Here is a 144,179-nt window from a genome sequence, read left to right on the forward strand (position 1 = left end):
CTGGATAATCTGGCTATAAAAAGGGGTTTCTGACGCAGTGTGTGTGGTTTTCCCTTCCCTCGCGATCCAACAACCAACAAGCCCCTCGACACTGGAGGAAAACCAGTGTTCGAAGACACCGAAGATAGAAGAAACAAACCACCAGACCTGCAGAAGGCGCAGTAGTGAGTATAACCTCTGGTCCCCGGAACTCCAAACTCAGTTAGGCCAGGAAAGGTGGGAGGTTGGGCATTATACTGCTAAACTTGTGTAAAGATTTTCGTTGTGTCCGTTTAGTGGGATTTAGGGGGATTGTTTTGTTGGTGTATTGCTGTTTGTTGAGATACACCTTGTCAAATAAATTGGAAGCCTAAGTTCCTCTTGGAATCAGTTCTATTGTATTACATCTCCTGATCGTGAGCCTTATGTCAGAACAGTGTAAGGGAAGCTAGGAGCGCCTCGAAAATGCTCAACTGTGTGTCACAGGCTAGGGAAGAAGGGGTTAGGAGTGTTTGACACTCACAGGTGCCTCACAGGCGAGGCATAAGCTGTGGGGACGCACGAGTCTCAAAACCCCCTTCATAAGCTGTGGACACAGTCTCTCCAGGGTTGCTCTTGCAGCACTCAGGGTACTTCACAGGCCAGGCATAAGCTGTGAGGGCAGAAGCCCAGAGAGAGACACCCAAGGCATAACAACACTCCCTGAAAACCCCTTACAGAACATCCATAGTTTCCTGCTTTCTGTCTGCCTCCTTTTTTAAATAGGAGCATTACATTTGCGGTTTTCCAATCCACTTGGACCTCTCCAGAATCCAGGGAATTTAGGTAGATTACAACCAATGAATCCATTATCTCTGTAGCCACTTCTTTTAAGACCCTAGGATGCAAGCTGTCAGGTCCAGGGGATTTGTTCACCTTTAGTACCTTTATTTTTCTGAGTACTTTTTGTTTAGTGATAGTGATTGTTTTAAGTTCCTCCCTCCTTATAGCCCCTTGATTATCTATTACTGGGAGTGTTTAAAATAATATGGCAGGGGGATGGGAACCTATGCAGCGAGACAGGGTGAAGTAATATGGAGTCAGAAACAGATGGTCGAAAGGTAAAAAGCAATAGTGGAAGGCCGAGTAAACAAAGGCAAGAAACAAAAAGGGCCACAATACATCATAATTCTAAAAGGACAAAGGGTGTTAAAAAAACAAGCCCGAAGGCTTTGTGTCTTAATGCAAGGAGTATCCGTAATAAGGTGGATGAATTAACTGTGCAAATAGAGGTTAACAGATATGATATGATTGGGATTACAGAGACGTGGCTCCAGGATGATCAGAACTGGGAACTCAACATCCAAGGGTATTCAACATTCAGGAAGGATAGCATAAAAGGAAAAGGAGGTGGGGTAGCATTGCTGGTTAAAGAGGAGATTAATGCAATAGTTAGGAAGGACATTAGCTTAGATGATGTGGAATCTATATGGGTAGAGCTGCAGAACAGCACAGGGCAAAAAACGTTAGTGGGAGTTGTGTACAGACCTCCAAACAGTAGTAGTGATGTTGGGGAGGGCATCAAACAGGAACTTAGGGGTGCATGCAATAAAGGTGCATCAGTTATCATGGGTGACTTTAATATGCATATTGATTGGGCTAACCAATCTAGAAGCAATACGGTGGAGGAGGATCTCCTGGAGTGCAGAAGGAATAGTTTTCTAGACCAATATGTCGAGGAACCAACTAGGGGGGGGCCATCTTAGACTGGGTGTTGTGTAATGAGAGAGGATTAATTAGCAATCTCTTTGTGCAAGGCCCCTTGGGGAAGAGTGACCATAATATGGTGGAATTCTACGTTAGGATGGAGAAGGAAACAGTTCATTCAGAGACCATGGTCCAGAACTTAAAGAAGGGTAACTTTGAAGGTATGAGGCGTGAATTGGCTAGGATAGATTGGCGAATGATACTTAAAGGGTTGACAGTGGATGGGCAATGGCAGACATTTAGAGACCACATGGATGAACTACAACAATTGTACATCCCTGTCTGCCGTAAAAATGAAAAAGGGAAGGTGGCTCGACCGTGGCTATCAAGGGAAATCAGGGATAGTATTAAAGCCAAGGAGGTGGCATACAAATTAGCCAGAAATAGCAGCGAACCCGGGTACTGGGAGAAATTTAGAACCCAGCAGAGGAGGACAAAGGGTTTGATTAGGGCAGGGAAAATAGAGTACGAGAGGAAGCTTGCAGGGAACATTAAAACAGACTGCAAAAGCTTCTGTAGCTATGTAAAGAGAAAAAGGTTAGTAAAGACAAACGTAGGTCCCCTGCAGTCAGAATCACGGGAAGTCATAACGGGGAACAAAGAAATGGCAAACTAATTGAATAAGTACTTTGGTTCGTTATTCACTAAGGAGGGCACAAACAACCTTCCGGATATAAAAGGGGTCAGAGGGTCTAGTAAGAAGGAGGAACTGAGGGAAATCCTTATTAGTCGGGAAAATGTGTTGGGGAAATTGATGGGATTGAAGGCCAATAAATCCCCAGGGCCTGATGGTCTGCAGGAGGTGGCCTTGGAAATAGCGGATGCATTGACAGTCATTTTCCAACATTCCATAGACTCTGGATCAGTTCCAATGGAGTGGAGGGTAGCCAATGTAACCCCACTTTTTGAAAAAGGAGGGAGAGAGAAAACAGGGAATTAGCATAACCTCAGTAGTGGGTAAAATGATGGAATCAATTATTAAGGATGTCATAGCAGCGCATTTGGAAAATGGTGACATGATAGGTCCAAGTCAGCATGGATTTGTGAAAGGGAAATTATGCTTGACAAATCTTCTGGAATTTTTTGAGGATGTTTCCAGTAGAGTGGACAAGGGAGAACCAGTTGATGTGGTATATTTGGACTTTCAGAAGGCTTTCGACAAGGTCCCACACAAGAGATTAATGTGCAAAGTTAAAGCACATGGGATTGGGGGTAGTGTGCTGACATGGATTGAGAACTGGTTGGCAGACAGGAAGCAAAGAGTAGGAGTAAATGGGTACTTTTCAGAATGGCAGGCAGTGACTGGTGGGAACCGCAAGGTTCTGTGCTGGGGCCCCAGCTGTTTACATTGTACATTATTGATTTAGACGAGGGGATTAAATGTAGTATCTCCAAATTTGCGGATGGCACTAAGTTGGGTGGCAGTGTGAGCTGCGAGGAGGATGCTATGAGGCTGCAGAGTGACTTGGATAGGTTAGGTGAATGGGCAAATGCATGGCAGATGAAGTATAATGTGGATAAATGTGAGGTTATCCACGTGGTGGTAAAAACAGAGAGACAGACTATGATCTGAATGGTGACAGATTCGGAAAAGGGAAGGTGCAACGAGACCTGGGTGTCATGGTACATCAGTCATTGGAGGTTGGCATGCAGGTACAGCAGGCAGTTAAGAAAGCAAATGGCATGTTGGCCTTCATAGCGAGGGGATTTGAGTACAGGGGCAGGGAGGTGTTACTACAGTTATACAGGGCCTTGGTGAGGCCACACCTGGAGTATTGTGTACAGTTTTGATCTCCTAACTTGAGGAAGGACATTCTTGCTATTGAGGGAGTGCAGCGAAGGTTCACCAGACTGATTCCCGGGATGGCGGGACTGACAGATCAAGAAAGACTGGATCAACTGGGCTTGTATTCACTGGAGTTCAGAAGAATGAGAGGGGACCTCATAGAAACGTTTAAAATTCTGAGGGGTTTCGACAGGTTAGATGCAGGAAGAATGTTCCCAATGTTGGGGAAGTCCAGAACCAGGGTCACAGTCGAAGGATAAGGGGTAAGCCATTTAGGACCGAGATGAGGAGAAACTTCCTCACCCAGAGAGTGGTGAACCTGTGGAATTCTCTACCACAGAAAGTTGTGGAGGTCAATTCACTAAATATATTCAAAAAGGAGTTAGATGTCGTCCTTACTACTAGGGAGATCAAGGGGTATGGTGAGAAAGCAGGAATGGGGTACTGAAGTTGCATGTTCAGCCATGAACTCATTTAATGGCGGTGCAGGTTCGAAGGGCCAAATGGCCTACTCCTGCACCTATTTTCTATGTTTCTATGTTTCTATGTGTACTTCTACCGTGAAGACGGATATTTGTTCAAAGTCTCCACCATTTCCCTGTTCCCCATTATTAATTCCGCAGTCTCATCCTCTAAGGCACCAATGTTTACTTTAGCTACTGGCTTCCTTTTTATATACCTGTCGAAGCTTTTACTATCTGTTTTTATATTTCCTGCTAGTTTACTCTCACACTCTATCTTTCTTCTCTTTATTATTTTTTTAGTCGTTCTTTGCTGATTTTTCACAATTTCCCAATCCTCAGGCCTCCCACTAAACTTGGCCACTTTGTTTTCCATTTGATACCATCTTTTACTTCCTTAGTTAGCCACGGATGGGTTTTACTTTCTCGTAAAGTCTTTTGGGGAGGTTGTGAGGCTGAAGGAGATTACAGAGATAGGGAGGGGTGCGGCCATGTGGCGATTTGTAAACAAGGATGAGAATTTTGAAATCGAGGTGTTGCTTAACCGGAAGCCAATGTAGGTCAGCGAGCACAGGGATGATGGTGAACGGGACTTGGTGGTAGTTAGGATACGGGCTGCCAAATTTTGGATCACCTCAAGTTTGCATAGGGTAGAATGTGGGAGGCCACCCAGGAGCGCTTTGGAGTAGTCAAGTCTCGAGCCAATATGTTAGCAATCGATCTCTATCAATTAATCTAAACCAGGCCCAAACATGAGGTGAGGAACATCCCAGTGGTGGAGAGCTTTGGGAACCATAGGTTCCTATTAGGGACAGATTTTTACAAGAATCAAAACTGATATTGAAAGCTTGCACTGATATATTGCAAAGCAAGTGAATTGACAGCAAAGTAGATGAAAGATATAAGAACCCGGTAAAATTGTAAAACTTAGCACGGAAGCAATCGAAAGTAACTCCAGGTGTGAATCACAAGGAAAGGAAAGAACTTTCATTTATATAGCGGAAAACTAGATATAGAGAAAAGAATTTCCCAGTTGTATTATCAGATCCAAGCATAATATCCATCTGGAAATGACCCCCATTAACACTACGTCAGGTGGGATATTTGAGAAGCACAAGGGCAGCCCTCAAAGGACAAGGGCAGCAGGTGCATGGGAACACCACCACCTCCAAGTTCCCCTCCAAGTCACACGCCATCGTGACTCGGAAATATATCACTGTTCCTTCATCGTTGCTGGTTCAAAATCCTGGAATTCCTTCCCTAACAGCACTGTGGGAGCACCTTCACCAGACGGACTGTTCAGGAAGGCGGCTCACCACCACCTTCTCAAGGGCAATTAGGGATGGGCAATAAATGCCGGCCTTGCCAGTAATGCCCACATCTCAGGAATGAATAAAAAATATATATTAATCCCGCTAACAATTTTTATTCCCTGATTTGTGGACATTGGAATAATTTTAATTTGCGTAATTTATATTCAAAATGAATAACCATTTACATATTCACGGCAACACAAATAATTTTCCAAAATTAAGAAATGCCTGCAGAGTTTTGCTCATGATTTAAAGCATTACTTTGTTGGCAGCGTGCCAAGATGACATAGTTTAATTATATTGAAAAGCAAAGGCAATTAAAACTAATAATTATCACTTTTGCTGTCGGGAATTAATGATGAACAGAAATTCATGTTTTGCAAGTCGCTAGCATATCCACAGGGACGCATTATCGACAGAATAATAATAGGGAGTGGAAATTTACACGGCAATGATGAAATTAAGGGGTGCAGATGGCATGATGGACCCCAACAGGGAGGCTTAATTGGTTGTAACTGTTATCTGATGGTGTGGTCATATTGAGACTGTGCAGTGTGTGAAAGGCGGCTGGTGCTTTGAATTCAACCCGTTTACAGTGCGGCGCAGAATCAGGGCACAGCTCCCACACTGAAGACATTGCGGATGCTCAACAACAACTTGCATTTATATAGCGCCTTTAACATAGTAAAACACCCCCAATTGCTTCACACAAGCGTTGTCAAACAGAATTTGATGCCAAGCCACAAAAGCAGATATTGGACAGGTCAGATTTTTTATCAGCGAAACATGAAAGGCAGAATATTATCTGAATGGCGGCAGATTAGGAAAAGGGGAGGTGCAACGAGACCAGGGTGTCATGGTACATCAGTCATTGAAAGATGGCATGCAGGTATAGCAATCGGTGAAGAAGGCAAATGGCATGTTGGCCTTCATAGCTAGGGGATTTGAATATAGGAGCAGGGAGATCTTAATGCACTTGTACAAGGCCTTGGTGAGGCCTCACCTGAAATACTGTGTTCAATTTTGGTCTCCTAATCTGAGGAAGGACGTTCTTGCTATTGAGGGAGTGCAGCGAAGGTTCAGCAGACTGATTCCCGGGATGGCGAGACTGATGTATGAGGAGAGACTGGATCGACTGGTCTTGTATTCACTGGAGTTTAGAAGAATGAGAGGAGATCTCATAGAAACATATAAAATTCTGGCAGAACTGGACAGGTTAGATGCAGGAAGAATGTACCCGATGTTGGGGAAGTCCAGAACCAGGGATCACAGTCTAAGGATAAGGGGTAAGCCATTTAGGACCGAGATGAGGAGAAACTTCTTCACTCAGAGAGTTGTTAACCTGTGGAATTCTCTACCACAGAGAGTTGTTGATGCCAGTTCATTAGATATATTCAAGAGGGAGTTGATATGGCCTTGACAGCTAAAGGTATCAAGGGGTATGGAGCGAAAGCAGGAAAGGGGTACTGAGGTGAATGATCAGCCATGATCTTATTGAATGGTGGTGCAGGCCTGAAGGGCCGAATGGCCTGCTCCTGAACCTATTTTCTATGTTTCTATGTTTCAATACGTCCCCTCGAGCCTGCTTTGCCATTTAATACGGTCATGGCTGATCTGATCATGGACTTAGTTCCACTTCCCCGCCCACTCCTCATAACCCCTTATCCTCTTGTCATTTAAGAAACTGTCTATTTCGGTCTTAAATTTATCCAATGTCCCAACTTCCACAGCTCTCTGAGGCAACGAATTCCACAGATTTACAACCCTCTGAGAGAAGAAATTTCTCCTCATCTCTGTTTTAAATGGGCGGCTCTTTATTCTAAGATCATGCCCTCTAGTTCCAGTCTCCCTCCATCCTCTCTGCATCTACCTTGTCAATCCCCTCATAATCTTATAAGTTTCGATAAGGTCACCTCTCATTCTTCAGAATTCCAGTGAGTAGAGGCCCAATCTACTCAACCTTTCCTCATAAGTCAACCCCCTCATCCCCGGAATCAACCTAGTGAACCTTGAGTATAGGAGCAGGGAGGTCTTACTGCAGTTGTACATAGCCTTGGTAAGGCCACACCTTGAATACTGTGTGTACAGTTTGTTCTGAGGAAGGACATTCTTGCTATTGAAGGAGTGCAGCGAAGGTTCACCAGACTGATTCCTGGGATGGCAGGACTGACATATGAAGAACGATTGGATCAACTAGGCTTATATTCACTGGAATTTAGCAGAATGAGAGGGGATCTCATAGAAACATATAACATTCCGACGGGATTGGACAGGTTAAATGCAGGAAGAATGTTCCCGACATTGGCGAAGTCCAGAACCAGGGGTCACAGTCTAAGGATAAGGGGTAAGCCATTTAGAACCGCGATGAGGAGAAACTTCTTCACTCAGAGAGTTGTTAACCTGTGGAATGCTCTTGCACAGAAAGTTTTTGAGGCCAGCTCATTAGATATATTCAAAAGGGAGTTAGATGTGGCCCTTACGGATAAAGGAATCAAGGGGTATGAAAAGAAAGCAGGAAAGGGGTACTGAGGTGAATGATCAGCCATGATCTTATTGAATGGTGGTGCAGGCTTGAAGGGCCGAATGTCCTACTCCTGCACCTATTTTCTATTTTTCTCTGTTTCTATGTTTCTATGATAATATTGAATGGTAGTGCAGGCTCGAAGGGCCGAATGGCCTACTCCTGCACCTGTTTTCTATGTTTCTATGTTTCTCTGACCTGCCTCCACAGCAAGTATATCCTTTTGTAAATATGGAAACCAAAACTGCATGCAGTATTTCAGGTGTGGCCTCACCAATACCTTGTGTGGCTGTAGCAAGACTTCCCTGCTTTTATATTCCATCCCCTTTGCAATAAAAGCCAAGATTCCATTGGCCTTCCTGATTACTTGCTGTACCTGCATACTATCCATTTGTGTCTCATGCACAAGTACCCCCAGGTCCCACTGTACTGCAGCACTTTGCAATCTTTCTCCATTAAATAATAACTTGCTCTTTGATTTTTTCCTGACCTCACACTTTCCAACATTATACTCCACCTGCCAAATTTTTGCCCATTCACTTAGCCTGTCTATGTCCTTTTGCAGATTATTTATGTCCTCCTCACACATTGTTTTTCCTCCCATCTTTGTATCGTCAGCAAACTTGGCAATGTTACACTCATCCCTTCTTCCAAGTCATTAATATAGATTGTAAATAGTTGGTGTCCCAGCACTGATCCCTGCGGCACCCCACTATTTACTGGTTGCCAACCAGAGAATGAACCATTTATCCCGACTCTCTGTTCTCTGTTAGTTAGCCAATCCTCTATCCATGCTAATATGTTACCCCAACCCAATGAACTTTTATCTTGTGCAGTAACCTTTTATGTGGCACCTTGTCAAATGCCTTCTGGAAGTCCAAATACACCACATCCACTGGTTCCCTTTTATCCAACCTGTTCGTTACATCCTCAAAGAATTCCAGCAAATTTGTCAAACATGACTTCTCCTTCATAAATCCATGCTGACTCTGCCTGACCGAATTTTACTTTTCCCAATGTCCTGCTACTGTTTCTTTAATAATGGACTCCAACATTTTCCCAACCACAGATGTTAGGCTAACTGGTCTATAGTTCCTGCTTTTTGTCTGCCTCCTTTTTTAAATTGAAGGAGGGCAATTGCCAAACAGAAATTTCTGTTTTTATCATCTCTTTAATAGTGACTTCCTGTTTCCGAAATTCGGGAAAGTTGTTAAACGGGAGGCCGAGCCGATATTGCGTGTACTGCACCATTGTCCAACATCACAATTACCCCCAAGTCGTTTAGGAGTCGCAGGTATCCTGATGCTGAAGTAATGGTTAAAATCAACTCAATAACATGAAGAAAATCAAATCCTGCACCACCCTTTGGGATGTGAGGGCTGCTCTAGGTATTATGTAGACTCACTTTACGTGGCAAATTGCAGTCCCGTTGGTGGAGTAGAGAGGAGAAAAGAAACAGTTTGCCAAAGAGGAGATGGAAGTTTTATACTGAGAAGCTGCCTTAAAAGAAACCTCCCAAAAGATAGTTGAGCAAGAAACAGAATGTAAAAGCAATTAACAGACATTAACGAAAAGTCAGGTGGTGCTCAACTGAGGAAGTGAGGTTAACGCTAATGAGAGAGCCCGATGTGCCACCAGGAGAATTAAGAAGAAAAAGAAACAAACAAAAAGAAATCTGCATTTATATAATGCCTTTCACAGCCAATGAAGTACTTTTGAAGTGTAGTCACTGTTGTAATTAATGTAGGATGCGTGCATGGACCTAATGCGTACACATATGGCAGTGTGGGCTGGCCCGTGCTGCCCCTGGGCCCTCGCCTCTCCTGGGCCCCGATCACATCAACTCATCCTTTTTTGGCGTGGAATCAAGTCACCCTCGATACGAGGGACCGCCTATGATGATAATGGTAGGATGCGTGACAGCCAATTTCACACACCAAGGTCACACAAACAACAATGTGATCTTAACCTGATAATCTGATTTTGTTATGTTGACCGAGGGATAAATATCAGCCAAGTAACCGGTGATAACTCCTCTGCTCTTCGTCAAAATAGTGCCATGAGATCTTTTACCTCCACCTGAGAGGGCAGACAGGGCCTCAATTTAATGTCTCAAGTCTCTGGAGTGAAAGCCGCAATGTTCTGACTCAGAAACATGAGCGCTACCCACTGAGCCATCAAACACAAGCTGAGGTCAAAAGGAAACAGCAAGTGCGAGAACAAGGGGATTCAGATAGATGAGACGCACAAAGCACCTCAGAGACAGTGTGAAGTTTGGGCCTCCAATGATACCTTAACTAGGGATTGGGCTGTGTGGAAAGAACTAGTTAAGAGGATTCCAGCTGAGGTGAATGAGTGAAGGTAGAATCCACACCATGTATCAGGATGGTTGGCGGGGGATCGGGGACATCTCCGGCACTCGTGGCTTACTCGTGGCTCCAGTCTAGCATCCGCAGACAGAGGGAGTGCCAGCCTAGATTTTTGTACTCAAAGCCCCTGGAGTGGGACTTGAACCCACAACCTTCTGACTCAGAGGCGAGGGTGCTGCCCACTGAACCACAGTAAGATTTTTTTTTGAATACTTCCCTGAATATGGAGCCAGGATGTGCATGAGTGCTCCTCCTCCGGCTCCACATTAAAACCACAGGCCCCTGCCAGTCACCGCTCACCCCGTTCTCGGTGGCTATCTTCCCTCCGATCACTTCCACCCCTTCTAACAGTGTCAGCTGTGGCTCAGTGGGTAGCACACTCACTTCTTAAATCAGAAGGTTGTGGGTTCAAGTCCCACTCCAGGAGCTTGAACACATAAGTCTAGGCTGACACACCAGTGCAGTGCTAGGGGAGCGCTGCACTGTCAGAGGTGCCCTCTTTCAGATGAGATGTTAAACTGAGGCCCTGTCTGCTCTCTCAGGTGGGTGTAAAAGATCCCATGGCACTATTTCGAAGAAGAACAGGGGAGTTATCCCTTGTGTCCTGGCCAATATTTATCCCTCAATTGATGTAACCAAAGTAGATTATCTGGTCATTATCACACTGCTGTTTGTGGGAATTTGCTGCCATGTTTCCCACATTACACCAGTGACTGCACTTCAAAAGTACTTCATTGTCTGTAAAGCACTTTGAGATGTCTGATGGTCGTGAAAGGCGCGATATAAATCCAAGTCTTTGTTTTCCCAGTCACCACCCTCCCTCCCGATCATTAAGCACTCCCCCTCTTCCAGTCATTTCCTCCCCTCCCCTGAGACCTACCTAAGGGCCACTGATGATGAAGTGGCCCGAAATTCAAATTGCCTTCTCCTGCGAATTACCTGGGGATGCGCAGCAGGTGTCTGCAGCTCACCGGCCTGATGTAAATGAAGCCCGGAGCCCAATATCAGGTGGGCTTTGGGCCTACCTGTTCTAGGCTGCTGTTCTTTTGAAGACTGGGCCTGAAGTCTGATCCCTAGACTCCACAGCTGAGAGCGGTCATCACTCCACCCTCCATGGAAGAATGGCATTCTTCCCATCTTCCACTGCCCCTTCATGCTCGCCATAACTTGATGCTTCACCCTTTGAAAACCTCCCTGACTCACTAACTACCTGCTCCTGCTCTGAGTGTGTGCATCTAGGCTAATGTGGGGTCCAGGTACGCAGTGCTTTTCACAATCTGAGGATGTCCCAAAGCGCTTTACAACCAATTAAGTACTTTTGAAGTGTAGTCGCTGTTAAAAAGAAAGAAAGAAAGAGAGAAAGAGAGAAAGAAAGGAAGGAAGAAAGAACAAAAGAATGAAAGTACGAACGAAAAAAGAACAAAAGAAAGAAAGAAAAAGAAAGAAAAGACAAGACTTGCATTTATCTAGTGCCTTTCATGACCTCAGGCTATCTTAAAGCATTTTACAAACTGTTATATATACAGATTATAGATATACTCTTTGTGTAGTCACTGTATAGTTGCATAAGATGGAAACTTGTTTACCTGATGTACTATCAATAAGGTTTACACTGTGTATATACTATGCTGGCACCACTAGAGGGTGTGACTGGTGGAGACCGGGGTTTCCTGCCCTCGTGGCAGAGGATGTATAAAAGGGTAGCCACCTTATTCTGGAGTTAGGAATAAAGGACCAAGGTCACTACAGTTTGAGTACAACACATTGCTTCGTGGAGTCATTCATATGTACATTACAGACATAACAACTGGCGACGAGTATAAGGACTTTCACGTGATTATGGCTACCTTTGGCACACTAAAAGACTTCGCAGAGGGTGATGATTGGGATGCCTTCACGGAAAGGCTCGAGCAATATTTCATGGCAAACGATCTGGCAGTGGAGAAGGGCGCATTGGCAGAGAAGCGTAAGGCTATACTGCTGACCAGTTGTGGACCCAAGGTCTACAGCCTCGTCAAAGAGTTGCTGGCACCCACAAAGGCCAAGCATAAGACATACGATGAGCTGACTGAACTAATTCGCGACCAATTAAAACCAAAAGAGAGCATCCTCACGGCCAGACACAGATTCTACACTCACCAAAGACCTGAGGGCCAGGAGATTGCAAAATATGCTGCCGACCTCAGTAGACTTGTGGCACCATATGATTTTGGCATGCACCTCAACGAAGCATTGCGAGACATTTTCGTTATGGGAATTGGCCACGAGGGCCTCCTTCAGAAGCTATTATTTGCCGATACCACAGTCAACCTGCAGAAGGTCATCAGCAACAGTCAGGCATTCATGACCTCGACCTGCAGCATCAAGCAAATTATTCATCGGTGGACTCAAGCCCGGCAAGTACTGTACACAGAATGGTGCATTTCACAGGAAGACTGTAGAATGTGGCTCAACCCAGGACAGAGAGCACAGACCTCAGGGTTCCAGAACTCTGAGTCCACCGAGGGGTGCTATTCGAGTTACACCATGCTGGCGTTGTGGAGGAAACCATAGGGCTCACCAATGTCGGTTTGCTGAGTACGTATGCAAAGCCTGTAACACGAAGGGCCACCTCCAGCAATGTGTAAAAGAAATATGACTCACCGTCTAGCAGAGGAGTCAGTAGATGTCTTTGAATCCAGCAGGGAGTATGATGATTTGGCCAGAGAGGCAGCTCAGCCCCAAGAAGAAGTGTATGGAGTGTATACCTGCACCACCGATTGTCCTCCAGTGAAGATGGAAGTTCAGATAAACGGCGTTCCAGTCTTCATGGAAGTGGACACGGGAGCGAGCCAGTCAGTGATGGGCCAGGATGCCTTTGAGAGGCCATGGCATGAAAAACGACCCGAGCTGGTGCCAGTACAGGAAAAGTTGCGCACCTCCACCAAGGATCTGATCCCAGTCCTTGGTAGTGCGGATGTAAGTGTAATCCATAATGGCGTGGTGCACAAGTTACGTCTGTGGATTGTTGCAGGTGATGGTCCAATGCTACTCAGAAGAAGGTGGATGGGGAAGATCCAGTGGAAATGGGAAGACCTCTTCACTCCAGCAATCGATGTCCCCCATGCTCAGAGGCGGAGCAAAACCTCACCTTCGCATGGGCCAGGCACCAGAGAACAGACCAGTGCAACACCTGAGGCACAGATCGTCCATCACAATTGCGTAGCAATGATCCGACCGGACCGACCCAAAAATACCTTCCCGGCTCCAGTGGCAGGACTCCTGGGGAGGAAGATAGAATTCACAGGCTCTCTTCCAGCTTTTGTGTCAGAATCGCGGGAGAGAAGGATCAAGGTAGTCGACCTCGAGGACAGAGGCAAGATGGCGTCCCTGCTGCAGCGAGGTGCAGCGTGGCTGAAAAAAAATGGCCAGGGTCATATCACGAGGTGCAACGCTGCGGGACCAACACGTGGTGTCTAATAAAGGATTTGATTGGGGTAAAGCCAGCAGGGTTCTCTTAAAGGAGACCTGCAACCAACTGAACTTAAAGAGACATTGTATGCATGGCAATCAATGTAACGAACCAATTAAGATTGTGAACAAAATGGTGTTGCGAGATGTCGGAAATAGAGTGCCCCCTAAAGTAGCAAGCGAGCAAATTCGGGAGGGTAAAGGCGCTGATCCTGATGCCCTGCCCCAAGTGTCCCCACAAGTTATAGGCCAGCGACCTCAGGAGGGTGAAGACACTGATCCTGATACCCTGCCCCAGGTCTATCCCATGCTGCAGGCACCCGATGGCACTATTCACCACGGACCTGGAAATGAAAATGGCGCCAATACGCGCAGTCGGCCGCCATTGCCCACCACCCGGGTGGAGATGGCGCAGCCCCCAGAACCAGTCGCTACCTCGGCCATGTCTAGGAGTGAAAGGTCAGAACCAACGAGTTCCCCAAATGGGACCTGGAACAGCCAGGTTCCCAACACCGTTAGAGAGCAGGCAGAAGATTCTGCAATCTTCAAAGAAGGACATTGAGGCCACACACATCTGTGGCTCTTCCATCACTCGGCAACGGCAAAGGCCCTGAGTCCTGGCTAGGTGAGCGAACCAAGCCCACCCCCTAACAGAGGGTGCAGCGCTGCCATCAGACGACTAGGACCCCGTCCGGTTGCTCTGGAACCAGCGTCCTCGCATTCCTGTACTGCTACCTCAGAATTGACCATGACTGAACCATGAATGCAATCTACCCAATCCTGGCACACAACCATAAAACATAACGAATGTAAGTCACTGAACCAAGGTGTCACGATACAAACTGTAAAACTTTTTTTGTACTTGCACTGTGTCTGATCCTGTATGTTAATGTAATGGGCCAGCTGCATGATCTCGCTGTGGCCGGGGGCGGGGGGGGCGGGGGGGACAAGGGATGTATGTAGCCATGGACACACACATGGATCACACCCAGAACCCACTGGAACCTCCACTGCATCATCGAACCATCCAAACTGGTAACTGTTATGTATGGAGAAAGAGTCAGACTGAACAATGTGAGCTCAAAGTAAAGTGTGTCCTTAGTCTTTTATTGCAGGTCTTCAGAGTGCCTCTCCAAGCTGTGAGGCCTCCTTAAATATCTGTGCTCCAAGGAATTATGGGATCCCTTGGGATTCCAGGGGATGAGCTCTCTGGTGGCTGTACAGAGTAAATACAAGTTTACATATATAACAACACTCCCCCCCCACCAAAGTCAATAGTGTAACTATTTACAATGTGAGTCAATCTGGGGCCCTTCTTGCCCTAGTTGATCGTGTCAATGTGAAAGCTGGTGTTGTTGAATCATTTGTTGGGACCTCGCTGGGCTGCTGTGCAGCTGACCTTGCTGGGTGCCTGGTGTGTTGGGTCCTGCTGGGCTGCTGTGGATGATGGGTTCTGCTTCATAGTCAACTGTGGTGCCGGTTGCCACTGGTGTGTATGTTGGGTGACCAAAAAGGTAGGGTCCAAGGTAGGTTGCTCTGGATAGTCCGTGAATCTGAGTTTGATTTGGTCCAAGTGTTTCCGGTGAATGAGTCCATTTGAAAGTTTGACCCGAAACACCCTGCTCCCCTCTGGCCGGGAAGCCACTTGGGACCTTGCCCATAATTCAATACAAATACAGGATCATTGATTTCAATCTCGTGTGACACATTTTTGCTATCATGGTATGTACTTTGTTGAAGCCACCTGCTCTCTACCTGTACATGTAGATCAGGGTGAACTAACGAGAGCCTTGTCTTAACTGCTCTTTTCATGAGCAGTTCAGCAGGTGGGATCCCAGTGAGCGAGTGGGGTCTCCTGCGGTAGCTGAGTAGGACTTGGGATAGGCGAGTCTGCAGCGAGCCTTCAGTTACCCTCATCAAGCCTTGCTTGATGGTTTGCACTGCTCTCTCTGCCTGACCATTGGACGGTGGTTTAAACGGGGCAGATGTGCCATGTTTGATCCTGTTACAGGTCATGAATTCATTGAACTCAGCACTGGTAAAACATGGCCCGTTGTAGTTCACCAGGACATCGGGTAGGCCGTGTGTGGCAAACATGGCCCGCAGGCTTTCAGTAGTGGCAGCGGACATGCTAGCCGACATTATCTCACATTCAATCCACTTGGAAAACGCATCTACAACCACAAGGAACATTTTACCCAAGAACGCGCCTGCATAGTCGACGTGTACCGTAGACCACGGTTTGGAGGGCCAAGACCATGAACTTAGTGGCGCCTCCCTGGGTACATAACTTAACTGCGAGCATGTATTACATCTGTGAACGCAGGACTCTAATTCCGCATCAATACCGGGCCACCACACGTGAGATCTGGCTATTGCTTTCATCATTACGATGCCTGGGTGGGTACTGTGGAGGTCACTGATGAAGGTGTCTCTGCCACTCTTGGGAACCACTACATGATTGCCTCACAGAAGACAGTCTGCCTGTATAGACATTTCATCTTTGCGCCGCTGGAATGGCTTTATCTCTTCCTGCATTTCCACTGGGACACAGGACCAGCTCCCATGAAGTACACAGCTTTTGACTAGAGATAATAAGGGGTCCTGGCTCATCCAGGTTTTGATCTGCCGGACAGTGACAGATGATTGCTCACTCGCAAATGCTTACATGACCATGGTTAAAGCAGCGGGCTGCGCCATTTCCACCCCCGTGGTGGGCAATGGCAGTCTACTGCGAGCATTGGCATAGTTTCCTGTGCCAGGCGGATGGCATAGTTGTATGCGGACAACGCGAGCGCCTATCTCTAGATGTGGGCCGATGCGTTGGTATTTATCCCTTTACTCTCGTTAAACAGGGATGTGAGTGGCTTGTGGTCAGTTTCCAATTTGAATTTTAGCCCAAACAGGTATTGATGCATTTTCTTTACCCTATAGACACACGCTAACGCTTCTTTCTCAATCATGCTGTAGGCTCTATCAGCCTTAGACAGACTCCTGGATGCATAAGCAACCGGTGGCAGTTTCCCGAAATCATTAGCTTGTTGCAATACACAACTGATGCCATATGACGATGCATCACAAGCTAGTACCAAGCGCTTACATGGATCATACAACACAAGCAATTTGTTTGAGCATAACAATTTTCTCGCTTTTACAAAGGCATTTTCTTGGCTTTTGCCCCAAACCCATTCGTCCTCTTTTCGTAGTAAGACATGCAGTGGTTCTAGCAGTATGCTGAGACCCGGTAAGTAGTTACCAAAGTAGTTCAGGAGTCTCAGAAATGACCGCAGCTCCGTCACATTCTGTGGCCTCGGTGCGTTCTCGATTGCCTCTGTCTTCGCGTTGGTCGGCCTGATGCCGTCCGCCGCAATCCTCCTTCCCAAGAACTCCACTTCAGACGCCAGGAAAACGCACTTCGAGCATTTTAACCTGAGCCCCATGCGGTTGAGTTGACTAAAAACCTCCTCCAGGTTCTGCAGGTGCTCGATTGTGTTCCGACCTGTGACCAAGATGTCGTCCTGGAAGACCACGGTGTGCGGGACCGACTTCAGTAAGTTTCCATGTTTTTCTGGAATATCGCCGTCGCTGATCGAATTCCAAACGGGCATCTGTTATAAATAAAAAGACCTTTGTGCGTGTTGATGCAGGTGGGGCCCTTTGATGATTCCTCCAGTTCCTGCGTCATGTAGGCTGAAGTCAGATCCAGCTTCGTGAACGTGTTTGCTCCCGCCAGCACTGCAAAGAGTTCGTCGGCCTTTGTTAGTGGGTATTGGTCCTGCAGGGAGAAACTATTGATAGTTACTTTGTAATCGCCACAGATTCTGACGGTGCCGGCTCCCTTGAGGTCAGAAACGAGTGGGCCAGCCCACTCGTTCTACTCGATCGGTGAAATAATGCCCTCTCATTGTAGCTGGTCTAGCTCGATCTCTATCCTTTCTCTCATCATGTAAGGTACTGCTCTCGCCTTGTGCTGGATGGGTCGCAACCCCGGAATTAGATGGATCTTCACTTTTGCTCCTTGGAATTTCCCAATGCCTGGTTCGAACAGCAAAGGGAACTTGTTTAAGACCTATGGACACGAAGTATCGTCAGCGGGCAATAGCGCTCAGACGTTGTCCCAGATCCAGCGTATCTTTCCGAGCCAGCTCCTGCCAAGCAGCGTGGGACTATCGCCCAGTACCACCCAGGGTGGTAGTTTGTGCACCGCTCCATCATAAGAGACCTTTACGGTAGCACTGCCAATTACGGGAATCAGTTCTTTCATGTAAGCTCTTAGTTTCGTACGAATTGGAGTTAAAACTGGCATTGAGGCCTTGTTGCACCACAGACTTTCGAAAGTCTTTTTGCCCATGATGAACTGGCTTGCACCCGTGTCCAGGTCCATTGACACCGGGAGTCCATTTAGTTCAACATTCAGCATTATCGGGGGACAATTCATGGTGAATGTGTGCACCCCATGTACCTCTGCCGCCTTGGTTTGAGGCTCTGGTTCGTCGTGATGTGAGGTTGTCCACTTTGGTGGTAAAAACAGAGAGACAGACTATTATCTGAATGGTGACAGATTAGGAAAAGTGGAGGTGCAACGAGACCTGGGTGTCATGGTACATCAGTCATTGAAGGTTGGCATGCAGGTACAGCAGGCGGTTAAGAAAGCAAATGGCATGTTGGCCTTCATAGCGAGGGGATTTAAGTACAGGGGCAGGGAGGTGTTACTACAGTTGTACAGGGCCTTGGTGAGGCCACACCTGGAGTATTGTGTACAGTTTTGGTCTCCTAACTTGAGGAAGGACATTCTTGCTATTGAGGAAATGCAGTGAAGGTTCACCAGACTGATTCCCGGGATGGCGGGACTGACATATCAAGAAAGACTGGATCAACTGGGCTTGTATTCACTGGAGTTCAGAAGAATGAGAGGGGATCCCATAGAAACGTTTAAAATTCTGACGGATTTAGACAGGTTAGATGCAGGAAGAATGTTCCCAATGTTGGGGAAGTCCAGAACCAGGGGTCACAGTCTAAGAATAAGGGGTAAGCCATTTAGGACCGAGATGAGGAGAAACTTCCTCACCCAGAGAGTGTGAACCTGTGGAATTCTCTACCACAGATGGTTGTTGAGGCCAATTCATTAAATATATTCAAAAAGGAGTTAGATGTAGTCCTTACGACTCGGCGGATCAAGGGGTATGGCGAGAAAGCAGGAATGGGGTACTGAAGTTGCATGTTCAGCCATGAACTCATTGAATGCCGGTGCAGACTCGAAGGGCCGAATGGCCTACTCCTGCACCTATTTTCTATGTTTCTATGTTTCTATGTGATCCTCCGTGGATCTGTCCTTCTCTGCAACATGGTGGTTTGCAGGTTTAACAGGATTAGCAGCTCGCCTGCACATATGTTGGAGGTGTCCCATTGTTCCACAGCCCTTGCAAATATACTCTTTGAATCGGCATGAATGGAAATGATGATCACCCCCGCAGCGCCAACAAGGTGCTAATGGCCTTGCATTCATCACCCTTGATAGTGGACTGTGAGACATCTGCTGACATGCAGCTGCAGGCATGTGTGACCTGTCCTGTACGTTGCGATTCGAAAACAACATCACTTTGTTCACAGTACTTGTAGCAGCAGCACTTGTGTGCTGAGAGATTTGCTTAGTATTGTCACTGGTGGCAATGAACGCCTGGGCTATCGCTATGGCCTTACTCAATGTTGGGGTCTCTACAGTCAAAAGTTTGCGAAGTATGGTTTTGTGGCCAATGCCAAGTATGAAAAAGTCTCTGAGCATGTGCTCCAAATGTCCTTCAAATTTACAATGTCCTGCAAGGCATCTTAGCTCGGCGACATAACTCGCCACTTCCTGGCCTTCAGACCTTTTGTAGAACCGATACCTTGCCATCAGAACGCTTTCCTTCGGGTTCAAATGCTCTCGGACCAGTGTGCACAAATCATCATACGCTATCTCTGTGGGTTTCACTGGAGTGAGCAGATTCTTCATGAGGCCATACTTTTCACAGACGCTGAGGAGGATCACCCTTCATTGAGCAGCGTTCCTTTCCCCATCTAGTTCATTGGCCACGAAGTATTGGTCGAGTTGCTCCAATCATCTCCCTCCGAGAATTGCTCCAGGATGCCCACTGTTCTCTGCATCTTTGGGTCCGCTATCTGTATCTCGCCGCCAGTTGTTATGTATAGAGAAAGAGTCAGACTAAACACTGTGAGCTCAAAGTGACGTGTGACCTTAGTCTTTTATTGCAGGTGTTAGTGTTAGTGTTTTATCAGAAGAATCACTCAACACTCAGAGTCGGTTCTAACGCCAATGCGGCCTTTATTAACGCCAGCGGGGAGGAAGTCTCAGGACTGGATCCAGGCTTCTCTCCGCTGAACAAAGGGTTTCATGGATCTTTATATGTTTTACAACAGTTTACTCCAGTTACATACAACAGTTTACTACAGTTACATTAGACCAATAGCGTTAGTCTCTAAACGTAAAGTGGCTCATGTGTTGCCAAGAGATGTGTTGCTAAGGGGTGTGTTGCTAGGGATGACTCATGTGTCTTGTAACATGGCCTGGGCCTCTCTTATCTTACTGTCCTTGGATGCTGGCATTGGGTAGCCTCCTTATCTCCATCCTGCTACAGAGCCCTTTTGTTACTAGAACATTTGGTCCTGAGGCCTAGCTGATTAGAGACACCTGCAGAGCTTGCTTGCTGGTCCTGTTTGTGGGAAACAACAAGTATCAGTCTCCAGGAATACGGTCTATTTCAGCTAACATAAATCCCTTGAGGCTTCACTGGTAGCCATTTTATGGTACAAGTTACATATTTAATTCTAACCTTATCCTACAGGTGCCGTTGCCCTAGGGTGCCTAATACCTACAACAATTCCCTCCTTTCAGTAAGGGGACTAGTCCTAGTCCCCCTTTAACCGACTGCCCTACTTATGTTAGATTTTGTGCACGGCCCGGTACTCCCTGCCTCAACGTGCTGGCCAGTCACGCGGTTTCAGGAGTCTCAGTTGCTTAGATCAAATTAACTAAGGTCAAATCCTTCTTCTCTTTTATTGCTAAGATTGTATCCCGACCAGTATGTGTGAAATTATACGAATCCAAGGATGGATGTTCACAATTACTCCCCAGTCCCAGACCATTCTCCACCAACTCTGACTTTGTAAGTCTATTTCGATATCTTCTTCCAGTACTTTAATTTTAGTTTGCAGTTGGTGGTAGAGCTTTACGGATTGACCCACCCTGAGCCTCAATTCTCGTAATACTTTGGTTAGATGTGGGATAGGGACCTGATCTGGCTCGTCATAATCCTGCAAATGATCGTGGAGCTGATCGGTTACCTCAATAACTTCGGGCTTCCGGCGCCTAACCTGGGTGATATGTGCTTGCCCGATCGTGACAGGTTGTAGTGGCATAAAGCAAAAGTTTGGCTGTGGTATAAGGCACTGCAGGTCATTATACTGGTATGAACGCTCTGTGGTAGAGACGCAATATCTTCCTTTTCCTCCATAACCTGACCTCACGAAGTGCCTATGTGCGGGCACTATTTCTAGTACACACCCATCGGTTCGGTTAAACCCGCACTCGTCTAGCTCCCCTCGGCCGACCGGGTGAGGGCATACTGTGATCTCCCCCCTTTGCTTGCAATCTGTTAGGGAAATCCCGGTAAGTATGTTGTTTCGACGAACGGCGGAGGTGGTGGTCAGATAGTAATGTATGGAGACATTTTCCCGTATTACTCCGATATTCTCTAGTTGGTACAGGGGGAACGGTCCTGTGTCTGGCGTGGCTATAGGGATCATCAGGACTATCCCTATCCCAGTATTCCTTCCCATCTGGCAGTCTGGAATTGCTGGGTATACTCGGGTCAGTCCCTTCAGAGTACAGTTATCCAGAGTCCCCCTCTGGTTTGCCAACTGAGCCAAATGTGAACTGTCTATCCAATCGAATACTTCCCCGCGTTGGATCTGGTCGAGATTGTGGCGGATCTGCCCCACCATCCACAGACCATAAGCGTGACAGAGTTGCCCCTGTCTTTGCTTTCCTGTATCTTCTTTTTCTCTATCAATGAGGTGATTAATGGTTTTGGCGTGAGCTTTCAGGACTGAGATGCCATCCAACTGGATTTCGGCACCCTCCTTTCCTAGGTTGGCTTGGTCTTCCTGGTTTTGCTCCACCCTCTCTAATAACCCCTTCATCAATCCTCTAAGCTGTTCCACCCTCTCATTTAACCCTTGTATGTCTATTTCCCTCTTTATCCTGGGGGCTGACCCCTGTCCTCGGAATCTACTGGCACCCATTGCATCGGCAGCCTGCTGCATTACAACTTTACTTAATACATTTGATCAGGACAGGCACAATTTTATGTTTAACATTATCATACAATAATTCCCCTTCGTTGTTCATTGCAATCCCATTTTCTGGTCCATTAGTAGGTATGGGACAAGGCAGTTCCTCGGGCAATGTAGTGGTTCTTATGGGGCGTGGTGTCGGAGGGGGTGAGAAGCACACATACAATGATATTGCAGCTGCCCCCACCTCCTCGTACCCACACAGCCCCACTCCCTTTTTGCGGATGACTGATTGCTGGGATTGTCCTGGAGGCGTGCAAATTATGCCGAAAGTACATTCATCAGGCCCTTTGACATCCTCCGTTTAATGCAGCTGCTTCTTATACCCGTGGAGCACTGTACACATACTCTTATGCATTAAAATAAGTCCTGTCCTTGCTCCAGTCCTTGGCTGCTGGGATGCACATTCCATCCGTTAAATTAAACAAGACTCCATAGTTCAGTAATTGTTTATTTCCTGAGTGCGCTGCAATCCGTCGGTGTCGTCCAGGGTATGTGCCTGTCGCAGGGCTATCCATATTACGAGAAGTGCCGTTCGTATTCCCATTCTGGTAGGTATTATCTGTAATTTTAAACAGACGGCCTGGTCGTCACCAGGGGTTAGGTTTTGCTCTACGAGTATCCCTGTCACCCTGCAAAATCAGAAGCACAAGGTTATAATCGAACCATTTCGAGTTGAATCTGTGGGGCGTGCGCCCATGTCTTTACCCACTTAAATATTACCCAAACTCCTATTATGACCAAGGCCAAAGCTATTCCTCCGAACATCGTTGTCTGCTTTACCGTTAGGTTGGGTTTGTGGACTACACCTACCCACCGTGGGGTACATTGGCTCTATTGCCATAGGTGATGGTACTATGGCTGCGCACTGCACTATCCGTCTAGTCCCGTTATCTCTTCCAGCCTGTTTATCTTAGCTTTTAACTCTTCAATTTGTTTTGTTTGAGTATCTATTTCTTTATTGTATCAGGCAAGTATTATTACATAAGCTAGTTCTGTTTTTATTTTTGTTTCCTCTGTTAGGTGAATCTTTTTTTTCTATTAAGAAATCCAAATTAATAATGTTCAGTATAAAACGGCTGTCAATGGAAAGGGTTAACTCCTTTCCAGTTTTGTAAGAAGACCTGATGTCATTACGTGACTTCACGTAATCATCTGAATAAAAAAAGTCTTTGTGCCTTCAAAACTTACTTAGAAATTAGGAATCTGTTAAAACTCCAATGTTTTCTTAACTTCTAATTCAAGTACTTGCCAAAGAAATATATATTTTTTTAAATTGATTAAAACGAGACCACACATTTTTAATAGCAATATTGTTTACTGAAATTTAAAAAAAAATTTCTCTCTTTCTCCTCGTTATCTTCAAAACCCTCCTGCTTGTTTAGACTGTTCGAGACTTTTCTTGATAAACACTGTCCATTTTGGAAATCTTTTCAAACTGCATTGAAACTTTCTCATAATTTAAAATCATTATGTCTTTTTCCATCACAAACACATATGTTAATTTAAAATCATTTACTTTCAAAATGGCGTCTTTATCTTTTTCTTTTCTCCATAACTGGAATGGAGTCTAACTTTGAGGGTTTGAGGGCTGCTTTTCGTTATCTCAAAATGCTCCAGTTTCAAAGTCGTTACTAAAGCTTGCTGTTTTTAACATTTTCCAAAAGTCCCTTTTACACCTTCGCAGATAGCTCGCCACTCGCCCAGAAGTTTGACCTGATCAGATTTAATATAATATATATTTTTTTTGAATCCACCTCAGTATTTTCTGTGCCTTCTCTGAATATCTCACAATCCCAATTCAAACTTTGTAATTTCAATCTTTATCTTTTTTTGAGCTAGAAGCTTTCTTAAAAGGCATTCTTTACCTCATTCCGAGAATAAATTTATGTCTTTCAATCCAATGTAATCAATCATTGCACGTTTTCTTTCGACAAGTAAATTTTCTTTTTTTTAACCACCGGGACCATGTAATTTTTATCTTTTGCTCAACAAACCTATCCTTTGTACATTTCCTAGCTCCGTAACTTATCATCCGAATAAATCCACACCTGCATTTCTAACTTAAAATGTCTTAAAACTTCCCACATACAGGACAACACTACAAAGGGTTAAAAAAGACTTTCACTCTGTTTCTAAAATAAACAGACACTTGCATTCCTCTTCCAACCAGGTGTTCGGAAACATGAAAACATAAAAAATTAATTCTGCAGTCAAAAATCACACAGGCACTTCTCATTTAAAACAGACGTTCACAAAAGTCTCTCTTCTTTCCTATTGTTTTGGCCGGCTCTATTCCTCTTCCATACTTCACTTAAGACAATCACCATCAGTTTTTTTTCTTAGTTTCTTTTGCTTTTCCACCAGATGGCGGTTAATGGACCCTTCTGATCCCCACTCGAGTTTACTTGCATTCCTGGCCATTCCTGGGTAGGACTAGATCCGTTAGGTATCTACTCTCAGAGGTCCGCTTTCTGCCTAGCGTTACTTGTAGTAGACCGTCTCCTAGCTACTGTCAGGTCACAAGTTCTGCTGTTACACAGACTTCTACAATTCTTAAAACGCGTTTAAGCAATTCCCGCAGTGCTTACGTTAACCTTAACGACTACCTACCACCGCTCTTGCCCGTTGGTCCGACCCTGTTCACAGGTTTGGATTCCGTTAGCCGCTGTACACCACTTGGTTCTACCCCGGGGTATATCTCAAATTACACTACTGGGTCTGGAAGATGTCTTTCAGTATCACGATCCTACGGTCCAAGTGTGTTCCCAGCACCTACTTAATTCCTGGCTGTCACGTGGGACTAAAGTCCTCTTAATTCAGGCTCAGGCTAGGTGTTTGAGATATTGGACCGTCCCCTCATGTCGATCAACCAGCATCCACCTTCCGCACCCTTTATAATTAAAAATAATTTTTTATACTCACCCGGGTTTTTCCAAGGGCGTCCAGCGACTCCAGGAAATCCCGTCGACTACGCCACTGTTAGTGTTAGTGTTTTATCAGAAGAATCACTCAACACTCAGAGTTGGTTCCAACGCCAATGCGGCCTTTATTAACGCCAGCGGGGAGGAGGTCTCAGGACTGGATCCAGGCACTTCACTCCACCGAACAAAGAAATTCATTGATATTTATATGTTTTACAACAGTTTACTACAGTTACATACAACAGTTTACTACAGTTACATTAGACCAATAGCGTTAGTCTCTAAACGTAAAGTGGCTCATGTGTTGCCAAGAGATGTGTTGCTAAGGGGTGTGTTGTTAGGGATGACTCATGTGTCTTGTAACATGGTCTGGGCCTCTCTTATCTTACTGTCCTTGGATGCTGGCATTGGGTAGCCTCCTTATCTCCATCCTGCTAAAGAGCCCTTTTGTTAGTAGAACATTTGGTCCTGAGGCCTAGCTGATTAGAGACACCTGCAGAGCTTGCTTGCTGGTCCTGTGTGTGGGAAACAACAAATATCAGTCTCCAGGAATGCGGTCTATTTCAGCTAACATAAATCCCTTGAGGCTTCACTGGTAGCCATTTTATGGTACAAGTTACATATTTAATTCTAACCTTATCCTACAGGTGCCGTTGCTCGAGGGTGCCTAATACCTACAACACAGGTCTCCAGAGTGCATCTCCAACCTGTGAGGCCTCCTTAAATACCTGTGCTCCCAAGGGATTATGGGATCCCTTGGGACTCCAGGGGATGAGCCCTCTGGTGGCTGTACAGAGTAAATATAAGTTTACATATATAACAGTAACCACTACCCAACGTTGTGTCAAAAGGATTTGGGGGTTAACAGGGAGAGAGCCAAGCCAAAGCACAGCCAAGGTACAAGGGCTCTTGGCACTTAAGTCTGGGGAGAGCTAAGCCAGAGCATATAGTGCAAAGGTAATTGGCACAAAGGACTTAGGGGAGAGCGATGTTACATATGGAGACGATAGATATATTTTCTGTGTAGTCATTGTATATCGAAAATAGATGCAGGAGTAGGCCATTGAGCCCTTCAAGCCTGAATCACCATTCAATAGGATCATGGCTGATCATTCACCTCAGTACCCCATTCCTGCTTTCTCTCCATACCCCTTGATCCCTTTAGCCATAAGGGCCACATCTAACGCTCTTTTGAATATATCTAACGAACTGGCATCAACAACTCTCTGTGGTAGAGAATTCCACAGGTTCACAATTTTCCGTGTGAATAAGTTTCTCCTCATCGCTCTGTCTTATGCCTTATCTTTAGACTGTGACCCCTGGTTCTGGACTTCCCCAACATCAGGAACATTCTTCCTCCATCTAACCGGTCCAATCCCATCAGAATTTTATATGTTAACCCTCTCATTCTTCTAAATTCCAGTGACTATAAGTCTAGTCGATCCAGTCTTCCTTCATATGTCAGTCCTGCCATCGCAGTGCACTTTCGCTGCACTCCCTCAATAGCAAGAATGTCATTCCTCAGATTAACAGACAAAAACTGTAGACAATATTCAAGGTGTGGCCTCACCAAGGCCCTGTACAACTGCAGTAGGACCTCCCTGCTCCTATACTCAAATCCTCTCACTAAAAAAAACAAGCCTGAAGGCCTTGTGTCTTAATGCAAGGAGTATCCGTAATAAGGTGGATGAATTAACTGTGCAAATAAAAGTTAACAAATATGATGTGATTGGGATTACGGAGACGTGGCTCCAGGATGATCAGGGCTGGGAACTCAACATCCAGGGGTATTCAACATTCAGGAAGGATAGAATAAAAGGAAAAGGAGGTGGGGTAGCATTGCTGGTTAAAGAAGAGATTAATGCAATAGTTAGAATGGACATTAGCTTGGATGATGTGGAATCTATATGGGTAGAACTGCAGAATACCAAAGGGCAAAAAGCGTTAGTGGGAGTTGTGCACAGACCTCCAAACAGTAGTAGTAATGTTGGGGAGGGCATCAAACAGGAAATTAGGGGTGCATGCAATAAGGGTGCAGCAGTTATAATGGGTGACTTGAATATGCACATAGATTGGGCTAACCAAACTGGAAGCAATACGGTGGAGGAGGATTTCCTGGAGTGCATAAGGGATGGTTTTCTAGACCAATATGTCGAGGAACCAACTAGGGGGGAGGCCATCTTAGACTGGGTGTTGTGTAATGAGAGAGGATTAATTAGCATTACCGTTGTGCGAGGCTCCTTGGGGAAGAGTGACCATAATATGGTGGAATTCTGCATTAGGATGGAGAATGAAACAGTTAATTCAGAGACCATGGTCCAGAACTTAAAGAAGGCTAACTTTGAAGGTATGAGGCGTGAATTAGCTAGGATTGATTGGCAATTGATACTTAAGGGGTTGACTGTGGATGGGCAATGGCAGACATTTAGAGACCGCATGGATGAACTACAACAATTGTACATTCCTGTCTGTCGTAAAAATAAAAAAGAGAAGGTGGATCAACCGTGGCTATCAAGGGAAATCAGGGATAGTATTAAAGCCAAGGAAGTGGCATACAAATTGGCCAGAAATAACAGTGAACCCGGAGACTGGGAGAAATTTAGAACTCAGCAGAGGAGGACAAAGGGTTTGATTAGGGCAGGGAAAATGGAGTACGAGAAGAAGCTTGCAGGGAACATTAAGACGGATTGCAAAAGTTTCTATAGATATGTAAAGAGAAAAAGGTTAACAAAGACAAACGTAGGTCCCCTGCAGTCAGAACCAGGGGAAGTCATAACGGGGAACAAAGAAATGGCGGACCAATTGAACAAGTACTTTGGTTTGGTATTCACTAAGGAGGACACAAACAACCTTCCGGATATAAAAGGGGTCAGAGGGTCTAGTAAGGAGGAGGAACTGAGGGAAATCCTTATTAGTCGGGAAATTGTATTGGGGAAATTAATGGGATTGAAGGCCGATAAATCCCCAGGGCCTGATGGACTGCATCCCAGAGTACTTAAGGAGGTGGCCTTGGAAATAGCGGATGCATTGGCAGTCATTTTCCAACATTCCATTGACTCTGGATCAGTTCCTATCGAGTGGAGTGTAGCCAATGTAACCCCACTTTTTAAAAAAGGAGGGAGAGAGAAAACAGGGAATTATAGACCCGTCAGCCTGACATCGGTAGTGGGTAAGATGATGGAATCAATTATTAAGGATGTCATAGCAGTGCATTTGGAAAGAGGTGACATGATAGGTCCAAGTCAACATGGATTTGTGAAAGGGAAATCATGCTTGACAAATCTTCTGGAATTTTTTGAGGATGTTTCCAGTAGAGTGGACAAGGGAGAACCAGTTGATGTGGTATAGTTGGATTTTCAGAAGGCTTTCGACAAGGTCCCACACAAAAGATTAATGTGCAAAGTGAAAGCACATGGGATTGGGGGTAGTGTGCTGACATGGATTGAGAACTGGTTGTCAGACAGGAAGCAAAGAGTAGGAGTAAATGGATATTTTTCAGAATGGCAGGCAGTGACTAGTGGGGTACCGCAAGGTTCTGTGCTGGAGCCCCAGCTGTTTACACTGTACATTAATGATTTAGACGAGGGGATTAAATGTAGTATCTCCAAATTTGTGGATGACACTAAGTTAGGTGGCAGTGTGAGCTGCGAGGAGGATGCTATGAGGCTGCAGAGCGACTTGGATAGGTTAGGTGAGTGGGCAAATGCATGGCAGATGAAGTATAATGTGGATAAATGTGAGTTTATCCACTTTGGTGGTAAAAACAGAGAGACAGACTATTATCTGAATGGTGACAGATTAGGAAAAGGGGAGGTGCAACGGGACCTGGGTGTCATGGTACATCAGTCATTGAAGGTTGGCATGCAGGTACAGCAGGCGGTTAAGAAAGCAAATGGCATGTTGGCCTTCATAGCGAGGGGATTTGAGTACAGGGACAGGGAGGTGTTGCTACAGTTGTACAGGGCATTGGTGAGGCCAAACTTGGAGTATTGTGTACAGTTTTGGTCTCCTAACCTGAGGAAGGACATTCTTGCTATTGAGGGAGTGCAGCGAAGGTTCACCAGACTGATTCCCGGGATGGCGGGACTGACCTATCAAGAAAGACTGGATCAACTGGGCTTGTATGCGCTCCCTGGTGGCTGAACATGGGAGTGCATGCTTTACAGATACACAACAAAAAGAAAACAGGGAATTATAGACCGGTTAGCCTGACATCGGTAGTGCGGAAAATGTTGAAATCAATTATTAAAGATGTAAGAGCAACACATTTGGAAGGCAGTGACAGGATCAGTCCAAGTCAGCATAGACTATCCTACGAAAACTTTTGACTGTAGAGACACCGACCCTCAGTAAGGCCATTGCGATAACACAGGCGTTTATGTCCACCAGTGATAACACTGAACAAATCTCTCAGCACACAAGTGCGAGCAATGTTCATAAATTAACTGGAACTGTGTTTGTGAGCAGAAATGTACAGGGCAGAAACCACGAGTCTGCAACTGCCAGCAGGCCTCAGCTGACCCAGATGACTCAGAGTCCGCAACAAAGGATGAATTCAAGGCATTTCACACCTTGTTGGCGTTGTGGAGGCTTCCATTCAGCCTATTCATGCCGCTTCAAAGGGTATGTTTGCAAGAGCTGTGGAACAATGGGGCACCTACAACGAGCTTGCAGACGAGCTGCAAGCTCTGCAAAACCTGCTAACCACCACGTGGCAGAGAAATATCGGTCCATGGTGGATCAAAGCAATTTCGAGCCTCAGAGAGAGGAGGCAGATGCTGAAGTACACGGGGTGCACACATTTTCGATGAAATGTCCACCTATAATGCTAAATGTAAAATTGAATGGCTTACCCGTGGCCATGGAACTGGACATTGGTGCTCGCCAATTCATCATGAGTAAAAAGATGTTTGAGAGACTGTGGTGCAACAAGGCACTCAGACCAGCCCTGAGCTCCATCCACACAAAACTGAGAATGTACACCAAAGAGCTCATCACTGTCCTGGGCAGCGCCATGGTCAAGGTCACCTATGAGGGCATGGTGCACGAACTGCCAATTTGGATTGTCCAGGTGATGGCCCCAAACTTCTTGTAAGGAGCTGGCTGGGCAAAATCCGTTGGAACTGGGATGACATCCGAGCGCTATCACGTGTCAATGAGGCCTCATGTACCCAGGTTCTGAACAAATTTCTTTCCCTTTTTGAGCCAGGCATTGGAAACTTTTCCGGGGTGAAGGTGCGGATCCACTTGGTCCCAGAGGCACGACCCATTCACCACAAGGCGCGAGCGGTACCTCACATGATGAGGGAGAGAGTGGAAATTGAGCTGGACAGGCTGCAGTGCAATGGCATCATCTCCCCAGTGGAATTCAGCGAGTGGGCCAGCCCGATTGTTCCAGTACTCAAAAGTGATGGCACGGTCAGGATTTGCGGCGATTATAAAGTAACTATTAATCGTTTCTCGCTACAGGACCAATACCCTCTATCTAAGGCAGACGACCTATTTGCGACGCTGGCAGGAGGCAAGACAATCACCAAGCTCGACGTGACTTCGGCCTACATGACACAGGAGCTGGAGGATTCTTCGAAGGCCCTCACCTGCATCAACACACACAAGGGACTGTTCATCTATAACAGATGCCCGTTTGTAATTCGGTCGGCTGCAGCGAACTTCCAGAGAAACATGGAGCACCTACTCAAGTCGGTACCACGCACGGTGGTTTTTCAGGATGACATGTTGGTCACGGGTCGGGACACCGTCGAGCACCTACAAAACCTGGAGGAGGTCCTCCAGCAAGTGGATCACGTAGGGCTGTGGCTGAAGAGGTCGAAATATGTTCTTCATGGCAACAGAAGTGGAATTTTTAGGGAGAAAGATCGCGGCGGATGGCATTCGGCCCACAGATGCCAAGACAGAGGCTATCAGGAACACGTCCAGGCCACAGAATGTAACAGAGCTGCGGTCATTCCTGGGACTCCTCAACTATTTTGGTAACTTCCTAACAGCACCCTTTTAGAGCCCCTGTATGTGTTGTTGCGTAAAGGTGAGAACTGGGTATGGGGAAAAAAACAAGTAATAGCTTTTGAGAAAGCCAGAAACATTTTATGCTCCAACAAGCTGCTTGTATTGTATAACCCGTGTAAAAGACTCGTGCTAGCATGTGATGCGTCATCGTACAGAGTCGGGTGTGTATTACAACAAGCTAACATTGTGGGGAAGTTGCAACCTCTTGCCTATGCCTCCAGGAGCTTGTCTAAGGCCAAGAAGGCGTACAGCATGATTAAGAAAGAGGCATTAGCTTGTGTGTTCGGGGTAAAGAAAATGCATCAGTATCTGTTTGCCCTCAAATTTGAGCTGGAAACCGATCACAAGCCCCTTATATCCCTGTTTGCTGAAAACAAGGGGATAAATACTAATGCCTCAGCCCGCATACAAAGGTGGGCACTCGCGCTATCAGCGTATAACTGTACCATCCGCCACAGTCCAGGCACCGAGAACTGTGTGGATGCTCTCAGTCGGCTACCATTGCCCACCACGGGGGTGGAAATGGTGCAGCCTGCAAACTTGTTGATGGTGGCGCAGCCCACAGACTTGTTGATGGTCATGGAAGCGTTTGGAAATGATAAATCACCTGTCACGGCCCACCAGATTAGGACTTGGACCAGCCAAGATCCTCTGCTGTCCCTAGTAAAAAACTGTGTACTGCATGGGAGCTGGGACAGCATCCCCGTTGAAATGCAAAAGCTAATCAAGCCGTTCCAGCGGCGAAAGTATGAGCTGTCCATTCAGGCAGACTGCCTGTTGTGGAGTAACCGTGTAGTGTTACCAAAAAAGGGCAGGGAGAAGTTCATCTCAGATCTCCACAGCACACACCCAGGTATAGTAATGATGAAAGCGATAGCCAGATCCCACGTGTGGTGGCCTGGTATCGACTCTGACTTAGAGTCCTGTGTACAGCAATGCAGCGTGTGTGCTCAGTTGATCAACGCGCCCAGAGAGGCACCACTAAGTTTGTGGTCCTGGCTCTCCAGACCATGGTAGAGGATCCGTGTCGACTATGCGGGCCCGTTTCTCGGTAAAATGTTCCTGGTGGTGGTGGATGCTTTTTCAAAATGGATTGAATGTGAAATAATGTAGGGAAGCACCGCCACCGCCACCATTGAAAGCCTGAGGGCCAGGTTTGCCACCCACGGCCTGCCTGACGTACCGGTCAGTGACAACGGGCTATGTTTCACCAGTGATGAATTTGAAGAATTCATGACCCGCAATGGGATCAAACATGTCATCTCGGCCCCATTTAAACCAGTCTCCAATGGGCAGGCAGAGCGAGCAGTACAAACAATCAAACAGAGCCTTAAACGAGTCACAGAAGGCTCACTCCAAACCCGCCTGTCCCGAGTACTGCTCAGCTACCGCACGAGACCCCATTCGCTCACAGGGGTGCCCCCGGCTGAGCTTCTTATGAAAAGGACACTTAAAACCAGACTCTCACCCCAACCTGCATGATCAGGTAGAGAGCAGATGGCAGCAACAAAATGTAAATGATGGTCGCGCCACTGTTTCACGGGAAATTGATTTGAATGACCCTGTGTATTTGCTAAATTATGGACATGGTCCCAAGTGGATCGCGGGCACGGTGTTAGTTAAAGAAGGGAATAGGGTGTTTGTAGTCAAACTAGACAATGGACAGATTTGCAGAAAGCACCTGGACCAAACAAGGCTGCAGTTCACAGACTGCCCTAAACAACCCACAGCAGACACCACCTTTTTCAAGCCCACAATACACACCCAAAGGATCAACAACACCACCCCGGACCAGGAAATTGATCCCATCACACCCAACAGCCCAGCAAGGCCAGGCTCACCCAGCAGCCCTACAGGGCCAACAACACGCCAGCCCAGTGAGGGCACAGCCAACACACCAGAGCAGACATTTGTACCGAGGCGGTCCACCAGGGAAAGAAAGGCTCCCGGCCGCCTCACCTTGTAAATAGTTTTCACTTTGGGGGGGAGTGATGTTGTGTATCTGTAAAGCATGCACTCCCATGTTCCGCCACCAGGGAGCGCGTCCCCTGAAGTCCCAAGGGATCCCAGCATCCCTTGGGAGCACTGTATATAAGCCGGCCCCTAAGGCCTGTTCCTCACTCTGGAGTGTCTTCATAAAGACTGAGGTCACTGTTACTTTAACCTCCCTGTTTGCACTCTCATCTGTGTTAGGAACACAATACTTTCTCCCTCCTTTTTTAAAAAGTGGGGTTAAATTAGCTACCCTCCAATCCATAGGAACTGATCCATAGTCTATAGAATGTTGGAAAATGACCACCAATGCATCCACTATTTCTAGGGCCACTTCCTTAAATACTCTGGCATGCAGACTATCAGGCTCTGGGGATTTATCGGCCTTCAATCCCATCAATTTCCCGAACACCATTTCCTGACTAATAAGAATTTCCTTCAGTTCCTCCTTCTCGCTAGACCCTCGGCCCCCTAGTATTTCTGGAAGGTTATTTGTGTCTTCCTTCATGAAGATAGAACCAAAGTATTTGCTCAATTGGTCTGCCATTTCTTTGTATGACCTACTCCTGCTCCTATTTCTTATGTTCTTATCTACTTTTTAAGTGTAGTCACTGTTGTAATGTAGGAAGCGCGGCAGCCAATTTGCGCACAAACAAGCTCCCACAAACAGCAATGTGATAATGACCAGATAATTTCTTTCTTTATTGATGTTGGTTGAGGGATAATTGTTGGCCATATAATGGTTAGAAAAGTAGAAAACTAAACTGTGATTTTTCCCCAATTTCTCCACTCCTGAAGACACAGGCACCAAACAGTTCGAGAGTCACCACAACCTTTCTCTACTTCCCCCAAAGTTGCCAAGATGTGATGATATTATTAGGGAGCTTTGGGCCATTTGTTGTGGATCTCTGACTGCTTATCTAAGTGTCTGGCCTCTTTCTCCAAATTATTTCTTGGCGTTTCAAAAACACAACAGCTTGCTTCGCATTGTAAGCTGTTGCATGACCGCTTGAACAAATAACAGCCACGTGCATGGTCATTGTTATGCTTTGACAGTCCACCTAAATCTAACTCTACCTGTGCTCTCCCTTGCCCTTGCCTCACATTTCTCTTGCTGTCCTTCACTACTTCTATACCTTGGTCTCAGATCAGGAAGTAAGTGGTAAGAATGTGGAACTCGCTACCAGAGGGAGTGGTTGAAGCGAACAGTGTAGATGCATTTCAGGGGCAGTTAGATAAGCATATGAGGGAGAAGGTTATGCTGATAGAGTTAGATGAGAAAAGAGGGGAGGAGGCTGGGGTGGAGCTTAAGTGCCCGCATGGACTGGTTGGCCCAAATGGCCTGTTTCTGTGCCGTATATCTGATGTAATCCTATCTCGGAAGATCACGTGGTCTGTCTTTGCTCCTCCATCCAGAGCAAATCACAGTTCCCGTCCCTCCATCATGCCATCTAGTTGCATAAGCTTTTGGTCTCCTTAAAAGACTACTTCTTGGGGCTGGATCTTCCGGTCCTTTGCGCTCGGGGTTTCGCCCCGGAGCGGCGTGAAAGGTGCTGGTGAAGTCTCCAGCACCCTGTCACGATCCTCCGGTCGGGTTTTGCAAGGGCGCTCAGCAGCACCGCCAGGAAGAGCTGCATTAGGTGTGCAACACCTCTGGTCGCGATACCGGTGCGAGCTTTGACTCTAGCCCGATCCGTCCGCCTGGAAGTGCGCCCGCAATTACCGCCTGGGAAATCAGTGCGGTCCAACATAGCCGGCGGCCCAGAGGAAGCTAAAGTACTCCGAAGGTAAGTGTGAGTGTTTGTTCTTCGAATGTTTTTTTCAGCAATTTGTTCTGTGGTGGCGAGGGCAATGTTTTGGGAATGTTTTTGTGTTTTTTTTTTAAGGTTTTACCCCCCGCCCCCCCGAGGCCTCTCTTGGAAAGCACATGGCCTGGCACTTTAGTTCACGACTTTCCCCAGCCTTGTGCCACGAAAAGTGTACAACGCCTCCCTTCGTGCTGCGCCGCCTGACGCAGGGCCCAGATGCCTAAACTTAGATACTGAAGCGCAAACTGTCCCGCGCCGCCTCACCCTGGAAACACAAAAGCCTAAAATCCAGTCCCAATTGTTGATTACCCTTTGCGTGATCCTGATATCTGTCCTGATCTGGCCTGTCACCACTTTCAGCTAATTCCACCAACCCCAAATGCAAGTGAATTTCTCCTGCTCCTGCTCCCACTCACCTGTAGCTTTACTGGGAGAGCCATGGAAACCTTGGAAAAATGGTGTACGCTTCATCTTTACAGGGTCTTATGTGGCTCTTCTGTTGAACCTATGGCGGACGAGCGGGAGAAGCTCCGTGGAAAATCACCCCCCAATGTCTGTAACAAGACATCGTTTGGAGCACTGGAATTTCGCTCTTGCATCTGGAGTTGAGTGCACAGCCAGCACACTGCGGACAGCCAGAGATACTCCATCATTTATTAGATCTGTATGAACTCATTTCAAGCACTACATGAATCATTGCCTTTCCTTTGAGGGCTGGCATTGCTGCCTATCCACATCAGTCCCAGAAAGGTCTTTCAGTAGTAAGCGTACCTTTTTATCACAAGGTGGTGCTGTGAGCTAAATAATAAATTGCGATGGGTACACAGGAGGTAAAAGAATTTGCGGTTAAAAAGTCAGAAATGGATAAAAAATGGCATTATCATTCAGTTATTTTTGAAAATATTATTCACATGGGACATAGTGTTTGTTACGGAGGACTAATGGACACACTGTTTGACCAGTTGGTCCATTAAGCCTGCCCCACACCATGATGGCCAGATCATCATAGCTAAATATGTGGAACATTTCCCATTCGCATACGTTAGACATAGAAATTCTCCAACAAATTATTCGCCCTTTCCTTTGGTGGGAAGTAACACATAATGTAGACTAAGGGGGTAAAATTCAGATCCTTTGCGGCTCCTGTTTGTGCCGCAAACGACCTTTTACCCGGGCTCGGAGCCGCTAACGACTCCAGAGGAATTCCACGGGAGTTTAGCAGAGACGCTAGCCAGTAGTGTCCCACTCCTGCCGGTAACGCCCCGCTCTGCTGTGCCAGCAATGGTGAAATCATCACCGTGCTCAGAGACCCGTTTTCGCCCTGGAGCGAAGATTTGGTAGCGCCCCATGACAGCTTCGTGATGCGTACCGGGGCTTTAGGCAGCTCGCAAGGTGAAAATTAAAGGGGAGGTGCAGCGCTGAAAGTGTTTTAAATGGTCCACTTACTGGTCGCGGCCCTCTCATCTACATATCGGGGGCGTCCGCGCCGTGATGCTGCAGTTCGGCAGTCCACGTTCTGTGCCGGTCTGCTGCCACGGCACCCCGCTCTCTATTGGTCCAGTGGTGGCCCCTTCTCCCTAACGTAGAGGCCGCAGCATGGCCCTCCCCTTTAATGGAAGGGCTGTACCCTGTGTTCCCGCCAGCGCTCCGCACCTCTCCGCGTAGGGCTGGAAAATTCACGATGGTCAGCTCCCCGGTCCCGCCCCCGAGAGGAAGGGGAGTGCCAGATTTTGTGCTCCACTTCCTGTCAGGGGCGGTAAGCACAATTTAGCTGGTGCAGGAAGTTACCGCCCGCAGCTGTTACTGTCTCCAAAGGACAGTACGCAATTTTGCCCCCTATGTAAATTATTAACTCATCATCAGTTGCTAGTGAAAATATTATACTGCAGCATCCATCACACAATATCGTGTACCCTCAGGGCAAATGTTAAAGGCATGACACCTTTCTCTGTGACATGATGTTTAGCTTATACAGATAGGAAGGAAGGAGGGAAGGACGGAAGGAGGGAAGGAAGGAAGGAAGGAAGGAAGGAAGGAAGGAAGGAAGGAAGGAAGGAAGGAAGGAAGGAAGGACGGAAGGAAGACAGACTTGCATTTATCTAGTGCCTTTCATGACGTCAGGCTGTCTCAAAGCATTTTATAACAAATGAAGCACTTTTAGAGTGTAGTCACTGTTGTAATGTCGGAAGCACAGCAGCCATATTGCGCACAGCAAGCTCCCACAAACAGCGATGTGACAATGACCAGATAATCTGTTTTTTTAGTGATGATGATGGAGCGATAAATATTGGCCATATAATGGTAAGAAAAGTAGAAAACTGAACTGTGCTTTTTCCCAATGTCTCCGCTCCTGAAGGCACAGGCACCGACCGTTCAAGGGTCACCACAACATGTCTCTACTTCCCCGGAAGGTTTCATTCTTCAGCCATGGCAATGGGCATGAATCAGCTCTGCAACCCCGGGAGCGTCAAACCCAAAATCAAGCCTGCCCTCACTCACTATCCACACAGTGAGTGGAGCTGCACTATCCTCCAGAAGGGCACATATGGGCTGCATTGGTGAGCTCAAAGCCAGGCAAGTCAATCAGTTACATCTTTAAACAGAAAGCTGTGAGGTGCAGGCTTTCTCCAAGCTCAGAAGTTTAGAAGACCCCATCCCTTCTGCTTTTCTGCTGTAACTATTTACACCTCCTCTGGATCCATCTTTTAGAAACATAGAAACATAGTAAATAGGTACAGGAGTAGGCCATTCAGCACTTAAAGCCTGCACCACCATTCAATAAGATCATGGCTGATCATTCACCTCAGTACCCCTTTTCTGCTTTCTCTCCATGCCCCTTGATCCCTTTAGCTGTAAGGGCCATATCTAACTTGCTATAGAATCTATCTAACAAATTGGCATCAACAATTCTCTACGGAAGAGAATTCCACAGGTTAACAACTCTCTAAGTGAAGAAGTTTCTCCTCATCTCGGTCCTAAATGGCTTACCCCTTATCCTTAGGCTGTGACCCCTGGTTCTGGACTTCCCCAACATCGGGAACATTCTTCCTGCATCTAACCTGTCCAGTCAGAATTTTATATGTTACTATGAGCTCCCCTCTCATTCTTCTAAACGCCAGTGAATACAGGCCCAGTTGATCCAGTCTCTCCACATATGACAGTTCTGCCATCCCAGGAATCAGTCTGGTGAACCTTCGCTGCACTCCCTCAATAGCAAGAACGTCCTTCCTCAGATTAGGATACCAAAACTGAACACAATGGACCCAAGTTTCGGGCTGCGCCTAAAACGGTGCAGCCCGGACATGGACGCCCGTTTTTCGCGCCACAAAGTGCGCCTAAAAAAAGACTTACATATTCTCCGGCTCCTTGCAGGTCCTCCTCTCCATCCCTCCCTCCCTCCACTCTCCTTTCCTCCCTCCCTCCTCTCTCCTTCCCTCCCTCCCTCCTCTCTCCTTCCCTCACTCCCTCCTCTCTCTTTCCCTCCCTCCTCTCTCCTTCCCTCCCTCCCTCCTCTCTCCTTCCCTCCCTCCCTCCTCTCTCCGTCCCTCCCTCCCTCCTCTCTCCATCCATCCCTCCCTCCTCTCTCCTTCCCTCCCTCCCTCCTCTCCCCTTCCCTCCCTCCATCCTCTCTCCTTCTCTCCCTCCATCCTCTCTCCCTTCTCCCCTCCCCTTCTCCCCTTCTCCCCCGCCTCTTCCCCTCACCCCTTCTCCTCCTCCCCCCTTCTCGCCCCCTCTCCTCCCCCTCTCCCCTCTCCTCCCCTCTCCCCCCCTCTCCTCCCCCTCTCCCCCCCTCTCTTCCACTCTCCTGCCCCTCCCCCCCTCCTCCCCCCCTCCTCCTCCCCCCTTCTCCTCCCCCCTTCTCCTCGCCCCTCCTCTCCCCCTCCCACCCCCTTCTCCCCCTCCTCCCCTCCACTCCTCCCCTCCCCCTTCTCCCCTCCCCCTTCTCCCCCTCCCCCTCCCCTTCCCCTCTCCCCCTTCTCCCCCTCCCCCTCCCCTTCCCCTCCCCCTCCCCCTCCCACCCCCCTTCTCCCCCTCCCCCCCCGACCCCCCTTCTCCCCCTCCCACCCTCCTTCTCCCCCTCCCCCTCCCACCCTCCTTCTCCCCCTCCCCTCGCTGTCAGAAACACAGAAACTGACAGACAGAGAGTGAGAGACACACACACAGACAGACAGAGAGATAGAGACACTGACAGAAACACACTGGGGGGGGGGGGGGCCATCCCAGCATGCTGTTGGAGGACTTCTGGTGCTGCAGTCGGTAAGTAGAAAATGTTTTATTTATTGATTTTTTTTTAAATTATTTTTTATTAATTTTTTTTGATTGATTTATTGGTTGATTTATTGATGTATTTATCATTTATTATTGATGATGGCTCTTTCTTTGTAAAACTGAAGTGTTTAATGTTTGCAAACTTCCCTTTAAACCACCCCCCCCATTCCCTACGCCTAATTTGTAACCTATGCCTGATTTTCTAAAGTGTAGACAAGGTTTTTTCGAACGTACAAAAATCTTCACTTACTCCATTCTAAGTTAGTTTAGAGTAAGTTTTCACTACCTAAACTTTGAAAACAGGCATAAATGGCCGGACACGCCCACTTTTGAAAAAAAAATTCTGTTCCAAAGTGAAACTGTTCTAACTGACTCGAACTGGAGCAAACTAAATGCCGAGAATTCAAATTTGTAAGATACTCCATTCTAAACCAGTTGCTCCAAAAAAACAGGAGCAACTCAGGCCGAAACTTGGCCCCCATATTCCAGGTGAGGCCTCACTAAGGCTCTGTACAACTGCAGTAAGACCTCCCTGCTCCTATACTCAAATCCTCTCGCTATGAAGGCCAACATGTCATTTGCCTTCTTCACTGCCTGCTGTACCTGCATGCCAACTTTCAATGACTGATATACCATGATACCCAGGTCTCGTTGCACCTCCTCTTTTCTTAATCTGCCGCCATTCAGATAATATTCTGCCTTCATGTTTTTGCCACCAAAGTCGATAACCTCATATTTATTTATCCACATTATACTGCCATGCATTATAATGTGGATAAATGTGAGGTTCCTTTACTTGTCCCATTATCACCCCCTTTCGCCTTGCACCATCATCCCTCTTGTTATTTAATCTCTCCTACCTTCCACCTTAACACAGACCTTCCCTATCAGTTTTTTCCTCCCCTCCCCCTTTCTCTGCGCCTGTACTTGCTCATAACCTGTTACATCTCCAACCTTTTCCAGTTCTGATGAAAGGTCACCGACCGGAAACGTTAACTCTGTTTCTCTCTGCACAGATGCTGCCTGACCTGCTGAGTGTTTCCAGCATTTTCGGTTTATAGTACGATGAGGGACCTGAGATTGAGGCTCAGTAACCATCAGTAACCAGGCCCCACTCAACCTTTGAGCAACACAACAGAAGATCTACCACTGACAACAAAATGATCTGTTCCGCCCGACTGTGCATCAACTGGGCCTGTTAAACTGTTCATATTGCTAATATTGAAACGGTAACATGCAGCAGAGCCGAACTTTGAACTGTCATTTGGGAGATCACCAATGCAAACCCTTTCAGAAACAGGATTCTTTTTGAATTTTCATTTGCAGATTATAAAATCAGGGTAAGATTTTTTTTTTAACGAGGTCTCTTGGATTTGCTGATGGGAATTGTGAATAGCCAGTTGTCATACCTCCAAGGAAAGTGGCCAAAAGCATAATCTGAAAATCATTATGATTGCAAATGACATGAAAATGTGACTCGCTTTAATCAATTGTGTACAGCTCTGGTCTCCATATTCCAAAAAGGATATAGAGGCATTGGAGGAGGTGCAAAAAAGATTTACAAGGATGACACCAGAACTGAGAAGTGAATACAGGCTGGGGACCTTTTCTCTAGAAAAGAGGTGGTTGATGGATGAACCTAATAGAGCTCTCTAGACTTGACTACTACAACGCACCCCTGGCTGGCCTCCCACATTCTACCCTACGTAAACTAGAGCTGGTCCAAAACTTGCCATCCCATGTCCTAACTCGCACCAAGTCCCGTTCACCCATCACCCCTGTGTTCGCTGACCTACATTGGCTCCCGGTTAAGCAACATCTTGTTTTCAAAATTCTCATCCTAATTTTCAAATCCCTTCATGGCCTCGTCCCTCCCTATCTCAGTAATCTCTGTAATCATGGTGGAGAAGCACTATTGGTGCGAATACATGAGGTCATCCCTCTTATCTGGAAGGAGGAGAGCATGCCAGGAGATCTCAGAGTCACCATAATTGTGACTATCTTCAAGAAAGGCAGCAAGTCCGATTGTGTTAATTACAGAGGCGTTTCCCTGCTGTCTGTCACAGGGAAAGTCATTGCAAGAATCCTCCTCAATCGCCTTCTCCCTGTGGCTGAAGAGCTCCTCCCAGAGTCACAATGCAGATTCCGCCCATTCAGGGGCACAATGAACATGATCTTCACTGTCATGTATCTCATATTACTGTGTATAACTGTATCTTACTGTGCTATACAAGACTGTAACTGGATATGACCTGTAACAATAAGCATACCTTACCACCAGGGGTGCACTTGCCGGAGGCACTCCATACCTGACCCACTGAGGTATATAAAGGGAGGTCTCAGGCAAGTGCAGCACTGGAGAGCTGAAATTAAAGGTGCAGGTCCTAAGTGACCTTGACTTCAGCATGTGTCTCGTGTAAGTCAGTACATTAGAGTCAGGACTTAACAGAATCCACAGAATGGCTATGAACAGCTCAGATGAGAAATACAATGCTGGAGACAATTGGGATGACTTTATAGAAAGGCTCTAGCAAAGCTTTGTGACCAAAGACTGGCTGGGCGACGATAAGGCAGACAAGAGAAGAGCCCATCTCTTGACCAGCTGTGGCTCGAAAACATACGCTTTAATGAAAGACCTGCTGGCACCCGAGAAACCAGAAAGCAAGTCGTTTGAGGAGTTGAGCACACTGGTGAGAGACCACCTGAAGCCAGCGAGCAGCCTACACATGACCAGACACAGGTTCTACAACTACAGACGCTGTTTGGGCCAAAGCATACCCGACTTCGTGGCGGAACTTTGGAGGCTGGCTAGTTCATGTGAGTTCCCCGATGAACTAAGGAGAGAAGTACTGAGAGATTTTTTTGTTGAAGGAATAGCCCACGCAGGCATATTCCGAAAGCTTATAGAGACTAAGAATTTGACTCTAGAGGCAGCAGCACTGGTCGCACAGATGTTCTTGGCAGGTGAAGAAGAAACGAGGCTGATCTATACTTCGGGTACAACAACCAACGAGGCATCGGAACAAGGGGTTCACATTGTGAAACAAATCGCTACTCCCACAGACAAAGGCAGGAGAGCAGGTCTTCAACAGCAGACAGTGGCGCCAGAAGCCATCAAAATCAAGGGCCACATGAACGGCCGATCATAACTCATCAACCCACAATGCGAGCAATCAACAACAGATTGAGAGAAGCTCAAGGGAGATCAGCCAGACGCAGCTCATCCTTCGGAAACAATGGAAACGGTCTGTGTTGGAGAAGTGGGGGAAGGCACTCAACCAGGGTGTGTCGATTTCAGCATGCCGTTTGCAGAAACTGAAACTACACAGGGCATCTGGCTCGCATGTGCAGAAAAACAGCAGCTCAGCTGGTATACGAATCGGAAGGGTCGGAAAGCGGACCAGAAGACTGTTGGGACAGTGCACGGGACGCCGAGGTAAAACGGGTTAACACGATCAATGTCCACTGTTCTTACACCAAGACGCCTCCAATTATGATGAGGGTTCTACTCAACGGGATACCCATCAACATGGAACTGGACACGGGGGCCAGTCAATCCCTCATGAGCGTTCAACAATTTGAACAGCTGTGGCCGCACAAAAGCCACAAAGATCGACACCAAACTAAGGACCTATACTAAAGAAATCGACCTATGCTCTCAGGCACACACAAAGGGATGGTGCACCGACTTTCCCTGTGGGTTGTCCCCGGGGATCTCCCAGCCCTGTTGGGGAGAAGCTGGCTAGCAGAACTTAATTGGAAATGGGATGATGTTCACGCCATGTCGTCAAAGGAACGGACCTCCTGCTCAACAGTTCTAAGCCGTTTTGAACAACTCTTTCAGCCAGGTGTGGGCACCTTGAAAGGGGCTAAAGTTAGAATCTACATCACACAGAATGCCAGACCGGTCCATCACAAGGCTAGAGCTGTGCCTTATGTGATGAGGGAAAAGATTGAAAACGAACTGGACCGGCTTCTGCGGGAAGGCATAATTTCTCCCGTGGAATTCAGTGACCGGGCAAGCCCCATTGTCCCCGTCATGAAGCCTGATAGATCCGTGCGAATCTGTGGGGATTACAAGTCTACCTACAGGACCAATACCCGCTGCACAGAGCAGAGGACCTATTTGCCACGTTGGCTGGAGGAAAATTTTTCTCGAAACTTGACCTCACATCTGCGTATATGATGCAAGAACTGACCGAAGAGTCAAAGCTACTCACCATCAACAACACACATTGAGGCCTTTTTGTGTACAATCGATGCCCATTCGGTATCAGGTCGGCAGCTGCTATATTCCAGCGCAACATGGAAAGTCTGCTCAAGTCCATCCCGGGGACGGTTGTGTTTCAAGATGACATACTCATCACGCGCAGGGACACCGACTCTCATCTCAGCAATCTTGAAGAAGTACTAAGTCGATTGGATCGGGTAGGCCTAAGAGTTAAAAAATCCAAGTGCCTGTTTCTCGCGCCTGAGGTTGAATTTTTGGGCAGAAGGATTGCCGCTGATGGAATCCGCCAAACCGAATCCAAAACCGAAGCGATTCGCCTGGCACCCAGGCCCCGGAATGTCTCGGAACTGCGCATCTTTCTCGGGCTGCTCAATTACTTTGGGAACTTTATGCAGAACTTGAGCACACTGCTGGAGCCTCTCCACGTGCTACTCAGAAAGGGGTGCGATTGGTTTTGGGGGGACGCCCAAGAATGCGCCTTCAATAAGGTACGCAACCTTCTATGTTCCAAGAGTGTTTTAGCCTTTTTTGACCCAGTTAAAAAGTTAGTCTTTATGTGTGATGCGTCAGCGTACGGGGTCGGGTGTGTCTTACAGCATGTCAATGATGCGAGTAAATTGCAGCCCGTTGCTTATGCCTCCAGGTCACTTTCGCGGGCGGAGCGCGGGTACGGTATGGTTGAGAAGGAGGCGCTCGCGTGCGTGTACGGTGTCAAAAAGATGCACCAATACCTTTCCGGGGCCAAGTTTGTATTAGAAACTGACCACAAACCTTCACGTCCCTCCTATCCGAGAGCAAGGCAAGCAACGCCAACACCTCGGCGCGCATTCAGCGGTGGGCACTCATGCTGGCGGCTTACGACTACACGATAAGGCACAGACCAGGCACAGACAACTGTGCCGACGCGCTTAGCAGGCTACCCCTGGCAACCACAGAAGGGTCCGACGAACAGGACTGTGAGATGGTCATGGCAATTAATGCCTTTGAATCCACAGGTTCGCCTATGACAGCTCGCCAAATCAGAGCCTGGACGACCAGCGGCCCCACATTATCTCTGGTAAAAAGATGCGTTTTAACTGGTGACTGGGCAGAGGCTGGCGATGCCTGCCTCGAGGAGGTCAAACCCTTCCATAGGCGCATGCATGAACTCTCACTACAGGCAGACTGCCTGTTGTGGGGCAGCCGAGTAGTTATGTCCTTACAAGGCAGGGAGGCGTTTGTCCGGGAGCTCCACCGCGAGCACCCAGGGATCGTCCTTATGAAGGCCATAGCCAGATCTCATGTCTGGTGGCCTGGCATTGAAGCGGACTTGGAGCTCTGTGTCCGTTGGTGCACCATTTGTGCCCAACTCAGTAATGCCCCCAGGGAGGCCCCCCTAAGCCCCTGGCCCTGGCCCACCAAACCGTGGTCGCGGGTGTATGTAGACTATGCGGGTCCATTCATGGGCAAAATAGTCGTTGATGCATTTTCAAAATGGATCGATTGCACCATTTTAAACTTGAGCACCACTTCCACCACTGTGGACAGCCTTAGAACCATGTTTGCAACGCACGGCATTCCTGACATATTGGTCAGTGATAATGGTCCATGCTTCACCAGCGCAGAATTTCACGATTTTATAGTTGACCACAGTATAAATCACGTTAAGACGGCACCTTTCAAGCCAGCCTCCAATGGCCAGACGGAGTGAGCAGTGCAGATCATTAAACAAGGCATGCTCAGAATCCAAGGTCCCACTCTGCAGAGCCGCCTGTCGCGACTGCTGCTGGCATACAGATCTCGTCCGCATTCATTGACTGGGGTTCCCCCCCGCGCAACTATTGATGAAACGAACCTTAAAGACCAGGCTCTCGTAAATCCTCCCAGACATGCATGAAATTGTTGAGCTAAGCATCAAAAGCTAACTGAGTACCATGACCGAAATTCAAGGGCAAGGTGGAATGAGATAGGGGACAAATTGTTTGTGCTAAACTATGGCCGGGGTCCCAAATGGCTTGCAGGGACAGTAACAGACAAAGAGGGAAACAGGCTACTGGTTGTACAAATGGACAATGGCCAAACCTGCCGGAGGCATGTAGACCAAGTAAAAAGTAGATTCACTGATAACACTGAAGAACCAGAGTAAGACTACAATGTGGAACTCACACCACACCTGGTGGTCAGACAGGTGGAACAACCTGAGGAAAGGGCAGTCTCAACAGACAGCCCAGGCGAGGTACCAGCAATCACACCGAACAAAACAGACAGCCCAGGCGAGATACCAGCAATCACACCAAAAGAAAAACAGGCACCAAGGCAAACAACTGAACCACAACTAAGACGCTCCACGCGAGTGTGCAGACCACCTGAGAGACTGAATCTATAAAGGCTATAAGACCTTGGGGGAGGGTGATGCATGTATCTCACATTACTGTATATAACTGTATCTTACCATGCTATACATGACTGTAACTGGATATGACCTGTAACAATAAGCATACCTTACCACCAGGGGTGCAGTTGCAGGAGACACTCCATACCTGTCCCACTGCGGTATATAAAGGGAAGTCTCAGGCAGGTGCAGCACTGGAGAGCTGAAATTAAAGGTGCAGGTCCTGAGTGACCTTGACTTCAGCATGTGTCTCGTGTAAGTCAGTACATTAGAGTCAGGACTTAACATTCACCATGCAGCAAATGCAAGAGAAATGTAGGGAACAGCACCAACCCCTGTACATGGCTCTCCTTGACCTCACAAAGGCCTTCGACAATGTCAACTCTGAGGGATTATGGAGCATCCTCCTAAAATTCGGTGGCCCTCAAAAGTTTGTCACCATCCTTCGCCTGCTCCACAATGACATGCAAGCCATGATCCTGACCAACGGATCCACCACAGACCCAATTCACTTTCGGACCAGGGTTATTGCACTAACGCTCTTCTCGATCTTCCTTGCTGCAATGCTCCATCACACTCTGAGTAAGCTCCCAGCTGGAGTTGCGCTAATCTACAGAACAAATGGGAAACTGTTTAACCTCTGCCACCTCTAGGCCAGATCCAAGGTCGTCCCATCCTCTGTCACTGAACTACAGTACACAGACGACGCTTGCTTCTGCGCACACTCAGAGACCAAACTCCAAGCCATCATCAACACCTTCACCAAAGTGTTGGAGAGCATGGGCCTTACACTGAACATCCATAAGGCAAGTGCCCTCCACCAACCTGCCCCCACCACACAGCACTGCCCCCCCGATTATCAAAATTCACGACGAGGCCTTGGACAACGTGGACCATTTTCCATACCTCAGGAACCTACTGTCAACAAGGGCAGACATCAACAACGAGGTCCAACACTGCATTCCGTGTGTCAGTGCAACCTTTGGCCGCCTGAGGAAGAGAGTGTTTGAGGACCAGGACTTCAAACCTGGCACCAAGCTTATGGTCTAGAAAGCAGTAATGATACACGCCCTCCTACATGGTTCAGAGACATGGACTATGTACAGCAGACACCTCAAAACACTGGAGAAGTACCACCAATGCTGCCTCCGCAAAATTCTGCAAATCCATTGGAAAGATAGGCGCACCAACATCAGTGTTCTCACTCAGGCCAACACCCCCCAGCATCGAAGCATTGACCACACTCGATCAGCTCCATTGGATGACGTAAGACTCCCAAAACAAGCGCTCTACTCGGAACTTCGACACAGCAAGTGAGCCCCAGGTGGGCAAAGGAAACTCTTCAAGGACACCCTCAAAGCCTCCTTGAAAAAGTGCAACATCCCCACCAGCACCTGGGAGTCCCTGGCCCAAGATCGCACCAAGCAGAGGAAAAGCAGCCAGGAAGGCGCTGAACACCTCTTCGCCGAAAGTAAGCTGAAGCCAAGCGTCGACAGCTGAAGGAGCGCACGGAAACCCAGGCACCCCACCCACCCGTTCCTTCAACCACTATCTGCCCCATCTGTGACAGAGACTGTAGATCCCGCATTGGACTCATCAGTCACCTGAGAACTCATATTAGTGTGGAAGCAAATCACCCTCGACTCTGAGGGACTGCCGAAGAAGAAGAATCTCCACCAGCCCCACAACCCCTGGAGATGTCTTCGCTCCTCTAATCCTGCCCTCTTAAACATCCCTGATTATAATCGCTCAATCATTGGTGGCTGTGCCTTTTGTTGCCCAGGCCCGAAGCTCTGGTCCTCCTTGCCTAAACCTCTCCGCCTCTCTACCTCTTTTTCCTCCTTCAAGACGCCCCTTAAAACATAACGGGGCCGAAATTGGTGAAGGCCAAGGGCCGCCCAAAGGACTGCCAATGGGCGCCGAGATACCTGATGGCAATTTGAACATAAGAACATACGAACATAAGAAATAGGAATAGAAGTAGGCCATATGGCCCCTCGGGCCTGCTCCGTCATTCAATAAGACCATGGCTGATCTGATCATGGACCCTGCTCCACTTCCCCGCCCACTCCCCAGAACCGCTTATCCCCTTATCCAACTATCGTTTAATAAACTGTTTATTTCTGTCTTAAATTTATTCAATGTCCCAGCTTCTACAGCTCTCTGAGGCAGTGAATTCCACAGATTTACAACCCTCTGAGAGAAGAAATTTTTCCTCATCTCTGTTTTAAATGGGTGGCCCCTTATTCTAAGATTATGCCTCTAGTTCTAGTCTCCCCCATCAGTGGAAACATCCTCTCTGCATCCACCTTGTCAAGCCCCCTCATAATCTTAGACATCACCTCTCATTCTTCTGAATTCCAATGAGTAGAGACCCAACCACTCAACCTTTCTTCATAAGTCAACCCCCTCATCCTTGGAATCAACCTAGTGAACCTTCTCTGAACTGCCTCCAAAGCAAGTATATTCTTTCGTAATTATGGAAACCAAAACTGCACGCAGTATTCCAGGTGTGGCCTCACCAATACCTTGTATAGCTGTAGCAAGACTTCCCTACTTTTATACTCCACCCCCTTTGCAATAAATTCCAAGATACCATTGGCCTTCCTGATCACTTGCTGTACCTGCATACTATCCTTTTGTGTTTCATGCACAAGTACCCCCAGGTCCCGCTGTACTGCAGCACTTTGCAATCTTTCTCCAGTTAAATAATAATTTGCTCTTTGATTCTTTCTGCCAAAGTGCATGACCTCACACTTTCCAAAATTATACTCCATCTGCCAAATTTTGGCCCACTCACTTAGTCTGTCTGTGTCCTTTTGCAGATTTTTTGTGTCGTCCTCACACATTGCTTTTCCTCCCATCTTTGTATCGGCAGCAAACTTGGCTACATTACACTCAGTCCCTTCTTCCAAGTTGTTGATATAGATTGTAACTAGTTGGGGTCTAAGCACTGATCCCTGCGGCACCCCACTAGTTACTGGTTGCCAACCAGAGAATGAACCATTTATCCTGGCTCTCTGTTCTCTGTTAGTTAGCCAATCCTCTATCCATGCTAATATATTACCCCCAACCCTGTGAACTTTTATCTTGTGCAGTAACCTTTTATGTGGAACCTTGTCAAATGCCTTCTGGAAGTCCAAATACACCACATCCGCTGGTTCCCCTTTATCCACCCTGTTCGTTACATCCTCAAAGAATTCCAGCAAATTTGTCAAACATGACTTCCCCTTCATAAATCCATGCTGACTTTGCCTGACCGAATTTTGCTTTTCTAAATGTCCTGCTATTCCTTCTTTAATAATGGACTCCAACATTTTCCCAACCACAGATGTTAGGCTAACTGGTCTATAGTTTCCTGCTTTTTGTCTGCCTCCTTTTTTAAATAGGGGTGTTACATTTGCAGTTTTTCAAACTGCTGGGACATCCCCAGAATCCAGGGACTTTTGGTAAATTAAAACCAATGCATCCACAATCCCTGCCGCTACTTCTCTTAAGACCCTAGAATGCAAGCCATTAGGTCCAGGGGATTTATCTGCCTTTAGTCCCATTATCTTACTGAGTACCACCTCCGTAGTGATTGTGATTGTGTTAACTTCCTCCCCCCGCTATGCCCCTAGACTATCCACAGTCAGAATATTGTTAGTGTCCTCTACTGTAAAGATTAATACAAAATATTTGTTCAGAGTTTCTGCCATCTCCATGTTCCCGATTACCAATTCCCCTAAGGGACCAACATTTACTTTAGCCACTCTTCCTTTTTAATATACCTATAGAAACTCTTGCTATCTGTTTTTATATTCTGTGCTAGTTTACTTTCATAGTCTATCTTCCCTTTCTTAATCAGAGTTTTAGCAATGGATGGGAGCTCTCATTCTCGGTGGCAAAGGCGCTTGCCGACCAAGTGCTGCTGAGGATGGAGTCGGGCCCAGGGAGGGTCGAACAGCTGGAAATAAAAATCAACAAAAAAAAACATAAGAACACCTTCAGGGGACCCCATCCAGTTAAGTCGCTGTAAAGAAAAAATTTAAAAAAATGTTCTAACCTTTTCTTGCAAGTCTTCATACCTACCATCGGGGATAGACCAGCCTCCTCGCAACCGTCCTTCCCCGTCCTGGCGTCGACTTCTGCCGACTCCCGCCCGCACCAATCTGGCATCTCGGTGGGCGGGAGGTCATTTTTGCCACTTGACCATCCGCTGACATCTGCGAGCGGTTCCCGCGGCTCTCCCCTCCCATCCGCTCCGGACCAAATGGAAACTCGCACTGGGCGCAACCCGAGGAGGAATATCGGTGGATCTCGACGGCAGTGGGCGGTAAAGCCATCAATTTCGGTCCCCCCTACCTGCGTTAATTTCTACTTATGCAGCTCGGTGTCAAATATTTATCTCGTAACACTCCTGTGAAGCACTTTAAAGGCGCTATATAATTACAAGTTGTTGTTGTCTTTAAAATTATGAAGTGGTTTGATAGGCTAGATGTAGAGAAGATGTTTCCCGTTGTGGGGGAGTCCAAAACTAGAGACTAGAAGGTTAGATAAAGTAGGGTGGGAGGAGGCTCGTGTGGAGCATGAACCAGTTGGGCTGAATGGCCTTTTTCTGTGCTGTAAATTCTATGTCAATAATCAAGCTTGTAGGAACAGCTCATTGTGATTTTCTTTAGCCCCCTAGCAAACTTTAAAAAACATATATTTATTTGTAGTCACACCTGAAACATTACTCAGGTATTCAAATTCATCCTTACGAACTCTACATTCGGCAGGAGACATGTGGTGTGAGATAGTAATTTCCTGCCCACCCATCTGAGGATTGTGAGTGCGTGTGTGTGTGTGACCAAGCCAGCGTGAAAAATAATGTCAAGGGAAAGTTTTGGAAGTTGGACTATCCCACTAATCGCAGCAGTAATAAAGGGCCTCAATTAAAAACATATGCCTTGTACTTTTAACAGAGGCCTTTATTAAATGCTGGCAAAGCCTATCATACAGACAGGGGATACAGAAGAAAACATTTGCAAATCCCATCAAAGGTGGCCTGTGAAAGAAAAACAGAGAGAAAAAACACAGGAGGAAGGGAGGATAAAAGGAGAGACTATATTAGGCAGCTTCGCCATGAGTCAGACACAGCTTGTTGCTTTTAAGTACATTAATGGTTTTTAAGTATGTTTATGGTTTTAACATATGTTTATGACACCTTCGGTTTATGGTTCACAACAGCAAATCTTAGACCTCCAATTTTGGAATGTTGGAAGATCTAAGAGATTCATTACGGATATTTTTGAGAGTCATTGCTTTAGTTTATTAAACTATATACACACACACGCACACCTTTGACAAAGTGCAACAAACCACTCATTACGTGTTACATAGAATTACACAGGATATTCTGCACAGAAACAAACCATGCGGCCCAACCAGTCCATGCCGGCGTTTATGCTCCACTCGAGCCTCCTCCCGTCTTTCCTCATCTAAATCTAGCGACGTAACCCTCTATTCCCTTCTCCCTCATATACTTGTCTAGCTTCCCCTTAAATGTATTGCGACTATTTGCCTCAACCACTCCCTGTAGTAGCGAGTTCCACATTCTCACCACTCGCTGGAAAAAGATGTTTCTACTAAATTATTTAATTGATTTATTGGTGACATAATGATGGCCTCTAGTTTTGCTCTTCCCCACAAGTGGAAACATTGGCCAGAATTTTGCCGACCTCGGCAGGTCCGGTACGGGTGGTGTCCATGGGCGGGTCACGACCCCGCTGCTGGCTGTTGAAAATGAACTTAACTTAATGGGGCCTATTAAGACCACCCAGCGCATTACCCAGCCCAATTAGATGGAGCGGGTACGGTGGCATTATTCATGACACATTTTCAGTCAGGATATTTAAAGGGACCATGGCCACATTAGATTTGAAATGTAATCTAACATAGTGCTGTCAGTGCACAACAGCATTATAGTGCTGCAAACACTGACAATAACTGCACAGGGGCACAAGACTGCACACAGGCTCTCCCATGACTCCCCCAATATGCTCATGGAGGGAGTCAGAGCATGCAGGGAGGTCCTCTTCCCTTCGCACGGGCGGAAGAGACCTCCCCAGGACACCAAAACAGCCTGGTTGCAGAGGAGGTCACAAGCAGAGATATGGTCAGGAGGACCTGGGTTCAGTGCCACAAATGTTTCAATGATCTCATCAGATCAGGAAGCGTTAGTAAAACACCACTTCAACCTGATCCTGCTGTGCCATTCATCACATCCCTATCACTTTGCCTTCCCAACCCGACTCCTGCACATCCCTACTCTCACTAACATACCTTGCACCTCCATCCAACTCTCTCTCTATCTACATTATCACATCCCCATCTCACTCGACACCCCTCACCATGGTGAAATCATACCAGCTAACAACACACAAGGGTAGCAATTTGGCTGTTTTATTCAATGTTTATGAAAAGTTTCTGTTAATGTGATGTCAAACATAAAAATCTTTATTTTCAACACTTGTTCTTGGACTTGGATTTTTGTGCACCTTTGGAAGTGGTTTAGTGAGTTGCAGTGAATGGTGAGACATAACGGTACCCTCCACAATGGTGATGAGTGTGAAAGGAATGGCTTGGTCATTGTAGGAATGCTTCATGGTGTTGGCGTGGGGTGGTGCCAACCTGGCACATCATGTGGTAGCCAGGGTGTACAGTGTAAAGTTAACTAAATCTGGCCATGCTGAGGCCATCCCTGGCCTCCCGGGCAGCAATGTGCTCGGGTGCTGATGCCCTGTGTCCTGTGCAGCATCAGTTGATTGTGGAGAAGGCTGGTGTTGTAGTTGGTGCTGCTGGTGTGTCAGGTGATGCTGGTGTTGGGGCTCATCGTGATCCGATTCTGAGGACCACGGTGAGACAGCATCAATGATGCCCGTGTTAATGGAATATATGGCAGGTGAGGTACAGATGAAAGAAGCATTCTGTCAATGGTGAGAGAGTTCTATCAATGAGGTGATAGTAGATGGAGACTTTGCTGGAAAGACTTGCAGCCGGCAGGATCTGTGCTGGAAATGGACTGAGCGACAGCTTCTGCCTGAGGAAAGTGATTGTCTGTCAGGTGGGAGCTTTTACTGTACATTTGACGCTGTCAAGTAATCAGCTGGAGCAATGGCCACTGAACTCCCGGCTCAGGTTGACAGATGTGGTTCCCGAGCTGCGTGAATCCCGAGGCCACGCAGGGAGATTTAAAAAGTAAGTGGAAAAAGGCTCCTAAGTGCCTGTAAACTGATAATGATTTAAATTAGGTCGCCCGCCACTGCCGGTCGGGTCGAGTCGGTTCTGTGATGACAGACGCGCCAGGGGAAAGACACGTAGGGGCAGGGTGACAGCGGGCTCTCGACCCGCTGTCAAAAAAAACAACTTTCCCACCTGACCCACCTCAGATCGCGCCCACTACCATCCCGGATAATTCCAGCCCTTCTCTCTGTGTCTACTCTATCAAGACCTTTCATAATTTTAAAGACCTCTATTAGGTCACCCCTTTAGCTCCGTCTTTTCGTTGTGGTACCTTCGGCTTAAAACCAGAATCGTTGAAAGAAAATAACTCAAAAGTCTGCATGATACACAACATCTCAGTGATAGAAATGAGGCAGATTTTCCTCTTATGTATTTGGACATAAATAATTGTTTCGATGAGGGGCATAAAGGAAAATCAGGCGGGGAGCATCAGACACCGTCCATGGAGAGAACACTAGCCTCACTCCACCACAAGCGTGTGGTAATCCCCATCCACTTTTCCTCTACGCCCTCTGCCCAGCATTTATTTACGGCTAAGTGCAAAACATAAGAACATAAGAAATAAAAGAGGAAAACTCGCCCCAATATGTCTGTTATGGGTATCAAGCTGACATTAATAGTAACCTTGTTTACCTGCTTGGTTCACTCTCCGAGTTTTTTATTATTCGTTCGTGGAATGTGGGCATCACTGGCAAGGCCAGCATTTATTGCCCATCCTTAACTGCCCTTGAAAAGGTGGAGGTGAGCCGCCTTCTTGAACTGCTGCAGTCTGTAACAATCTGGTACAAATCGTGAATTCCATGGAATTCTCTGCCCCAGAGGGCTGTGGATGCAAAGTCTTTGAGTATATTCAAGGTGGAGATAGCTACTAGGAGAATCAAGGGATTTGGAGATCGGGTGAGAAAGTAGAATTGCGGTTGATGATCAGCTATAAGAACATAAGAACATAAGAAATAGGTTCAGGAATAGGCCATCTGGCCCCTCGAGCCTGCTCCGCCATTTAATAAGATCATGGCAGATGTGATCATGGACTCAGCTTCCCATAACTCTTTATTCCCTTATCACTCAAAAATCTGCCTATCTCCACCTTAAATATATTCAATGACCCAGCCTCCACAGCTCTCTGGGGCAGAGAATTCCATAGATTTACAACTCTCTGAGAGAAGAAATTCCTCCTCATCTCAGTTTTAAATGGGCGGCCCCTTATTCTGAGACTATGTCCCCTAGTTTTAGTTTCCCCTATAAGCGGAAATATCCTCTCTGCATCCACCTTGTTGAGCCCCCTCATTATCTTATATTTTTCGATCAGATCACCTCTCATTCTTCTGAACTCCAATGAGTATCGGCCCAACCTACTCAACCTATCCTCATAAGTCAACCCCCTCATCTCTGGAATCAACCTAGTGAATCTTCTCTGAACTGCCTCCAATGCAAGTATATCCTTCCTTAAATAAGGAGACTAAAACTGTACACAGTACTCCAGGTATGGCCTCACCAATACCCTATACAGTTGTAGCAAGACTTCTCTACTTTTATACTCCATCCTCCTTTGCATTAAAGGCCAACATTCCACTTGCCTTCCTGATTATTTTCTGTACCTGCATATTAACTGTTTGTGTTTCATGCACAGAGACCCCAGGTCCCTCTGTACTGCGGTATTTTGTAGTTTTTCTCCCCATTTAAATAATAATTTGCTTTTTTATTTTTCCTGCCAAAGTGGATAACCTCACATTTTCCTACATTATATTCCATCTGCCAAATGTTTGCCCACTCACTTAGCCTGTCTATATCCCTTTGCAGATTGTTTGTGTCCTTCTCACAATTTGCTTTCCCACCCATCTTTGTATCATCAGCAAACTTAGTTACATTACACTCAGTCCCTTCATCCAAGTCATTAATATAGATTGTAAATAGTTGAGGACCCAACACCGATTCCTGCGACACCCCATTAGTCACTGTTTGCCAACTGGAAATGACCTATTTATCCCGACTCTTTGTTTTCTGTTAGCCAATTCTCAATCCATGCTAATATATTACCACAAACCCCGTGAACTTTTACCTTGTGCGGTAGCCTTTTATGTGGCACCTTATCGAATGCCTTCTGGAAATCCAAACACACCACATCCACTGGTTCCCCCTTATCCACCCTGCTCATTACATCCTCAAAGAACTCTAGCAAATTTGTCAAATATGATTTCCCTTTCATAAAACCATGCTGACTCTGCTTGATTGAATCACGCTTTTCCAAATGTTCCGCTACTGCTTCCTTAATAATGGACTCCAGCATTTTCCCAATGACAAATGTTAGGCAAACTGGTCTATAGTTTCCTGCTTTTTGTTTGCATCCTTTTTTAAATAGGGGTGATACATTTGCAGTTTTCCAACCTGCTGGGACCTCCCTAGAATCCAGGGAATTTTGGTAGATTACAACCAATGCATCCACTATCTCTGCAGCCACTTCTTTTACGACCTTAAGATATGAGCCATCAGGTCCAGGGGACTTGTTTGCCTTTAGTCCCATTATTTTACCGAGTACTACTTCCTTAGTGATAGTGATTGCCTTAAGTTCCTCCCTCCCTATAGCCCCTTGATTGTCCACTATTGGGATGTTTTTAGTGTCTTCTACCATGAAGACTGATACAAAATATTTGTTCAACGTCTCTGCCATTTCCCTGTTCCCCATTATTAATTCCCCAGTCTCATCCTCTCGGGGACCAACATTTACTTTAGCCACTCTTTTCCTTTTTATGTACCTGTAGAAACTCTTGCTATCTGTTTTTATATTTTGTGCTAGTTTACTTTCATAATCTATCTTCCCTGTCTTTATTATTTTTGTAGTCGTTCTTTGCTGGCTTTCCCAATGCTCTAGCCTCCCCACTAGTCTTGACCACATTGTATGCCCTTGTTTACAATTTGATACCATCCCTTATTTCCTTAGTTAGCCACAGATAGTTATCCCTTCTCTTACAATCTTTCCTTCTCATTGGGATATATTTTTGTTGCGAGTTATGAATTATCTCCTTAAATGTCTGCCACTGTTCATCAACCATCCCATACTTTAATCTATTTTCCCAGTCCACTTTAGCCAATTCTGCCATCCTACCTTTGCAGTCTCCTTTATTTAAGCTTAGGACACTGGTTTGAGATTCAACGTTCTCACCCTCCAACTGAATTTGAAATTCAACCATGTTATGTTCACTCATTCCTAGAGGATCCTTTACTAGGAGATCGTTTATTAATCCTGTCTCATTACACAGTACCAGATCTAAGATAGCCTGCTCCCTGGTTGGTTCTGCAACATACTGTTCAAGGAAACTATCCTGGATACACTCTATGAACTTTTCCTCAAGGCTACCCTGGCCAATTTGCTTTGTCCAATCAGTATGAAGGTCAAAATTGCCCATGATTATTACCATTCCTTTTTTACAAGCACTGATCTCATCCTTTATTAACAGTGCTGCCCCCACCTTATTTTCCTTTCTGTCTGTCCTTCCGAATTGTCAAATACCCCTGAACATTTAATTCCCTATCCTGGACACCCTGCAAGCACGTCTCTGTAATGGCTATCAGATCATACCCATTTGTATCAATTTGTGTCATCAACTCATTTATTTTGTTACGAATGCTACGTGCATTCAGTTTTTAAATTTGTTTTTTTGATCTTGTTGAATGGCGAATCAGGCTCGAGGGGCCATATGGCCTTCTCATGCTCCTATTTCTTATGTTCTTATGGTACAACTGAGTGGATTGCTAGGCCATTTCAGGAGGCAGTTAAGAGTCGACCACATTGTTGTGGGTCTGGAGTCACATACAGGCCAGACCAGGTAAGAATGGCAGATTTCCTTCCCTAAAGAACATTAGTGAACCAGATGGGTTTTTACAACAATCCAGTAGTTTCATGGTCACCATTACTGATAGTATCTTTTTATTACAGATTTATTTCATTAACTGAATTTAAATTTGCCAGTTGCCATTGTGGGATTTGAACTCACGTCTCCGGATCATTAGTGCAGTAACATAACCAATATGCTACCGTACCTCTGAGGCGCATCCTGTGTTACACAGCATTACTTAGTATTTACAGCACAGAAACAGACCATTCGACCCAATGCTGGTGTTTATGTTCTACACCAGTCTACTCCCTCCCTTCTTCATCTAACACGTCAACATATCCTTCTACGCCTTTCTCCATCATGTGTTTATCTAGCTGCCCCTTAAATGCATTCAGGCTAGTGGCCCGAACTGAGTTTCACACTCTCTGGGTAAAGTAGTTTCTCCTGAATTACCAATTGGCTGTAGTAATACCTGTCCTCCTGTATGGCTCAGAGACATAAGAACATAAGAATTAGGAACAGGAGTAGGCCATCTAGCCCCTCGAGCCTGCTCCGCCATTCAACAAGATCATGGCTGATCTGGCCGTGGACTCAGCTCCACTTACCCGCCCGCTCCCCGTATCCCTTAATTCCCTTATTGATTAAAAATCTATCTATCTGTGACTTGAATACATTCAATGAGCTAGCCTCAACTGCTTCCTTGGGCAGAGAATTCCACAGATTCACAACCCTCTGGGAGAAGGAATTGCTTCTCAACTCGGTTTTAAATTGGCTCCCCCGTATTTTGAGGCTGTGCCCCCTAGTTCTAGTCTCCCCGACCAGTGGAAACAACCTCTCTGCCTCTATCTTGACTATCCCTTTCATTATTTTAAATGTTTCTTTTAGATCATCCCTCATCCTTCTGAACTCCAACGAGTAAAGACCCAGTCTACTCAATCTATCATCATAAGGTAACCCCCTCATCTCCGGAATCAGCCTCGTGAATCGTCTCTGTACCCCCTCCAAAGCTAATATATCCTTCCTTAAGTAAGGTGACCAAAACTGCACGCAGTGCTCCAGGTGCGGCCTCACCAATACCCTATACAGTTGCAGAAGGACCTCCCTGCTTTTGTACTCCATCCCTCTCGCAATGAAGGCCAACATTCCATTCGCCTTCCTGATTACCTGCTGCACCTGCAAATTAACTTTTTGGGATTCATGCACAAGGACCCCCAGGTCCCTCTGCGTCGCAGCATGTTGTAATTTCTCCCCTTTCAAATAATATTCCCTTTTACTGTTTTTTTTCCCAAGGTAGATGACCTCACACTTTCCGACATTGTATTCCATCTGCCAAACCTTAGCCCATTCGCTTAACCTATCTAAATCTCTTTTCAGCCTTTCTGTGTCCTCTACACAACCCGCTTTCCCACTAATCTTTGTGTCATCTGCAAATTTTGTTACACTACACTCTGTCCTCTCTTCCAGGTCATCTATGTATATTGTAAACAATTGTGGTTCCAGCACCGATCCCTGTGGCACACTACTAAACACCGATTTCCAACCCGAAAAGGACCCATTTATCCCGATTCTCTGCTTTCTGTTAGCTAGCCAATTCTCTATCCATGCTAATACATTTCCTCTGACTCCGTGTACCCTTATCTTCTGCAGTAACCTTTTGTGTGGCACCTTATCGAATGCCTTTTGAAAATTTAAATACACCACATCCATCGGTACACCTCTATCCACCATGCTCGTTATATCCTCAAAGAATTCCAGTAAATTAGTTAAACATGATTTCCCCTTCATGAATCCATGCTGTGTCTGCTTGATTGCACTATTCCTATCTAGATGTCCCGCTATTTCTTCCTTAATGATAGTTTCAAGCATTTTCCCCACTACAGATGTTAAACTAACCGGCCTATAGTTACCTGCCTTTTGTCTGCCCCCTTTTTTAAACAGAGGCGTTACATTAGCTGCTTTCCAATCCGCTGGTACCTCCCCAGAGTCCAGAGACTTTTGGTAGATTATAATGAATGCATCTGCTATAACTTCCGCCATCTCTTTTAATACCCTGGGATGCATTTCATCAGGTCCAGGGGACTTGTCTACCTTGAGTCCCATTAGCCTGTCCAGCACTACCCCCCTAGTGATAGTGATTGTCTCAAGGTCCTCCCTTCTCACATTCCTGTGACCAGCAATTTTTGGCATGGTTTTTGTGTCTTCCACTGTGAAGACCAAAGCAAAATAATTGTTTAAGGTCTCAGCCATTTCCACATTTCCCATTATTAAATCCCCCTTCTCATCTTCTAAGGGAACAACATTTACTTCAGCAGACATGGCCCATGTACAGTAGACACCTCAAGTCGCTGGAGAAATACCACCAACGATGCCTCCGCAAGATCCTACCAATCCCCTGGGAGGACAGACGCACCAATGTTAGCGTCCTCGACCAGGCCAACATCCCCAGCATTGAAGCACTGACCACACTTGATCAGCTCCACTGGGCAGGCCACATCGTTCGCATGCCAGACACAAGACTCCCAAAGCAAACGCTTTACTCAGAACTCCTTCATGGCAAACAAGCCAAAGGTGGGCAGAGGAAACGTTACAGGGACATCCTCAAAGCCTCCCTGAAAAAGTGCAAAATCCCCAATGACACCGGGGAGTCCAAGGCCAAAGACCACCCTAAGTGGAGGAAATGCATCCAGGAGGACGCTGAGCACCTCGAGTCTCATCGCCGAGAGCATGCAGAAATCAAGCGCAGGCAGTGGAAAGAGCGTGCGGCAAACCAGTCCCACCCACCCTTTCCCTCAATGACTATCTGTCCCATCTGTGACAGGGACTGTGGTTCTCGTATTGGACTGTTCAGCCACCTAAGGACTCATTTTAAGAGTGGAAGCAAGTCTACCTCAATTCCGAGGGTCTGCCTATGATGATGATGATAATTGGATTTATTAGTGACTATCTTATATTTATCGCCCCTTAACTCTAGCCTCCCCCATAAGTGGAAACATCTTCTCTACGTCTACCCTATCAAACCCTTTCGTAATCTTAAATATACAGCTCTCTATTCTATGCTAGAAACTAGAAATTAAGAGAATATAAAATAAATGATAGACCCCCATTTGGAAAAGATGCTGCAGTACCATTAAGAGGCTGTTGGCGGCACTGCTGAGCAGCCTCTGCACTCACAAAACATGATGTGGTGCACGCACGCCTCCTCTTCTGTACAGATTTTTTGCAAAAAAAACCTTCTTGTCAAATTCCCCAATTCAAATGTAAGTAACCAGAGAGAAAATGGTCACCGCCAATTAGCACGTTTTTGTCTTTATTTTAAAATGGATACTGCAGTTTAATAGAAAGTAATGAGGACAGTGAGAGGTTTTTTAGAGATTGATTCCAGAAACCAGGTTCAGTTCAGAACCTGGCATTTTTCAGACTGATATTTATTATAATTGAAACAGCCGTTTGGTTATTAATATATTTATATCAATACGACACTATTAAATGTAATGTTGCAGATAAGGTACATTAATTATATACAATCATTTCCAGCAGGAAGCTTGGTGTTAATTAGCGGTTGTTATCATTGCTGTGGCAACATGCAGCTGAAAGATAAAGGTGCATCTAGCTAATTAAATATCTGAACAAGGAAATTCTTACGAATACTCAGTGATTACAAGCTGACTTGTTTATTTTCTGCATTTGTGATTTCAGGTGCATTTGAAATATTGGTGTCTGGTTGAGCAGGACTAGTTACCAGTAGTTCTCCCAGGGTGCTCTAGGTGGCACTGTTTTCAAACCTTGGCCATCACAGCCCGTTCTTCAGAGCCGTTCGTAAAATGACATCAACAACACCCACATTTGCACATTGCTTCTAACGTAAGGGCGGGAGGTGGCTCGTGTGGAGCATAAACACTGGCAGAGACATGTCGAACCGACTGGCCTGTTTCCGTGCTGTAACTTCTATGTAATTCTAAAAAAAGGTGCTTCACGACAACGTAATCAGACAAACACCGAGGCCGAGCCAATTAAGATATAAAGGAATTTAAATAAAAACAGAAGCACACTTTTCAAACGGGTTAATATATGGTTTGTGTCTGGGACATGGAATTTAAAAGGCACAAATATAAAATGATATCCAACAAAAGTAATATGAAAATAGAATCCAGCTCTTGGAACATTTTCACAGGGCAGAAGATTCTAGTACAGCCTTCAGTTTAATAAAACTGGGTCAAAGAGGTAGGTTTTAAGGAGCGTCTTAAAGGAGGAGAGTGCGGTGGAGAGGCGGAGAGGTTTAGGGAGTGAATTCCAGAGCTTAGGACCTAAACAGCTGAAGGCACGGCTGCCAATGAAGTCAGGGATTAAACAATTGATACAGCAGAAATTTTCCCTCGTGATCACCTTCCAGACCAAATTGATGTGGCCCTAATCCAAATTATTCTTTCCCAGGGCCTGAATACCCCTTATCTCCCTCTGCCTACCCTTGTCCTATAATCAACATATATTTAGCACACAATCTTGGCATCATCCACAGTCCCATTAACTCTCTGAGACTCACTCTTTTCACTTCAGAAATATCGCCTAAATTTGCGGATATCACTCTTAAAAATGAACGCACCTTCATAACCTAGAAACTACGCTGTACAATGTCTCAATGCTTTATGGCTTGACATAAGGGGCTAGACTTTCCACTTTGCTGGCTATCGCCCAAAAAATGGGCGATGTTCCAGCCTTGGCAATGTGTCAGCCTTCATGATCGCTGGAACATCGCCCGTTTTTTGAATCGTGACTTTCAGCTCAGCAATAGCCCAGCGATGTGAAATGGGCCCAGCAATAGCCCAGCGATGTGGAATGCAATGCTTCCCTAGCAACGGCCTTCTGCGCATGCGTTTATTTTTGGTGGACAGGTTTTCCTGTGTTTCGGGAGGTCAGGGATCATCCACACATGCGCAGAAAGCAAAGGAATGGGGAGAGAGAGAGAGAAGATAGAGAAGATAGAGAGAGGAGGAAGGCAGAGACAGAGAGGAGAGAGTAAAGAGAGAAAAGAGAATATTACAGGAAAAGAGAGAGAGAGAAAGAGATGTCTGATTCAGAACACAGTATGCATGATGTGGAGGGGAGAAGGGGGGGAGTAAGAGGGCCAAACCCTTTTCTGATGAGGCCAACGAGGAACTCGTTATGGAGGTGCACTCCCGGTGGGCCCAATTAACCCAGGGTGCTCATGGGAAACCCCAACCCTGGGCATATTGGAAGATATGGGCGAGATCGTCGACATGGTCTCCTCAGCTTCCCATGAGGCGAGGAGGTCCGACCAGTGCCGGAAGCATTGGAACAGCCTAATTGCTTCGGCAAGAGTAAGTAGGATTTTATATTGTAATGATGCAAATTTTAATTATATTTAATCTCCTAGATTGAATTTAAGCTCGTTATTCTTACATATATTACATATATTCCCTGCTAAGATCCGGAGCTATGAACCTACACCCTTTTTAAGTCTCTCTGGCTGCTGTCACTTACACAGTGACCCATCATGGACTGGGGGAAGAGCTGCCCTTGCTCACTGCCCTGGGACACTTTTGTACGTTAGATCCTGTCATTGCCGAGTTCAGTGGAAATTGTAGTCGAGAAAGATGAAGTGTCAAGCAATAGCTCCTAAACACGATCTTTGTTATAACTGTGGATTAAAAACCCGATTAGCATATAATGTTGGAAACTGTTGACTTTCCATGATAGTACCTTAGCTCATGCCATGCTCTTGTCACGTTTGCAGAGGAAGTTACCTAACAACAGGAGGGAGCAGATGTGCACCGGGGGAGGCCCTGCTCAGCTCCAGCAGCTATCTGAGATCGAGGAGCGTGCGGCGGCACTTGTGGGGACCGACAGTCGCTCGGCCGCCAACCGTGGTGTTGCAGAACCCACCCATGCGCCACGTGAGTAATGTGTCAAGCAGTGTTAAATTAATGTTAAAGTAATGTATCGTCATTTCATTATAATATAGGAATGATGTCATGTTATGCATGCAGCCTCTGTGCTACTCTCAGGTTGACAACATAAGAACATAACATAAGAGCAGGAGCAGGCCATCTGTCCATTGTCCCCTTCTCTGTCAGCTCCCCATAAAATTTCACTCCCTTATCACTCCGAGTTATCCAGCCTCTACAGCTCTCCGGGGCACTGAATTCCACATAGATGTACTACCATATGTACTACCAAATGATGCATTAATCTGTAGTGTCTCTCAGTCACATTTATTGTAGTAGTGCTTCTCCTCGTTCGTATGCCAGCGCAGCGCAAGGTTCATGTGTACCCTTCCGTTCTAATTGCGTTTTGCAGTTCACCTAGCATCAGAGGCACAAAGGGAGGCACTAGCAACAGTGCCAGCACTGCTGGAGGTGCTCATGACCATGGGTGGTGAGGAGGAGGAAGGAGAGGAAGAGCATGAGACAACCGAGCCTGAGGAGACGGAGGAGGAGGATGTCCCTAACATCCCTGAGACAAGTGTTTCACCTGTGGGACCCTGCGCCCATGAGTTTGTTTTTGAACGGAGAGGTAGCGGGACCAAGCGGCGTGCAACCGGCGATGCCAAGGCGCTCATTAGTGCTCACGCAAACCCCATGGAGGACGGGTCAGCGAGGTCAGCACACACCTAACCTGGCCGATCGGATCGAGGGCTTGACAAGACTGTACGAGGAGGTTGTCGCGATTAGACGCGGCCATCTCCAGGCATTTGTGGGGTTCACGTGGGACTTTTCCCGGGCGTCTGCTCGCCAAGTGGAGGTGTCGCAGCAGATGCTCTTGGAGTTACGTGCACAGACCGCCGCCATCAATGCCTTGCGGCATGCGTTGTTGGCGGGGCGCGGCGCTGCACCCCAAGGTGCCGTGATCTGACACACCACCAGCACCAGCACACAAGCGAGTCAGGAGGCAGCGCTTCCTTCTGACTCGGAAGGCGATGCCCCAGCTTCATTTTCCCCTCCAGCACCCTCCCAACAGCCGATCGCTCCACTATCACCCCCACCATGGCAGGAAGTCTTGACGTTGCCCGCTACACGCCAGCGTCATCTCGGTACCCGGGGACAAAAATGGGTGAGTGGGGCTAGGACACAGGAGGGACCAGGATCTGGAGGGAAACGTGGCCTTGGGCATTGATATTGTTCAAATTGTTTTTTGTTGTTTTTATTGTTGTTTCACTGTTGGGGTGTGGTTTGGGGGGTGGATGTTATATTAAAATAGTTAACAAATGTTAATATAATAAAACATTTTTATTTCACTTTACAACTGTTGTGCAGTGTCTTCTAATAATGTAAGTTAAGGTAAAACATGAATGCAACTGTTGTAAAACAATGGCCAGGCCAGACCAGGCAAGCATGAAACGTAAGTCAACACAAACATAAGAACATAAGAACATAAGAAATAAGAGCAGGAGTAGGTCATACGGCCCCTCGAGCCTTCTCCGCCATTTAATATGATCATGGCTGATCCGATCATGGACTCAGGTCCCTCTTCCCGCTCTACATAACCTCTTATCCCCTTATCGTTTAAGAAACTGTCTATTTCTGTCTTAAATTTATTCAATGTCCCAGCTTCCACTGCTCTCTGCGGCAGCAAATTCCACAGATCCACAACCCTCTGAGAGAAGAAATTTCTCCTCATCTCTGTTTTAAATGGGTGGCCCCTTATTCTAAGACCATGCCCGCTGGTTCTAGTCTCCCCTATCAGTGGAAATATCCTCTCTGCATCCACCTTGTCAAGCCCCCTCATAATCTTATACGTTTCGATAAGATCAGCTCTCATTCTTCTGAATTCCAATGAATAGAGGCCCAACCTACTCAACCTTTCCTTATAAGTCAAACCCCTCATCTCCGGAAATAGCCTTGTGAACCTTCTCTGAATTGTCTCCAAAGGAAGTATATCCTTTCGTAAATATGGAAACCAAAACTGCACGCAGTATTCCACCACTACTCACCAATACTCTGTACAACTGCAGCAAAACTTCCCTGCTTTTATACTCCATCCCCTTTGCAATAAAGGCCAAGATTCCATTGGCCTTCCTGATCACTTGCTGTACCTGCATACTAACCTTTTGTGTTTTATGCACAAGTACCCCTAGATCCCGCTGTACTGTGGCACTTTGCAATCTTTCTCCATTTAAATAATAACTTGCTCTTTGATTTTTTTTCTGCCAAAGTGCATGACCTCGCATTTTTCAACGTTATACTCCATCTGCCAAATTTTTGCCCACTCACTTAGCCTGCCTATGTCCTTTTGCAGATTTTTTGTGTCCTCACACATTGCTTTTCCTCCCATCTTTGCATCATCAGCAAACTTGGCTACGTTACACTCGGTCACTTCCTCCATGGCGTTAATATAGATTGTAAATAGTTGGGGTCCCAGCACTGCTCCCTGCGGCACCCCACTGGTTACTGATTGCCAACCAGAAAATGAACCATTTATCCCAACTCTCTGTTCTCTGTTAGTTAGCCAATCCTCTGTCCATGCTAATATATTACCCCCAACCCTGTGAACTTTTATCTTTTGCAGTAACCTTTTATGTGGCACCTTGTCAAATGCCTTCTGGAAGTCCAAATACACTACATCCACTGGTTCCCCTTTATCTATGTTTCTATTACTCGGGGGATCAAGGGTTATGGCGAGAAAGCAGGAAGGGGGTACTGAAGTTTCATGTTCAGCCATGAACTCATTGAATGGCGGTGCAGGCTAGAAGGGCTGAATGGCCTGCTCCTGCACCTATTTTCTATGTTTCCTATTTTCTATCTATCCTGTTCATTACATCCTCAAGGAATTCTAGCAAATTTGTCAAACATGACTTCCCCTTCATAAATCCATGCTGACTCTGCCTGACCGAATTTTGCTTTTCCAAATGTCCTGCTACTGTTTCTTTAATAATGGGCTCCAACATTTTCCCAACCACAGATGTTAGGCTAACTGGTCTATAGTTTCCTGCTTTTTGTCTGCCTCCTGTTGTCGCAACTGTTGTCTTTCCGTAATTGTAACTGTAACTGTGACTGTCCCCAATGTAAGTTCATGCAAAGCATTCATAGAAACATAGAAACATAGAAAATAGGTGCAGGAGTAGGCCATTCGGCCCTTCTAGCCTGCACCGCCATTCAATGAGTTCATGGCTGAACATTCAACTTCAGTACCCCATTCCTGCTTTCTCGCCATACCCCTTGATCCGCCGAGTAGTAAGGACCTCATCTAACTCCTTTTTGAATATATTTAGTGAATTGGCCTCAACAACTTTCTGTGGTAGAGAATTCCACAGGTTCACCACTCTCTGGGTGAAGAAGTTCCTCCGCATCTCGGTCCTAAATGGCTTACCCCTTATCCTTAGACTGTGACCTCTGGTTCTGGACTTCCCCAACATTGGGAACATTCTTCCTGCATCTAACCTGTCTAACCCCGTCAGAATTTTAAATGTTTCTATGAGGTCCCCTCTCATTCTTCTGAACTCCAGTGAATACAAGCCCAGTTGATCCAGTCTTTCTTGATAGGTCAGTCCCGCCATCCCGGGAATCAGTCTGGTGAACCTTCGCTGCACTCCCTCAATAGCAAGAATGTCCTTCCTCAGGTTAGGAGACCAAAACTGTACACAATACTCCAAGTGTGGCCTCACCAATGCCCTGTACAACTGTAGCAACACCTCCCTGCCCCTGTACTCAAATCCCCTTGCTATGAAGGCCAACATGCCATTTGCTTTCTTAACCGCCTGCTGCACCTGCATGCCAACCTTCAATGACTGAGAGACAGACTATTATCTGAATGGTGACAGATTAGGAAAAGGGGAGGTGCAAAGAGACCTGGGTGTCATGGTACATCAGTCATTGAAGGTTGGCATGCAGGTGCAGCAGGCGGTTAAGAAAGCAAATGGCATGTTGGCCTTCATAGCAAGGGGATTTGAGTACAGGGGCAGGGAGGTGTTGCTACAGTTGTACAGGGCATTGGTGAGGCCACACCTGTAGTATTGTGTACAGTTTTGGTCTCCTAACCTGAGGAAGGACATTCTTGCTATTGAGGGAGTGCAGCGAAGGTTCACCAGACTGATTCCCGGGATGGCGGGACTGACCTATCAAGAAAGACTGGATCAACTGGGCTTGTATTCACTGGAGTTCAGAAGAATGAGAGGGGACCTCATAGAAACATATAAAATTCTGACGGGGTTAGACAGGTTAGATGCAGGAAGAATGTTCCCAATGTTGGGGAAGTCCAGAACCAGGGGTCACAGTCTAAGGATAAGGGGTAAGCCATTTAGGACCGAGATGCGGAGGAACTTCTTCACCCAGAGAGTGGTGAACCTGTGGAATTCTCTACCACAGAAAGTTGTTGAGGCCAATTCACTAAATATATTCAAAAAGGAGTTAGATGAGGTCCTTACTGCTAGGGGGATCAAGGGGTATGGCGAGAAAGCAGGAATGGGGTACTGAAGTTGAATGTTCAGCCATGAACTCATTGAATGGCGGTGCAGGCTAGAAGGGCCGAATGGCCTACTCCTGCACCTATTTTCTATGTTTCTATGTTTCTATGTACCATGACACCCAGGTCTCTTTGCACCTCCCCTTTTCCTAATCTGTCACCATTCAGATAATAGTCTGTCTCTCTGTTTTTACCACCAAAGTGGATAACCTCACATTTATCCACATTATACTTCATCTGCCATGCATTTGCCCACTCACCTAACCTATCCAAGTCGCTCTGCAGCCTCACAGCATCCTCCTCGCAGCTCACACTGCCACCCAACTTAGTGTCATCCGCAAATTTGGAGATACTACATTTAATCCCCTCATCTAAATCATTAATGTACAGTGTAAACAGCTGGGGCCCCAGCACAGAACCTTGCGGTACCCCACTAGTCACTGCCTGCCATTCTGAAAAGTACCCATTTACTCCTACTCTTTGCTTCCTGTCTGACAACCAGTTCTCAATCCATGTCAGTACACTACCCCCAATCCCATGTGCTCTAACTTTGCACATCAATCTCTTGTGTGGGACCTTGTCGAACGCCTTCTGAAAGTCTAAATATACCACATCAACTGGTTCTCCCTTGTCCACGCTACTGGAAACATCCTCAAAAAATTCCAGAAGATTTGTCAAGCATGATTTCCCTTTCACAAATCCATGCTGACTTGGACCTATCATGTCACCTCTTTCCAAATGCACTGTTATGACATCCTTAATAATTGATTCCATCATTTTACCCACTACCGATGTCAGGCTGACCGGTCTATAATTTCCTGTTTTCTCTCTCCCTCCTTTTTTAAAAAGTGGGGTTACATTGGCTACCCTCCACTCGATAGGAACTGATCCAGAGTCAATGGAATGTTGGAAAATGACTGTCAACGCATCCACTATTTCCAAGGCCACCTCCTTCAGTACTCTGGGATGCAGTCCATCAGGCCCTGGGGATTTATCGGCCTTCAATCCCATCAATTTCCCCAACACAATTTCCCGGCTAATAAGGATTTCCCTCAGTTCCTCCTCCTTACTAGACCCCCCGACCCCTTTTATAACCGGAAGGTTGTTCGTGTCCTCCTTCGTGAATACCGAACCAAAGTACTTGTTCAATTGGTCCGCCATTTCTTTGTTCCCCGTTATGACTTCCCCTGATTCTGACTGCAGGGGACCTACGTTTGTCTTTACTAACCTTTTTCTCTTTACATATCTATAGAAACTTTTGCAATCTGTCTTAATGTTCCCTGCAAGCTTCTTCTCATACTCCATTTTCCCTGCCCTAATCAAACCCTTTGTCCTCCTCTGCTGAGTTCTAAATTTCTCCCAGTCCCCAGGTTCGCTGCTATTTCTGGCCAATTTGTATGCCACTTCCTTGGCTTTAATACTATCCCTGATTTCCCTTGATAGCCACGGTTGAGCCACCTTCCCTTTTTTATTTTTATGCCAGACAGGAATGTACAATTGTTGTAGTTCATCCATGCGGTCTCTAAATGTCTGCCATTGCCCATCCACAGTCAACCCCTTAAGTATCATTCGCCAATCCATCCCAGCCAATTCACGCCTCATACCTTCAAAGTTAGCCTTCTTTAAGTTCTGGACCATGGTCTCTGAATTAACTGTTTCATTCTCCATCCTAATGCAGAATTCCACCATATTATGGTCACTCTTCCCCAAGGGGCCTCGCACAACGAGATTGCTAATTAATCCTCTCTCATTACATAACACCCAGTCTAAGATGGCCTCCCCCCTAGTTGGTTCCTCGACATATTGGTCTAAAAAACCATCCCTTATGCACTCCAGAAAATCCTCCTCCACCGTATTGCTTCCAGTTTGGTTAGCCCAATCTATGTGCATATTAAAGTCACCCATTATAACTGCTGCACCTTTATTGCACGCACCCCTAATTTCCTGTTTGATGCCCTCCCCAACATCACTACTACTGTTTGGAGGTCTGTACACAACTCCCACTGACGTTTTTTGCCCTTTGGTGTTCTGCAGCTCTACCCATATAGATTCCACATCATCCAAGCTCATGTCCTTCCTAACTATTGCCTTAATCTCCTCCTTAACCAGCAATGCTACCCCACCTCCTTTTCCTTTTATTCTATCCTTCCTGAATGTTGAATACCCCTGGATGTTGAGTTCCCAGCCCTGATCATCCTGGAGCCACGTCTCCGTAATCCCAATCACATCATATTTGTTAACATCTATTTGCACAGTTAATTCATCCACCTTATTGCGGATACTCCTTGCATTAAGACACAAAGCCTCTAGGCTTGTTTTTTTAACACCCTCTGTCCTTTTAGAATTTTGCTGTACAATGGCCCTTTTTGTTCTTTGCCTTGGGTTTCTCTGCCCTCCACTTTTCCTCATCTCCTTCCTGTCTTTTGTTTTTGCCTCCTTTTTGTTTCCCTCTATCTCCCTGCATTGGTTCCCATCCCCCTGCCATATTAGTTTAACTCCTCCCCAACAGCACTAGCAAACACTCCCCCGAGGACATTGGTTCCGATTCTGCCCAGGTGCAGACCGTCCGGATTGTACTGGTCCCACCTCCCCCAGAACCGGTTCCAATGCCCCAGGAATTTGAATCCCTCCCTGCTGCACCATTGCTCAAGCCACGTATTCATCTGAGCTATCCTGCGATTCCTACTCTGACTAGCACGTGGCACTGGTAGCAATCCCGAGATTACTACTTTTGAGGTCCTACTTTTTAATTTAGCTCCTAGCTCCTTAAATTCATTTTGTAGGAACTCATCCCGTTTTTTACCTATGTCATTGGTACCAACGTGCACCACGACAACTGGCTGTTCTCCCTCCCTTTTTAGAATGTTCTTATGAGCTCCTGACGCAACTGTTTTGCAGCTGCCTAACTTCCACGGGGTTTTTGCAGTCTTGCGGGGTGGGGGGGAGGGGACCATGGATTCATCACCAGGCTGATTTTCCTCCCCGAGGTCCTCACCAGCCTTCTCCTCCTCCTCCTCCTCCTGCTCCTCAATGTCTGCCTCTTCCACCTCAAATCCTTCCCGAGGTGGACCGGCAGCCCCATCTGGCAATTGTTGTCCTCTTCTTAAAGCTAGGTTATGCAATATGCAGCACACCACAATAAACTCAACGACCTGGTCACGGTGGTATTGTAGGCTGCCTCCAGAGTGGACAGGCATCTGAAGCACTGCTTGAGCACTCCAATTTTCTTTTCGACGATATTGCGTGTAGCTATGTGGCTTTTGTTGTAACACTTCTCTGCTTCCGTCAGGGGATTACGCAGGGAGGTCATGAGCCAGCTGGCAAGGCCCATATCCTTTATCCCCCAGCATCCAACCACGACCTTGTGACTGACTGTCAAACAGGTCAGAGACAGTACTCTCACACAGGATGTGCGCATCATGGGTGCTGCCTGGAAATTTAGCATTATAGACATGATAATTGGTTGTGGTTGACAACGTGCTGCATGTTCAGGGAGTGGAATCCCTTTCTGTTACGAAACACTTCCGCATTCTGTAAAGGTGATTTCAGGGCAATGTGCGTGCAGTCTATTGCTCCCTGCACCTTGTGGAAGTTTGCTATTCTCGAGCAACCCAAAGCCCTCCTGGTCTGTGCCTCCCTGGTCATAGGGAAGTTTATAAAGTCCATCCTGCCAGCATAAAGGGCTTCAATCACCTGTTGAATGGAACTGTGTGTGGCGTGCTGAGAGATACCACAGATGTCGCCAGCTGAAGCCTGAAAGGAGCTCGATGCGTAGAAGGATAGTGCCACAGTGACCTTGACCTCAATGGGCAGTGCGGTCCTGATGCTGGTAGGCTGCAGATCCCCCTTGATGAGCTGGCATATCTCATCGATGTCCTCCTTTCAGAAGCGCAGCCTCCGAAGGCACGTGTTATCAGACAAGTTTGAGGTAAGACTGCTTCTCTCTGTAAGTTCATCGGCTGTACGTCCTCCGCCTCCGCATTAGTCTGCCGCCTCTTCAATTGGCCCCTTCACTAAACCCTTCACTTAATGCAACCTCAGATGCCAACATTTGAGCATTTACAAGTAATGGTAGAGAAGCTGCAGGCCCCATCCTATCACTATTATCACTATCCGTATCACTGTTGAAATAAACGCACTTTCCACTAAAATAATTAAAAATGTAAATATATAAATATAAATATATATGTATAAATGTGTGGATCTATCAGTAAAATACCCCTAAATAACTCACAAATTATAAGCCCCTTGTTTATGCAGCCTCCTCACTTCCTCCAACGTTCAAAATGGCATCGGTCGTGCCGAGATTCTGTGAGGAAGGCCAGGTAAAAGCAGCTTTTTTCCAGCCATGCCCAGCGATGTTCTGGACGAGCGATCAGCCCGGCGATGTGTGGGCGATGTGCCGAAAGTTGCGCTGGGCGATGTGTGGCCGATCACCTCAGTGATCATCTCGGCAACGTGAGCCGAAGGTTGGGCCGGCAATATTCCAGCGATGTTCCGGCCCAACTTTCCACTTTTGAGGTAAAATGGGTGATAGCCTGCCTTTTTGGGCGATATATGGGCACTAGCCCAGCGATCTCAAGTGGAAAAATTCCTTTGTCTGTTTTGGCAGAGACATTAACCATGTTAAAATAAATGAGTTAACACATACTTTAAAATAACAGAGGAATTTGACGTGAACACTCTGGAAGCGTACATGTGAGAATGTCACAAGGTGTCATTTCCAGATTCCCATTTAAAAGGTTTGCCATACACCTCACTCTTGTTGATCCTAATTCTCCACCGGGAATTTCCTCTGGATATCTCCAGTTCGGCCACGGCAACTGTGCCGGAAATTCGACAGGCATGTAAACGGGGTTTACACCAAAGTTACGGTGATGGAGCAAGAGGAGCCACGACAAAATTGTGCCCAACATTTCCCTGATGCTGACACCCCTGCTTTTTGATTTACCTCATCTTCCCTCCTGCTGTTTCGACCGTAGCAATGTCTCGCACAATGGGCCTGAACCCCCCCCTCATTGAGGGTTTCTCGATATATAAAGACCAGGTGGTCCCCACCATGGGATGAAATCTTCTTCACTTCAGCTGCTAAGTGTTCATTACAACACCTGAGGCTCCAAGTCTCTCCCAGCTGCCTATCCTCAGACCCCGACTTTTTAATTTCAACGATTACCTCTCCTGCCTGATGTGAGAGTCTCGCAGGCCAGTCAGATGGCGTGCAGCACTGTAATGTATGCCCCTGTGAGCATGCTCACAGGCTTGTGAAGCTGTTACACTGTGAGTGGCTTACTCAGTCACATGATGTTCACAAGACTCAATAAAACCCCGGTTAATTGAGTTCAGGTTCTCCATGATCATCATCATCATTGTTATGTATTTAAATCTGTAATTACCATGTCTAACCACCAGAGGGCTTATCCTCTGGAGTCCCAAGGGATCCCACAATCCCTTGGAAGCAACTGTATACAAGGAGGCCTCACAAGCTAGAGAGGCACTCTGAGATCTGCAATAAAGGACTACGGTCACACTTACTTTGAACTTACATTACCTAGTCTGACTCTTTATCCAAGACATAACAATCATCATAGGTGTCATGTATCTTACATTATTATATATAACTGAATCCTAACATGCTACACATGACTGTAATAAGATATGACCTGTAACCACCAGCATACCTTACCACCAGGGGTGCACTTGCAAGAGACAGGTATATAAGGACAGGTCTCAGGCAAGTGCAGCATTCCAGAGCTGTGAAATAAAGGTGCAGGTCCAGAGTGATCTTGACTTCACTTCATGCCTCGGTGTGAATCTGTACTGAGGGGACAGGACTTTACAGTGGCGATGAGTTACGGGATTACAGAATCCACAGAATGGCGAAGAATGGATCAGATGAAAAGTACAATGCTGGAGACAATTGGGAGGACTTTATAGAAAGGCTCCAGCAAAGCTTTGTAACCAAAGACTGGTTAGGAGATGACAAAGCAGACAAGAGAAGAGCCCATCTCTTGACCAGCTGTGGCTCGAAAACATACGCTTTAATGAAGGATCTGCTGGCACCGGAGAAACCAGCAACCAAGTCATTTGAAGAATTGAGCACACTGGTAAGAGACCACCTGAAGCCAGCGAGCAGCCTACACATGGCCAGACACAGGTTCGACAACTACAGACGCTGTGTGGGCCAGAGGATACCCGGCTTCGTAGCGGAACTTCGGAGGTTGGCTAGTTTATGTGAGTTCTCCGATGAACTGAGGAGAGAAATGCTGAGAGACTTTTTCATTGAAGGAATAGGCCACGCAGGCATATTCCGAAAGCTCATAGAGACCAAGAACCTGAACTTAGAGACAGCAGCACTGGTTGCACAGACATTCTTGGTAAGGGAAGAAGAAACGAGGTTGATTTACAATGCAGGTACGACAGCTAACGAAATATCGGAACAAGAAGTTCACAGCATCAAACAAGCTGCTACCCCCACACACAGACAAAACTGGGAGAACAGGCTCTCGACAGCAGGCAGTGGCGCCAGAAGCCATCAAGGGCCACAGGAACGGCTGTTCACACCTCATCAACCCACAATGCGAGCAATCAACTACAAACTGAGAGAAGTTCAAGAGAGATCAGCCAGACGCAGCTCATTCTTTGGTAACTCTTTGAACAATGGAACAGGTCTGTGCTGCAGGTGTGGGGGTGGGCACTCATCAAGGGATGTCGATTTCAGCAGGCTGTTTGCAGGAACTGTGAATATACAGGGCATTTGGGCCGCATGTGCAAATAAACGGCAGCTCGGCTGGTATACGAATCGGATGGGTCGGAAAGCGGGCCAGAAAACGGTGGGGACAGTACCCGGGACACCGATGTACAGCGGGTCAACACGATCAATGGCCGCTGCTCCTACGACAGGACGCCTCCTATAATGATGAGGGTCCTACTCAACGGGATATCTGTCAACATGGAGCTGGATGCAGGAGTGAGTCAATCTCTCATGGGCGCTCAACAATTTGAACAACTGTGGCCGCATAAAAGAGACAGACCAAAACTCACAAGGGTTGACACCAAACTAAGGACCGATACCAAAGAAATCATACCAGTCCTCGGCAGCGCCATGCTCTCTGTCACACACAAAGGGACAGTGAACCGACTTCCCCTGTGGATTGTCCCCGGAGACCCTCCAGCACTGCTGGGGAGAAGCTGGCTGGCAAAACTAAACTGAAATGGATGATGTCCATGCCATGTCATTAGAGGAATTGACCTCCTGCTCAACAGTTATTAAGCGATTTGAACATCTCTTTCAGCCAGGTGTGGGCACTTTCAAAGGGGCCAAAGTCAAAATCTACATCACACAGGATGCTAGACCGGTCCATCACAAGGCCAGAGCTGTACCCTATGTGATGAGGGAAAAGATTGAACACGAACTAGACAGGCTTCTGCGGGAAGGCATTATATCACCTATGGAATTTAGCGACTGGGCAAGTCCCATCGTCCCAGTCATGAAGCCTGATGGATCCGTACGAATCTGTGGGGACTACAAATCTACCATAAACAGAGTCTCCCTACAGGACCAGTATCCGCTGCCCAGAGCGGAGGACTTATTTGCCACATTGGCTGGAGGTAAACTTTTCTCAAAATTACACCTCACATTTGCGTATATGACGCAAGAATTGACCGAGGATTCCAAGCTACTCACCACCATCAACAAACTTCGAGGCCTTTTCATGTACAATCGATGCCCATTCGGCATCAGGTCAGCAGCTGCCATATTCCAGCGCAACATGGAGAGTCTGCTCAAGTCCATCCCGGGGACGGTTGTATTTCAAGACGACATACTTATCATGGGCAGCAACACCGACTCCCATCTCCGTAATTTGGAGGAAGTACTAAAGCGGTTGGATCGGGTAGGCCTACGAGTCAAGAAATCCAAGTGCCTGTTTCTCGCACCCGAGGTTGAATTTTTGGGCAGAAGGATTGCCGCTGATGGAATCCGCCCAACAGAGTCCAAAACCGAAGCAATTCGCCTGGCACCCAGGCCCCGGAATGCCTCAGAACTGCACGCCTTTCTCGGGCTACTCAATTACTTTGGGAACTTTATGCAGAACTTAAGCACGCTGCTGGAGCCTCTCCACGTGCTACTCAGGAAGAGGTGCGATTGGTTTTGGGGGGACGCCCAGGAACGCGCCTTCAATAAGGCACGCAACCTTCTGTGTTCCAACAGTGTTTTGACTTTCTTTGATCCAGGTAAAAAGCTAGTTCTCCCATGCGATGCATCAGCGTATGGGGTCGGGTGCATTTTGCAACATGTCAATAGTGCAGGCAAATTACAACCCATAGCTTATGCCTCCAGGTCACTTTCGCGGGCGGAGCGCGGGTACGGAATGGTAGAGAAGGAGGCGCTCGCGTGCGTGTATGGTGTCAAAAAGATGCACCAATACCTTTTCGGGGCCAAGTTCGCATTAGAAACCGACCACAAGCCCCTCACGTCCCTCCTATCCAAGAGCAAGGCAATAAACGCCAACGCTTCGGCGCAAATTCAACAGTGGGCACTCATGCTGGCGTCCTACAACTACACTATAAGGCACAGGCCAGGCACAGACAACTGTGCCGACGCGCTCAGCAGGCTACCCTTGGCGACCACGGAAGGGTCTGACAAACAGGACTGTGAGATAGTCATGGCAATCAATGCCTTTGAGTCCACAGGTTCGCCCATGATGGCTCGCCAAATCAGAGCCTGAACGGTCAGCGACCCCACGTTATCCTTAGTAAAAAGATGTGTCCTAACTGGTGACTGGGCAGAGGCTCGCGATGCCTGCCCCGAGGAATTAAAACCCTTTCACAGGCGCATGCATGAGTTGTCCCTACAAGCAGACTGCCTGATGTGGGGCAGCCGAGTAGTCATGCCTCTGCGAGGCAGAGAGGCATTTGTCCGGGAGCTCCACTGCGAGCACCCGGGGATCATTCTCATGAAGGCCATAGCCAGATCCCACATCTGGTGGCCTGGTATTGACGCGGACTTGGAGCTCTGCGTCCGAAGGTGCACCATTTGTGCCCAACTCAGCAATGCCCCCAGGGAGGCGCCCCTGAGCCCCTGGCCCTGGCCTACCAAACCATGGTTGCGGGTGCACGTAGACCATGGGCAAAATGTTCCTCGTAGTTGTCGATGCATTTTCAAAGTGGATCGAATGCACCATTTTAAACTCGAGCACAACCTCGAGAGAGCCTCGCAACCATGTTTGCAATGCACGGAATCCCTGACACATTGGTCAGTGACAATGGTCCGTGCTTCACCAGTGCAGAATTCCAAGATTTCATAATTGACCACGGCATAAATCACGTCAAGACGGCACCATTCAAGCCGGCCTCCAACGGCCAGGCGGAGAGAGCAGTGCAAATCATTAAACAAGGCATGCTTAAAATCCAAGGTCCCATGCTGCAGGATCGCCTGTCGCGACTGCTGCTGGCATAAAGATCTCGTCCACACACATTGACTGGGATCCCCCCTGCGCAAGTGTTGATGAAACGGACTTTAAAGACAAGGCTCTCATTAATTCTCCCAGACATGCACAAAATCGTTGAGGCAAAGCACCGTAAGCTGACTGAGTACCATGACAGAAATTCGAGGGGGAGATGGAATGAGATAGGGGAATAAACTATGGCAGGGGTCCCAAATGGTTTGCATGGACAGTAACGGGCACGGAAGGAAACAGGCTACTGGTAGTACAAATGGACAATGGCAAAACCTGCCGGAGGCATGTAGACCAAGTTAAAAGCAGATTTACCAACAACACTGCGGAACCAGAGGCAGACTACAATGTGGAACTCGCACCACACCTGGTGGACAGACAGAGAGAACAACCTGAGGAAAGGGCAATCCCAACAGACAGCCCAGGCGAGTCAACAACAATCACACCAATCGAAACAGACAGCCCAGGCAAGATACCAGCAACCACACCCAAAGAAAAACAGACACCAAGGTAAACAACTGAACCACAACTCAGATGCTCCACGCAAGAACGTAGACCACCTGAGAGACTGAACCTATAAAGACAATAAGACCTTGGGGGAGGGTGATGCCATGTATCTTACATTATTATATATAACTGAATCCTAACATGCTATACATGACTGTAATAAGATATGACCTGTAACCACCAGCATACCTTACCACCAGGGGTGCACTTGTAAGAGAGAAGTATATAAGGACAGGTCTCAGGCAAGTGCAGCATTCCAGAGCTGTAAAATAAAGGTGCAGGTCCAGAGTGACCTTGACTTCACTACATGCCTCGTGTGAATCTGTACTGAGGGGACAGGACTTTACAATCGGCACTCCCTCGAAATTGAGAAAGACTTGCTTCCACTCAGCGCCATAAATTCAAAATTCAAGAGAGTAATGATAAGGCCAACCGCGTTCCACTAAAACCAACACAGAATTTTTTTTTAATCGGCTGGAATTCCCGTGAGGTTTGCCTGACCTACATAAGAACATAAGAACATTAGAAAATAAGAATTAGGAACATGACTAGGCCATCTAGCCCCTCGAGCCTGCTCCGCCATTCAACAAGATCATGGCTGAACCTGGCTGATCTTCACTTACCCGCCCGCTCCCCGTAACCCTTAATTCCCTTATTGGTTAAAAATCTATCTATCTGTGACTTGAATACATTCAATGAGCTAGCCTCAACTGCTTCCTTGGGCAGAGAATTCCACAGATTCACAACCCTCTGGGAGAAGAAATTCCTTCTCAACTCGGTTTTAAATTGGCTCCCCCGTATTTTGAGGCTCTGCCCCCTAGTTTTAGTCTCCCCGACCAGTGGAAACAACCTCTCTGCCTCTATCTTGTCTATCCCTTTCATTATTTTAAATGTTTCTATAAGATCACCCCTCATCCTTCTGAACTCCAACGAGTAAAGACCCAGTCTACTCAATCTATCATCATAAGGTAACCCCCTCATCTCCGGAATCAACCTAGTGAATCGTCTCTGTACCCCCTCCAAAGCCAGTATATCCTTCCTTAAGTAAGGTGACCAAAACTGCACGCAGTACTCCAGGTGCGGCCTCACCAATACCCTATACAGTTGCAGCAGGACCTCCCTGCTTTTGTACTCCATCCCTCTCGCAATGAAGGCCAACATTCCATTCGCCTTCCTGATTACCTGCTGCACCTGCAAACTAACTTTTTGGGATTCATGCACAAGGACCCCCAGGTCCCTCTGCACCGCAGCATGTTGTAATTTCTCCCCATTCAAATAGTATTCCCTTTTTTTGTTTTTGTTCCCCAAGGTGGATGACCTCACACTTTCCGACATTGTATTCCATCTGCCAAACCTTAGCCCATTCGCTTAACCTATCTAAATCTCTTTGCAGCCTCTCTGTGTCCTCTACACAACCCGCTTTCCCACTAATCTTTGTGTCATCTGCAAATTTTGTTGCACTACACTCTGTCCCCTCTTCCAGGTCATCTATGTATATTGTAAACAGTTGTGGTCCCAGCACCGATCCCTGTGGCACACCACTAACCACCGATTTCCAACCCGTAAAGGACCCATTTATCCCGAGTCTCTGCTTTCTGTTAGCCAGCCAATTCTCTATCCATGCTAATACATTTCCACTGACCCCGCGTACTTTTATCTTCTGCAGTAACCTTTTGTGTGGCACCTTATCGAATGCCTTTTGAAAATCTAAATACACCACATCCATCGGTACACCTCTATCCACCATGCTCGTTATATCCTCAAAGAGAATATCTCACTTGGTCAAAGAGACCTCTCGCAGTAACGTTAGAGGAACCCTCATAAAATGGATTAAAAGAAATTACACCATTCTTCAGGGTTTCCACCAATCTTCAGCGAAATAACAGCAGGAGATTGGGAGCGCCTATGAGAATCCACCCTCGATATGTTTTGCTCAAACCTATACAATCCATGTTGACCTTTTCACGTGATTAACCGAGACATAAATACTTAACCATATTTCTATTCTTACGTGCATTAAAAAACATGGAACAATAAAAGTCCACTTGACGCATTCCAGCAAGCACATACAAACTTTCCTAATACTTCCTATAGCCCTTAATACCGTTTCTCCAGGATTTCCATTAATCTGCAGTTATGGCAAGAAATCGGCTGAAACTGCGGGGAAATTCTACCTCTTAATCTACTGAAGAAAAATTCTGTGCAAGAGCTCCTCAATCTCAAGATGTAGTCAAGCAAAACTCTGTCAGTGTTGTGAAGAGCATTACAACGATGATGATGATGATATTGCCCAGGTATGTCCTGTCTACCTAAAGCAGGATAAATCCAAACAGGCCAATTACCACCCTATCAGTCTACGCTCAATTAAAGTGATGGAAGGTGTCGTCGACAGTGCTAACAAGCGGCACTTACTCACCAATAACCTGCTCAATGATGCGCAGTTTGGGTTCCGCCAGGTCCACTCATCTCCAGACCTCATTACAGCCTTGGACCAAACATGGACAAAAGAGCTGAATTCCAAAGGTGAGGTGAGAGTGACTGCCCTTGATATCAAGGCAGCATTTGACCAAGTGTGGCATCAAGGAGTCCTAGTAAAATTGAAGTCAATGGGGATCAGGGGGAAAACTCTCTACTAGCTGGAGTCATGCCGAGCACAAAGGAAGATGTTTGTGGTTGTTGGAGGTCAATCATCTCAACCCTAGGACATCACTGGAAGACTCCCTCAATGCAGTGTCCTCGGCCCAACCATCTTCAGCTGCTTCCTCAATGACCTTCCCTCCATCATAGGGTCAGAAGTGGGGATGTTTGTATAATGTTCAGTTTCATTCACAAATCCTCAGATAATGAAGCAGTCCATGCCCGCATGCAGCAAGACCTCAACAACATTTAGGCTTGAGCTGATAAATGGCAAGTAACATTCATGCTACACAAGTGCCAGGCAATGACTATCTCCAACAAGGGAGAGTCTAGCCACTTCCCTTGATATTCAATGACAGTAATATTGTCGAATTCCCACCATCAACATCCTGGGGTTCTCCATTGACCGGAAACATAACTGTATCAACCACATAAATACTGTGGCTACAAGTGCAGGTCTGGGTATTCTGCAGCGAGTGACTCACCTCCTGACTCCTTTTTTTCATGTATTCATGGGATGTGGGCATTGCTGGTAAGGCTATCTACAAGGCACATGTCAGGAGTATGATTGTATTCTCTCCACTTGCCTGGACAATACTCAAGAAGCTCGACATCATCCAATATAAAGCAGCCCGCTTGATTGGCACCCCATCCACGATGTTAAACATTTACTCCCTCCACCACCAGCGCACCGTGGCTGCAATGTGTACCATCGATAAGATGGACTGCAGCAGCTTGCCAAGACTTCTTCGGCAGCCCCTCCCAAACCCACGACCTCTATGACCTAGAACAAGGGCAGCAGGCGCATGGGAGCACCATCAACTGCAAGTTACCATCCAAGTTACACACCATCCTCATTTGGAAATATATCGCCGTTCCTTCATGGTCGCTGGATCAAACTCCTGGAACTCCCTCCGAACAGCACTGGGTTGGAGTACCTTCACCACAGGGACCGCAGCGGTTCAAGAAAGCAGCTCATCACCACCTTCTCAAGGGCAATTAGGTATGGACAATAAATGCTGGCCTTACCAGCAATGCCCACATCCCATGAATACACAAAAAAAATATATAAAAACAGAAAATGCCTGAAATACTGAGCAGGTCAGGCAGCATCTGTAGAGAGAGAAACAGAGTTAACGTTTCAGATTGATGATCTTTTGTCAGATGGTTCTGTTTTCTGTTTTTAGTTCAGATTTCCAGCATCCGCAGTATTTTGCTTTTGTATGATGAATGTGATGTTAGACCTGTTTTGTTATAATTTCATGTGACTACCCTCCAGCGTATGGCTAAAAAAACAATCCACTCTCCTTCATCAGTATTTGGAATCCGTTAGCTATTAAGAAAGAAAGAAAGACTGGCATTTATATAGCACTTTTCACGACCACTGGATATCCCATCGGATAAACATAGAAACATAGAAACATAGAAAATAGGTGCAGGAGCAGGCCATTCTGACCTCCAAACCTGCACCGCCATTCAATATGATCATGGCTGATCCTTCAACCTCAGTACCCCACCCCAGCCTTCTCTCCATACCCCCGATCCCTTTAGCCGTAAGGGCCACATCTAACTCCCTTTTGAATATGTCCGATGAATTGGACTCAACAACTTTCTGTGGCACTTGCCATAATAATCACTGTTCCCAATTTCTCAAAGCACTTTACAGCCAATGAAGTACTTTTTGAGTGTTGTCACTGTTGTAATGTGGGAAACGCGGTAATCAACCAGCGCACAGCAAACAGCAATGTGATAATGACCAGATAATCTGTTCTTGTTATGTTGATTGAGAGATAAATATTGGCCAGGACACCGGGGATAGTTCCCTTATTCTTCTTCAAAATAGTGCCATGGGATCTTTTACATCCACCTGAGAGGGCAACTAGGGCCTCGGTTTAATATCTCACCTCTGACAGTGCAGCACTCCCTCAGCACTGCACTGGAGTGTTAGCCTAGATTTATGTGCTCAAGTTCCTGGAGTGGGACTTGAACTCACAACTGTCTGACTCAAAGGCGAGAATGATACGCACTGAGGCACAGCTGCAACCAGTAACAATGAGCTCTGGGAAAGCAGTAAAGTAGAAGTCCATAACTTTAAGCCAAACTTACTGTTGTGTATGCAATAACTCAAAAGACTGAATACTGTAAACTCCGAACAGGTACAAACCTGGCTCTACTTTATTACATTACAAGATGGCTGGCCTTTTATACCTGGACCACACACACATGCACTCAGCCAATGATCTCCGACAATGGTGCCACCTGGTGGCTAGTAAACCCAAGCACTTGCCATAACCACTGTTCCCAATTTCTCAGTCAGCGGGTGCTGGTAATGATTCTGCTCTTGCTATTTACATCTCCTCTAGAAGCACCTTTTGTTTCTTTACTTGTCCTATTACCAGCTCCTGTTGCCTTGCACCATCATCCCTATTGTCATTTAATCACTCCTGCTTTTGACTCGATCACAGACCCTCCCTTTCACGCGGAGGATTGTGGGGGTCTGGAACTCACTGCCTGGAAGGGTGGTGGATGCAGAAATCCTCACCACATTTAAAAGATGCTTGGATGGGCACTTAAAGTGCCGTAACCTACAGGGTTACGGACCTAGAGCTGGTAACTGGGATTAAACTGGATAGCCTCTTGTTGGCTGGCGCAGATATGATGGTAAGTACTGCAGGGAATCAAATACGACTAGGATGGTCTCCTGGACTAGTTTCAATCGCCTGGATGGATTGGAGAGTAATTTTCCCAGATTTTTTTTCCCCAATTGGCCTGGGTTTTTATCTGGTTTTTGCCTCTCCCAGGAGATCACATGGCTCTGGTTGGGGTGGAGTATAGAATGTTACGGTGCAAGGGATGTCGCAGTTGTATGGGCCGGACTGAGTGCTCTTTATCTTTCCGCCATTGTTCATTCCTCCCCTCCCCCCTTACCCTGCCCCTACATCTGCTTAAAAACCTGTTGCATTTCTAACTTCTTCCAGTTCTGCCGAAACGGTACCGCTGTTTCTCTCTCCACAGATGCTGCCTGACCTGCTGAGTATTTAGCATTTTCTGTTTTTACACAGTAACCAATGTATGCTTCACTTTAGATGTAGATTTTAAAATGGTGCTTCCCAGCATCTTATGTTTCTATTTCAGGTTTCCAGCATCCGCAGTGTTCTGTTTCCGTTTTACTGTAAGACAAAGGATTGACAGCTGCCGAGGTGCCGGTTCGGAGCAGACCACCATCCTGAGCAGGAAGCCAGGAGTGAGAAGCAGCACCTGAAAGCCCACAGGGAACAAAGGAGCGGTGGGGCACAGTTTCCCTGTACACCTCCTCGGAGCTCTTGTTCACGACAAGTGATGATTCAGCTAATCAGCGCACCGAGAAATGACGACATATCTTGCCGTGAACCTTGTTTTTGTTCCCTTGTAACGACACAACTTGTATAACAGTCTGGACACCAGCAGTGCGATGAGTCAGCCGCCTGTTACGTCACATTCACTTCCTTGTGTTCTTCACATCACCGTGTGTCCAATTCTGACAGTCTAAACAAACTATTATCTTTTTGTGTCACACTTCCTGATTGCAGCAATATCTTTTCCTTGTCGTTGGCGATAATAGCAGAGCTATCAATGCAAACGAACCGCTATGCATGAGAGAGATATGAATAAAAGGATTACGGAAGCCTTTGGTCTTATTTGAGACATTGGAACATTCACCCTTTCAGCAACCTATGTCCTTTGGAAACTTCATGAAATATATCTACACATTTTCTAAGTTGCACAAAATTGAATTTTTATCAGGCCAGAATTTTCTGTCAAAATAACGGCAAGGCTAATGGCAATCGTTGTTGTTTCTGCGTAAATGGTGCAGCAACTTCGGGTGAGGAGCAGACGTGTGTTTAAGTGTGAATATCCAAAAGTTGCTGTCTGAGTTGTGTCGCTCTGCTATTAGCTTCAAGGAAATGGCATCTCGCCCTCAGCCTCCCCTTTATTTCAGAATTAGCTGTATTTACCCATCAATTGCCCAGTAAACTCGCTTAAATGTTCTCTTTTAACCAGAGAAGGTTCACTAGGTTGATTCCGGCGATGAGGGATTGACTTATGAGGATAGGTTGAGTAGGTTGGCCCTGTACACATTGGAGTTCAGAAGAATGAGAGGTGATCTTATTGAAACTTATAAGACAATGAGAGGGCTCAATAAGGTGGCTGCAGAGAGGATATTTCCACTCATAGGGAAAACTAAAACTAGGGGACATAGAATAAGGGGCCGCCCATTTAAAACTGAGATGAGGAATTTCTTCTCTCAGAGGGTTGTAAATCTGTGGAATTCTCTGCCCCAGAGAGATGTGGAGGCTGAGTCATTGAATATATTTAAGGCTGAAATAGACAGATTTTTGAGCGATAAGGGAGTAAAGGGTTATGGGGAGTGGGCGGGGAAGTAGAGCTGAGTCCATAATCAGATCAGCCATTTGAATGGCGGAGCAGGCTCGAGGGGGCAAATGGCCTACTCCTGCTCCTAGTTCTTAAGTCCCTTGCAGTCAGATTCAAGTGAATTTATAATGCGGAACAAAAATATCTAGACCAGTTGAACAAATACTTTGGTTCTGTCTTCATGAAGGAAGACACAAATAAACTTCTGGAAATACTAGGGGACTGAGGGTCTAGTGAGAAGGAGGAACTGAAGGAAATCCTTATTAGGTGTGAAATTGTGTTAGGGAAATTGATGGGATTGAAGGTTGATAAATCCCCGGGCCTGATAGTCTGCATCCCAGAGTAATTAAGGACATGGCCCCAGAAATAGTGGATGCATTGGTGATCATTTTCCAACAGTCTATCGACTCTGGATCAGTTCCTATGAACTGGAAAGTTACTAATGTAACCCCACTTTTTAAAAAAGGAGGGAGAGAGAAAACGGGTTATTATAGACCAGTTAGCCTGACATCAGTAGTGGGGAAAATGTTGGAATCAATTATTAAAGGTGAAATAGCAACGCATTTGGAAAGCAGTGACAGGATCGGTCCAAATTAGCATGGATTTATGAAAGGGAAATCATGTTTGACAAATCGTCTAGATTTTTTGAGGATGTAACTATTAGAGTGGACAAGGGAGAACCAGTGGATGTGGTGTATTTGGACTTTCAAAAGGCTTTTGACAAGGTCCCACACAAGAGATTGGTGTGCAAAATTAAAGCACATGGTATTGGGGGTAATGTACTGACGTGGATAGAGAACTGGTTGGCAGACTGGAAGCAGAGAGTCGGGATAAACGGGTCCTTTTCAGAATGGCAGGCAGTGGCTAGTGGGATGCCGCAGGGCTCACTGCTGCGACCACAGCTAATTACAATATACATTAATGATTTAGATGAAGGAATTGAGTGTAATATCTCCAATTTTGCTGATGACACTAAGCTGGGTGGCAGTGTGAGCTGTGAGGAGGACGCTAAGAGGCTGCAGGGTGACTTGGACAGGTTAGGTGAGTGGGCAAATGCATGGCAGATGCAGTATAATGTGGATAAATGTGAGGTTATCCACTTTGATGGCAGAAAACACGAAGGCAGAATATTATCTGAATGGTGGCAGATTAGGAAAAGGGAAGGTGCAATGTGACCTGGGTGTCATGGTACATCAGTCATTGAAAGTTGGCATGCAAGTACAGCAGGCGGTGAAGAAGGCAAATGGTATGTTGGCCTTCATAGCTAGGGGATTTGAGTATAGGAACAGGGAGGTCTTACTGCAGTTGTACAGGGCCTTGGTGAGGCCTCACCTGGAACATTGTGTTCAGTTTTGGTCTCCTAATCTGAGGAAGGACGTTCTTGCTATTGAGGGAGTGCAGTGAAGGTTCACCGGACTGATTCCCAGGATGGCAGGACTGACATATGAGAAGAGACTGGATCAACTAGGCCTGTATTCACTGTTTGGAAGGAGTTTAGAAGGATGAGAGGGGCTCTCATAGAAACACATAAAATTCTGACGGGACTGGACAAGTTAGATGCAGGAAGAATGTTCCCGTTGTTGGGGAAGTCCAGAACCAGTGGACACAGTCTAAGGATAAGGGGGTAAGCCATTTAGGACTGAGATGAGGAGAAACTTCTTCACTCTGAGAGTTGTTAACCTGTGGAATTCCCCACCGCAGAAAGTTGTTGATGCCAGTTCATTGGATATATTCAAGAGGGAGTTAGATATGGCCCTTACGGCTAAAGGGATCAAGGGGTATGGAGACAAAGCAGGAAAGGGATACTGAGATGAATGATCAGCCATGATCTTATTGAAGGGTGGTGCAGGCTCGAAGGGCCGAATGGCCTACTGCTGCACCTATTTTCTATGTTTCTATGTTTCCATGTTCTTATGTTCTTAATGACGTGATCATTACTGCCAATCAACCTCTCTGGCACTGAAAATTATCGCTTACAATGTTGACTCTCATTTCTTCACATTTTGGAATTTTTCAGGGAGATTTTTAAAAATGTCAAATATTAAATTGTTAATAGTTTTTCTTACTTTTGCTTTCTGTCCCTTTTCTCTCTCTCTTAATCCAATATTTATTTCTGTTTCTTTATTTCTCTTTCTGTACCTGATTTGACATTGAACTCACTCCCTTTATTTCAGTCCTTCCTGTATCTATTCCGCAATCCTTCAACCTGATTAGTTCAGGAGATGCCCTGTTGCTTGCCCAGTTCACTGAGGTCCCAGATGCCCTGTTTCCCTCGCTGTGCCAATATCTGCTCGCACTTTCAGTAACTTTGTGGGCAAAATTCTGTTGAGTGACGGGGTAAGGCTAACTAATAGCTTTCAGCTACAGCAAAATCTAGCCCATTATTTTTTTATTTTCCCTCCTTAGGAATCTTCTCACTATGCACCAGTCCTCAGCTGAGAAGGCAGGCAAGTAATCTACTCCAAGTCCTGTTTAAAGTACCTCTCTTGAAGCAATAGTATATTACACTGAACTGCTTCCAATCCTCAATGTTAAATGAGATATTGTACATTCATCAGTGCATCTTAGTCACCTCAAGACCACCGGTTAGAACAGGCCTCACGACAGGCATTCGCCATATAAAGAGGCTTTCTCTGAATCAGGGTATTCTATTTCATAGAGTTATAAGTGTTTACAGAAGCTCTTGGACCTCTTGTTAATGTGTTGGCCCTTTACTAGAACAATCCAAGCTTCTTCTACTGCTCCACTCTCTGCCCATAGCCTTGATTCTTCCTCTACTCCTCCCTTAAACAAATGAATGGTCTCTGTCTCAATTACTCCAGAGGCAGCCTATGAATGGGCTGTGGACAAGGCCTTTTACTGATGATATCACTGGAATGAAAGAAAGAAAGCAAGAAAGAAAGAAAGAAAGACTCCCATTTATATAATACCTTTCACGACCACCGGATGTCTCAAAGCATTTTACAGCCACTGATGTACTTTTGGAGTGTAGTCACTGTTGTATGGAACGCGGCAAGCAATTTGCGTACAAGCAAGCTCCCACAGACAGCAATGTGATAATGACCAAATGATCTGCTTTTTTGTTATGTTGATTGAAGGATAAATATTGGCCACAACACCGGGGATAACTTCCCTGCTCTTCTTTGAAATAGTGCCATGCGATCGTTTATGTCCACTTGGTAACTAGGGATGCCTCAATGACAACAGTGAATAAACAGAAATCGCCCTTCATGAGTGTGAGTGGACTGGGATGGCAAGAGGGCCTTTCATTTCACGCCCGCCACCACCAGCGTTTAGCAAGCACTCCTGGGGTCACATGGGCTGGGTCGTCTTATCAGAACGGGAGATTCCTCATGATTATGTGGAATCCATTTATCAACGCAAAGCCCATAAGCAAATCCCAAAATAATTACCCAACTGGAATAAAAATAAATGTTCCCATTTTCACACTATCGCGTAAGGTCAAGATCTGCCCCATTGACTCTCGAAAAATAAAATAGCTGTCAATCGATTTCACTTTTCCTCTTTTCAGTTCTGGGCGTATTCAGAAAACCTACAAAAACTTACCAGAGGAAATAAAAAACTGGGAAAGATGTGATATTTAGCAAAAGCCTGTTAGTGAGCGTTGCCATGGTAATAACTAAAAGAATGGTTGCTAATTAAAATCCCAGGCCAACCTAAAAAAATTAGAATTTGTCTTCCTACAAAATTGTTACTGGCATTTTGGCAAACAGAAATAAGAAATCTGCCACTTAATGAACAGAAAAGGGAATTAGCCGCTTTGTGTTGAAGCATCCATTAAAATTCCTATCTCCCTCACTGAAGAGGTCTCTCACAAGTATAATTATTCATATGAATTAAGATACACAAGCAGGGTTGGGTATTTTAAGACCCATTCAATTCAAAACAGTGTAGACATGAATAGGAATTTTTGTTGCTATTATCCATGTATACTGAATTTTAATAAGGACATTTGAATTGGGAAATATAGGGCCGGAATTTGCGATCGAAGGTGTACCTCCGGAGTACGCCTCCGACCAGAAAAAATTCCGCAACTACCTGCTGGCTCCTGGGCTTCGGAGACATAGAAACATAGAAAATGGTGCAGGAGTAGGCCATTCGGCCCTTCTAGCCTGCACCGCCATTCAATGAGTTCATGGCTGAACATGCAACTTCAGTACCCCATTCCTGCTTTCTCGCCATACCCCTTGATCCCCCTAGTAGTAAGGACTACATCTAACTCCTTTTTGAATATATTTAGTGAATTGGCCTCAACAACTTCCTGTGGTAGAGAATTCCACAGGTTCACCACTCTCTGGGTGAAGAAGTTTCTCCTCATCTCGGTCCTAAATGGCTTACCCCTTATCCTTAGACTGTGACCCCTGGTTCTGGACTTCCCCAACATTGGGAACATTCTTCCTGCATCTAACCTGTCTGAACCCATCAGAATTTTAAACGTTTCTATGAGGTCCCCTCTCATTCTTCTGAACTCCAGTGAATACAAGCCCAGTTAATCCAGTCTTTCTTGATAGGTCAGTCCCGCCATCTCGGGAATTAGTCTGGTGAGCCTTCGCTGCACTCCCTCAATAGCAAGAATGTCCTTCCTCAAGTTAGGAGACCAAAACTGTAGACAATACTCCAGGTGTGGCCTCACCAATGCCCTGTACAACTGTAGTAACATGTCCCTGCCCCTGTACTCAAATCCCTTCGCTATGAAGGCCAACATGCCATTTGCTTTCTTAACCACCTGCTGTACCTGCATGCCAACCTTCAATGACTGATGTACCATGACACCCAGGTCGCGTTGCACCTCCCCTTTTCCTAATCTGTCACCATTCAGATAATAGTCTGTCTCTCTGTTTGTACCACCAAAGTGAATAACCTCATATTTATCCACATTATACTTCATCTGCCAAGCATTTGCCCACTCACCTAACCTATCCAAGTCACTCTGCAGCCTCATAGCATCCTCCTCGCAGCTCACACTGCCACCTAACTTAGTGTCATCCGCAAATTTGGAGATACTACATTTAATCCCCTCGTCTAAATCATTAATGTACAGTGTAAACAGCTGGGGCCCCAGCACAGAACCTTGCGGTACCCCACTAGTCACTGCCTGCCATTCTGAAAAGTACCCATTTACTCCTACTCTTTGCTTCCTGTCTGACAACCAGTTCTCAATCCATGTCAGCACACTACCCCCAATCCCATGTGCTTTAACTTTGCACATTAATCTCTTGTGTGGGACCTTGTCGAAAGCCTTCTGAAAGTCCAAATATACCACATCAACTGGTTCTCCCTTGTCCACTCTACTGGAAGCATCCTCAAAAAATTCCAGAAGATTTGTCAAGCATGATTTCCCTTTCACAAATCCATGCTGACTTGGACCTATCATGTCACCTCTTTCCAAATGCGCTGCTATGACATCCTTAATAATTGATTCCATCATTTTACCCACTCCCGATGTCAGGCTGACCGGTCTATAATTCCTTGGTTTCTCTCTCCCTCCTTTTTCAAAAAGTGGGGTTACATTGGCTACCCTCCACTCCATAGGAACTGATCCAGAGTCTATGGAATGTTGGAAAATGACTGTCAATGCATCCGCTATTTCGAAGGCCACCTCGTTAAGTACTCTGGGATGCAGTCCATCAGGCCCTGGGGATTTATTGACCTTCAATCCCATCAATTTCCCCAACACAATTTCCCAACTAATAAGGATTTCCCTCAGTTCCTCCTCCTTACTAGACCCTCTGACCCCTTTTATATCCGGAAGGTTGTTTGTGTTCTCCTTAGTGAATATCGAACCAAAGTACTTCTTCAATTGGTCTGCCATTTCTTTGTCCCCCGTTATGACTTCCCCTGATTCTGACTGCAGGGGACCTACATTTGTCTTTACTAACCTTTTTCTCTTTACATATCTATAGAAACTTTTGCAATCCGTCTTAATGTTCCCTGCAAGCTTCTTCTCGTACTCCATTTTCCCTGCCATAATCAAACCCTTTGTCCTCCTCTGCTGAGTTCTAAATTTCTCCCAGTCCCCGGGTTCACTGCTATTTCTGGCCAATTTGTATGCCACTTCCTTGGCTTTAATACTATCCCTGATTTCCCTTGCTAGCCACGGTTGAGGCACCTTCCCTTTTTTATTTTTACGCCAGACAGGAATGTACAATTGTTGTAGTTCATCCATGCGGTCTCTAAATGTCTGCCATTGCCCATCCACAGTCAACCCCTTAAGTATCATTCGCCAATCTATCCTAGCCAATTCACACCTCATACTTTCAAACTTACCCTTCTTGAAGTTCTGGACCATGGTCTCTGAATTAACTGTTTCATTCTCCATCCTCATGCAGAATTCCACCATATTATGGTCACTCTTCCCCAAGGGGCCTCACACAACGAGATTGCTAATTAATCCTCTCTCATTACACAGCACCCAGTCTAAGATGGCCATCCCCCTAGTTGGTTCCTCGACATATTGGTCCAGAAAACCATCCCTTATGCACTCCAGGAAATCCTCCTCCACCGTATTGCTTCCAGTTTGGTTAGCCCAATCTATGTGCATATTAAAGCGCCCATTATAACTGCTGCACCTTTATTGCATGCACCCCTAATTTCCTGTTTGATGCCCTCCCCAACATCACTACTACTGTTTGGAGGTCTGTACACAACTCCCACTAACGTTTTTTGCCCTTTGGTGTTCTGCAGCTCCACCCATATAGATTCCACATCATCCAAGCTCATGTCCTTCCTAACTATTGCATTAATCTCCTCCTTAACCAGCAATGCTACCCCACCTCCTTTTCCTTTTATTCTATCCTTCCTGAATGTTGAATACCCCTGGATGTTGAGTTCCCAGCCCTGATCATCCTGGAGCCACGTCTCTGTAATCCCAATCACATCATATTTGTTAACATCTATTTGCACAGTTAATTCATCCACCTTATTACGTATACTCCTTGCATTAAGACACAAAGCCTTCAGGCTTGTTTTGTTAAAACCCTTTGTCCTTTTAGAATTTTGCTGTACAGTGGCACTTTTTGTTCTTTGCCTTGTGTTTCTTTGCCCTCCACTTTTCCTCATCTCCTTTCTGTCTTTTGCTTTTGTCTCCTTTTTGTTTCCCTCTGTCTCCCTGCATTGGTTCCCATACCCCTGCCATATTACTTTAACTCCTCCCCAACAGCACTAGCAAACACTCCCCCTAGGACATTGATTCCGGTCCTGCCCAGGTGCAGACCGTCCGATTTATACTGGTCCCACCTCCTCCAGAACCGGTTCCAATGCCCCAGGAATTTGAAACCCTCCCTGCTTCACCACTGCTCAAGCCACGTATTCATCTGCACTATCCTGCGATTCCTACTCTGACTAGCACGTGGCACTGGTAGCAATCCCGAGATTACTACTTTTGAGGTCCTACTTTTTAATTTAGCTCCTAGCTCCTTAAATTCGTTTCGTAGGACCTCATCCCTTTTTTTACCAATGTCGTTGGTACCAATGTGCACCACGACAACTGGTTGTTCTCCCTCCCTTTTTAGAATGTCCTGCACCCGCTCCGAGACATCCTTGACCCTTGCACCAGGGAGGCAACATACCATCCTGGAGTCTCGGTTGCAGCCGCAGAAACGTCTATCTATTCCCCTCACAATTGAATCACTATCGCTCTCCCACTCTTTTTCCTGCCCTCCTGTGCAACAGAGCCAGCCACGGTGCCATGAACTTGGCTGCTGCTGCCCTCCCCTGATGAGTCATCCCCCTCAACAGTACTCAAAACAGTGTATCTGTTTTGCAGGGGGATGACCATAGGGGACCCCTGCACTACCTTCCTTGCACTACTCTTCCTGCTGGTCTTCCATTCCCTAGCTGGCTGTGGACCCTTCTCCTGCGGTAAGACCAACTCGCTACACTTGCTACTCATGTCATTCTCAGCATCGTGGATGCTCCAGAGTGAATCCACCCTCAGCTCCAATGCCACAACGCGGTCCGTCAGGAGCTGGAGGCGGATACACTTCCCGTAGATGTAGTCGTCAGAGACACCGGAAGTGTCCCTGAGTTCCCACATGGTACAGGAGGAGCATATCACGTGACCGAGCTCTCCTGCCATGACTTAACCCTTAGATACACTTAAATTGGTGACAACACTGTTACAGGTTACTTACTGATATAAAAAAGAAAAAGAAAAACTACTTACCAATCACCAGCCAATCAATTACCCCTTTGGCTGTGACGTCACCTTTTGATTCCTTTCTACTTTTCTGCTTTTTCTCCCGGCTGGAGCTGCACAAGCTCGCCTTTTATAGGCCTCACCACGCTGCTCCCGGCTCTCGCCGACTGCCGCTGCCTGTGGAACACCCGCTGGGCCTTTTATAGGCCTCACCACGCTGCTCCCGCCTCTCGCCGACTGCTGCTGCCTGTGGAACACCCGCTGGGCCTTTTATAGGCCTCACCACGCTGCTCCCGCCTCTCGCCAACTGCCGCTGCCTGTGGAACACCCGCTGGGCCTTTTATTGGCCTCACCACGCTGCTCCCGCCTCTCGCCGACTGCTGCTGCCTGTGGAACACCCGCTGGGCCTTTTATAGGCCTCACCACGCTGCTCCCGCCTCTCGCCGACTTCGGGTCCTGCGCGTGCAGGCCTAATGCCTGCGTAAAGGCCCATGGATCCCAGGGACACAGGCTTTTAGCAAGCACCCCTGGGGTCACATGGGCCAGGTCATCCTATCTGAAAGAGGGATTCCTCATGCTTATGAGGATTCCATTTATCAACGGAATCCCCACAAGCAAATCCCCAATAATTACACAACTGGAATAAAAATAAATGTTCCCATTTTCACATTTAATTAAAAGTCTCATTTAATAAAGCATCGACAATAAAAATGTAATTATTTGAAAAATAATTTGAAACATTTTAATCCGGGCCAAAATTTACATAAACCCATTTTAAATGTTTGTGGATCATTTTTAATTTTTAATTTTTTAATTTAACATTTATATTAACTCTTACGCTGGTGAAAGGGGATTAGAAGAATGAGAGGGAATTTAGAAGAAAGAGAGGGGATCTCATTGAAATGTATAAAATTCTGACGGGGCTGAACAGTCTGGATGCGGGTAGGATGTTCCCCCTGGCTGGGAAGTCTAGAACAAGGGGTCACAGTCTAAGGATATGGGGTAGGAAATTTAGGACTGAGATGAGGAGAAATTTCTTCACTCAGAGGGTGGTGAACCCTGTGGAATTTTCTACCACAGAAGGCTGTGGAGGCCAAGTCACTGAATATATTTAAGAGGGAAATAGATAGATTTCTGGACACAAAAGGCATCAAGGAGTTTGGGGAGAAAGCGGGAATATGGTGTTGAGATAGAGGATCAGCCATGATCATATTGAATGGCGGTGCAGACTCGAAGGGCCAAATGGTCTACTACTGCTCCAATTTTCTGTGTTTCTATGAAAGCAGGCCCTATGCTGAGCAGACATTGGGCAAATAGCACAACCCTATGCCAGATGAAGCGATTTTTGTGTCGGTTTGCATAATCTGCCAAGGCGAACTTTGACAGATCAAAAGTTCCGGGTTTTCATGCATGCACAGCGCAGGTGCAAACTGGAACTCCGTTGGGCGGGCCACATCGTCCACATGCCCAACACGAGACTCCCAAAGCAAGCGCTCTACTCGGAACTCCTACACGGCAAGCGAGCCCCAGGTGGGCAGAGGAAACGTTTCAAGGACACCCTCAAAGCCTCCTTGATAAAATGCAACATCCCCACCGGCACCTGGGAATCCCTGGCCAAAGACCATCCTAGGTGGAGGATGAGCATCCAGGAGGGCGCTGAGCACCTTGAGTCTCATCACCGAGAGCATGCAGAAACAAAGCGCAGACAGCGGAAGGAGCGTGTAGCAAACCAGTCCCACCCACCATTTCCTTCAACCACTGTCTGTCCCACCTGTGACAGAGACTGTAATTCCCGTATTGGACTGTTCAGTCACCTGAGAACTCACTTTTAGAGTGGAAGCAAGTCTTCCTCAATTCCGAGGGACTGCCTATGATGATGATGATACAGTGCTTAGCACACCTTACCAAATGCAAAAGATCCTGTCACTGATTCCACTTGACTGAACAAATTCAAGTTACTGTGCAACAACATTAAATAGTGTCCCTTTTCATCAACCTACATTTTCTTTGTGTCTCATTTTCCAATTCTAACCTGCCATCATTAGATCACATTAATGGATGGTGGTTACGGTCCAACTACTCAAGTTTAAAAGGCAAGGTTCTAAATAAGCCAGTAATGTGACCTCCTCCCAGTGACCTTACGCTCTGTGGTCTGACCTATGCTGCTCAACCCGATGGCTTCCAATGGGACTGGCTACTGCAAAATTAACATACACCTGACTATATGTTAGAAGGTTTATGGGCTCAATTTTCCCCAATGCCGTTTATTGGTGTATTACCAGAGTTACGCCTGTTTGTCTTAGCCCCAACTACTCCAAAAAAAAGTAGCAAGCTTCCCTATTCTATTTTTTGAATTTGGCACCGCCCAGCCGATCCTGTAACCTCAGGGGGTGGAGCCTAATGTCTGCGCTGAAAATATGACGCAGCCCTTCTGCGCATGCGCGGGAAAAAAATAATGTTTTTGACGTGATTCCTATGGGCGCGCATGCCCAGTACAGCTTCCGGTCTGCATTCGGCCATTTTTAAAGAGCCAGTTGTATGTGAGAACTTTAATTCTCATTGGAAAAATCGGAATTGCAATACAAGATGCAACGCGGCGCAAGGACCAAGAATTTCTTGCAGGATGAAGTGGAGGCATTGGTTACTGTGATTGAAGCCAGATGGCACGAGCTGGACACCAGTTCCATAAAAGTTCCACCAAAAGAAATAAAGAAACGCTGGAACCAACTTGCAGAAGATTACTGTGCAATGGTGACCACCCCGAGGTCTGGAGGCTGTAACGTCCTTACTCAAAGGCACAAAACCCACACGAGGCACATTCTATGGACAAGGTCACTCTATGACCTGAACCTTTATTCACAGGACCAAGAAGTGATGATCCTGCGTGGGACCTCCCTTTATATACCTGGATGACCAGGTAAGGAGTTTCTCCCACAAGTTCACCCCCTGTGGTCAAAGTGTGCATTGCTTAAGTATATACAGTATTGCAGTGGTGTTACATAGAGGTTACATACATGACATCACCTGCCCCCAAAGGTCTTATTAGGATCATAGGTTAAGTCTTTCAAGTGGTCTACGCTCCCTCGTGGAGCGCCGCAGTTGGGGCTCTGGTTGTTGAGCCTTGGCATGAGTGTCTGTCACCTGCGGTGATTCTGGCTTGTTCAGGCTGACCGCCGGGACTGTGCATGCTGCTGAATGTTCTTGTTGCTCGTTCACTGGCGGTGGTGTGAGCACCATCTCATAGAAACATAGAAACATAGAAAATAGGTGCAGGAGTAGGCCATTCGGCTCTTCAAGCCTGCACCGCCATTCAATGAGCTCATGGCTGAACATGTAACTTCAGTACCCCATTCCTGCTTTCTCGCCATACCCCTTGATCCCCCTAGTAGTAAGGACTTCATCTAACTCCTTTTTGAATATATTTACTGAATTGGCCTCAACAACTTTCTGTGGTAGAGAATTCCACAGGTTCACCACTCTCTGGGTGAAGAAGTTTCTTCTCATCTCGGTCCTAAATGGCTTACCCCTTATCCTTAGACTGTGTCCCCTGGTTCTGGACTTCCCCAACATTGGGAACATTCTTCCTGCATCTAACCTGTCGAACCCCGTCAGAATTTTAAACGTTTCTATGAGATCCCCTCTCATTCTTCTGAACTCCAGTGATTACAAGCCCAGTTGATCCAGTCTTTCTTGATAGGTCAGTCCCGGTTTCCCGGGAATGAGTCTGGTGAACCTTCGCTGCACTCCCTCAATAGCAAGAATGTCCTTCCTCAGGTTAGGAGACCAAAACTGTACACAATACTCCAGGTGTGGCCTCACCAAGGCCCTGTACAACTGTAGCAATACCTCCCTGCCCCTGTACTCAAATCCCCTCGCTATGAAGGCCAACATGCCATTTGCTTTCTTAACCGCCTGCTGTACCTGCATGCCAACCTTCAATGACTGATGTACCATGACACCCAGGTCTCGTTGCACCTCCCCTTTTCCTAATCTGTCACCATTCAGATAATAGTCTGTCTCTCTTTTTACCACCAAAGTGGATAACCTCACATTTATCCACATTATACTTCATCTGCCATGCATTTGCCCACTCACCTAACCTATCCAAGTCGCTCTGCAGCCTCATAGCATCCTCCTCGCAGCTCACACTGCCACCCAACTTAGTGTCATCTGCAAATTTGGAGATACTACATGTAATCCCCTCGTCTAAATCATTAATGTATAGTGTAAACAGCTGGGGCCCCAACACAGAACCTTGCGGTACCCCACTAGCCACTGCCTGCCATTCTGAAAAGTCCCCATTTACTCCTACTCTTTGCTTCCTGTCTGACAACCAGTTCTCAATCCATGTCAGCACACTACCCCCAATCCCATGTGCTTTAACTTTGCACATTAATCTCTTGTGTGGGACCTTGTCGAAAGCCTTCTGAAAGTCCAAATATACCACATCAACTGGTTCTCCCTTGTCCACTCTACTGGAAACATCCTCAAAAAATTCCAGAAGATTTGTCAAGCATGATTTCCCTTTCACAAATCCATGCTGACTTGGACCTATCATGTCACCTTTTTCCAAAAGCACTGCTATGACATCCTTAATAATTGATTCCATCATTTTACACTACCGATGTCAGGCTTACCGGTCTATAATTCCCTGTTTTCTCTCTCCCTCCTTTTTTTAAAAGTGGGGTTACATTGGCTACCCTCCACTCGATAAGAACTGATCCAGAGTCAATGGAATGTTGGAAAATGACTGTCAATGCATCCGCTATTTCCAAGGCCACCTCCTTAAGTACTCTGGAATGCAGTCTATCAGACCCTGGGGATTTATCGGCCTTCAATCCCATCAATTTCCCCAACACAATTTCCTGACTAATAAGGATTTCCCTCTCTTTTTTTTACTTGGTCCAGATACTTGCAGCATATCTGCCCATTGTTAAGTTTAACAACGATGACCCTGTTCCCCTCTTTGTCTATAACAGTACCCTCAAGCCATTTGGGCCCCACGGCGTGATTGAGGACAAAAACGGGGTCATTTATTTCTATACATCTCCCCCTTGAGTTTCGATCATGGTACTCATCTTGTGACTGGTGCTTGCCCTCAACTATGCCGGTCAGGTCTGGGTGAATGAGGGACAACCGAGTTTTGAGTGTTCGTTTCATAAGTAGCTCAGCGGGCGGAACACCCGTGAGCGAGTGCAGGCGGGACCTATAGGCCAGCAGGAGGCGCGACAGGCGGCATTGAAGGGAGGGTCCTTGAATCCTGAGCATGCCTTGTTTAATGATTTGGACCGCACGTTCTGCCTGGCCATTGAAGGCCAGCTTGAACGGTGCTGTCCTGACATGGTTGACACCATTGCCCGACATGAACTCCCGGAATTCGTAGCTCGTGAAACATGGGGCATTATCGCTAACAAGGATGTCCGGCAAGCCGTGGGTTGCAAAGATCGCACGTAGACTCTCCACGGTGGTGGATGTCGTGCACGAATTCAAAATGATGCACTCGATCCATTTCGAGTACGCACCTACCACAATGAGAAACATTTTCCCCATGAACGGGCCCGCATAGTCTACATGAATACGTGACCATGGCCTGGTGGGCCAGGGCCACGGGCTGAGCAGGGCCTCCCTGGGGGCATTACCCAGCTGGACACACGTCGTGCACCTGCGAACACAGTGTTCCAGGTCTGAATCAATTCCCGGCCACCAAACATGTGACCGGGCAATGGCCTTCATCAGAACGATGCCAGGATGCTCACTGTGGAGTTCCCTGATGAAAGCCTCCCTGCCCCTCTGGGGCATGACTACCCGGCTGCCCCATAGTAGGCAGTCAGCTTGGATGGAGAGCTCATCCATCCGCCTGTGAAACGGTCTGACCTCCTCAGGGCATGCTCCGTGTGCGGGTGCCCAATCCCCAGTCAGGACACATTTCTTTACCAGAGATAGGAGGGGATATCTGTCCAGATTTTGATCTGGCGGACTGTGATGGGGGAGCCTGCGCCGTCAAAGGCATCAACGGCCATGACCATCTCTGCGCTTTGTTCCGCTGCCCCATCGGTGGTGGCCAGTGGAAGCCTGCTGAGCACGTCAGCTCAATTTTCGGTGCCAGGCTGTTGCCGGATGGAGTAGTCATAAGCAGCCAGCGTGAGAGCCCATTGCTGTATGCGGGCTGACGCATTGGCATTGACAGCCTTGCTGTCTGACAACAGGGATGTTAATGGCTTGTGATCCGTCTCTAATTCGGACCTCTTGCCAAAAAGGTACTGATGCATTTTTTTTACTCCATAGACACACGCGAGTACCTTCTTCTCAACCATCCCATATCCCCGTTCTGCTTGAGAGAGCGATCTGGAAACATAAGCCACCGGTTGTAGTTGGCCTTCAGCATTACTCTGCTGCAAAACGCACCCGACCACATAGGACGATGCATCACATGTCAGAACCAATTTCTTACAGGGGTCGTACAGGATCAATAACTTATTTGAACAAAGTAGGTTCTGCACTCGATTGAAAGCCCATTCTTGACAGTCCCCCCAAAACCAATCACGACCCTTACGCAGGAGTACGTGAAGCGGCTCCAACAACGTGCTTAAGTTTGGCCGAAAGTTCCCGAAGTAGTTCAAAAGTCCCAGAAATGAACGCAACTCCGATGTGTTGCCGAGCCTGGGCGCTCGTCGAATCGCCTCCATTTTGGATTTGGTGGGCCGGATCCCATCTGCAGCAACCCTCCTGCCCAGGAACTCAACCTCAGGAGCCAAAAACACATATTTGGACTTCTTGAGTCGCAGGCCTACCCGGTCCAATCGGTGTAGCACCTCCTCCAGGTTGTGGAGATGTTCCTCGGTGTCACGACCTGTGATGAGGATGTCGTCCTGAAATACGATTGTTCCAGGAATGGATTTAAGCTGGCTTTCCATGTTTCTTTGAAAAATCGTGGTCGCTGATCGAATGCCAAATGGGCACCTGTTGTAAACGAACAGTCCCTTGTGCATGGTGATGGTCGTCAGTAGTTTAAATTCGTCGGCCAGTTTTTGGGTCATGTAGGCTGAAGTGAGATTCAACTTGGTAAACAACTTGCCGCCTGCCAGCGTGGCGAAAAGATCCTCCGCTCTCGGGAGTGGGTATTGGTCTTGTAGGGACACCCGATTGATAGTGGCCTTGTAGTCACCACAGATCCTGACAGAATCATCCGCTTTTAGGACGGGAACAATGGGGTTCGCCCAGTCGCTGAATTCAACGGGCGAGATGATGCCCTCTCTCAGCAAACGGTCCAATTCGCTCTCAATTTTCTCCCGCATCACATACGGCACTGCTCTGGCTTTGTGGTGAATTGGTCTGGCGTCCGGGATGATGCGTATCACTACTTTGGTACCTTTGAACGTCCCAACGCCAGGTTGGAATAATGACTCAAATTGTTGTAGGACTTGTGAGCACGAGCTTCACTCCACAGATGACATTGCGTGCACATCCCTCCATTTTCAGTTCATCTCAGCTAACCAGCTCCTTCCCAACAGTGCGGGACCATTGCCCGGGACAATCCAGAGCGGCAGCCGGTTCACTGATCCATTGTGTGTGACCGCCAACATTGCACTGCCTAGTACTGGAATGATTTCTTTGGTATACATCCATAGTTGTGTCTCAATGCATTCTAGTTTGGGTCTACTGGCTTTGTATGGTCATAGCTTTTCGAATTGTTGAACGCTCATGAGTGACTGGCTGGCCCCCGTGTCCAGCTACATGCGTACAGGGATGCCATTTAATAAAACCTTCATCATCATTGGTGGCATTTTGATATATGAGCTGTGAATGTTTGCCACATGAACCCACTGAACTTCAGCGTCCATTGATTTGCCCCAAGGGTCAGCCTGCATCACAGACCCCTCTTCTGGTTCATCCGTCTCGGAAATTAGCCTGGTTACAGGCTTCCTGCACATTCGAGCTAAATGGCCACTGAGGTTGCAATTTCTGAAGACAAATTGTTGAAACCTGCAAGTTCTGGCAGAGTGTTTGCCCCCACACCTGCAGCATGAGCTGAGATCCCCATTATTGTGAACAAAGGAGCTATGACCCGGCATTCCTCGCTGATTGTCTCTTTGACTGCTCTTGAGTACCCTGTTAGTGGGTGTCAATGGCTCCACCCCGGACCGCATTGTCCACTGTGATGGCGTAAATGTCCGTTCAGCCTGTCATTGTCTCTGTTGAAAACCTGCTCTGGGGTCTATTGCTGCCTGGGGTGTGTCAAATTGCCCTTGCCTGCCTGCGGGGCTCTGAGTCGCATTTATGATATTGACTCCCTAATCCCCCGCAGAATTGCGCGCGTATATTATTTTGGTTTCCTCCTCCCCTGCCATGAAAGTCTGAGCCATCAACGCCACCGCTTCCGAAGTCAAGTCCTTGGTCTCAATTAACTTTCGGAAAATCCCCGTATGACCGATGCCCTCAATAAAGAAATCCCTTAACATCCCCCCCCCACCCCCCGCAGGCGTCTGTGAGTTTACAGAGGCTGGCCAAACGCCGGAGGTCCACAACGAAGTCCGGTATGCTCTGTCCTTTACAGCGTCGATGGATATAGAATCTGTGTTGGGCCATGTGTACGCTGCTCGCCGGTTTGAGGTGCTCACCGATTAGTTTGCTGAGCTCTTCAAAGGTTTTGTCTGCCGGCTTTTCGGGTGCTAGTAGGTCCTTCATGAGCATGTAAGTCTTAAGTCTGCAGCTGGTCAGCAGATGTACCCTTCACTTGTCGGCCTCTGCATCTCCCAGCCACTCTTTCATGACAAAGCTTTGCTGGAGCCTCTCAATGAAATCGTCCCAGTCCTCACCAACACAGTACCGTTCTCTGTACTACCGGTGGCCATTCTTGTGGGTCATTAATTCCCGTTTCTCATCGCCAATGTAATGTCCTTACTCAAATGCACAAAACCCACACGAGGTACATTCTATGGACAAGTTCACTCTATGACCTGAACCTTTATTCACAGGACCAAGAAGTGATGACTCTGTGTGGGACCTCCCTTTATATACCTGGATGACCAGGTAAGGAGTGTCTCCCACAAGTTCACCCCCAGTGGTCAAGGTGTGCATTGCTTAAGTATATACAGTATTGCAGTGGTGTTACATAGAGGCCAGTGCAAAAAGTGGCACAACCTTGGTCAAGTAGTTAGTACAAGTAATATTTTCATTTATTCACTGGAATTGCAATTGTAACTGTGACCAGCTGTATCTGTATATATCCCACCCAGCAGAGAGACATCCTCTCTAAAAAGTTATATTTTCATCTTTGCAGAGGAAGGTGGCACACAACAAACGAGAAAGAACTCGAACAAGAGGAGGCCCGGCAAATCTGCATCCATCGACACCCTTGAAAAAGATGGTCGCTGCTTTGATGGGTCCTGCCTGGAATTAAGCAACCACCACTGCACAAGCTGGGCCCACACTCAATGGAGAGGGTAAATCCTGCAAAATCCACAATCTGGCTTTGCTAAATGTTAAGGCCAGCGCGGGCTAGCCATGCTTCGGTTCATGGGGATGTCTCCATCAGCTATGCTTGGGTTGATGCAATGTGCTATCATTGTGGTCCTTCAAATCAGCCTGCTGCCTGTGCTGTGTGAGCCTACTCATGACACCCACCCTGCCCCCTCCTCTGCTTCTAACCATCTGTTTGTTCTGTTATATTTTGCAGAACTTGAGGCCAACCCTGATGATGCAGAAGAAGATTCAGACGTGGACGAGCCTGAAGAGGAGAACTTCTTCCAATCCCACCTTCCAGACCAAGAGCATGGGGGTGAGGGTGAGGGGGAGGGACAGAGGGAGGGAATGGATGAAGCCCCCACTGTTGTACTCACTCTGGAGAAGGTGCAGGTGCCACCCATTGAGGTGCCAGCCACTTCCCTGAGTGGTACGAGTGTTGGTGGGACATTCCATGGTTTCCCACCATCTGAGACTGCCGGTCCCAGTAGGATGCAGCGAGCCACATGCAGGGTGAGGAGAGGAAATAGAACTTGACAGCGTTCTCCAGAGGTGCAGGATCTAACCGATGTGGTTCAGATGATGGCAATGAGTGCGAAGAGCATTGACCTTACGTGATCACTCCTGGACACCATCAGTGGGGTGGGTGATGAGGTATCAGGACTGTCGGGAGAAGTAACAACACTCTCACGAGAAATGGGAACACTGTCCGGGCATATTATGGATGGAATGTCGCAGGCAGCGGATACAATGTTGGTGCACATGAGGGAGGGAGTGTCGCAGGTAGTTGAGATACTGTCAGGGCACATGAGGGAGGCAATCTCGGAGTTAGCTGCTGCAATAAAAGAACCCGGACCCCGCGCCCATTGACAGAATCAACTGCGACTCCCACTCCAAGAAGTGCGCATTACCCGAAATGTTCGAAAGAATAAGCTTGGTACCAACCCAAGAAATGCTGCGCCACCATCTATGGGCAGGGATGATGGAGTCACCAAGACCAATCGCAGCGGACGGTCTTCAAGTAAGGTGGAGGAGAGATGGATGCAGCCTTTCTTTGCTGCTGTTGTTGTTGTTATTATTAATGTTATAACTGTTCTCAAATTAAAAGTTTTTGTAAGTTATGTAAATTTACAAGTTTAGAAGTTTGTAAGTGATCTTAAAGTTTTTAAGTGATCTTAACTAAAAACTTTTAAAGTTTGATACAAGAATATGTTTATTAAAGTTAAGTACAAAAAAATGTTTGTTAAACTTGAATAAAATATATTTTAAATTATAACGGAATCATTTACATTATTTGTTCCAGAATTAAAACAACTTCTTGAACTAAAGAAAAATAATTTCCATAATTTGTTCCATTAATAGCACAACATTATGGAACAGGTTCAAACAGTAAACATGGTCCATTTGGAATAGTTGCCACTGAGCCTTCAAGCAGCAAAGTGTTCACGGATGAGCTGCTGGCGCAAGGCTCGAGCAATCGGTAAAGGGGCCCGACGGCTCACCCTCCTCCACCGTCGTACTCCGGGTTCAGGTTCTTACATGGCTTCCTCATCCTCCTCCTCCTCGTCACCTGCATCTTCCTCATCATCATCATCAGCCACTCTCACCTCAGGTGGGTCTTCTACTACCAGCTGCTGCTGCCTCATGATGGCTCAGTTATGCAGCATGCAGCACACAACAGTGAACTAATCGACAATCTCAGGGGAGTATTGCAAGTAGCCTCCGGAATGGTTCAGGCATCGGAAACGGCGTTTCAAGGTGCCAATGGTCCTCTCTATGAAGCTGCATGTCGCAATGTGTGACATGTTGTATTCCTGATCAGCTTCCGTTCGAATTACGCTTAGGGGTGTCATAGAAACATAGAAACATAGAAAATAGGTATAGGAGCAGGCCATTTGGCCCTTCGAGCCTGCACCACCATTCAATATTGCTGTGTATGAATAAAGAGTCTGACCAGATACTGTGAGCTCAAAGTAAAGTGTGACCTTAGTCTTTTATTACAGGTCTCCAAAGTATCTCTCCAGCCTGTGAGGCCTCCTTAAGTACAGGTGCTCCCAAGGGATTGTGGGATCCCTTGAAACTCCAGGGGATGAGCCCTCTGGTGGTTAAACAAGGAATTTACAGGTTTACATATATAACAAGTATGATCATGGCTGATCATGCAACTTCAGTACCCCACTCCTGCCTTCTCTCCATACCCCCGATCCCTTTAGCCGTAAGGGCCACATCTAACTCCCTTTTGAATATATCCAATAAACTGGACTCAACAACTTTCTGTGATAGAAAATTCCACAGGTTCACAATTCTCTGGGTGAAAAAGTTTCTCCTCATCTCGGTCCTATACTGCTTACCCCTTATCCTTAGACTGTGACCCCTGGTTCTCGACTTCCCCAACATCGGGAGCATTCTTCCTGCATCTAACCTGTCCAATCCCGTCAGAATTGTATATGCTTCTATGAGATCCACTCTCATTCTTCTAAATTCCAGTGAATATAAGCCTAGTCAATCCAGTTTTCCTTATATGTCAGTTCTGTCATGAGCCAGGTGGCGAGGCCGTACTCTTTGTCTCCCAGTAGCTAGCTCTACCCTTCTGGCTGTTGCTGAAACATGGCAGACACAATACTCTCGCGGAGGATGAATGCATCATGGGTGCTGCCAGGGTATCTTGCATCAACTGACATGATGCAATGCATGTCGTCACACATGAGCTGCACATTAACGGAGTGGAAGCCTTTTTTCTTCCTATACATCTTGGAATCCTCCAAAGGTGCTTGCAAAGCAATGTGGGTACAATCAATGCAGTCCTGTACCTTTGAGAAGCCAGCAATCCTGGAGAAACCCACAGCCCTTTCACACATTGCCTGGATGGTCATCGGGAACTTTATGTAGTCATTCCTCCGGGCATATAGTGCAGCAGTCACCTGCCGAATGCAGAAATGCGTTGCATGTTGAGAAATGGCGCACACACCCCCAGTTGTAGCCTGGGATATTCCAGATGCATAGAGTGAAAGTGCAGCTGTAATCTTCACTTCAATTGACAAAGCAGTCTCCTAATGCTTCTAGGTTGCAGGTCTGCTTTTACTAACTCATAGATCTCAGTTACAACTTCTTTGTGGAAATGCAACCTTCTGACAGTCTGCATCACTCAGGTGCAGGTACAAACACATGTCTCGATATACCCGACGTGGGTACGGCCTCCTGCCCATCACCCTACGTGCTCTGAGGTTCCTCATGCGATGACGCCGAATCAATTGTCTCCTCCGCAGCACCATCATGTAGAAGGCTTGCACAGGTATGGCATTGTCAGTTTGTCCCCATGGTTAAATTGTACCTTTGCAAGAAGCTCAAAATGGCAGGCAGGACAAGGTTCTTTGTTCTCTCTCCCCAAGGTCGACGCCCGCGTATGGACCATACCCAGGTCTGAGCAGGTACAATGATGGGGAACACCCCCCCCCCACCCGCCCCCCGGGCTTCTTTTTAAGCCGAGCCCCTGAGTCCGCACGAGGGATAGGTTCAACCCCCGAGCCCGGTTTGGAGACGTTCAGTGGTGGCGCGGCGGTTTAAAAAAAATGAAAACTTAAAGAATTCTATTAAACTTTTATTCTTCCATTTCCTGCATTTTAAGTTTGAAAAAAATTAAGCTTGACGATGAATATTTAATGTGTTCTTTCTGCGCCAATTTTTTCATGTGCACTGGTTTCTCTTAAGTGCCCAGAAGGTTTGTCGGGAGTGGCGGCATACGCCATCTTAGGAGAAATTTAAATTGGCCAAATTTCCATAATTGTGGAAAAACTGCCGCAGACATCAGGTTACACCCCCGATGACGCACAAAAAAAAAACGAACCTAAAAAAATCGTAACTAACTGAGTTACGCTGGCGCACAAAGATTGGGGAAACTTGGATTTTTTAATTTAGGTCAAAAAAAGCGGTGCATGCCAAAAAACGGCACAACTCACTGGGGAAAATTGAGCCCATATGTCAGGTTCATTTCTTGTTTCACTTCTCATTGACAGATCTGCTTTAGCAATGCTGAACCCTGCATCGGTTCAATGCAGAGCTCACTGCTCTGACACTAACTCAGAATTTGTCTGGAAATGATAAACCTGGTTATCCAGTGCTGAGATTTAATGGAGCCTCTTAATCCCTTGATGTGACTATCTGTTTAATATTTCCATCCTATATTTTAATTGTCATTTACAATTAACCGAGTCCGAGTGTTATAATGCGCTGTCTGAACCCTAAAACTAGATTACAATTTTGAAATCGCTCCTGAGTAACTCTATGGGTGAATTCATTGACCTTTTGCTCCTGGATTGAGCTGGAAGGGAATGTGGATCAGAGATCGGGTTACAGCACTCTAGTGCCAATCCTGTGATTCACGCTCCCCTGAAACGCAGAACCTTGCTTGGAGTGCGTGATACTTAAATTTACCCCATACTTTTTATCGTATCAGCAGATCTCTCACAATCTTGCTCAAGATTTAGGTTTGCTATTTTAGAATGACAGGAACAATGAACCACGTAAAATACAGCAGGGCCGATTATCCTTTCTCAGTTCCCAGGCGCAAAGGTGGTAAAGGGGATGGAGATCCGTGGTGCCAGCTCTCTGCCTCCTTTACATTGTCCCAGGATTTTCAGGCTGCCCAACCCTTCCACCATATTTCGCTTTGACGATGACAACAACAACAACTTGCATTATTGTAGCACCTTCAATGTAGAAAAGCACCCCAAGGCGCTTCACGGGGGCGTTATCAAACAGAATTTGATCCTGAGCCACATAAGGAAATATTAGGACAGGTGACCAAAAGCTGGATCAAAGAGATACATTTTAAAGGAGCATCCTAAAGGAGGAGAGAGAGGTAGAGAGGTGGAGAGATGGAGAGTTTTAAGGAGGGAGTTCCAGAGCTCAGGCCCTCGGCAGCTGATGGCACGGTTGGCAATGGTGGAGCGATAGAAATCGAGGATGCATAAGAGGCCGGAGCTGGAGGAGTGCAGAGATATCGAAGGGTTGTGGGGCTTGAAGAGGTTAATACATCAGAAAGGTGGTAATGTAGAAAAGACCAACTGGTGCTATACCAGAGCATTGGTGGATGCGAAGGGCAGGCTCAGGATCAGGTACGATGATGCCTTCAGTCGAATAGCCTGTGAAGTCTCACTATCTAGGCTTTTGTATGAAGAATGGCGGAGATATAAGTGTGTGGCCAGTAACCACGGAACCGTACTCCAGCCTGAGTTAGCACCTTCAGGAGAATGCTAGAATGGAAAAAAAAAATGTATGTGCTCAAAGAATCAGCACACATTCTGAAGCTCGATTTTCTTAAATGCTACGAGGAACACGTACTTTAAAGTGTCCATGATAAGGACCAATCATGCACTGTAAATGTCAGCAATTGGAGTATTCCCATGAAAGTGTGTTGCTAGCTTCTTTCCTTGAGGTCACCATTCATATGGAGTTCCGAATTTACAATCTTTTAAGCAACTGGAGCCTCAAGAGAAGTTATGATACTGCTCTTTAATAATCCTGGTTAATCTTTCTTGAAAGTAACCCTTACACATGAAAGGTTTTGAGTGCGAGTAAATCAGTCGAAGTCTCACGCTCTTCTCTGCCTGAGTAAGTCTTGCTATAAGATTGATTGATCTCCTGCTCGGCTTCTCAGAGCGTGCGTTCAGTTTAATCCATCAATACAATATGAAGATAAATTCCTCTTTATTGAAGCGTGAAAATTGGCAGCGTAACCATTTCAGGATTCCAGCAACATTTCTGCATTACAACAAAAGCCTCTACAGGATAATGTTCCATTTTAAGAACATTTTATTTTCACTTTGCATTCAATGGAATTTTTTTTACACATTTCTTCCCCATATTAAAAACCCTTGCATCAGGTGCAGCAAAATGTTGGTCATTAATACGTCCCTATCTCAGTAACCTCCTCCAGCCCGACAATCCTCCAAGATCTCTGCGCTTCTCCAATTCCGGCCTCTTGCGCATCCCCAATTTTCATCGTGTTACTAGGTTGGGCTTCACTAGGGAGAAACTTGTAGAAAGATAGTTATTCATTCACGGGATGTGGGCGTCACTGGCAAAGTCAGCATTTATTGCCCATTCCCTAATTGCCCTCGAGAAGGTTGTGGTGAGCCGCCTTCCTGACAACTGAGTGACTTGCGGGGCCATTTCAGAGGGGTCAGTTAAGAGTCAACCACATTGCTGTGGGTCTGGAGTCACATATAGGCCAGACCGGGTAAGGGCGGCAGATTTCCTTCCCTAAAGGACATTAGTGAACCAGATGGGTTTTCACGACAAACTGATAGTTTTATGGCCATTACTGATACTTAATTAATTAATGATTTAATTAACTGAATTTTAAATCACCCAGCTGCCGTGTTGGGATTGTAAACTCATGTCTCGGGATCATTAGTTCAGGCCTCTGGATTACTCGTCCAGTAACATAACCACTATGCTATCGTTCGAACATGAGAGCTTCATCACCAACAATAACTTATATTTATATAGCACCCTCAATGCAGCAAAACAAGGCATCCCTGTGGCCTCTTTGACAAAAGCCTAATTTAATGCTGATTCGTGCTGAATAAATAGTCTGGGCCTGAAATGATGCCATGGACACTATTTTACGAGCACTTAACATAAGAACATAAGAAATAGGAGCAGGAGTAGGCCATTCAGCCCCTCGAGCCTGCTCCGCCATTCTATCAGATCCACTTCCCTGCCTGCTTCCCATAACCTTTTATTCCCTTTTCGCTCAAAAATCTATCTATCTCTACCTTAAATATGTTCAATGACCCAGCCTCCACAACTCTCTGGGGCAGAGAATTCCACAGAGTTACAACCCTCAGAGAGAAGAAATGGGCGACCCCTTATTCTGAAGCTATGCCCCCTCGTTCTAGATACCCCTATGAGTGGAAAATCTTCTCTGAATCTACCTTGTCGAGCCCCCACAGTATCTTTTATGTTTCAATAAGATCACCTCTCATTCTTCTAAACTCCAATGACTATTGGCCCAACCTGTTCAACCTTTCTTCATAAGTCAACCCCGTCATCTCAGGAATCAACCATGAACCTTCTCTGAACTGCCTCCAATGCAAGTATATCCCTCCTTAAATAAGGAGACCAAAAGTGTACGCAGTATTCTAGCTGTGGCCTCACCAATACAATACCCAGTACAGTTGTAGCAGGACTTCTCAGCTTTTATACTCCATCCCCCTTGCAATAAAGGCCAACATTCCATTTGCCTTCCTGATTACTTGCTGTACCTGCATGCTAACCTTTTGTGTTTCATGCACAAGGACCCCCAGGTCCCTCTGTACTGCAGCACTTTGTATTCTCTCTCCATTTAAATAATAATTTGCTATATTATTTTTCCTGCATTTGTCTGAAATTCCTCTCTGCAATATTTTAGTAGAGGTAATAACCTATTTGCTTTAAGCTTTATGTGTGTTGACTGTGGCTCAGTGGGTAGCACACTTGCCTCTGAATCAGAAGATTATCGGTTCAGATCCCACTCACGGAAGTTGAGGTTGACACTCTAGTGGAGTGCTACACTGTCAGAGGTGCTGTCTTTTGAAAGAACAGTTAAACCGAGGCTTCGTCTGCTCTCTCAGTTGGATGTAAAATATCCCATGGCACTATTTCGTAGAAGAACAGGGGAGTTATCCCTGGTGTCCTGCCCACTATTTATCCTTCAATCAAAAAAACAGATGATCTGGTCATTTTCACATTGCTGTTTATGGGAGCTTGCTGTGCACAAATCTGGCTGCCGCGTTTCCCACATTACAACAGTCACTACACTTCAAAGAAAATACTTCATTGGCTGTAAAGTGCTTTGAGACATCCAGTGGCCGTGAAAGGCGCTATATAAATGCAAGTCTTTCTTTCTTAAACAGGTTAACACCGCCGCTAAGATAATGGACAGGGGAATTCCAGGCGAGCTTGTAGAATGTTTATGTTATAGGATCCCTCGGGGGCCCAGTTTCTGCGATCTAGATGCATGAGAAAGAGAATTCCTTAATCCAATCAATCTGGGTTGAATTCAGTCCAGGTTCCAAAAGTGAAAGGATCATGTACTAACTCACTCAATCCCTGCTTTTTAAGTGCAATATAAATAAAGAAAAAGTTGCACCAAAGCTATGTTGACCTTTTCTCAACAATCTGCCTGTGAATTTCGGCTCGCTCATATCGTGCCAACACCAAAACTTTGTATTTATTTGAGATGAATTAGCATCAGTGCACATTAGAGGGCTGAAAATTTAAATAACATCTGATTCATTGATGACAGAAATTCAATGAGATGTCACAGTGCCTGAACTCTATATATATATTCAAGGATTGAGAAAATAATCTATTCTTCGTCTACGCCAAGGTCTCACAGCAGAACGTCCACAACAGCGGACCCAGGACTGGACTGTGGCATTTTGCAACAGACTGCTAACTCAGACATCAATCACTCAAAGACTCCTCTGTCACCAATACCCTGAAGATGATCAACAGGCCTGATTGGAAAACCCTCACATAGTCTGTCCAGTTCTGCACAAATTGGCCAGCTTTGCATTCTTTGCAGAAACTTGTTAAAATGAAGCTCGGCAGTGGAATAAATAAGCAAAAGAAAGATAGCTTTTGTGTTTAATTCCATGTTGCATTTTTAACACAACTGCACTGGCAATTACTGTCAGCCCTTTGAAATTAAAAAAAAATGCGGGAAACACACAGCCGGTCCAGGCAGCATCTGTGGAGAAAAAGAAAGACTTAGATTTATATAGCGCCTTTCACAACCACCGGACGTCTCAAAGCGCTTTACAGCCAATGAAGTACTTTTGAAGTGCAGTCACTGTTGTAATGTAGGAAACGCGGCAGGCAATTTGCGCATAAGCAAGCTCCCACAAACAGCAATGTGATAATAACCAGAAAATCTGTATTTTTTTGTTATGTTGAATGAGGGCTAAATATTGGCCAGCACACCAGGGATAACACCCCTGCTCTTCTTCGAAATCATGCCATGGGATCTTTTACGTCCACTTGAGAGAGCAGACGAGGCCTCGATTTAATGTCTCATCTGAAAGATGGCACCTCCAACAGTGCAACACTCCCTCAGCACTGCACTGGAGTGTCAGCCTAGATTTTTTTGTGTTCAATTCCCTGGAGTTGGTCTTGAACCCACAGTCTTACTGAATCAGAGGTGAGGGTGCTACCCACTGAGCCACAGCTGACACCATGGTGAGAGAAATAGAGTTAACGTTTAAAGTCGGTCGGCAGGATCCGTGGAGAGAGAAACATAGTTGATGTTTCAGGTTGATGACCTTCCATCATCAACATTAATATTTGACTCTATCTGCCAATAAGACAATTCAAATTTGAATCATCATGTAGCCAGGTTAAGAGTAAAATGAAAATAAATGAAGCAGCTACTATTATTTGGCAGTTTGGCTTAGTGGCAGGACATAGAAACATAGAAACATAGAAAATAGGTGCAGGAGTAGGCCATTCGGCCCTTCTAGCCTGCACCGCCATTCAATGAGTTCATGGCTGAACATGCAACTTCAGTACCCCATTCCTGCTTTCTCACCATACCCCTTGATTCCCCTAGTAGTAAGGACTTCATCTAACTCCTTTTTGAATATATTTAGTGAATTGGCCTCAACAACTTTCTGTGGTAGAGAATTCCACAGGTTCACCACTCTCTGGGTGAAGAAATTCCTCCTCATCTCGGTCCTAAATGGCTTCCCCCTTATCCTTAGACTGTGTCCCCTGGTTCTGGACTTCCCCAACATTGGGAACATTCTTCCTGCATCTAACCTGTCTAACCCCGTCAGAATTTTAAACGTTTCTATGAGGTCCCCTCTCATTCTTCTGAACTCCAGTGAATACAAGCCCAGTTGATCCAGTCTTTCTTGATAGGTCAGTCCCGCCATCCCGGGAATCAGTCTGGTGAACCTTCGCTGCACTCCCTCAATAGCAAGAATGTCCTTCCTCAGGTTAGGAGACCAAAACTGTACACAATACTCCAGGTGTGGCCTCACCAAGGCCCTGTACAATTGTAGCAACACCTCCCTGCCCTTGTACTCAAATCCCCTCGCTATGAAGGCCAACATGCCATTTGCTTTCTTAACCGCCTGCTGTACCTGCATGCCAACCTTCAATGACTGATGTACCATGACACCCAGGTCTCTTTGCACCTGCCCTTTTCCTAATCTGTCACCATTCAGATAATAGTCTGTCTCTCTGTTTTTACCACCAAAGTGGATAACCTCACATTTATCCACATTATACTTCATCTGCCATGCATTTGCCCACTCACCTAACCTATCCAAGTCGCTCTGCAGCCTCATAGAATCCTCCTTGCAGCTCACACTGCCACCCAACTTAGTGTCATCCGCAAATTTGGAGATACTACATTTAATCCCCTCGTCTAAATCATTAATGTACAGTGTAAACAGCTGGGGCCCCAGCACAGAACCTTGCGGTACCCCACTAGTCACTGCCTGCCATTCTGAAAAGTCCCCATTTACTCCTACTCTTTGCTACCTGTCTGACAACCAGTTCTCAATCAATGTCAGCACACTACCCCCAATTCCATGTGCTTTAACTTTGCACATTAATCTCTTGTGTGGGACCTTGTCGAAAGCCTTCTGAAAGTCCAAATATACCACATCAACTGGATCTCCCTTGTCCACTCTACTGGAAACATCCTCAAAAAATTCCAGAAGATTTGTCAAGCATGATTTCCCTTTCACAAATCCATGCTGACTTGGACCTATCATATTACCTCTTTCCAAATGCACTGCGATGACATCCTTAATAATTGATTCCATCATTTTACCCACTACCGATGTCAGGCTGACCGGTCTGTAATTCCCTGTTTTCTCTCTCCCTCCTTTTTTAAAAAGTGGGGTTACATTGGCTACCCTCCACTCCATAGGAACTGATCCAGAGTCAATGGAATGTTGGAAAATGACTGTCAATGCATCCACTATTTCCAAGGCCACCTCCTTAAGTACTCTGGGATGCAGTCCATCAGGCCCTGGGGATTTATCGGCCTTCAATCCCATCAATTTCCCCAACACAATTTCCCGACTAATAATGATTTCCCTCAGTTCCTCCTCCTTACTAGACCCTCCGACCCCTTTTATATCCGGAAGGTTGTTTGTGTCCTCCTTAGTGAATACCGAACCAAAGTACTTGTTCAATTGGTCTGCCATTTCTTTGTTCCCCGTTATGACTTCCCCTGATTCTGACTGCAGGGGACCTACGTTTGTCTTTACTAACCTTTTTCTCTTTACATATCTATAGAAACTTTTGCAATCCGTCTTAATGTTCCCTGCAAGCTTCTTCTCGTACTCCATTTTCCCTGCCATAATCAAACCCTTTGTCCTCCTCTGCTGAGTTCTAAATTTCTCCCAGTCCCCGGGTTCTCTGCTATTTCTGGCCAATTTGTATGCCACTTCCTTGGCTTTAATGCTATCCCTGATTTCCCTTGATAGCCACGGTTGAGCCACCTTCCCTTTTTTATTTTTACGACAGACAGGAATGTACAATTGTTGTAGTTCATCCATGCGGTCTCTAAATGTCTGCCATTGCCCATCCACAGTCAACCCCTTCAGTATCATTCGCCAATCTATCCTAGCCAATTCACGCCTCATACCTTCAAAGTTACCCTTCTTTAAGTTCTGGACCATGGTCTCTGAATTAACTGTTTCATTCTCCATCCTAATGCAGAATTCCACCATATTATGGTCACTCTTCCCCAAGGGGCCTCGCACAACGAGATTGCTAATTAATCCTCTCTCATTACACAACACCCAGTCTAAGATGGCCTCCCCCCTAGTTGGTTTCTCGACATATTGGTCTAAAAAACCATCCCTTATGCACTCCAGGAAATCCTCCTCTACCGTATTGCTTCCAGTTTGGTTAACCCAATCTATGTGCATATTAAAGTCACCCATTATAACTGCTGCACCTTTATTGCACGCACCCCTAATTTCATGTTTGATGCCCTCCCCAACATCACTACTACTGTTTGGAGGTCTGTACACAACTCCAACTAACGTTTTTTGTCCTTTGGTATTCTGCAGCTCTACCCATATAGATTCCACATCATCCAAGCTAATGTCCTTCCGAACTATTGCCTTAATTTGCTCCTTAACCAGCAATGCTACCCCACCTCCTTTTCCTTTTATTCTATCTTTCCTGAATGTTGAATACCCCTGGATGTTGAGTTCCCAGCCCTGATTATCCTGGAGCCACGTCTCCGTAATCCCAATCACATCATATTTGTTAACATCTATTTGCACATGCTAAGCCAGCAAATTGTGGGTTCAAGCCCTATTGCAGTCTTCAGCACCAAACCTAGACTAACACTTCAGTAAAGTGCTGAGGGACTGCTGCATTGTTGGAAGTGTTGTCTTTTGGACGAGAAATCAGGTGGACGTAAGATCCTAAGACACTATTTGAAGAAGCTTCGGGATTTCCCCCAGTGTGCTCAACAAAAACAGATGGGCTGGTTGTTTGTTACATTTGCTGTTTGTGTGCAAACTGGCGGCTACATTTACGTTTATAATACCAGGCAAACAACAGGTAATTTGTTCAACTCAAAGCTGTGGGAATGGATAAGAAACTGGCTGAATGATAGGAACATAGGAAATAGGAGCAGGATTAGGCCATTCGGCCCCTCGAGCCTGCTCCGCCATTCTATACCATGTCTGATTTGATCATGGGCTCAGCTCCACTTCCCTGCCCGCTCCCCATAGCCCTTCACTCCCTTATCGCTCAAAAATCGGTCTATCTCCACCTTAAATATATTCAATGACCCAGCCTCCTCAGCTCTCTGGGGTAGAGAATTCCACAGATTCACAACCGTCTGAGAGAAGAAATTCCCCCTCATCTCAGTTCTAAATGGCGACCCCATATTCTGAAACTATGTCCCCTAGTTCTAGATTCGCCACGAGTGGAAACATCCTCTCTGCATCTACCTTGTCGAGCCCCCTCAGTATCTTATATGTTTCAATAAGATCACCTCTCATTCTTCTAAACTCCAATGAGTATAGGCCCAACCTGCTCAACCTTTCTTCATAAGTCAACTCCTTCATCTCAGGAATCAACCTAGTGAACCCTCTCTGAACAGCCTCCAATGATAGCATATCCGTCCTTAAATAAGGAGACTAAAACTGTACGCAGTATTCCAGGTGTGGTCTTACCAATACCCTGTACAGTTGTAGCAGGACTTCCATGCTTTTATACTCCAGCCCCTTTTCAATAAAGGCCAACATTCAAATTGCCTTCCTGATTACTTGCTGTATCTGCATACTAACTTTTTGTGCATTTTGTAATCTCTCTCCATTTAAATAATAATTTGCTTTTTTATTTTTCCTGCCAAAGTGGATAACCTCACACTTTCCCACATTATACTCCATCTGCCAAATGTTTTCCCACTCACTTAGCCTGTCTATATCCCTTTGTAGATTCTTGGTGTCCTCCTCGCAACTTGCTCTCCCACCCATCTTTGTATCATCAGCAAACTTGGCTACATTACACTCAGTCCTTTCATCCAAGCATTAATATAGATTATAAATAGTTGAGGCCCCAGCACCAATCCCTGTGGCACCCCACTAGTTACGGTTGTTGAAATAGCTCAAGATGAAGCTAGAAAAAACATTAAAGAGTTATTAATGGGAAAAATGACCCATTTATCCCGACTCTCTGTTTTCTGTTAGTTAGCCAGTCCGCTATCCTTGCTAATATATTACCCCCAATCTCGTGAGCTTTAATCTTGTGCAGTAACCTTTTATGTGGTACCTTATCGAATGCCTTCTGGAAAGCCAAATACACCACATCAACTGGTTCCCCTTTATCCACCCTGCTCGTTAGATCCTCAAAGAACTCCAGCATAGTTGTTAAACACGATTTCTCTTTCATAAAACCATGCTGACTCTGCTTGACTGTATTATGCTTTTCCAAATGTCCTGCTACTGTTTCCTTAATAATGGACTTCAGCATTTCCCCAGTGATAGATGTTAGGCTAACTGGTCTATAGTTTCATGCTTTCTGTCTGCCTCCTTTTTTAAATAGGGGTGTTACATTTGTTACGGTGTTACGGTTTTCCAATCCGCTGGGACCTCTACAGAATCCAGGGAACTTTGGTAGATTACAACCAATGCATCCACTATCTCCTTGGGATGCAAGCCATCAGGTCCAGGGGACTTATCCACCTTTAGTCCCATTATTTTACCGAGTGACAATGAGTGCTTGTTAGAGTTCTGTGGGGTGGGATGGGGTAAGTATATTGAGTGGCTGGGCTACTACACTTTGTAACTTTCTTAAATAAACTGGATCCAGAAACTCAATGCAAAGTGATCAAATATGCAGATGATTCCAATCTAGGCAGGGCAGTGGAATTACAGGGGGATCTCGGAATGGGTTGGACAATACGTGTGAGTGGGCAGAACAGCGTCAGATGAGATTTAATGAAGGCCAGTGCAAAGTGTCACTCTGAGGAAGCAACAGACACGTATACTCCATAAATGTTGTTGAAATAGCTCAAGATGAAGCTGGAAAAAATATAAAAGAGTTGTTAAATGCCACGATAAACATATCCAACCAATGAAGGACAGCAATCAATAAAGTCAAATCTAAATCAAAAACAGAAAATGCTAGAGACACCGGTCAGTCAGCATCTGTGGAGAAAACAGCCTGGTTAATATTTCAAGTATGGACCCTACATCAGAACTAGAAGATAATTCAGAGGAGGTATAGAATCATAGAATAGTACAGCACAGAAGGAGGACTTTTCAGCCCATCCAGTCCACACTGGCTCTCAATTCAATTAGTCCCACTCGCCCGCTCTTTCCCCATATCTCTGGCATTTTTTTCTCTTTCAAGTTTTTATCCAAGTGCCTTTTGAAGGCTACTATTGAAACTGTATCCACCACCCTATCAGGAAATGCATTCCAAGTCCACTTATGTCGCCACCGGTTCTTTTGTCAATCACCTTAAAGCTGTGCCCTCTGTTTATTGACCCCAGCTGGAGTATTGTGTCCAATTCTGGGCACCACACTTTAGGAAGGACTTGAAGGCTTTGGAGAAGGTACCGAAGAGATTTATGTGAATGGCTCCATGGTTGAGGGGTTACAGTTACCTGGACAGACTGGAGAAGCTGGGCCCGTTCTCCTTAGAGCAGAGAAGGCTAAGAGGAGATTTGCTAGAGGTGTTTAAAATCATGAAGGGTTTAAATAGAGTTAATAAAGAGAAACTGTTTCCAATGGCTGAAGGATACAGGGCTCACCTGATAATGACACTGGATAGCTGCAGACAATCAGCGGACAAGTACCTGTTGTCCAGCCATCATGGGTCATCATAAATCAATGATTCTGAGGAGAGGCACACAGGTCTCCAAGGGCATCAGGGTTTACACTGAGGTATCCAGAGATGCATCATAGTGCCCAGAATTAGTGTAACATTTCAGGCAATTTTACCCATACCAACTGTTAAGCATCTTGCAGGGTAGTTTACAGGAGTATTTATTATTGCCATTCACCTAGATACCACCATGCTCTAAAGATGGAAAAGATCATGAGCACATCGACCTTTCCATTCGCCAAGACTTGAAAACCGCTCCACGAAAGCGCTTAAAATCGCACCGGCCATTCTGGGAAACAACAGGCAATATTCAGTGCGCTGGTATCGACCCACTATCCAGATGGACGGAATCATGAGACACAGGCCACATAAAGAACTACCACCTCATTGCTGACCCAACAGTAGAGGTCCTTGGCTTCGACCTCCCTCGAAGACAGTGGACGGCACTCAACCTGCACAGGACACAGACGATGCAACCACCTGCTCCACTAGTGGATGGTGAGGAACGACCCAAAGTGCGACTGTGGCCACAAGTCCCAGACCATGGGACTCATCACATCAACCTGCCCACTGAGATCTGTTGTGGGAAGCAGCTCACTCTCCACTCGGCATCTCAGGAGGCCATCGAAGGGATAGCCAAACTAGACACCCATTAGAAGCTTTTCCCATCATACGAAAGAAGTAGTATTACTGGGGCCAAGTTTCGGCCTGAGTTGCTCCTGTTTTTTTGGAGCAACTGGTTTAGAATGGAGTATCTTAGAAAGTTGAATTCTCGTCATTTAGTTTGCTCCAGTTCTAGTCAGTTAGAACAGTTTCACTTTGGAACAGAATTTGTTTTTCAAAAGGGGGGCGTGTCCGGCCACTTACGCCTGTTTTCAAAGTTTCGGCAGTGAAAACTTACTTCAAACTAACTTAGAATGGAGTAAGTGAAGATTTTTGTACGCTCGAAGAAACCTTGTCCCTTGATGGGGGCTCATAAACATTAATTTGGAAGCTCTCCACTGCAGACATTTCAGTCATTGCTGCCATCATCCAGTCTGGATCATCCGCATCTGGTTGTACTGGTTCTTGTTCTGTACCCTCAGGATCCTCAGGGTTGGCAGCAGCAGCAGCATCATCATCATCATCATCATCAACATCATCATCAACATCATCATCATCATCAACATCATCATCATGTTCTGCAAAATACATCAGGACAGTCAAATGTTTAACAGCAAAGGAGGGGGCCGGATGGGTGGCATGAGTACTCTCACACACTTAGCAGGTTAGGCAGCAGGTTGATTTAAAGGGCCACGATTTTCAGGACTTATCCTCTTCCTCGCGTGCGGGCCCAGCTTGTGCTGTACTGATTGCTTTTCTCTATGTACGACTCATTGTAGCAGCTACCCTTTGTTCCAAGGGTGTCAGTGGATGCAGATTGGGCATGCCTCCTCCTGTCCAAGTTGCCTCCCTTTTGTTGTGGGCCAATTTCTTCTGCAAAGAGTAAAATATAACTTTTTACAGAGTGTGTCAGTCTGCAAGGTGGGACATACAGATAGCCAGGTTACAATTACGATTAAATTAAAAATGGGAAATATTACTTACACTAACTACTTGACCAAGGTCATGCCATTTCTTTTTACACTGGTTTCCAGATCTGATGGTATGCACCACTGCGCAGTAATCTTCTGCAACTTGGTTCCACCGTTTCTTCATTTCTTTTGGTGGCACTTTTATGCGACCTCTGTTGCTGGTATCTAGCTCCTGCCATCTCTGCTCAATTACGTTGACTAATATCTCTACTTCCTCATGCAAGAAATTCTTTGTTCTTGGTGGACGTTGATCCATTGCAAAGTTGAATTGGCACTCTTATTTCTCAAAACACACTGTCCTTAATTTGCATGCACCAATGCAGCACCGGTTCTGCAAGTTTAGCAGTGAAAAGCTGAACTCACTGATTTCAGCAGGTGATTTATTCAACAGTGCTGCTAAAATCACTCCCTCACACACAAAAATAATACAAGAATTAAATCACAAGCCTTTCCAGGGGACCAAGAGAAAAATCTTCACTTTTCCTCCAGTCCCTTTAAAAATGGCCGAGTGACAATGTTTGTTTCACACAGCGCGTGCACGCACGCGCAGGGTTGCCGGCACGACGTTGCCTCACTTGAATTAGACCTGCCCCCCACTGCTTACAGAATCGGCGCGAGGGTCTGGCTCCGCCCCCCGCTCTGATCTGCGTACCGCGCCAAGCTGAGTTAGAGCTCGGAGGAGCCGGAGAATCTCGCAGTTTTTTTCCTGCGCAGTTTTGGCCACGAAGAACAGGCGTCCAGCTCAGGGCTGCACCGTTCTCGGCGCGGCCCGAAACTTGGGGCCATTATTACTGTAGTAACCTAAGAGAAAACATTGGCCCTGAAATTCCAGCCTCCCCAGGTCCGTACGGAATGCCTATGGACACGGAAAGGCATCGGAAATGCCAGTTTCCAGCGCGCAATGCGCATGCGCTGGAAACCGGTATTTCCGATCTGTCAAGTTTCTGGCTTAACAGATGGTCACATCTCGGGAGCGAGGACAATTGTAAGTGGAAATTTCCGATATTTACGTTTACAAATGTCCTCAAAAATCTTGCGCCTGAAAAAGCAGGTGCATAGCTTACTTTTACAGGCACAAGTGTTTTAAAAAATACAAAAACATATAAAAATAAAGTTATTAAAACATATGTTATCATTAAAAACCCTCCTCACAATGGTAAGTTTATTTTAAAAAACTCTTTTAAAAATCGGGAATTTTTTTTATGTAGTGTAATCATTTTCTATTTTTTCATTAGCGGTTTGGGTGCTTGGGGCTGTGTTTTGGGTGTTTCGGGCTCTATGACAATCATAGTATTAGGAGTTGAGGACCCTGAGGAACCCCTATTACTATGATACCTTACCTGATTGGCTGCCCAGAGCCATGTGATTCCAGCTGTAGGCCAGCGCACGCGTCAACGTGCACGGGCTGCGACTGGCAGTCAGGAGAGGCCTCAGCATCGGAAAGTCGAACGTGGGCAGCAGCTTAAGGTAGGTGCGTATTTTTTCTCTAAAATGCCCGCAGGAAGGCCAAACCGGAATTTTAGGGCCATTAAGTGGGGGTTGCTATCCATAAATGACAGCAGATGATTCTATCAGTTCTGATGCCCCATTCCTGCACCGAAACATTGGCTATCTCACCGATCTCTGAGACAGGTTTTGAGGAGCGCTCGGAGAAGGAAAAATAATGTAGTTTATCATATGCATCGCAACCTAAAAAGGGAACTATGAAAGTTCTAAACAAACCACAGATGTTGCCTGACCTGCTGAGTGTCTCCAGCATTTTCCATTTTTATTGCTACTATTAAGGTTTTACCGTGAGTAGTTCCAACTGGACCCATTTAAAGACAAATCCTCTTTGGTTGGTTTGCTATGGTGGTAATGATGCTAAAGAGGGATGGGGTGATGCTGATCACAATTCTCCAACATTCTAGAGGAAATAAATCACAGGCCTCCCGGTATAATGTTCATCTGAACTTGAAGTTTCCTTTAGCTTCTAACAATGCTGCCTTGTGTGACAAAATCGTTTTGCCTTCATGAGTGTACATTATTCTAAAAAGCAATGGCCCAGAATATGCTGAAAAAATAACATAGAAACATAGAAACATAGAAAATAGGTGCAGGAGTAGGCCATTTGGCCCTTAGAGCCTGCACCACCATTCAATAAGATCATGGCTGATCATTCACCTCAGTACCCCTTTCCTGCTTTCTCTCCATACCCCTTGATCCCTTTAGCCGTAAGGGCCATATCTAACTCCCTCTTGAATATATCCAATGAACTGACATCAACAACTCTCTGCGGCAGGGAATTCCACAGGTTAACAACTCTCTGAGTGAAGAAGTTTCTCCTCATCTCAGTCCTAAATGGCTTACCCCTTATCCTTAGACTGTGTCCCCTGGTTCTGGACTTCCCCAACATCGAAAACAGTCTTCCTGCATCTAACCTGTCCAGTCCCGTTAGAATTTTTTATGTTTCTATGAGATCCCCTTTCATCCTTCTAAACTCCAGTGAATACAGGCCCAGTCGATCCAGTCTCTCCTCATCTGTCAGTCCAGCCATCCCATGAATCAGTCTGGTGACGTTGTGTAAATGACGAACGCATTATTAATGTGAAAAACATGCTGCAAGGAAGAGATACCCCGTGAATTGTGAATCGTTACAAGTTGCTGTGGGAGTAGTGCCGCTCCGCCATAAGCTTCACAAAAACGGCATCTCGCGCTAAACCTCCCCGTGATTTTCATGAAGTTGCTGCATTTGCGCATTAATTACCCATTAAACTCGTGACAGAAAGATAAGTCTAGCAATTAATAGCGTAAGTACTCTTTTAGCAATGTGATCATTCTTAATGACTGCCAATCAACCTCAATGGCCCAGGAAATGCACAATTAAAAGTATGGTGTCTCATTCCTTCAAGCAGTGAATTGTTATTGGAGATTTAAAAAATGTCAAATTTAAATTTCATATTTTTTCCTTTCTGTCTCTTTTTTCTCTCTCTCTCTTAATCCAAATTGTCTTTCCCTCTCGTTATTTCTCTTTCTGTACCTGATTTGACATTGAATTCACCCACTCTAAATCACCCTCCTTCTCAGTATATCCTCTGTTTAGATCTCAATCCTGAAATCTCATTGGTTATAAGGAGATACACTGTTGGTCCCGTCGTTCACCAAGATCCCAGATGCCCTGTTGCCCATGGCAACTCGACCTTCCAGCAACTTGCAGGGCAAAAAAAACATTGAGCTGAAGGGTGCAGGAAAAGTCTATCTAACTGGGCATACCACAAGATGCCCCACTCCAGCAAAACCTGGGCCAATGGTAACTCAGGATTATATGGAATTTGCTCTGTTCAAAATGGCATAAGCCAGCTGTATCTCTGGGACATCTTTACGAAATTCCCTTTCACCTGTGTTTAAGTTAATTTACGGATTGGTAATTAGTATTAGCAGCTGCAATGCAAATGGCCTCCGCCATCATTTAATTAATTGAGAACACTTTGTGTTAAATATTCACCTGAGCCCTCTGTTATTCATCTGTAACCTCATTATCTTCCCCATGGATGTCTGAGTCTTTAAATTATTTGTCAATAGTGAAAAAAGAATAAAAAATCATTTCATATACAATGAGTTACTTTTGAAGTGCACTAACTATTTTTATGGAGGCAAACATGGCAGCAAATTGGGTGCACCAAAGTCCCTCAAGTAGCATTCATTGTTTTAACAAAATTATCTTCCTTTCAAATGAGAAGGACCTGAAGCCCAAGCAACCACTGGATGCCAACCAATTCTCTCATCCTCTTCCCAACTCCATCTCCCTCCCAGCTCCATCCTTCTCGGCTGTCGCAACATTGTCTGAAAGGGTGGTGGAGGCAGATTCAATTGTGGCTTTCAAAAAGGGAATTGAATGAGTACATAAGAACATAAGAACATAAGAAATAGGAGCAGGAGTAGGCCACCTGGCCCCTCGAGCCTGCTCTGCCATTCAATAAGATCATGGCTGATCTGATCATGGATTCAACTCCAGTTCCCTGCCCGCTCCCCATAACCCTTTACTCCCTTATCGCTCAAAAATCTGTCTATCTCCACCTTAAATATATTCAATGACCCAGCCTCCACAGCTCTCTGGGGCAGAGAATTCCATAGATTTACAACCCTCTGAGAGAAGAAATTTCTCCTCGTCTCAGTTTTAAATGGGCGGCCCTTATTCTAAGATTATGTCCTTTCGTTCTAGTCTCCCCTATCAGTGGAAACATCCTCTCTGCATCCACTTTGTCAAACCCCCTCATAATCTTATAAGTTTGAATAAGATCATCTCTCATTCTTCTGAATTCCAATGTGTGTAGGCCCAACCTACTCAATCTATTCTCATAAGTCAATCCCCTCATCTCCGGAATCAACCGAGTGAACCTTCTCTGAAGAGCCTCCAATGCAAGTACCTGAAGGAAAAAAAATTGTAAGACTGAGGGAAAAGATCGGGGGAGTGGGACTAGCTGAAGTGCTCTTGCTGAGAGCCGGCACAGGCTCGATGGGCTGAATGGCCTCTTTCTGTGCTGTAACCATTCTGTGATTCTCTGATTTCAGATTTCTTACATTTGCAGTTTTCCTGACTAGCTATTTTTAAGACCAATTATTCTTTTAATTACTTTCTGTGTCCTCACTGAGATTAAAGTATCATACAGCACAGAAGAAGCCCATTCAGCCCATTGTGCCTGTGCTGGCTCTATAAAAGAGCTGTCCAATTAGTCCCACTCCCCTGCTCTATCCCCATTGCCCTAAAAGTCTCTCCTTTTCAAGTACATATCCAATTCCCTTTTCTTCATTATGATGATCTTCAATAATCCTCCACCTCTAACTTGCTTTTCAACCAGTTTGGGTGTTGGACTACCACCCCAGCCAATGATAGCTCTAAGCTGCGTGCACGGCCAGGCAGTGATCATGCCGATCAAAGCTTTCCCACTGGAAATACCGCCTGTTATGTTTTCGGTACGGCCTCACAAACGCACAGGCTTTAAGATGGCTGATAACTTCAGGAAGCTAGTCACCTGACTTGTTCCCTCTTTATTGTTGTAAACAGCAATAGCTGCAGTGCCACAATAGTCCACTGGATGGAACTATATATATTACAGCGCACCAGAAATTTAAAGGGACCGCACATTGAAATAAACAAAACAAAGTGCAGCCCGCAGGGAACATTGACCCCAACCAACGGTCCCTTTAAGCTGCACGGCTGCGCGGCTTTTCCAATGCGAAATTTTGTGCATGCGCGGAACTTTGAACGGGCATTGCAACCCGTTGAATGGACCGCGCACCAATGTTTAAAATTAGGGGCAACATTTACCCTAAACCCATCTTTTGAGGTGTTCATTTCAATTAAATAGCCTTCTACATCTTCCAGCATCCAGTTCTGACTAAATATTACCCAGAGTTTTTGCCTGTGTTTTACAGCAGTTGATGGATCTGTGTATTTCTAGCATTCTCTGTTCTTATATTGGATGTCCAGCGTTTGCTGTTTTTTGTTATCTAAAGGCGGAAAAGGCACTGTATACTGAGAATTCCATGCAGCAATACGGGACTCTGCAGGGTAGATTTGTTGGGTTGGTGCTCTGAGGGTGGAGTCTTGCTCAATAGGATGGCCAATTGGACATCAGGTGAAGGTCAGGACATCCAATCTGAATCCTTCCATTCTTCCAGTCGATAAAATAACTGGAAAGTTGGGAAGGCCGTATACCTGGCACAGTGATATACATATGCATCCGATTGCCCTATCTGCGCCCCCCGTTCAGTGAGGCTCTCTTATTTAATATTTTCCCGCTATTGTCCTGCTATAATGCAATGGCTGGTATAATGGTTTCATCTAATGTTCCGACATTGCAAAGTTAGTTAACACGCCATTTTCAACCTGGTCTGGTTACGTGGTTAAAACTTGCAATGAATGCACAATGAATTATTAACGGCCCCAATTTTAACTCCAGCTGGATTCCCTGCACAGGCCAGAGTTAAAATTACAGTCAGGCTCAATTACGTCATTGGGCCGCAACATGTAAAGAAGGACTCTATTGGCTCCCGGCGGGTGTACTTGCTGCCTGCTCAGATGTGGCGATCATGGCAGCTTTCGGACAGGTAAGAGCCATCATCATCATCATCATAGCAGTCCCTCGGAATCGAGGAAGACTTGCTTCCACTCTTAAAATGAGTCCTTAGGTGGCTGAACAGTCCAATACGAGAGCCACAGTCCCTGTCACAGGTGGGACAGATGGTCGTTGAGGGTAAGGGAGGGCGTGACAGGTTTGCTGCACGTTCTTTCTGCTGCCTGCGCTTGATTTCTGCATGCTCTCAGTGATGAGACTCGAGGTGCTCAGCACCCTCCTGGATGCACTTCCTCCACTTAGGGCGGTCTTTGGCCAGGGACTCCCGGGTGTCGGTGGGGATTTTGCACTTTATCAGGGACGCTTTGAGGGTGTCCTTGTAATGTTTCCTCTGCCCACCTTTGGCTCATTTGCCATGAAGGCGTTCCGAGTAGAGCGCTTGCTTTGGGAGTCTCGTGTCTGGCATGCGAACAATGTGGCCTGCCCAGCAGAGCTGATCAAGTGTGGTCAGTGCTTCAATGCTGGGGATGTTGGCCTGGACAAGGACGCTAACGTTGGTGCGTAATGTTGAAGGTAAGAGCCAGGGCGATTTAACTGCCCACCTGCCAGGTTTCTGCTGAGCTGAGTAGGGTTAAAATCGCCCCTAAAAAAGCTAAACTTTAAAAAGCAGGAAGCTATACAAGAACCAGTGAATCATTGAATTGGATTGTGGGTGACCTTTTGCCTGAGGGCTTGCTCGGGCAACAGAAGGAAAGAAGTCGAACAGATGGGTGAGCACAGAAGTTGTGCAGTGAGGGGGTCAGACAAGCAATAGAGGAACGCATTGCATTGTGGGCCACAGATGTAAGTTTGGACACTGCAAGAATGAAGTTCACGAAATTTTAGAGAGTCTTCAATACTTTAGAATAAGGTTGTGATTTACTCCAAAAAAATTACAGCTACCCTATTTCCTTTAAAAATATAATATGCCAGGCCATGTCTGATATTAATTAAATTGCTGTCTTCCTGCAAACTGATTCTATAAATCAGTAGCAACTGGTTTGGTAGCAGCACAATGGAAATTAGAAAGTCAAGTGCACAACAGACGAGTGGGACCATTCATAAGTGTCATCTTTTTCACAAGCGTTCTTGACCTTTTCACCCCACAAAGCAAAATAATTGAAAATACATTGTTTTTATATGCGGTGTGACTTCTGCCAACGAACCAGAAGCTGCGCAGAAACATTCTGTGCATAACTGTCGAGGTCCTAAATTTAAAACAGAATGTTCACCACGACAGACGAAGGATCTGAAAAGTGCTGAAGCACATAACTAATAAAGTTTCATTAATGTTACTGCGGTTCGATTAATGTTACTAGGTTGGGTTAATGTTACTGGCGATTTTTCCAGTTCATGAACCGTTGTCGAGATGGACAAATAACAGCTTTAAAAAATAAACCCACAGTTCGAATGTTATTTAAAATGAAAGTTTCTAACAGAATTCTCTAAATCTGCTTCTTTATTCCTCATTTTGCGAAGTCCGGCGACAACAAACAAAAAAAACCCACTGGAACTGCGCATGCACAACGACTTCTGGTTCATCGACAGCAGACGCGTCCTTTTCATGGAATCACAGAAATTTACAACACTGAAGGAGGCCATTTCGGTCCATCGTATCTGTGCCGGTCGACCAAGAGCTATCCAGATTAATCCCACTTTCCAGCTCGTGGTCTGTAACCCTGCAGGTTACGGCACTTTAAGTGCACATCCAAGTACATTTTAAATGTTGGGAGGGTTTCTGTCTGTAGAACAGAAGAACATAAGTACATAAGAACATAAGAATTAGGAACAGGAGTAGGCCATCTAGCCCCTCGAGCCTGCTCCGCCATTCAAAAAGATCATGGCTGATCTCGCCATGGACTCAGCTCCACTTACCCACCCGCTCACCGTAACCCTTAATTCCCTTATTGGTTAAAAATCTATCTATCTGTGACTTGAATACATTCAATGAGCTAGCCTCAACTGCTTCCTTGGGCAGAGAATTCCACAGATTCACAACCCTCTGGGAGAAGAAATTCCTACTCAACTCGGTTTTAAATTGTCTCCCCCGTATTTTGAGGCTGTGCCCCCTAGTTCTAGTCTCCCCGACCAGTGGAAACAACCTCTCTGCCTCTATCTTGTCTATCCCTTTCATTATTTTAAATGTTTCTATAAGATCACCCCTCATCCTTCTGAACTCCAACGAGTAAAGACCCAGTCTACTCAATCTATCATCATAAGGTAACCCCGTCATCTCCGGAATCAGCCAAGTGAATCGTCTCTGTACCCGCTCCAAGGCTAGTATATCCTTCCTGAAGTAAAGTGAACAAAACTGCACGCAGTACTCCAGGTGCGGCCTCACCAATACCCTGTACAGTTGCAGCAGGACCTCCCTGCTTTTGTACTCCATCCCTCTCGCAATGACGGCCAACATTCCATTCGCCTTCCTGATTAACTGCTGCACCTGCAAACTAACTTTTTAAATTCATGCACAAGGACCCCCAGGTCCCTCTGCACCTCAGCATGTTGTAATTTCTCCCCATTCAAATAATATTCCCTTTTACTGTATTTTTTTCCGAGGTGGATGACCTCACATTTTCCGACATTGTATTCCATCTGCCAAACCTTAGCCCATTCGCTTAATCTATCTAAATCTCTTTGCAGCCTCTCTGTCCTCTACACAACCCGCTTTCCCACTAATCTTTATGTCATCTGCAAATTTTGTTACACTACAATCTGTCCCCTCTTCCAGGTCATCTACATATATTGTAAACAGTTGTGGTCCCAGCATCGATCCCTGTGGCACACCACTAACCACCGATTTCCAACCCGAAAAGGACCCATTTATCCTGATTCTCTGCTTTCTGTGAGCCAGCCAATTCTCGATCCATGCTAATACATTTCCTCTGACTCTGCATACCTTTATCTTCTGCAGTAACCTTTTGTGTGGCACCTTATCGAATGCCTTTTGGAAACCTAAATACACAACATCCATCGGTACACCTCTATCCACCATGTTACATAGAAACATAGAAACATAGAAAATAGGTGCAGGAGCAGGCCATTCAGCCCTTCTAGCTTGCACCGCCATTCAATGAGTTCATGGCTGAACATGAAACTTCAGTACCCCCTTCCTGCTTTCTCGCCATAACCCTTGATCCCCCGAGTAGTAAGGACTTCATCTAACTCCCTTTTGAATATATTTAGTGAATTGGCCTCAACTACTTTCTGTGGTAGAGAATTCCACAGGTTCACCACTCTCTGGGTGAAGAAGTTTCTCCTCATCTCGGTCCAAAATGGCTTACCCCTTATCCTCAGACTGTGACCCCTGGTTCTGGACTTACCCAACATTGGGAACATTCTTCCTGCATCTAACCTGTCTAAACCCGTCAGAATTTTAAACGTTTCTATGAGGTCCCCTCTCATTCTTCTGAACTCCAGTGAATACAAGCCCAGTTGATCCAGTCTTTCTTGATAGGTCAGTCCCGCCATCCCGGGAATCAGTCTGGTGAATCTTCGCTGCACTCCCTCAATAGCAAGAATGTCCTTCCTCAAGTTAGGAGACCAAAACTGTACACAATACTCCAGGTGTGGCCTGACCAAGGCCCTGTAGCAACACCTCCCTGCCCCTGTATTCAAATCCCCTCGCTATGAAGGCCAACATGCCATTTGCTTTCTTAACCGCCTGCTGTACCTGCATGCTAACCTTCAATGACTGATGTACCATGACACCCAGGTCTCGTTGCACCTTCCCTTTTTCTAATCTGTCACCATTCAGATAATAGTCTGTCTCTCTGTTTTTACCACCAAAGTGGATAACCTCACATTTATCCACATTATACTTCATCTGCCATGCATTTGCCCACTCACCTAACCTATCCAAGTCACTCTGCAGCCTAATAGCATCCTCCTCGCAGCTCACACTGCCACCCAACTTAGTGTCATCCGCAAATTTGGAGATACTGCATTTAATCCCCTCGTCTAAATCATTAATGTACAATGTAAACAGCTGGGGCCCCAGCACAGAACCTTGCGGCACCCCACTAGTCACTGCCTGCCATTCTGAAAAGTAACCGTTTACTCCTACTCTTTAATTCCTGTATGACAACCAGTTCTCAATCCACATCAGCACACTACCCCCAATCACATGTGCTTTAACTTTGCACATTAATCTCTTGTGTGGGACCTTGTCGAAAGCCTTCTGAAAGTCCAAATATACCACATCAACTGGTTCTCCTTTGTCCACTTTACTGGAAACATCCTCAAAAAATTCCAGAAGATTTGTCAAGCATGATTTCCCTTTCACAAATACATGCTGACTTGGACCTATCATGTCACCATTTTCCAGATGCACTGCTATGACATCCTTAATAATTGATTCCATCATTTTACCCACTACTGAGGTCAGGCTGACCGGTCTATAATTCCCTGTTTTCTCTCTCCCTCCTTTTTTAAAAAGTGGGGTTACATTGGCTACCCTCCACTCCATAAGAACTGATCCAGAGTCAATGGAATGTTGGAAAATGACTGTCAATGCATCCACTATTTCCAAGGCCACCTCCTTAAGTACTCTGGGATGCAGTCCATCAGGCCCTGGGGATTTATCGGCCTTCAATGCCATCAATTTCCCCAACACAATTTCCCGACTAATAAAGATTTCCCTCAGTTCCCCCTCCTTACTAGACCCTCTGACCCCTTTTATATCCGGAAGGTTGTTTGTATCCTCCTTAGTGAATACCGAACCAAAGTACTTGTTCAATTGGTCTGCCATTTCTTTGTTCCCCGTTATGACTTCCCCTGATTCTGACTGCAGGGGACCTACGTTTGTCTTTACTAACCTTTTTCTCTTTACATACCTATAGAAACTTTTGCAATCCACCTTAATGTTCCCTGCAAGCTTCTTCTCGTACTCCATTTTCCCTGCCCTAATCAAACCCTTTGTCCTCCTCTGCTGAGTTCTAAATTTCTCCCAGTCCCCAGGTTCGCTGCTATTTCTGGCCAATTTGTATGCCACTTCCTTGGCTTTAATACTATCCCTGATTTCCCTAGATAGCCACGGTTGAGCCACCTTCCCTTTTTTATTTTTACGCCAGACAGGAATGTACAATTGTTGTAATTCATCCATGCGGTCTCTAAATGTCTGCCATTGCCCATCCACAGTCAACCCCCTAAGTATCATTCGCCAATCTATCCTAGCCAATTCACGCCTCATACCTTCAAAGTTACCCTTCTTTAAGTTCTGGACCATGGTCTCTGAATTTACTGTTTCATTCTCCATTCTAATGCAGAATTCCACCATATTATGGTCACTCTTCCCCAAGGGGCCTCGCACAATGAGATTGCTAATTAATCCTCTCTCATTACACAACACCCAGTCTAAGATGGCCTCCCCCCTAGTTGGTTCCTCAACATATTGGTCTAGAAAACCATCCCTTATGCACTCCAGGAAATCCTCCTCCACCGTATTGCTTCCAGTTTGGCTAGCCCAATCTATGTGCATATTAAAGTCACCCATTATAACTGCTACACCTTTATTGCATGCACCCCTAATTTCCTGTTTGATGCCCTCCCCAACATTCCTATTACTGTTTGGAGGTCTGTACACAACTCCCACTAACGTTTTTTGCCCTTTGGTGTTCTGCAGCTCTACCCATATAGATTCCACATCATCCAAGCTAATATCTTTCCTAACTATTGCATTAATCTCCTCTTTAACCAGCAATGCTACCCCACCTCCTTTTCCTTTTATTCTATCCTTCCTGAATGTTGAATACCTCTGAATGTTGAGTTCCCAGCCCTGATCATCCTGGAGCCACGTCTCCGTAATCCCAATCACATCATATTTATTAACATCTATTTGCACAATTAATTCATCCACCTTATTGCGGATACTCCTTGCATTAAGACACAAAGCCTTCAGGCTTGTTTTTTTAACACCCTTTGTCCTTTTAGAATTTTGCTGTACAGTGGCCCTTTTTGTTCTTTGCCTTGGGTTTCTCCGCCATCCACTTTTCCTCATCTCCTTTCTGTCTTTTGCTTTTGCCTCCTTTTTGTTTCCCTCTGTCTCCCTGCATTGGTTCCCATCCCCCTGCCATATTAGTTTAAATCCTCCCCAACAGCACTAGCAAACACTCCCCTAGGACATTGGTTCTGGTCCTGCCCAGGTGCAGACCGTCCGGTTTGTACTGGTCCCACCTCCCCCAGAACCGGTCCCAATGCCCCAGGAATTTGAATCCCTCCCTGCTGCACCACTGTTCAAGCCACGTATTCATCTGCGCTATCCTGCGATTCCTACTCTGACTAGCACGTGGCACTGGTAGCAATCCCGAGATTACTACTTTTGAGATCCTACTTTTTAATTTAGCTCCTAGCTCCTTAAATTCGTTTCGTAGGACCTCATCCCTTTTTTTACCTATGTCGTTGGTATCAATGTGCACCACGACAACTGGCTGTTCTCCCTCCCATTTCAGAATGTCCTGCACCCGCTCCGAGACATCCTTGACCCTTGCACCAGGGAGGCAACATACCATCCTGGAGTCTCGGTCGCGGCCGCAGAAACGCCTATCTATTCCCCTCACCATTGAATCCCCTATCACTATTGCTGTCCCACTCTTTTTCTTGCCCTCCTGTGCAGCAGAGCCAGCCACGGTGCCATGAACTTGGCTGCTGCTGCCCTCCCCTGATGAGTCATCCCCCTCAACAGTACTCAAAACAGTGTATCTGTTTTGCAGGGGGATGACCACAGGGGACCCCTGCACTACCTGCCTTGCACTACTCTTCCTGCTGGTCTTCCATTCCCTAGCTGGCTGTGGACCCTTTCCCTGCGGTAAGACCAACTCACTACACGTGATACTCACGTCATTCTCAGCATCGCGGATGCTCCAGAGCGAATCCACCCTCAGCTCCAACTCCGCAACGCGGCCAGTCAGGAGCTGGAGGTGGATACACTTCCTGCATACGTAGTCGTCAGGGACACCGGAAGTGTCCCTGAGTTCCCACATGGTACAGGAGGAGCATAACACCCGACCGAGCTCTCCTGCCATGACTTAACCCTTAGATACACTTAAATTGGCAACAACAATGTTAAAAGTTACTGACTAATATAAGAAGAAAAAGAAAAACTACTCACCAATCACCAGCCAATCACTTACCCCCTAGGCTGTGACGTCACCTTTGTATCTTTGCCTTCTCCCTGTAGCTGCACCGGCACGCCTCTCGCCGACCCCGGACTCGCGCTGCTCCGAGCTCCCGCCTCCTCGACTGACTGCTCGAACTGCTCGACTCCCGCTGGCCTTTATAGGCCTCTCGCCGACCCCGGACTCGCGCTGCTCCGAGCTCCCGCCTCCTCGAATGTTCGTTATATCCTCAAAGAATTCCAGTAAATTAGTTAAACATGATTTCCCCTTCATGAATCCATGTTGCATCTGCTTGATTGCACTATTCCTATCGAGGTGTCCTGCTATTTCTTCCTTAATGATAGCTTCAAGCATTTTCCCCACTACAGATGTTAAACTAACCGGCCTATAGTTACCTGCCTTTTGTCTGCCCCCTTTTTTAAACAGAGGCGTTACATTAGCTGCTTTCCAATCCGCTGGGACAGAGAATTTTGGTAGATTATAACGAATGCTTCTGGTATAACTTCCACCGTCTCTTTTAATACCCTGGGATGCATTTCATCAGGACCAGGGGACTTGTCTACCTTGAGTCCCATTAGCCTATCCAGCACTACCTCCCCAGTGATAGTGATTATCTCAAGATCCTCCCTTCCCACATTCCTGTGACCAGCAATTTTTGGCATGGTTTTTGTGTCTTCCACTGTAAAGACCGAAGCAAAATAATTGTTTAAGGTCTCAGCCATTTCCACATTTCCCATTATTAAATCCCCCTTCTCATCTTCTAAGGGACCAACATTTACTTTAGTCACTCTCTTCCATTTTATATATCGGTAAAAGCTTTTACTATCAGTTTTTATGTTTTGCGCAAGTTTACTTTCATAATCTAGCTTTCCTTTCTTTATTGCTTTCTTAGTCAATCTTTGAAGTCGTTTAAAATTTTCCCAATCTTCTAGTTTCCCACTAACTTTGGCCACCTTATACGCATTGGTTTTTAATTTGATACTCTCCTTTATTTCCTTAGTTATCGACGGTTGGTTATCCCTTCTCTTCCCGCCCTTCTTTTTCACTGGAATATATTTTTGTTGAGCATTATGAAAGAGCTCCTTAAAAGTCCTCCACTGTTCCTCAATTGTGCCACCGTTTAGTCTGTGTTCCCAGTCTACTTTAGCTAACTCTGCCCTCATCCCACTGTAGTCCCCTTTGTTTAAGCATAGTACGCTCATTTGAGACACTACTTCCTCATCCTCAATCTGGATTACAAATTCAACCATACTGTGATCACTCATTCCAAGAGGATCTTTTACTAGGAGATCGTTTATTATTCCTGTCTCATTACACAGGACCAGATCTAAGATAGCTTGCTCCCTTGTAGGTTCTGTAACATACTGTTCTAAGAAACAATCCTGTATGCATTCTATGAATTCTTCCTCAAGGCTACCCCGTGCGATTTGATTTGACCAATCGATATGTAGGTTAAAATACCCATGATTACTGCCGTTCCTTTTTCACATGCCTCTATTATTCCCTTGATTATTGTCCGCCCCACCATGAAGTGATTATTTGGGGGCCTATAAACTACGCCCACCAGTGACTTTTTCCCCTTACTATCTCTAATCTCCACCCACAATGATTCAACATTTTCTTCATTCGAGCCAATATCATCTCTCACAACTCCCTGATATCATCCTTTATTAACAGAGCTACCCCACCTCCTTTCCCTTCTTGTCTATCCTTCCGAATTGTCAGATACCCTTGTATGTTTAATTCCCAGTCTTGGCCACCCTGCAACCACGTTTCTGTAATGGCCACCAAATCATACCCATTTGTAATGATTTGTGCCGTCAACTCATTTACTTTATTTCGAATGCTGTATGCGTTTAGGTAGAGTGTTTTAATACTAGTTGTAAAACCATGATTTTTAGTTTTGACCCCTCCTGTAGCCCCTTTATATTCATACATATTGTCCCTTCCTATCACCTTGTGTTTACACTTACTCCAATGCTACTCTGCTCTGTTGCCTCCTGCCTTTTGCATTCTTCCTTGGGGTCCTGTTCATCTGCGCTCTCACCCACTCTAACTATCTCTGAGCCCTCTCCTGGGTTCTGAATACTCCTCGCATTGAGGCACCGAGCTTTCAGGCTTGCCTTTTTATGACACTTTGACCCTTTAGAATTTTGCTGTACATTGGCCCTTTTTGTTTTTTGCCTTGGGTTTCTCTGCTCTCCACTTTTACTCATCTCCTTTCTGTCTTTTGCTTTTGTCTCCATTTTGTTTCTCTCTGTCTCCCTGCATTGGTTCCCATCCCCCTGCCATATTAGTTTAACTCCTCCCCACCAGCACTCGCAAACACTCCCCCTCGGACATTGGTTCCGGTCCTGCCCAGGTGCAGACCGTCCGCTTTGTACTGGTCCCACCTCCTCCAGAACCGGTTCCAATGCCCCAGGAATTTGAATCCCTCCCTGCTGCACCACTGTTCAAGCCACGTATTCATCTGCACTATCCTGTGATTCCTACTCTGACTAGTACATGGCACTGGTAGCAGTCCCGAGATTACTACTTTTGAGGTCCTACTTTTTAATTTAGCTCCTAGCTCCTTAAAATCGTTTCGTAGGACCTCATCCTTTTTTTTACCTATGTCGTTGGTACCAATGTGCACCACGACAACTGGCTGTTCTCCCTCCCTTTTCAGAATGTCCTGCACCCGCTCCGAGACATCCTTGACCCTTGCACCAGGGAGGCAACATACCATCCTGGAGTCTCGGTTGCGGCCGCAGGAACGCCTATCTATTCCCCTAACAATTGAATCCCCTATCACTATCGCTCTCCCACTCTTTTTCTTGCCCTCCTGTGCAACAGACCCAGCCATGGTGCCATGAACTTGGCTGCTGCTGCCCTCCCCTGATGAGTCATCCCCCTCAACAGTACTCAAAGCACTGTATCTGTTTTGCAGGGGGATGACCACAGGGGACTCCCGCACTACCTTCCTTGCACTGCTCTTCCTGCTGGTCTTCCATTCCCTATCTCGCTGTGGACCCTTCACCAGCGGTAAGACTAATTCACTAAACGTGCTACTTACGTCATTCTCAGCATCGTGGATGCTCCAGCATGAATCCACCCTCAGTTCCAGGGCCGCAACGCGGTCCGTCAGAAGCTGGAGGCAGATACACTTCCCGCACACGTAGTCATCAGGAACACCGGAAGTGTCCCTGAGTTCCCATATGGTACAGGAGGAGCATATCACGTGCTCGCTCTCCTGCCATGACTTAACCCTTAGATACACTTAATTTGTTGACAACAATGTTAACAGGTTACTTACTGATATAAAAAAGAAAAAGAAAAGCTACTCACCAATCACCAGCCAATCACTTACCCCTTTGGCTGTGACGTCACCTTTTGATTTCTTTCTACTTCTTTTTTGCTTTTTCTCCTGGCTGGAGCTGCACCAGCTGGGCCTTTTGTAGGCCTCTCCACGCACCTCGAGCTCCCGCCTCCGATCTGCTGCCGCCTCTCGCAGCCGCTGGGCCTTTATAGGCCTCACCACGCACCTCGAGCTCCCGCCTCCGATCTGCCCCTGCCTCTCGCAGCCGCTGGGCCTTTATAGGGCCCACCACGCACCTCGAGCTCCCGCATCCGATCTTTCTGGCACTGAGTTCCAGACCCCCACCACCCTCTGGATTTAATTTTTCCCCTCAAATCCCCTCTAAACCTCCAACCAATTACTTTAAATCTACGCCCCTGTTTGTTGACTCCTCTGCTAAGGGAACCAGGTCCTTCCTATCCACTCTACCTAGGCCCCTCATAATTTTATACACCCCAATAAGGTCTCCCCTCAGCCTCCTCTGTGCCAAAGAAAAGAACTCCAGCCTATCCAATCTTGCCTCATATCCAGTCCAGGCAACACCCTCATTAATCTCCTCTGTACCCTCTCTAGTGCAATCACATTGTTCCTGTAATGTGGTGACCAGAACTGCACGCAGTACTCCAGCTGCGGCCTAACTAGTGTTTTATATAGTTCAAGCATAACCCCCCCCCGGTCTTGTATTCTATGCCTCGGCTAATAAAGGGAATTATTCCGTATGCCTTCTTAACCACCTTATCTACCTGGCCTGCTACCTTCAGGGATCTGTGGACCTGCACTCCAAGGTCCCTTTGTTCCTTTGTCCTACCAGTTAATGTGTATTCCCTTGCGTTGTTAGCCCTCCCCAAATACATTACTTCACACTTCTTCGGATTCAATTTAATTTGCTACTGTTCCATCCACCTGACCAGTTCATTGATATCTTCCTGCAGTCTATAACTTTCGTTATTATCAACCACACAGACAATTTTTGTATCATCTGCAAACTTCTTAATCATATCCCCAACATTCAGGTCTTTTATATATGTAGAAAGAAAATAGATGTGCTTCATCCTTGAGGATGCTGTGTAATCTTATACAAGCAACATGAATTAGGGGCAGGTCCTAAACATTAGTCACTGTTAATTCACCGAAAGGGATGAATACTATTTTGCATTGCTCAACGATTGTCGGTTATGTGCAATTGTCCCAGCATGGATTACAACACCGTGTTAATGTTTCCCATTAAAGCCAAGCAGACATGTGAAGTAAAGAGAGCGAGGGACTCCTTCAAGTGTTTGGGATTCTCTTCTTATATGTGACCAAAAGCCGACAGCCTTTTATCCTCTGTATTTCCAGTTTTTATTTCCGATTTCCAGCACTTGCAGATGTTTCTTTTGATCGCAGCAAATTCTTAGCCCATTTTCCACCAGTCAGAAAATTCTATTTTCGGCCGATTAGGTTTTGGATGAGTTACAGCAACTCTGAATCACCCACCACACGTTAAGCCGGATGGATTTTTTTCTCTCTGCACACACTCCTGAAAACTACCAATTTCACTAAATGGTAGAAAGTGGATTCGTAGTAGAGCTCCACTCTAAACCCTCCATTGCAGAATTTGTACCTGGTCAAGAGTAAATTTAAAGACAAAACACCCCTGCTTCAGGGCAGAATGGAAAAGTTGTTTTCAGGAGAAGCCAGCAGGCAACATGATAGGCTTCTTTCGGCAGGTCAGTTACCAAAGCCTTTGCCCCACAGGCTTAACCGTGCCCCTCCCATATGACACAGACCCAATCTCCTCCAGGTCATCTGTATGGAGCACATAGAGTCAAAGTCAAGCCTGCAGCTTGCTCACAGGTTACTAATCTTCTGAAAAGCACAGAAGGAGACCATGAACTAAAAATTGATTAATACAAGCTTTCGGAATTTAATACCAGCTTTTGGAATTCAGTTGGAAAATTAAGGACTGGTCGCTCTGGGCTGTATCTAGCCCGACTGATGGAACTGTGGTCAGGAACCAAAACTGACTTTATGCATAACAACAATGGAGGTGTTGCATGAGGCCCTGAACTTGATTGACCAGGGTGGGGGAAACAGCCACTGGAGACACCAAGTCTGTAAAAAGACCGGACAACAAAGGAACCACACCAGGTGCACATTTTTGGGGACGAGGTGTTAAGATGAGAAATTAACTTGAGCATTGCAGACTCAGTGTGCAAATAGGAAAACAGACAGGTCCATTATTGCAGTCAATCAACCAAGGGGACCAGAAAACAATGTATCGATGCAAACATTTTATCAAAACCGCAGTGGCGGGGGATCAGTCATAACATGGATATAAATATGCGAGCTAGAAGCAGCTCAGGAGACCACGAGGAGACCACAAGTCCACCAGTTCTATCAGTCGGGCTAGAAACAGCCCAGAGCGGCCAGTTCCATCAGTCGGGCTCGAAGCAGCCCAGAGCGGCCAGTTCTATCAGTCGGGCTAGAAACAGCCCAGAGCGGCCAGTTCCATCAGTCAGACTAGAAACAGCCCAGAGCGATCAGTTCCATCAGTCGGGCTAGATACAGCCCAGAGCGACCAGTTCCATCAGTCAGGCTAGAAACAGCCCAGAGCGACCAGTTCCATCAGTCAGGCTAGAAACAGCCCAGAGCGACCAGTTCCATCAGTCGGGCTAGATACAGCCCAGAGCGGCCAGTTCCATCAGTCGGGCTAGAAACAGCCCAGAGCGACCAGTTCCATCAGTCGGGCTAGATATAGCCCAGAGCGGCCAGTTCCATCAGTCAGGCTAGAACCAGCCCAGAGCGACCAGTTCCATCAGTCGGGCTAGAAACAGCCCAGAGCGACCAGTTCCATCAGTCAGGCTAGAAACAGCCCAGAGCGACCAGTTCTATCAGTCGGGCTAGAAACAGCCCAGAGCGACCAGTTCCATCAGTCAAGCTAGAACCAGCCCAGAGCGACCAGTTCCATCAGTCAGGCTAGAACCAGCCAAGAGCGATCAGTTCCATCAGTCGGGCTAGATACAGCCCAGAGCGACCAGTTCCATCAGTCAGGCTAGAAACAGCCCAGAGCGACCAGTTCCATCAGTCGGGCTAGATACAGCCCAGAGCGGCCAGTTCCATCAGTCGGGCTAGATACAGCCCAGAGCGGCCAGTTCCATCAGTCGGGCTAGAAACAGCCCAGAGCGACCAGTTCCATCAGTCGGGCTAGATATAGCCCAGAGCGGCCAGTTCCATCAGTCAGGCTAGAACCAGCCCAGAGCGACCAGTTCCATCAGTCGGGCTAGAACCAGCCCAGAGCGACCAGTTCCATCAGTCAGGCTAGAACCAGCCCAGAGCGACCAGTTCCATCAGTCGGGCTAGAAACACCCAGAGCGACCAGTTCCATCAGTCGGGCTAGAAACAGCCCAGAGCGACCAGTTCCATCAGTCAAGCTAGAACCAGCCCAGAGCGACCAGTTCCATCAGTCAGGCTAGAACCAGCCCAGAGCGACCAGTTCCATCAGTCGGGCTAGAAACAGCCCAGAGCGACCAGTTCCATCAGTCAGGCTAGAAACAGCCCAGAGCGACCAGTTCCATCAGTCGGGCTAGAAACAGCCCAGAGTGACCAGTTCCATCAGTCAGGCTAGAACCAGCCCAGAGTGACCAGTTCCATCAGTCGGGCTAGAAACAGCCCAGAGCGACCAGTTTCATCAGTCGGGCTAGATACAGCCCAGAGCGACCAGTTCCATCAGTCAGGCTAGAAACAGCCCAGAGCGACCAGTTCCATCAGTCGGGCTAGAACCAGCCCAGAGCGACCAGTTCCATCAGTCGGGCTAGAACCAGCCCAGAGCGGCCAGTTCCATCAGTCAGGCTAGAAACAGCCCAGAGCGACCAGTTCCATCAGTCGGGCTAGAACCAGCCCAGAGCGGCCAGTTCCATCAGTCAGGCTAGAAACAGCCCAGAGCGACCAGTTCCATCAGTCGGGCTAGAACCAGCCCAGAGCGGCCAGTTCCATCAATCGAGCCAAAAGTAGCTCAGAAGTTAGTCCACCAGTCGTCCAGCATCATTCGGCGGGAAATGGAAGAGGGGTACCAAACGAAGTGAGGTACGAACGTACACTGCAGAGAACGGCCAGAAGAAGAACCAAGCAGTCACAGAACCAATGATCATGCACCTACAATAGCTACAGCCATGAAGGGTGGTTGTATGTCTTCAGTCCATTTCTCTCAGAAGTCTAGTCCTGTAGTTTTAGTCGTTTTTTGTTGCGTAATAAAACTGACACTGAGTTAAGCCTAAATTTTGAGCCACGTGTTGTCCTTTTCTCACTATAAGTTCCGAGATCTGAGAGTCAGAGTAGAGTGAACAACAAATACCCTACAGAAGATGAGAGAAATCCAGAGGGTGGGTTGCCATAGGCCGCTCAAACTGGGGGCAACAACAGATAAACCTGTGGGACTCGTGGAACTATAACTTAAAAAAAACAATTCAATTGCATGTTACATCCTATCATGATAAGGAGAAGTCTGATGGAATCTCATCCAGATGTACATCAATCAGAGACATGGGGCTAGATTTTCCACTTTTTTTGCATTCTTAACACCCACTTTGCGCCCATTTTACCACTGAAATTACGTATAGCGCCCATATATCATCCATTTAGCCACAAAATGGAAACTGAAGGGCATTTTTCAGGAACTTATCATCGAACGTTACTTTCCCCATGTGCTTAATGCCGGGAAAAAATATTACTGCCCGCCTACTTCTTTTGGGCGGAATCATCAGAATGGGTGTAATCAATGCCCAAAATATTTCCCAGCGTTACTTTCCGCACGGAATTAACGCCGAGATTCAATACTACCGCCCACCCATTTTTTTTTGTTGTCAAGACCACATTTGGCGGAACTAACGCCCAAGAGATCGCCCATCGTCACTTTCACCACCTCGCACACATATCTTCCACAATATCACTCGCCCAAAAAAACACCCATAAAAAGTAGAACTGTTCTGAACTAACGGCAGCAGTGTGGCTGTCATTTTTTAAATCGCAGGTCGCTTCATTCAAAAGGCCGCTTCAACTTCAGGGGAGTTTGGATTGACTCTGGAGTTCTCAGGTGAAGTGACCATTTCAACAGACATATTTTCAGTCTCTGGACTATTGGGGGTTTACTCTAGGTGCATGTTCGTGAGGAAATTATTGCTTCTGATCAATCGCTATTATACTTTCATTGCAATGGGGCCAGTCATTTCTCAGCCTGCATCGATTAATGCGCAGATGCTGCAGAATGCAGATGGCTCAATGTGTGATGCACATCATTATGTGCTCAATTTATGATGTGCAAGAATGAACAGGAGGGCCAGTCCATACACACCCCATACGTACAAGGAAGAGAGGTCTTACCTCAACGCCTCCGACCACACCTGCCTTTGGAGACTGCGCTTCCACAAGGTGGTGATCAATGAAATATGTGAGCTCATCAGGCCACATATGCAGCCTGCCATCAGGACATCAGTGTCAGCCGAGGTCAAGGTCACCACGGCACTGTCTTTCTACGCGTCCGGTTCCTTTCAGGCCTCTGCGGTCAAGATTTGTCCTCTGTCTCACCACGTAACCCATCGCTACATTAGACAGGTCACGGAGGCCCGGTACGCGAGAAGGATGGACTTTATCAGTTTTTCCATGACCACGGAGGCTCAGACTGACAGGGCTGGAGCATTCTACCGCATTGGAAAGTTCCCCAGGGTGCAGGGAGCTATACAGTGCACTCTCGTCGCCATGCGGCGACCTTCGAGGAGGTGGCGTGGGAGTCCGGGGGAGGCCTATAAAAGGCCCAACGGCAGATCGGAGCGCCGCGAGGAGGCCAGCCGGTGCAAGGAGAGAAGGCAAAAAAGAAGTTAACAGAAATAAAAGGGTGACGTCACAGCCAAAGGGGTAAGTGATTGCTTGATGATTGGTGAGTCGTTTTTCTTCTTTTTCTTTTCATTTATCAGTAAGTAACCTTTGGCATTGTTGCCAAATTAAGTTAATTTAAGGGTTAAGTTATGACAGGAGAGCCAAAACCCATGTCATGCTCTTCCTGTGCTATGTGGGAACTCAGGGACGCTTCCAGTGTCCCTGACGACTACATGTGCAGGAAGTGTATCCTGCTGCAGCACCTGACAGACCGTGTTGCGGCACGGGAGCTGCGCATAGATTCACTCTGGAGCATCCGCGATGCTGAGGATAGCGTGAATAGCATGTTTAGTGAGTTGGTCACACCGCAGCTAAAGGTTACACAGGCAGATATGGAATGGGTGACCATCAGGGAGAGCAGTGGAAGGAAGGTAGTGCAGGGGTCCCCTCCAAAACAGATACACCGTCTAGGGTGCAGTTGGGGGAGATGACTCATCAGGGGAGGGCAGCAGCAGCCAAATTCGTGGCACCATGGGTGGCTCTGCTGCACAGGAGGGCAAGAAGATGAGTAGGACAGCTATAGTAGTAGGGAATTCTATTATAAGGGTAATAGATAAACGTTTCTGTGGCCGCAATCGAGACTCAAGTATGGTATGTTGCCTCCCTGGTGCAAGGGTCAAGGATGCCTCGGAGCGACTGCAGTACATTTAGAGGGGGAGGGTGAACAGCCAGTTGTCGTGGTGCTTATAGGCACCAATGATATAGGTAAAAAACGGGATGAGGTCCTACAAGCTGAATTTAGGGGGCTAGGAGTTAAATTAAAAAGTAGGGCCTCAAAGCTAGTAATCTCAGGATTGTTACCAGTGCCACGTGCTAGTCAGAGTAAGAATTGCAGGATAGCTAAGATGAATACATGGTTTGAGGAATGGTGCAAGAGGGAGGGATTCAAATTCCTGGGACATTGGAACTGGTTCTGAGCGAGGTGGGACCAGTACAAACCGGACGGTCTACACCTGGGAAAACCGGAACCAATGTCCGAGGGGGAGTGTTTGCTAGTGCTGTTGGGAAGAGGTTAAACTGATATGGCAGTGGGATGGGAACCTATCCAGGGAGACAGAGGGAAGTAGAATGGGGGCAGAAGCAAAAGATAGAAAGAAGAAAAGTAAAAGTGGAGGGCAGAGAAACCCAAGGCAAAAATCAAAAGGGGCCACTTTACAGCAAAATTCTAAAGGGGCCAAGTGTGTTAAAAAGACAAGCCTGAAGACTCTGTGCCTCAATGCGAGGAGTATTCGTAATAAGATGGACAAATTAACTGCGCAGGCAGCTATTAATGAATATGATATAATTGGCATTACGGAGACATGACTCCAGGGTGACCAAGGCTGGGAACTCAACATCCAGGGGTATTCAACATTCAGGAAGGATAGACAGAAAAGAAAATGAGATGGGGTAGCATTGCTGGTTAAAGAGGAAATTAACGCAATTGTAAGGAAGGACATTAGCTTGGATGATGTGGAATCTGTATGGGTAGAGCTGCAGAATACCAAAGGGCAGAAAACCCTAGTGGGAGTTGTGTACAGACCACCAAACAGTAGTAGTGTGGTTGGGGACGGCATCAAACAAGAAATTAGGGATGCATGCAATAAGGGTACAGCAGTTATCATGGGCGACTTTAATCTACATATAGATTGGGCTAACCAAACTGGTAGCAATGCAATGGAGGAGGATTTCCAGGATTATGTTAGGGATGGTTTACCAGACCAATATGTCGAGGAACCAACTAGAGGGCTGACCATTCTAGACTGGGTGATGTGTAATGAGAAAGGACTAATTAGCAATCTTGTTGTGCGAGGCCCCATTGAGAAAGAGTGACCATAATATGTTAGAATTCTTTATTAAGATGGAGAGTGATACAGTTAATTCAGAGACGAGGGTCCTGAACTTAGGGAAAGGTAACTTTGATGGCATGAGATGTGAATTGGCTAGAATAGACTGACGAATGATACTTAAAGGGTTGACGGTGGATAGGCAATGGCAAACAAGGATCACATGGATGAACGTCAACAATTGTACATCCCGGTCTGCAGTAAAAATAAAACAGAGAAGGTGGCTCAACCATGGCTAACAAGGGAAATTATGGATAGTGTTAAATCTAAGGAAGAGGCATATAAATTGGCCAGAAAAAGCAGCAAACCTGAGGACTGGGAGAAATTTAGAACTCAGCAGAGGAGGACAAAGGGTTTAATTAGGAGGGGGAAAATAGAGTATGTAAGGGGGCTGGTTTCTATGAGGGGGACAGGTTCACCTCTGACCAACTTGATCAGTTTAAATTGCTCCCACTCCCTTGGATTCTGTACTCTGGATTTATTTGGGGGTTGTGACAAAAGTGCAGGGACACTGGTTTGATGCAAAGAACTTTGGTTTTATTACATTCACAGTAATACAGGCTTATTGCTCCAGTAAGAAAATACAAGATCAAACTTATAATCACTCTAATAAAGAACAATACAAGGAAAGGTACAAGGTCAAACTTAAAATCTAATAAAGAACCATGCACTACACATGCAATGGGGGGTCACAGTAAATTATACCTTCCACCTCCCAATACCTAATTCTAGCTAGGTTAGACTCCAGCGGCAGTTGGCGAGAGGTGGGAGAAGCGTCGGAGCGGCCTATAAAAGGCCCAGCGGGAGCTCGAGAGTCAGCGGCAGTTAGCGAGAGGTGGGAGCAGCGTCGGAGCGGCCTATAAAAGGCCCAGCGGGAGCTCGAGAGTCAGCGGCAGTTGGGGAGAGGCGGGAGCAGCGTCGGAGCGGCCTATAAAAGGCTCAGCGGGAGCTCGAGAGTCAGCGGCAGTTAGCGAGAGGTGGGAGCAGCGTCGGAGCGGCCTATAAAAGGCCCAGCGGGAGCTCGAGAGTCAGCGGCAGTTGGTGAGAGGCGGGAGCAGCGTCGGAGCGGCCTATAAAAGACCCAGCGGGAGCTCGAGGGTCAGCGGCAGTTGGGGAGAGGCGGGAGCAGCGTCGGAGCGGCCTATAAAAGGCCCAGCGGGAGCTCGAGAGTCAGCGGCAGTTGGCGAGAGGCGGGAGCAGCGTCGGAGCGGCCTATAAA

Source organism: Pristiophorus japonicus, chromosome 3 (assembly GCF_044704955.1).
Source record: "Pristiophorus japonicus isolate sPriJap1 chromosome 3, sPriJap1.hap1, whole genome shotgun sequence".
In the NCBI taxonomy this organism is placed as follows: Eukaryota; Metazoa; Chordata; class Chondrichthyes; family Pristiophoridae; genus Pristiophorus; species Pristiophorus japonicus.